General features: G+C 35.3%; 11 protein-coding genes across 15 annotated transcripts; 4 read left to right on the top strand and 7 right to left on the bottom strand.

Annotated features, from left to right (window-relative positions):
- The first annotated feature begins 707 nt into the window (after window positions 1-707).
- Dmtn (transmembrane and coiled-coil domain 2 protein Dmtn) lies at window positions 708-22035 on the top strand. Of its 5 annotated transcripts, none has more exons than XM_068297076.1 (11): window positions 708-1406; window positions 15547-15726; window positions 17323-17907; window positions 19331-19395; window positions 19458-19987; window positions 20055-20175; window positions 20309-20413; window positions 20536-20649; window positions 20733-20794; window positions 20874-20990; window positions 21050-22035. In XM_068297076.1, exons 2-11 carry the CDS (start codon window positions 15579-15581, stop codon window positions 21174-21176), a joined length of 1974 nt encoding a protein of 657 aa, XP_068153177.1. In that variant the 5' UTR covers window positions 708-1406; window positions 15547-15578; the 3' UTR covers window positions 21177-22035. The 5 variants fall into 5 exon arrangements, with proteins under 5 accessions (XP_068153177.1, XP_068153182.1, XP_068153179.1 ...); XM_068297078.1 differs by lacking the exon at window positions 708-1406 and adding an exon at window positions 13652-13794; XM_068297079.1 differs by lacking the exon at window positions 708-1406 and adding an exon at window positions 16714-16780 and having other exon boundaries at window positions 15588-15726; window positions 17207-17907.
- Window positions 22036-22886: 851 nt separating this feature from the next.
- gzl (godzilla E3 ubiquitin protein ligase) lies at window positions 22887-27461 on the bottom strand. Its single transcript, XM_068297511.1, has 9 exons — window positions 27123-27461; window positions 25383-25691; window positions 25137-25309; window positions 24973-25067; window positions 24712-24905; window positions 24445-24640; window positions 23993-24376; window positions 23783-23924; window positions 22887-23723 (listed from the first exon to the last, which is right to left on the bottom strand). The coding sequence occupies exons 2-9, from the start codon at window positions 25491-25493 to the stop codon at window positions 23354-23356; spliced, it is 1665 nt and encodes a 554-aa protein (XP_068153612.1). The 5' UTR covers window positions 25494-25691; window positions 27123-27461; the 3' UTR covers window positions 22887-23353.
- A 10172-nt stretch (window positions 27462-37633) lies between these two features.
- On the top strand, window positions 37634-100030 carry SNF4Agamma (SNF4/AMP-activated protein kinase gamma subunit). Its single transcript, XM_068297982.1, is given in 13 exon segments — window positions 37634-37826; window positions 58987-60815; window positions 63827-63942; window positions 64017-64424; window positions 64426-64618; window positions 64681-64803; window positions 71505-71541; window positions 88745-88878; window positions 93885-93933; window positions 97920-98210; window positions 98279-98457; window positions 98765-98968; window positions 99042-100030. Coding segments are annotated over 12 exon segments (4200 nt in total). The 5' UTR covers window positions 37634-37826; window positions 58987-59141; the 3' UTR covers window positions 99834-100030.
- cDIP (Common Dpr-interacting protein) lies at window positions 40796-42692 on the bottom strand. Its single transcript, XM_068296770.1, is given in 2 exon segments — window positions 40796-42406; window positions 42408-42692. Coding segments are annotated over 2 exon segments (1737 nt in total). The 5' UTR covers window positions 42663-42692; the 3' UTR covers window positions 40796-40924.
- Window positions 47301-48353, bottom strand: LOC137582129 (P-granule-associated novel protein 1). Its single transcript, XM_068296572.1, has one exon. The coding sequence runs from the start codon at window positions 48351-48353 to the stop codon at window positions 47301-47303; it is 1053 nt and encodes a 350-aa protein (XP_068152673.1).
- Snmp1 (Sensory neuron membrane protein 1) lies at window positions 50087-52618 on the bottom strand. Its single transcript, XM_068296355.1, has 7 exons — window positions 52426-52618; window positions 52192-52349; window positions 51986-52133; window positions 51320-51574; window positions 50755-51261; window positions 50515-50693; window positions 50087-50444 (listed from the first exon to the last, which is right to left on the bottom strand). The coding sequence occupies exons 1-7, from the start codon at window positions 52534-52536 to the stop codon at window positions 50192-50194; spliced, it is 1611 nt and encodes a 536-aa protein (XP_068152456.1). The 5' UTR covers window positions 52537-52618; the 3' UTR covers window positions 50087-50191.
- A 967-nt stretch (window positions 100031-100997) lies between the features above and the next one.
- LOC137582128 (uncharacterized) lies at window positions 100998-101685 on the bottom strand. The gene is made up of 3 exons (XM_068296571.1): window positions 101635-101685; window positions 101415-101573; window positions 100998-101357 (listed from the first exon to the last, which is right to left on the bottom strand). The coding sequence occupies exons 1-3, from the start codon at window positions 101683-101685 to the stop codon at window positions 100998-101000; spliced, it is 570 nt and encodes a 189-aa protein (XP_068152672.1).
- Window positions 101686-103455: 1770 nt separating this feature from the next.
- Window positions 103456-104157, bottom strand: LOC137582125 (uncharacterized). Its single transcript, XM_068296569.1, has 3 exons — window positions 104098-104157; window positions 103877-104035; window positions 103456-103815 (listed from the first exon to the last, which is right to left on the bottom strand). The coding sequence occupies exons 1-3, from the start codon at window positions 104155-104157 to the stop codon at window positions 103456-103458; spliced, it is 579 nt and encodes a 192-aa protein (XP_068152670.1).
- Window positions 104158-104752: 595 nt separating this feature from the next.
- Nelf-A (Negative elongation factor A) lies at window positions 104753-111479 on the top strand. The gene is made up of 7 exons (XM_068296267.1): window positions 104753-105151; window positions 105862-106116; window positions 106176-107639; window positions 107880-109037; window positions 109103-109525; window positions 109597-109752; window positions 109820-111479. Exons 1-7 carry the CDS (start codon window positions 104942-104944, stop codon window positions 109949-109951), a joined length of 3798 nt encoding a protein of 1265 aa, XP_068152368.1. The 5' UTR covers window positions 104753-104941; the 3' UTR covers window positions 109952-111479.
- A 158-nt stretch (window positions 111480-111637) lies between these two features.
- On the bottom strand, window positions 111638-119255 carry e (nonribosomal peptide synthetase ebony). The gene is given in 10 exon segments (XM_068296268.1): window positions 111638-112160; window positions 112223-112398; window positions 112466-112556; window positions 112628-112743; window positions 112745-113400; window positions 113459-113626; window positions 113685-114057; window positions 114059-114659; window positions 114661-114810; window positions 118927-119255. Coding segments are annotated over 9 exon segments (2631 nt in total). The 5' UTR covers window positions 114786-114810; window positions 118927-119255; the 3' UTR covers window positions 111638-111835.
- A 6756-nt stretch (window positions 119256-126011) lies between these two features.
- Window positions 126012-128769, top strand: LOC137582124 (nose resistant to fluoxetine protein 6). The gene is made up of 9 exons (XM_068296568.1): window positions 126012-126297; window positions 126362-126746; window positions 126820-126893; window positions 126952-127151; window positions 127221-127333; window positions 127396-127612; window positions 127685-127857; window positions 127918-128383; window positions 128452-128769. Exons 1-9 carry the CDS (start codon window positions 126012-126014, stop codon window positions 128767-128769), a joined length of 2232 nt encoding a protein of 743 aa, XP_068152669.1.
- Window positions 128770-137365: the final 8596 nt, after the last annotated feature.

The raw sequence follows: 137365 nt of genomic DNA, 5'->3' as shown, positions 1-137365 counted from the left end.
TAAATATTCGGCTGCCAGGGCGGTCAAACAACGCGCCAAATAAACAATACCGTTTGACAAGCTTAAGCTTAGCCTAAGTAAATATTTACCGAACGCCTCTATTATAAGGACATATGTATTCCCCCCAGTCCCAGCAGACTGGAGTGCCGAGCAACACCGGCTTCCGAGTTTTGCCAATAGTGCCTCACTATTGAGTGAGGAGTACAAATCCTTCAGCTCCTCGGGCGGAAAACATAAAAGACTGCAACTTTTTGCAACTACGTCCCAATCTACATTTCTGTCATATACACCTTGAGCTTTGACAGAATTGTAGACATTGTACTGTTTGACAGACAGTATGTAGCCTCTGTATACCTCTGGAGCGTTGGCGGTGATGTGTCGTCTCATTTAAATTTAAAAAAAAATTGACCGCGCAAATTCGAGCTCGCGAGTAACTTAATTGAATTGTAAAAGAAAGAAAACATCGATAGTGCTGCCCAAACATCGATGTTTTATAAAAATACAAAACCATCGATCTATCGATAGTACCATCGATGTTTTTTCCAGCTCTAGTAAGTTGTTTTTGTTTTTCTCAGTGGTAATGGTACGTTAATTTACTTTTGAAATTAATATGAATCGAAAAATTTCCATCGATCTATCGCACTTTTTAATTTCCATCGATACTATCGATGGAGCCATCGAAAAACTTCCCAGCTCTAATTCATTGTTGTTTTTGTTTTTCTCGGTGTGCGGATGTTCCGCAGTCTCGCAGTGGTTATTTAGTTAATATTATTTATTAAAACGAGTCAGTAAACAATTGAAAGGGCTACAAACGGTGCATTTGTGTTGTTTTGGTTCGGTAGTCGGCGGTTGTGTTATTTATTTTCGCGAGAAATAAAAGAACAAAACCGCAAAGGTGCAAACAAATAAGGAAAAAGTGCAATTGAATGATGTGAAAAGTAGATAAATAATTAGCATTTAAAATAAATGTGCACTTTTGGAAATCTGTGAGAAAATTCATGTTGTGTATTGTATGTGCGCCAAGGAAAGCGAAAACGAAAATCATAATCAAATCAAAGAAAGAAAATCTCGAAATATACATAGAAGGTGGAAAATAGTTGTTAACACACATACACACTTACACGCGCGCGTATATATGAATACATATGTATGTATGTACATACATATATAAATGAAAAGGGCGTCGCAGTTGTTTGAAAAATTCATTTGTGCATAAAATTAAAAAAGAAAAACGAAACAGGGGAAAAAATAACAAACTGCAGCAAAGCAAACAAAAAGAACCCGTGAAAGTGTGAGAGAGAGAGGAGAGAGTAGAATAGCAGTGTGAAGAGGAGAACGTGAGGTGTGTAACGGGGGCTAATTTTTGTTGTTGCTTCTTCTGCTGCAACCCGCTGCCGGGGCCAAAGGTGAGTGCGTGCCGAATATTGTTTATAGTTGGCTTATTTTAGTTTGGTTTATACTTATTGTTATGTATGCGCCATACAGACTCACACACACACACACACATGTATGTATGTATAAACCAACACCTACTCACGTACTTAAATTGCAGATATTTTACGTGAGAGACTGTGTTCTCTGCAAATGTAATTGTGTGGGTGTATGTGTGGCAGGAGCGGTTTACTCTAAGCGGGCAACTAAATTCAGGGAAAGTAAGTTATTAAGATTTACTTTTTTTTAAACGTCTGCGGTATGAATTGAAATATATGTACATACATACATACATATGTATGTTTTTTCCTGCATATGTTTGCTGCGGGTCGACGGCTTTTACAACTTCCATCCGTTGCAATTAAAGTTAATCACATAACTTCAATTCATGAAAATAATAATAATAGGGGATAAATTTCTCCCTCTCTCTCCCTTCTTCAGCACTGCTTCTATCTCTGTTACGCACACAGCTGTTTAACTTAATCAATTAAATTGGTTGCACTTTTTATTGCTGTTGCTCTTGCTCTTACTGTGTTCCTGTAGTTGTTTTTGTTGTTGTTGTTTGCTGCTGCCGTCTTAAGCAAGTTTTCTTCTTTTGTGTTGTTGTTGTTGTTGTTGCTGCTGTAGTAGTCGGCGACAGGCACCAACAATAACGGTAATCATCGGCACAGTGCAAACCACAAGCGGGGGAGATATACAAAAACTAATAGACCAAGAGAGAGACACAGAGAGAGGGAAAGTGAAAAGAATGTCTGCAATTGAATTAAAATGTGTAGTGAAAAGAATAATTTGTTCGACTCTCTGGCTATTTCTGGCAAAATGTATATTATTTATTTAATTTCATATTCTATATACAAATGTATGCCCGCGCTTTCTACCATCCCTCCACCCTCTTGTTTTATGTTATGCCCCTCGTGTGGCCACTTATTTTCTCTCCCTCTCTGACAGTTTTCGTGCTTTGGCCTGACAACTGATGATTTTATTTATGATGGTTTTGCTTTTTTTATACCCTTGCAGAGGGTATTATAAAATTGGTCAGATGTTTGTAACGCACAGAAGGAGACGTTTCCGACCCCATAAAGTATATATATTCTTGATCAGCATGAGAAGCTAAGTCGATATAGCCATGTCCGTCTGTCCGTCTGTCCGTCTGTCCGTCTGTCCGTCGGTGCGTACGCGTTTTACTCAGCCATCTTAAGAGCTATCGGGATGAAATTTTTTTTGGGAGCTTTTTTTTTACCCGGGTGAGATAAAGTATGAAAATCTTTGGGATCGGACTACTATATCATATAGCTCTGGAACAAAAATTTTTGCAAAAATTGGAGTATCCCCATGAAATTTACCAATATAATAGAATTTGATATAAAATCTCAGATCCCAAAATTTGACCCTGATCGGATAAATAGAACACAAGTTACAGTCTATATAAATCGGTTCAATCGCTGCCGGCAGCTCTGCTTGCTGCCTACTACGTCACCATCTGTTAACAGAGCACATGCATACACACACAGACGCAACGCTACATAAACTGTATGTGTATGCGTGCGTTGCTTTGCTTAGGGAATGAGGGAAGAAGAAGAACAAATTGTACATAGTATGAAGAGTAAAATTGTTTTGTTTGTATATTAATGAATTGAGTTGCAGAAAACAAATTTTGAACATGTGAAATTATTATTGTCAAGGACTGCAAGGGTATATAAACTTCGGCATAGCCGAATTTAACTTCTTTGATATTTATACCCTGTAAATACATACATACATATGTGTATAATCTAAAAGAAGGTATAATGATTTTTAATTTGATTAAATTTGTTAAATTTTCAGTCAGTTTAAACAAGGTATTTCGATGTCGGCTTTCTCATTTTATTTTCTGTTTTTTTTTTTTTTTTTCATTTTTGGGGGTGTTTGTTGTTGTTTTGTAGGCGGCCATTTACGTAGATTTTTCATATATTTTATTATTTCATTGACCAAATTTCATGTTTTAGAGTGCGATCTCTGCTGCTGAGTGGGCATGGAATGTTTTACTTTTTTGGGTTGCCAACAGACAGCCTAAAAATTGTTTCTGATGGCTTATCAAGGAGAATAAGATTAAGGAAGGTAGCAAGAAAGAGACAAAGAAAGAGAGACCAACCAGCGACCAGATGTTTGGACTCATATGTACATATCTAGCATAAGTGGCTGATTAATGACGTCAGACAAATATAGTATTAACAGTGGTGCCAAATTTTGTCTGACCATATAAAAAGACTTAATCGTAAAAAACTTGTAATCTGGATAGTAGATTATATTTTTCTAGTCCAAATAGTAAAAATGATTTTTTCTTTTTCTTTTTTAAGAAATTTTTATAGATTAAGCAGCTGTAAAAGCGTAGGCTTGAGTGGAGTAACTGTTGACCAAATGACTTTTAAATGTTCCATTGATTAATGCCTCTGGGGTAAATTAAAAAAGAACCCTTCCGCTCTATAAGCCCTTCACGGCTTTTTGCCTTCAAAAACTGCTTAACATTTTTTTACCTCCTGTTTTGCCATCAAAAGGTTTTTTATTCTCTTTCGGGTCAACTTTTAGTATTTGCTTTAATTAATTTGGTCGTTTAAGCCGCCTTTTCCATTTCTCACGCTTATTCTCCCGGCCGATTCAATACAGATTCGCATAATAAATAAATTTTGTTATTGTTTCGTGCATTATGCAATATAATCAGAGCATAAAATCCCAAAAAAAAAAACAGTAAAAAATAAACCGAAGAGAAACCACACAAAAACACGCAAATATTTGCATAATTTAATTAATTTAATTTAAGTTTGCGTTTGCCAAAAAGGAAAACAAAAAATACTCAAATGTTCTTGAACTTCTCGAACCATTGGATATTTTGTTTTTGTTTTTGTACTTTTCTTTTTGGGCGTGTGCCCAAATTGAGAGAAAGAGTGAGAATTAATACAACAGGGAGAGGGAGAGGAATGCTACACGTGTTTTGCCGACCTGGCAACAGCAAGAAAGGCCGAGAGAGAGAGAGTGAGGGAGGACAAGAAACTCTTTCACTAGCTCTTTTTGTTGTTTCCTAATAAAGAAATAATTAACTGAGAGGATATTTTGTGTTTACTTTTATTTTTTAGCTGATCAGCAAAAATAAAGTGCAGTTTGTTTGTTTTTTTATTTTTATTATTATTATGGTGATACTTGGGATTATCCCCTTGTATATCCCCCTAGCTAATAAAATGTCCCACATACTATCTATCTACATATTGGTAAGTTTATGGACTTATTCAACTGATATTGGGGGAAAGAAAAAAACGTTGGCCTAATCTACTATGGTTAGCTGCTTGGTCATTGATCGTATTTTTATTTATTACCGATTAGATTTGTCGGCTCTATTTCTGTGTATTGCTTTATATTCCTTTTTTTCTTTACCTATTTGAACATTACATTCGGTTTTAGTCATTATTATTTTTAGCAAATTATATGTTTCATTTAAAATATAGCAAAAATTCATAGGAACTACCAAAATATCTATGGAGTTAGACAGATATGTATGTATGTACATACATGATGTCATTTGCTTTCTGAAACAAAACTTTACCTTAATTACTTTTATAAACATTAGAATTAAGATTATGTGCAAAAGTTAAAATGAACCTTAAGTTTCTCATGACATCAAATGCTAAAAATTTCAGACACATTTCGTGTTTATAGTGATTTTTAAGCAAGTTAACATATTCATCTCGAGTTTTCTTTCCTAGTTGATTCTATCAATTTGTAGTCATTTTCGTATTGTTGAAAGTTTTGCCCTGACTCATCATCGTAAACACACACACACAAAAATCCACACACACATGACTGTGCATACTCATCAAAAGGGGGAAATTCTCATAACAAAGACCAAATATGACACTGACCTTAAAAAGCTAAATAAAAACAATGAAAACAGCAATAACAACAACAACTACAACGACAAACAAGTTTTTGCTCTCTGGTCTCTGGGACCCAACAAACAAGCAACAACAACAACAACTTAACTTTAACAACTTCCGTTGCAAAAAACAACAAAATTTTATGCAAACAAACTAAACATAACACACACACACACACACACAGAAATTGTGTAAAATTGCTTACTTTCACCTTTTTATACCATACACCCATAGGGTGAAATGGTATATTAAAGTCGCCAAAATGTATGTAACAGGCAGAAGGAAGCTTCTCCGACCCTATAAAGTATATATATTCTTGATCAGGATGAATAGCCGAGTCGATCTAGCCATGTCCGTCTGTCCGTCCGTCCGTCCGTCCGTCCGTCCGTCCGTCCGTCCGTCCGTCCGTCCGTCCGTCCGTCCGTATGAACACGCAGATCTCGGAGACTATAAGAGCTAGAGCCACCAAATTTGGTATGTATACTCGTGTAGTATGCACATGTTCAGAGTTAATTGGAATTTCGGCCACGCCCCCTTACGCCCCCAGGAATCACATAAAACTGTTTTTCTTAAAAAGTATAACAGCTAGAGACATCAAATTTGGTTTATATACTCGTTTAGTTGGCGCGCAGAAACTAATTGTTTAAACTTTTTGCCACGCCCCCTTCCGCCCCCGGAATTTACATAAAACTGATTTTCTTAAAAACTATGACAGCTACCGACATCAAATTTGGTGTGCAGACTAGTTTAATAGACGCGCAGAAACTGGCTATTTAAAAATTTTGCCACGCCCACTTCCGCCCCCGCAAATCAAACAAAACTGATTTTATCAAAAACAAACAAAGCTAAAGTCACCAAATTTAGTATGTATACTGGCTTAGTATTCGCGCAGAGTATATATATTTTCATATTTTGCCACGCCCACTTCCGCCTTCATAATTAAGAAAAAACCGATTTTCTCCTATAGTTTTTTGACTATCGCATTCAAATTCGGCAGACTAATTAATCTTATCTATTTCTACAAAACTACCAAATTTTATTGAAATCGGACTAGAAACATGCAAAATATGCGTATGAACGTATTTTACTACGCGGTCCACAAGGCCAGAATTGGCCGTTGGCTAGTAGCGGCGCTAGAGTGCTCGTGTGTTCGTAGAGTGAGCAAGATAGCACATACTATGAAACATGTAAAAACAATTTAATAGACATACATATGTACATTTGGTTTTCGAAATTTAAAAAAATTTGTTTCACCTGGTGTATGGTATACCCGAGTCGACGAGTCGACTTACTTGCTTCATTATTTGTGGAATGGGAAGGGGTTCCAAATGAAACTCAATTAATAATGTAACATTTTCATAACAAATATCTTTGTGAGTTTTTAAAGACCTCTCAGTCTCAAGAAGGCTGAGCGCGATGAAAATATAAAGAGTAAAAAAAAATTTAGTCCAGTGAACCCTGAAAACCTAACTGTTCATTGTGAAGTGCTTACACTGATGCAGAATATCAACAACAAACGAAGAAATAATTTCACAATTTGTATAATAAAAAACAAATCATTTTTGTTTACTTATTACAAATTCTGCATATTTTGACCAAAGTAATTCTGTCCAAGACAAATCAAAATGAAATTTTCTCAAGAGAAACCATTTGAACTTTTAAAAACGTGTCAAGGGGTTTGTGATTTAACTAGAAATGGCAAAAATTCTAAGATCCTTGATACTCTCTGAAAAAAAGGATATTAAAAATCAACTAAAACAAAGATTGTTAAAATAAAACAAGGATTGTTTACTATTATTTTGACTGACTCAACTATACAATGTTGTAATAAATATTTAAAAAGGAAAAACCTTAAAGAAATTGCTTCATTTGGCAGATCTGTTACCCCATTGATCAAATGGTGGACCACTGTGCCGACTTAAACTTAATGTTATTGAAATTGATGCATCAACTATTTTTTGTTGTTTTTTGTGTTCTGTCTTTCGTCTCTATTATTTTTTTAGTATGTATTTCAATTTACTCGAGAGTTCAAGGTAAATACACGGCGAATGTTTTCGTTTCTCTTCTTTTGTTTTGATTTGGTGGGCAAAAGGCAAATGACAATATTAACTAAATAAGCAAAAATGTTTACGTTTGATATGTAGTGTACATTAAATTGATTACATAAGCAAGACTTTTATTTGATTTTCCGGATTTCTTGTTAAAATGTTTTGTTTTTTGTATTTCATGCACGACTTTTGTCAACCAAAACATCTTGCTTTCATTCTCTTATTACGTTTTAGGTATTCAATTTTATTTATTTTTACATTTGCATTTTAGTCATGCGAAGAGAGAATACCGTACCTCCCATCCCCCCAGAGAGGTGTGTCGCGTCATCCCACATGCCATGCCCCAATCGCCACAACGTCGTCGTCACTCATTGAGCATTCGGTGTAAAAAATATATAAACAGGTTGATCTTTGTCCCATGAATATTCAAATTGGCAAAAATGAAATGAAATGAATGACAAACAAAAGTGAAGAATCATCACTAAATTTTTTTTCGAGGAAACACAATGATTTTTTCTGTTAGTTCTAATGAAATTGTTGATCTACAAAGCGTTTTATAGACATGTGAATCATAGACACATACATATATAATCACGAGTGATAATAAGAATAAGATATTAAACAAACTGCTTAATAATTCTACAAACAGAAAGATACAGCTTATCAACTCGATGAGGAATTTTAAGTAAGCAAATGAAGCTCGTTTGTGAATTTACGAAAACTATTATTAAAAATCGAAATGAAAATTAGTGTTGGAGTTTCTAAATACCTACTAAACAAAGTGTTTATTGTCAATCTTTAACGAAATATCAAACAAGGATTGTTCATTTGTTTAGGAAACAACAGCTTTAAAAATCGTCTAGATCTATGTCGAAATACTTAAATGTAATTGAACCTTTTTAAGGTTACAAAGCTTAGTCATAAATAGATACAATTACACTAGTGGCCACTAGGTTAGCACGTGTTTGGTTTCAGAACTTTGATTCTGATTCTCTTGGCTACCAAGTAAGTTAATGTCTTGAGGCATTCGTTTCATTCGTTCAAGCATTAAATGAATACCACTTTACTCATTAATGTATTCATGCAATGCTCTTATAAATATATGATACATAAGGGCATAAATGATTCTGATGAGAAAATTGTTAACTTCTTATATTTCGAGGATTAATATTCTTCAATTTCTCAACTAACACTCACATGAGTTCAACGATTCTCTCGTTGTTAGATTGTAGGTGTAAAATGAGCCAAGTTCAGTGACAATTTGAATTCATTTACTGTCGTTTCAGTTGACAAATGCCATCATGATGACTTATGAAATGCTTTTAACCCTTGCCACCACCTCCACTACCTACCCTTCTGTGGAAATGTTATTGACATGCCTCAAAGTGTCAACAATTAAGCGGAAAGATGTTGAAACTGAATTTTTGTTTTGTTTTGTAAATTACGCGAACGCTTTTTGGGAGTGGCACAGAGTGTTGAAAAATTATGCATAATTTGGTCTATGTAAACATTTTCATCATCATCAAGTCTAACTTATCGAAGTCATTAAGTAGAAGTGGTAGCTCATTGGGCAATAAATTGCAGTAAACTGTCATTAGTAAAGTTAATTATTTTATTATTTAATGTATTGTCTATTGCACTTAATAGTTTGATTTCCCATTTGTAGCTAAATAAAATGACAGTTAATGGTTTCAAATGTTACTTAATTGATTGTGAAAAGCAATTGCATTAAACAAATCACAATCTAATGTTGTTTAGAGCTACAAAGAAGACACTTTTCTGTTGATTGACTGTCTGTTTCTCACTTTTTTAATTTTCCATCACTTGCAAACAAGTTAGAGCATTTCTGTTGGCCCAAAAAGTGACAAAGTATTAACAATTGGACATAACATACTATATATTAGTTGATATAGTGCATGATAATTAGTCCTTTATCTTTTTGCTGGCTATTTAATATATATCCGATCATTTGCTTCGTTCTACATGGGTATATTCACCTGAAATTTTTACCTATTTTGGTCAGGTTTATTAAAAAGCCTGATGAGTACACATAAGATATGCATGTATTGTTTTTTTGCAGGAAATGTTTTTTTTTTTGTTGTTTGTTTTTAAATGGCGCAGAGAAAAATTTATATATGTACAATGAATAAGCACATTGAGAGGAAGGCAAGGGGAACAAGGAAGTACTCATGTTACCACCTTCCTACCCACATGGCCTGTTCTGACTCACAATGCATCATGTATGGGAGGAATGCATACAAATATACATACATGTGTGTGTGTGTGTGTGTGTGTGTGTGTGTGTGTGTGTGTGATGTAAGAGTGTGCGTTTGTTTGTATTTGTGTCGTCATTTTCTGCTGGTTAATCATGATATCAATGAAATTTATATCAAAAAAAAATTAATTGAATCAATTGAGCAATTCATTGAAGTTTTTAGATAATTTTGACTGGACACCTGACAATTGTTAGAAGATAACAAATATTGCTCAATATAACTAGCCCTAGGGGAAATGGAAAAGAGGTTGAACAGGGATATTACACACTTGGCCAGAGAAATTGTTCATCAAAACGAGTTTTCACTGTAAACACATGGAAAACGTTGTTTTCTTTTGTTTACTTGTCCACTTCTACAAATTGTTGTGGTTGTTAGAGAGAAAAGTATAGTCAGAGATATATAGTTAGTCATAAATACCTCTATGACAGTTATCTAATGCTCCCCTTTTCTCTCTTTTTCTCTTGCTCTATTAGCGCAATTGGTTTTGAGGTTTTGACTGTTTGTGCTACTTTCTACTTCCTCTGTCTACACTCTTTGCTAGATATCTCATCTTTGTGGTAGTGGTCTTTTTTGTTGTCTGCTCTCGTAAAGTCATTGGCCATAAACCATAACCCCATGGCACATTTAGGAAATGTTTACGAGTATTTTTAGACAGACATTGGCAGCAAAAACCCATTGGTTTGACCGTGTGGGTGTTCGTTGTTGTACTTGTAGTTGTTGTTATGTTTGTCTCTTCTATATATCTTGACTATAAATTGCAAAGGCGTATTGTGACAGAACCTTGACCTGAGCTAGAACAAATATACATAGGTATGGATGGTGTAAAGTTAAGGCAATGCAATAAATTGCATTCAAATGTAACATTACAATTTTTATACATAGCTAAAGTGAAAATATAATCTACAATCAATTGAACCTGAAGTAATTCTCATTAAGAAGCCCCTTAATTAGAAAACAAATCCACAAATTTCCAGAAACGATTACCAGAAAACCTTTCTCTAAAACTTTTGTTACTCAATACCTGAGACACTCTTAACATTTCTTTCTCAAATTTTACAACAAAAAGGCAAATACAAATTCTTCTTTTACCTGCAAACTGCTGTTTCATTTAGGCTTAAATTGTAAAGTAATTAAGAAAAGACTAACAAAAAAGAGGAAGCGGGGTAGAGAGGAAGCAGAAGGAGCCTGAAATAAATCATAAGCCTTAATTATTTACCTGAAACTGAATCACTTTTACTGTTATTGTTCAGTTTCAGTTCCTTAAGTCTTATCAACATACTTCTTCTTCTTATCAGTTGATCACTTTTTTTGTGTTTTTTGTGTAACCCAATAATTATGATTAAAACGTTTTTTCCCTCGCACTTTAGGCTGGAGGGAATTTAGCCTTCTGTATGATTGATAACTGACTTACTGGAATGTAATTAAAAACCAATTGCTAGCAAGACTAGATATATACTATACTACACATATACTTATATATAGATATGTAAGTCTGCATATGCACATATATAGGATACATTGATAATAGGATTAAAAAACAACAACAATGTCTTCTCTCCTCCTCTCTCTCTCTCTTTCTATGCTGGTTTGACTTGTGGTTTGTTGTTTATGGCAGCAGCAGCAGCAGCTCCAACCTTTCCCCCATACATTCACTACCCAGCTGCTTATCTAAAAGCCGAGAAAAAAACAAAACAAAGCCAAAGTGAATTGCGTAATTTTTTATTTCTTTATTTGTATTTCATTTTTCTTGTACCCTAAATATTAAGGGGTTCATTAAAACTGTCAAAGTTGGATAATCTATTTTAAAATTATCGAAACTCGGCAAATTTTCGAAGAGAAGCGAAGAGAACAAAGAACTCCGAATTAGACAGGTCAATCAGGCCAAACTAAGAAGCTGAGCCATTGATCGAGACATAAGACCACGTGGAGATGTGGGCTTTGGGTGTGACCCTTTGACCCCGTTGAAATTCTAGAGCCTAATGCCACTGAGGAGGCTTTAAAACAAGAGATTAGCTTTATTCTTGATGCTAAGATCAGTTACATAAAAGCTAAAAGAGGAGGTCCCTCGTATACTCAGATAGACATCACAAATAAGAAATCCTTCTTTAACTTGCCGCTCTTTAAAAATCAATCACCTAAAATGCCTCTAGGATAAGTCTCAATAGTTCGAGAAATTCAATTCAATTCATTGGAAATTAATGATGTTAAGTGAATCTTTGGTAACCATCAGTCGATTTCAAATATAAATCGAGACTAATTTAAAACTTTTTTCTCAATTCCCAATGAAATTTTGAACGTTTTCGAAGCTTTATTGTTTCGCTTACTATATCAACCTCTATAATTATTTAGGAATTTCATTTGTGAATGGTTCTTAAACTAATTTTATTCTAGTCATGAGAAATTAATTTAGTTTTTACACATGTTTATATAGTTTCTATAGCAAAAGTGGCAAAAGCATTTCGATTGACAACGAACAGGTCAATTCCATGTCTATTTTTCCATCAATTATTTGGTTGCCTGCTAAGAATAATTCTTGTTAATTAATGGTTGGACCGAAATTACTATCTAATACTTAAAATTGTTTTCAATATTAATAGAAACATATTCAGAAGGCGTCGTTTTCATAAACATAAAAGAACATTTTAAATTACCTTTCATTTCACTGACTCGAAGGCAAACGATTTGAGAACAGATCTGATTGCCTATATGTTGGTTTATATCTTTCCTTGTTTGACAAGAGTATTTCTAAGTCGGCGCTTTCAATTCCATATTCATGTTTTCTTTACTTTTTGTTTGTATTTATACATTTTACGGCATGAATCACAACAGACTTCTCACCTTTTCTGTCTGCCTCTACGGCGAAACTAAGAGAATATCAGAATGCCAAATAATATTAGGTTGCTGCCGCAAATCGACGAAATAATTTTTGTCACCTGCAAACCATAAAAATGTGTCACTTTTTGTTAATGTTATTAAAAGAATTGTTCTCTCTATTTTGTGACTTGTTTCGCTGACTCTTTCTGTCTTGACCTAGGCAACATTAACTTTGACGATGTCTTTTTCTATGTTTAAACAGTGACTTGACAAGTTTGTTTAAAGAAAAATTTCCATTCATACTTGGTATTTGTTGTTATGCAAATTAGATGTTAACACAACAATCTTTATTACGTTTTAATCAAATAGCAAGAGACATTAAATGAGACTTGATATTTCAACTTAACTTGGCTTGTTAAAAAATGATATATAATACGTCTAGGTAGTTTATTTATGCTGCGTTTTAATAATTTATTAATACGTGTGTGCCAAATGAAAATTTGATGTTGGAAAATTGAAAACGTATGGCATATTTTTTGATTTGAAGCATCAAAGGCAACGTAGAGTGTTGATAGATAAAATAAGCCACACATTCATTAAAACATTTGACTAAGCTATAGATTGAAATCAACAATAACTAAGCTAACCAAATGAAATTACTATTATTATTCTAATGATAGAACAACAACTAGAATTATAAATATACATATATAGGTGCATATTGTGTTATGAAGCTAAACTAAATACAATTGTGGGTTCAGTTTATTCTCGTGTTACTTAGTTAGTCATATAATTACTTTCAGAGCTCACCGCTCATGTGTGTGTGTGAGTCTGTACTTATAATTTACTGAACAATTCTTTATTATTTATAAACCAAGTATGATGACGGCGCGGCGACCTTCACAAATGATAAACCCCTGAGTATATAAGCTCTTAGGTTCGTTGAAGGGGCAGTCTTATAGACTGAGGCATTCCAATTGAATTTGTCTTACTCAGATCGGGCATAATTGAATTTACATACAAACTAGACATTATAAATTATCTCAACTGAACTTTGGCTTCCATAAATGCTGAATTGCTGATAAATGTAAATCGTCGAAAGGGACAGAAGGAACGGAGGGAGGGAAGTTGGGAGGAAATGGAATGTGAAGATAGATGCGGAAGTCAGTTCCCCACTCGACTGACTGATAGATGAAATAGATCGGGTTCGAGTTCCAATTTCTATCATCAATTGAATGCGTGTTGCTGCTGCTGTGTCTACAAAATTCTTATCTCGTTTTGTTTTAAAATGTAAGCTGGAAGTCTCGACCATATAAGAAGGTGTGTACTAAAATGTTTACTCCCCTTTAAACGCGTGTGCGACTGATGATAATACGAGTGCAATGCCCCCGAATTCTGTTTTAGCATGCACTTGACTGACAAAAGAACCTAAAATGCGTTTTTCTTGTCCAAATTACTAGACTCGAAAGTAGATGTAGAGAGTTTCACTCTCTATTATTAATTTCTGTGTAATCTTTCACATATCATGAAAAAAAGAGTATTACGAACTTGTATCAAATTCCATGTTCACACAAAGCAAACAGCATAACAAAGAGCCGCAGCAGTAACAAAAGAAAGGTTACAAAATATTTTATATGTTGATTAAAAAGAAATAACAACAACAACAAAAAAAAAAAAATCCAAAACAACAAAAAGAAAGGGGGACAAAGAAAATGATTATTTAAGCCCGTCCGTTCGCCCCTCCCTAATTGAAAGCTCAGAGAGAGAGAGAGGGGGCGAGTGGTGTGTTTGTGTAAGGGTAATGTGCATGCAGTCAAGTGCAGAATGACTATTTGGGTTGAAAGCGCAGAGTCAATGTACCATATCCAAGCTCAAAAGGAACCTTCAAGTAGTAATAATAAACACAATATCAAATGGGAAAACTAACCAATGTGAAAAAGTGAAAAGTGTTTTTGTTTTTCTTTAATTTGGAATGAGTAAATGTGCCTCTAACTAGTTTCAGTTTCATTGACAAAGTGAAAAATATTTCATACAACTAAATTTGTCTTCCATATTGTTAAAACTAGCAGATCTTTAATGAATGAATACAGTAAATGCCAACGTGTCTAACGTGTCGTAAATACATATATAGCGAATATAGCCAAATATTTACATTGACTTGCTTAGACCTATATTTTAGTTAAACAAACTGATTGAAGTTTAGTATAAATATGGGACATATGAAAAGTATTGTCGAAAATAGTTTTCAGATACTTTTTTTAGATTTGTAGATTGCGTCTAGAAATAGATCGAATCGAAGGTTAAGTCATTAAATTTTCTAGTTTACAGATTGCGAAAATATTTACTAAAATTTGTTCCATCTTGATAAATAAACATCTTGAGACAGAATCATACATTTATTTTATTTTTTTATTCTTAAATGAAATAGCGAACCAATTTTCAAAGGGGAAAAGACGTTTTGGACAGATAAGCATTTTAGCTATATACTATTGATGAATGTTGAATAAACAAAGTTTATCTAAACATTGTTCCTCAGATCATGCCTCTTGCTTTGAGTCACTTGAGTGCGGAGTAACTCTCTCAATATGTACATATGTATGTATATAAACGATAATTGTTTGGAGGCCAACATCCTATATACAACTGTCTATATCAGCTGCATTTTAAGATGTGTATGTCTGCGAGTAGAATATAGAAATTTTAAACATTGGAAGTTCAAACACTTGATAGTTGTATGTAAGACAAAGTGCCAGCTTTATTTTTCTCACATGTTTTCTATCAGTTAAAAAATAAAACACTTAATGGAACAGAAAATATTAAATTTCCATAAATAAACTCTTTAAATTATATAGACGTATATTTTTGCTCTACTTATTGAAATTAAAAAAGTAGTGCGAGATTGGCATTATCAGTTAAACCCGAGAGTTGATTCACCTTTTATATACATTGAGAGATTATATTATTTATTGACTTTTGTACCCAAGCGGAAACCTTGATGTTTATTGGTTGTTGTTGAATAACAATATTCATTTTAATATATTCTTATATATATTTATATTATTTGTTTTGCAGTTAACTTTTGTGAAGCCTACAAATATGTCATAATGGATAATAATATGCCGCATGTGGCCAGCGGTCAAAATCGGGATCAATTAACATTGCAGCCTCTGCAGCAGCTGCTCACTTCACGTGGTTCCAGTTCCAATTTGCGTACAAGTCGCTCTCCATCAGCCACCAGAAGCAGCGAGCAAAGTAATTATAAATTGTCTACTAAGTATATATATGTACATATATGTATACACGGCCTAGATTATTAGATTGAAGCAGCACCCTGCCTTAATTTTCAAACTTATCAGGAAGACAGCTAGTATAATCAAGTGAACTTTTTTTGGTTGCCAAGTGCTAGATTAAGCTAAATAGATGCTTGTTCATTAAATTAGTACTTCCGTCTAGATGGATTGCTTTCTTCCTAATTTTAATGGGATTTTCATTCAAGAATTTAGTTGAGAACTAGTAGTCAAAAGCAGATCTAGGGTGGTGACTTTGGCGGAAATTTGCTCCCAAAAGTATGGAGAAATAATAACTACAAATACAGTGAAGGCTCTCGCAGGCGAACGTCTCTCATAGCAGACGGGACCCGTGGCTGTCCACCCTCGGGAGCTTTCACAGTATCTGGAATCTCTTTAGGTATTTGCCTAGTCTAGACTATGACTTAAATTAGCTTCTATTTTTTGTCCACAATGAATCTTCTCTTAATGATTTTGGAATTAGAATTCGAAAAAACTAATTTATTTATCACATTTCTGACAATATTAGTTGTAACCATGGAGAAGTCTTCACAGATCTCGTGTAGTTAGAATAGTTTTCAATTTAAAATACACTTCATATAGTTGTTACTGTTTTTAAAAACCAAAATAGTTAGAAACTTTAGCAAGCTTATGGTGAAAGTGTGTGGTATGGGATATATATTTATATTCTCGTTAAATGCAAACTGTTATTTCTCATTATTTATGTGTCACCATATCATAATAATATTATTGCAATTGTATGTCATGCTTGCACCTCTTTCCTGTTCCTCCTGAGAAGCCAGTTTTGCTATAAATCGATTCCGCTTTGATTGTTTTGACCCTTTTCTTTGATCCTGCATTGCATAATTGAAATGCATTTTAATTTTTTTGTTGCATTATAACTTGAGAAACGATTTTTATTTAATTTATTTATTTCTCTCTTTGTCTTCAGCTTTGTTGTAAACGTTGCATACAAAAACAAAACAAACAACTAAAAACCAAAAACTATTTATAAATCTGTAGGTACCTTCCTTTCTTACCTGCATGCATACATACATATATAAAGTAGACACATGCACATACACACACACACATACATTTATAAATATAATTGTTTGGCATTTTTAAACATTTCTCTCTTTCTCTCTCTCTCTCTATTTCCTTGTCACTGTGACGTTCTGTTGCTTTCTGTGTGCTCAAACAAATGAAATAAAGACAGGAATAATAGTTCACCCACATAAACGCGCACCCACACATACACCTACTCACTCACACATAAACACCTGAGTGCGCCTAAGTGCATGCAACGAATTTTTTTCTGCCTTCGTTTTGTATTCCATTTTTTTAGTTTTCTTTTTTTTTTTTTTTGTTTTTCTTATCCTCAAATTGCGCTTGGTTTGGATGTGCGGAATATATTTTGCGCCTACGCCAATTTCACAATTAAGAAATAACTAAATAACACCAGCAACAGGCCTCATCGTCATCCATTAACACCAAAAAAGAAAATAAAACAAGTCAAGCCAATCGAGTAACATATTTTCTATGCGCCACAATTCGCCAGTGTCCCGGGAACGTGCCACTGAGGCAGCAGCATCAGCTCCAATATCAGCAGCAGCAGCAGCAGCTACAGCGGCAGTTTCATCAGCTGGCAATTCCTCAGCCTCATCCAGCACAGTGGCAGCTGCACAGGCGGCTGTCTATAGTAGCGGCAACACGGTGACCGGCAGCTTAGGTAGCGGCGGCATTGGCGGTGGTGTGGCGATTCGTGGCTTTCGCAGTCACAGTCCCACCCATCGTCGACGCAGTCGGGAACGCCAGCGACGCACCCATGGCTCGGATCAGGGCGGCCTCTTGGCCTATAGCGGTCTCGTTGGCAATCCTGTTGATATGACGGAATTTACAAGTGGAGGTGGTGGTGGTGGTGGAGGTGGAAGTGCTGGCACAGGCAGCGGCCTAGAGGATTCACGTTTATCGGGCAATGAGGATTACTATTCGTCATTTGTTTCCGATGAGTTTGATTCGAGCAAAAAATTGCATCGTCGCTGCACGCACGAAAGGAGTTCCAGTGTTCAGGCCATCGATCGTCTAAATACAAAAATACAATGCACCAAGGAGTCGATAAGACAAGAGCAAACTGCCAGAGATGGTAAGTGGGAAGAATGAGTTACTGAAATCTGTGTGAAGCCTAAGCAAAGGAAAAATAAAGTATGCCAAAAAGTATGCTATAAATGAAGCAAGTAAGTCGACTCGTCGACTTGGGTATACCATACACCTGGTGAAACAAATATTTCTTATTTCGAAGACCAAATGTATGTCTATTAAATTGTTTTTACATGTCTTATACTATGTGCTATCTCGCTCACTCTACAAACACACGAGCACTCTAGCGCCGCTACTAGCCAACGTCCAATTCTGGCCTTGTGGACCGCGTAGTAAAATACGTTCATACGCATATTTTACATGTTTCTAGTCCGATTTCAATAAAATTTGGTAGTTTGGTAGAAATAGATAAGATAAATTAGTCTGCCAAATTTAAATGCGATAGTCAAAAAACTAAAGGAGGAAATCGTTTTTTTCTAAATTATGGAGGCGGAAGTGGGCGTGGCAAAATGTGAAAATATCTAAATTCTCCGCGCATACTATGCCAGTATACATACTAAATTTGGTGACTTTAGCTTTGTTAGTTTTTGATAAAATCAGTTTTGTTTAATTTGCGGGGGCGGAAGTGGGCGTGGCAAAATGTTTAAATAGCCAATATCTGCGCGTCTATTAAACTAGTCTACATACTAAATTTGATGTCGGTAGCTATCATAGTTTTGAAGGAAACAACTTTTATGTAAATTCCGGGGGCGGAAGGGGGCGTGGCAAAAAGTTTAAACAATTAGTTTCTGCGCGCTAACTAAACGAGCATATAAACCAAATTTGATGTCTCTAGCTATTATACTTTTTGAGAAAAACAGTTTTGTGTGATTCCTGGGGGCGTAAGGGGGCGTGGCAAAAAGTTTGAACAGTTAATTTCTGCGCACTAACTAATCGGGTATACAAACTAAATTTGATGTCTCTAGCTGTCATACTTTTTAAGAAAAACAGTTTTATGTGATTCCTGGGGGCGTAAGGGGCCGTGGCCGAAATTCCAAATTACTCTGAACATGTGCATACTACACGAGTATACATACCAAATTTGGTGGCTCTAGCTCTTATAGTCTCCGAGATCTGCGTGTTCATACGGACGGACGGACGGACGGACGGACGGACGGACGGACGGACGGACGGACGGACGGACAGACGGACATGGCTAGATCGACTCGGCTGTTGATCCTGATCAAGAATATATATACTTTATAGGGTCGGAGAAGCTTCCTTCTGCCTGTTACATACATTTTGGCGACTTTAATATACCATTTCACCCTATGGGTGTATGGTATAAAAACGCAACAACTGCTTGTTCGAAAGATAAAAATTAAACTCCTTATTTAAAAAAATTTTTATTGCTGCCACACGATTTCTAACAATTCTTAAGATTTCCAATTTCATTACCAAATAATTATTACTTTTTTTTATGTTTATAGATAATGTCAATGAGTATCTGAAATTAGCGGCTAGTGCCGATAAACAGCAATTACAGCGCATCAAGGTAAGTTTTGTGTCAGAGATGGAATAAATTGTGAGAAATTTGAATTTTGATTTGTTTCTTAGGCCGTTTTTGAGAAAAAGAATCAAAAGAGCGCTCATAGTATCTCACAGTTGCAAAAGAAATTGGACAATTATACGAAACGGGCCAAGGATCTGCAGAATCATCAATATCAGAATAAAAGCCAACATCGTCAGCCACGTGAAGTCTTACGCGATGTCGGCCAGGGATTGCGTAATGTTGGTGGCAATATACGTGATGGGATCACTGGATTTTCGGGATCGGTTATGTCCAAGCCAAGAGAATTTGCTCATTTGATTAAGAATAAATTTGGCAGTGCCGATAATATTAATCAAATGAGTGAAGCCGAATTGCAGGGAATGCAACACCAGCAGCAACAACAACAACAGCAGCAGCAAATGGATGTCCTCGGGAACGAGCGTCTTCATCAAGGCGGCAACTCAACAGGCTCCGGTGGTGGCAATCACACTGGGGGCGGTGGTGGCGGCGGCGGCGGTGGCAGTGGTACAGGCAAATTTAATAGCGACAATGGCAGCGAATGTAGTAGTGTTACCAGCGAAAGTATACCAGCAGGGTAAGATTCCTCATATTCCAGATTCCATATCGTCCTTTGATTACTTATAGTCCTTTATTCTTTACAGCTCGGGAAAGAGTCAATCGGGTGCTAGCCAATATCATATAGTCCTCAAGACATTACTAACTGAGCTAGCCGAGCGTAAAAACGAAAATGAGAAACTCAAAGAGCGCATTGAACGATTGGAGGTGAGTTTATCAATAAGAATCATCAATCACGTGCTTGGAAACTCTTATAAAACCCAAACGCTCTTAGTGTTAATAATATTTAAAGCACCTGTGAAACACTTGTTAACATTCTTCTCGTTGCTTATTGTTGCAGACAAGCCAAAAGGAATTTAACAATTTGACATCAACACTCGAAAGCGAACGCTATCGTGCCGAAGGACTTGAAGAGCAAATCAATGACTTGACAGAATTGCATCAGGTTCGTTTTATTCTACATAATAATAATAATGATGTTGCTGATGATTAAGTTTTATTTTCCCTCTTCTTTTTGGCAATGTGCCCAATCCTTTTTTTGTTATACTGTCTGGTTTGCTGACACAGAATGAAATTGAGAATCTTAAGCAAACGATTGCCGACATGGAGGAGAAAGTACAATACCAAAGCGATGAAAGACTACGTGATGTCAATGAAGTGCTCGAGAATTGTCAAACTAGGGTAAGTCGCACACTCGCTCGTACTTGGAAGGGAAATTCAATTTTCTTTGTTTTGTTTTTGATTTCCCGTTTCCATCCTTGTAGATCTCAAAAATGGAGCACATGTCACAGCAACAATATGTAACCATTGAGGGCATTGATAATTGGTATGCATTTAATTGTATTTAATCTTCTGCTAATACATATGTATATTCAAATCGATTTGGTTTTTTCGTTTTCTTTTAGCTCATATGCACGAGCCTTGGTTGTGAAACTCATTAATGTGGTATTAACAATATTGCAAGTGGTTCTACTATTGGTGGCAACTGCAGCGGGCATTATAATGCCGTTTCTTAAAACGAGGTAAATATATACCGGAGAAAGAGGTTAAAAAGTTTGCTTTAATCCATTGTTTTTTATAGAATACGCGTTCTGACTACATTTCTATCGATATGTTTTGTCATCTTTGTGATACGACAATGGCCGGATGTTCAAGATATTGGAGCTGGCCTAGTGCGGCATCTTAAGCAATCGCTGGTTGTCAAGTGAACTGAACGTGACATACACACATACACACAAACACACACACATATACATTACTTTGTTGGTTTAGTTTTAGGTTTAAGTTGAAAAAACAAACGGAATTAAAATTGTAAATAGCCTAATTAATAATGCAAAGAAGACAAAAGGCTCATCCATACACGCAAGCAGATACCCACATATACATACATACCATAAACCACATACATTATACACACTTACATCACCTACAAAACAAATTTGTACAAACACTGCATACTCATTAATTCTATATGTATCCTTACTCCCCATTTAGCGAAATTCTATTCTAATTACTTTGAAAATGCTAATACTGTGCATTACTCAAATTCAAAATCTGAACCCACATATACATATACATACATATATGTTATATGTGTAACCCTTCTAGAACCATACTAAACATTTAATTATATACTTATATAAATATATATCTTATAAAGTCGAAAAATTTGTATAAAATCCTGAAAATGAAAATGTTTGTATTTATATTTCCTGAACACTGCTTGCTTACGCAGTTAACTAGGATAAAACTATTTACTTAGCAATTATTAAAGGTGGCCTAAACTCGTAAAACTGTGTAGACATATTTTCAAAACGCATACTGGTTTAAGTATGTACATAGATGTATAACTACAAAGTGTATGTATGTATATAGGGCAAGCTACCGCTACCCTACAAAACAAAAAACAAACAAAAACCATCTGCTGTCAATCCCACAAAAAACAGAGACCCGACAAGCGACCAAACAAAATTATTTTGCATGGAATGGAGAAACGAAATAAAATCAACTAAAATTGCATTAAATTACAAACGAGCAAATAAATATATAAATATATGTATATACAAACGTACTTTCTTTTAAATTCGTTGAACGTATTGTTGAAGAGTATAAACAAAAGGTAAGAAAATTAATATATCGAAAAATGTTTCAAATTTAAGTCGTTTCGAGGTCAAACTTCAAAAGAAGATTATTTTAAAGGCAGCACAAAGAAAATGTTGAACAGATTGTCTGTTTAGCTGGCCAAGTTCTATACTAAAGAACTGGAGAATTAAAATGGCCAATGCTAAAACCAGTTGAGAATTGCAACTAAATGAAGGGTCCACATTTTCCAATTGCATTTTCAACATTAATAAAAAGTAATAGTTTATATATTAATTACTTTTATTAGTTGATGTAAATTAAATTAAAATTACACTGCCCCAGCATTTTTATATATGCATGTATTTCAAATCGCTATCCATTACAATTAATTGATTTCGTATTACAGTTACAATATGAATTGTTGTGAACAGTTTTTCTTATCAGTTGCATTTTATACGTTTCTATATTCATTTTTTACTATTATTTTTTTTTTTTTTTTTGAGAAATTAATCACAAACTAACACTCTTATAGTTATGTTTCCTTTTGTTTTGTTTTTGATTTTTTAATTGAAATCACTACTTTAAGTGGTGGATTGAAGAATTGGTGGCCACATTTTGAAATATATTATTTGATCATATCTTATCATTAGGTTTTATTTTGGGAAAAATTTAATGAATGAACATGCTCTACACTCTGTGGATTTGCAAACTTAAATTACATTTTATACAATATACATACATGTAACGATAATAATTTCGTGCCCAATTATTATTTAGGTATATAATGTTTATATACTTAAATGAACAAATCGTATATTTATAAAAAGGAAGCCTAATTAAGAATCAGGTAAACGTATTTTTACATAATTTTATTTAATGGTTGGTTTTTCTTCCGTTTCGTTTCGTTTTGTTTTTTGATTTGGTTATGCCAATCGGTTGGGGATAGTTATTTAATGTATATAAAATAAATCACAATTGTTACAATACGCATATCTATGTAGGTGACACAACTCACAAAGCCAACGCTGCGAATGGTTTACATATTTATGTATATATTAGCTTAGTTATAGATATTTGTATGTATATATATATAGGTATAATATAGATTAAGAGTAAACATTAGTTAATCGTTTAAAAAAAAAAAACAAAGCTGTAGCTGGCAGCCAAAACTCTAAAATAACCAGAAACTCGCAAAACAAATACATGTCCTTTTTGGAAGGGAGAACCGGGAGCAGAGACCACACAACAGTACATCTTGTATCATCTTAGATCTTATCGGCTGGATTAATCAAAAGCAGACGCTTCAAATGTGAAATAGTCGATTTGACGAACCGCTATGTGGTAATGCGGCTACTCCAATGCCGCCCTGAGTGGGAGTTTGCAGGAATATTGAATCTGCAGTTGCTTCGTCACCATCAGTCTCCACATTAGGGCTAGATGGTGTATTTGTTGCAATGGGTTCGTAAATGGAACGATGCGGTGGCATATCGTCATCATCTTTAAAGGAGCCGCTTAAATATGGATTTAGGATGTTATTTGATGCGGGCGACATGGATACAGAGGCTGTTGGACTCGTCGTTGTTCCTGTGGTCGTTGGAAGTCCTGATTCTATATGATCTAGGAACGGTGGAGCCGCTACGCTTACGTCCGTAGGAGGTTGGCGAAATAGGAAACTGAAATATATTTTTAGATGAATCTTTGATCTTGAAGGAGAATGCTAGATAACACTTACCCAAAGCCGATGCGCGACCAGATTGACGGACGATTCTCGTTCAGCTGGACAGCCAAATGTGCGGGTAGATTCGGGGCACGATCAAAAGGATTGACTCGTGTGGATGATGAAGAAGTCGGCAAAGGAGGGGATACAAGTAGTGCTAAAAAAACATAAATTAAGCTTATTAGTTTATAGGTTTAATCATATCTCTTTCCATTTTATTTTTACCATTCTCTTCATCAGAGCTTTGATTCTCCTCCGTTTCAAACGGATTAGTTCCAGCCCTGCTGGCACTTCCACTACCACTGGCGCTTCCTCCACCGCCATCCACTCTACTAAATGTCCCATGCCGAGTGGTACCGGCTGTAGTTGCTGGTGTCGCACTGGTACTACTGCCAGCAGGTCCACCTGCTGCTGTTCTTTGTCGACTATTCGTTGGCTGCTGTTGCAACAGCGGAGTGGTATCATCGTCCGTATCGGTGACACTATCCAAAGAAAGCTGTCGATTCCGATTTGCACGTGCTTCGCCCTTCGTAAAAACCTTACGCTTGCAAATGGGACAAACACGCCGATTCTCTGTTAGCCAAGGATCAATACAATGTGTATGATAGGCTGCAAGCAAAAAAGGATCATCAAATGTTATAGACTCCTTAAAACCTTAAAAATATATATACACTTACGATGAAAACAGGGCAGCACTCGTAGCTTATCATCCTCCACGAATTCCTCCAAGCATATAACACACGTATCGTACTTATTGTTAACACTATTTTTGGTATAACGCAATACGGGCAACTTTTTTAGCATACTCTTCGGCAATCGATGGCGTCTCAGACGACGATGTTCCCGTATGCATTTGTATATCATGTAGATCACCTGCAAGAAGAAACGAAAAAGAGACTTAACAAAATATCCAAAATAGGAAACATATAAAGCAATTTACTTACCATTATTAGAAAGCACAAGCCAATTAGTATGGAAAATGGCAATATCAATTGGGTATTAATATTGAAGGGCAGCTCATCGTTGATAATTATTACAATGTCAGTTGATACAAGTGATACTAAAAACTTCCCTGACGTATGTCCAACAAATACAGCTGGTATATATATACCCGTTGAATTATCGGCAGACATTTGTTCTACGAAAATAAACACAGGTAAATTAAATTGATCATTTTACATATATTTTTCGATTTGAATACTTACCCAAATCATCACCTTCATTATTGTAGACAATCACAGCAAAGTAACCTGCACTTTGAGCCACACGAACCTTTTTCTCAAAGGTACACGCTCCGCCGCTGTAAGAGAATAGATTCAGTTTTAAAATAAGTAATACTCACATTATTAATTATCATATTCAAACTCACCGGGATATAAGGGACACAAATTTAGCATTAACTGGATATATGGTACGCGGCGGTTTATTTATTTTATCACAAGCATACAATGAGGGTTCGGCGGGCACCACAAACACTTTAAGACCATTCGGTGGTAAATTACCACCAAATTGTGCTGGCAAATCATTGAGTTCCTCCATTAACTGGCAAACAAATAGATAGGAAAATAATTAAAACAATAATTCAAATATTTTAATTGAGGTTCAAAGTAATTACCTGATTTGTGGAACGCCGATAGACCAAAACATGTCCACTGACCACAGCCAGTTCATGGCAGATTAAACAGAGACCCACAAATGTGAGAATATGACAATTATTTCGAATCATCTCTTATTTGTTTTAATTTTTTTTGTTGTTGTGGGACAAACAAGTTACAGCTGTGATTAGTTGAATTGATATTAAACTATTTTGGTTATTGTTGTTTTATCTGCTGCTGCTGTTGATGATGATGATGAGGATGATGTTGTCTGTGGCCGCTGATCTTTGCCCTTGGCAATATTTGCATGTCTCATCTGTGTTGCCGGCCTGAAAAATAAAAGATATAGCAAGTTCTTAAAGGAGTTTCAGAGCAGGTTTAAGTCAAAAGCAAAGTAAACAAACAAAAGTGATAAGATAAATAGCTTGTGACTGATTCCCTCCCTCCCCAACCTCTTTAGTTGTTTCGTTTTTTCTACTGCTTTTTGTGCATGTGGTGGTTAACTTATCGGAAAATCTGCTATATGGGACACTTTGTTTGACATATTTCTAGGGAAGGGTGGAATGGAATTGTTTGTAGTCCACAATCGATCAATGCATTTTATTTAAAGCAAATTGAACTTAATTTTTTTTTGTCTTCAATTGAAATTGAAATCAGAAACACAATGCAATTAAAGTTGGACATACGAATGCGTTTCCACAAGTTTCAATTACATACATAATTGTTTATAAAGTTTATTATCTTTCACTATGATTTCTCTTTAAACTAATTTGTTTATTTATTGAAGCAACAAACAAACAATAGCTCTCGCGAATGAGATAATTTTTTATATGTAAAAAAATATTAAACAAATCACATTTTACTTATCCGGCTAAGGAAAACAATGAATCATTGGCCCCAAAGCAACAAATTAAAAAGTAAAGACTAAAACTAAAGTTTAAAAAAAAAAAACATGGAATTTTTTTTGTCGACCACATGTATGTGTGCAAAAATGTCATTAATATGTATTAAATTTATAATTAAATAAGAAAGACGACTGGAAAAAAAACGTCACAAGCTCCTATTAACACATCAAACGAAAATTAATAGACAAATAAGAAATCAAAAATATGAGAACGTGACTTTGTTTTTATGGGTAAAGCAAATACATACAATAAATTACATACAAAAAATTAATAACTACTACCAACAACGACAACTGTAATCCAGACGTGTGGAGATAGAATAACAGAATGAGGAGTCAGGGTGAGGGGGGCGCATTTCATTGCAAACTGCAAGTGATCGATTATCCTTATCGATATGCAGCGAAAGCTAATTAAATCAAATTCACAAAACAGACACACACACGCACAGGTAACCGCCCTCTGATTCACCTACACTTGATTACAATTACACACACACCTTGAACTTTACAAAAACAAAACTTGAAGGTTTTTTACAAAATCTTTTAAAGGACAACAGGTGAAGAGAGCAGAAAGAGCAAAAAATACTGTTATATACAACATACATACACATACATATGTATAAGGTAAGGTACATATATGCATGTGTGTGTCAATCGTCTCTGCTTCTGTTAAGCTTATCTGTGGGTATGTTTATGCGTGTGTTTTTAGGGGGGTGGTTGTATATGTGTATGTATGTGTATTTAATTAACATCACTGCAAACCACAACAAAGCAGCATCTGTTTCTTGTCTCCTTTCTTTATTGGATTTTTAAACTCAGTTGTTGTAATTATTCCTGATAGATTTTTACGACTCACTTGATTTCGGGGACGTATTGTGGGGATTTCTATAGGCTGCGTTTTATTTTTAATCCACTTTTATCTGAGGTTTTTTTACTTCTTCTTTGCGTTTCCCCTTCGCCACCTTGCCTTCTGTTGTTGGAGCAGTCAAATCAATTGCGTTTTATTTTCATTAGCTAGTTGCGCGATGGCACGTGCTATTAAGAGTTTCTGCAGTTTTATTCTTTACTTTAGCAGCTTGGTAGCTGGCATTTGTGTTTGATGTGCTGCTGCGCCTTGAATATTGTTAATTTATCTTCCTTGGGCCATTAAGAATTTTTGACCAAATTCATACAGTGTGACCATACGTTGAACGACGTTGAACCCAGTGAACATATTATATGATATTTATTTATTTTGTATGTATGTTTATGATTCTGAACCCAGTGAACATATTGTATGATATTTATGTATTTTATATTATATAAATATGTATGGGATATGCCTTAAAAATATCACTGGGCGCTTAAATATCTCCGCCCAGGCTTTCAAAAAAAATTTCATTTTTTCGAATGACAAAGTTTGTCGTTTGTAGCCGGTTTCCCTGTGCTCTACCTCCATTGGTTCCATATCCACCACTTCGAGGAGTTGGACATTTGGCTCTATTTCAACGGTCTCTCCTACTTCTGGTGACGCCATTGACTAATAAGACATAATTGGCGCCAATTATGCGGTTTGTGTGACCAGTGTTACGTTGACCAAATTCATACAGCGCCCCCTACACAAAATACACTGTAATCAGCTGATATAGTGAAAACCCCAATTTATTTGGTGACATATTAAAAATACCAGAAAATACTAAACAATCAAAATAACAGACATTAAATGTTTGAATTAATTGTAAAATTATATATATAAACACTATCTATTGCTAATGTAAAATTAACATTGGAATTGTATTCATAACCACATTCCCCTCTTTGTGTTTTGTTAAATAGAGTCGATTTTAAACACAGGAAAACGTTTTAAATATTTATTGCTCATTATATGCGTAATTACTAAAGAGATATAAAACACATAAATTTGACTTGGTCAAGCGTAAAGATTTGAACTTTTTTAAATTATCATAAACAGCATTTCATGTCATTGTTATACACTATGCAGTTTAACGTAGTTTTATTGATGGGTTTTTATCTTGCTTTTAAGGCAGAATATAATGTAAGTTCAAAAATATAATTCAGAGAGTTGCTTTTATTATCTTTATACTTGTCCAGGATGCTGTCATCTTTAAGTTTACAAATCTTGTGTGTGAAAACCGTGACGAGTTGTGGCTTCATGTAAATCAGTGTCGTTTAAAAGCTGTGAAGCGAAATCACATAACACTTAATTTTAATGCGACTCTCTTACATCCCGTAAATTATTCAAGTGTTCAACTTCAGGTCTTTAAAAATTCGAATGGCTATACATTATTTAATTATAATGCTACAATAGATGTGTGCCGTTTTATGAACAAATCCTATGACCCAATTGCTATAATAATTTTTAGCATGTTTAAGGATTTTTCAAACTTTTTTCATCCCTGTCCAGTTGAAGTAAGGCCATTTTAGTGTCAACGTTGCCAAAATTACGTATTTTGTTCTATACCTTAATATTCTTTGTATTTTTTGCAGGGTGATGTGGTAATTAAAGACTTTTATTTGCGTTCAGAACTGCTCCCATTTCCCATTCCAACTGGGGATTATTTATTGATTGCCAGCTGGAATTTCAATAAGAAACCCCGAATGACTAAGCCCCAAATAGTTACTAAACATTATTTTGCATTTGTGGATGATGTGTAAAAACTGCTAACACTTGTAACTTTATTTAAAAAGGCACTTGTTGCATGTTAAAATAATAAATATTTACTTCCAAAAATCATAAACACAACATTACTCACCAACTCGAACATGTTCGAGCGTTTTACTAACGTGTTTTTTCAAAGTTAAATATCATTCGATAATTGCGCCAAAGAAATTATAATCGATTATTTTGTATTTTGTATTTTTTTTTTTTTTTTTGGCAGTGTTGTTTTTGTTTTCATGTGAGAAAGTCGTGGGTGATGCTTTTTCCGTTATTTTCCCGTTATATACCTGCAGAATGCTGATAACTCAGCTCGGTTGTTACAAGAATTGTTTATTAAGATTCGCACTCGTTCGTTTTTTGTATAATTAATGTATTTTTAATTGGCTAAAAGTGCGGGATTATACAAAAACTCCCCTCCTTAGGAAAATGTGAAAATGCTTTGCGCATTGCTGTTAAAGTTATCAAAATTGCAAAGCAACTAAATTTGAAGAGAAAATAATTCTCATAACAAGTGCTAAAATCAATTTTAAGTGTATTCAGTGGAAAAATAAAGAATTTTACATAAAATCAAATAAGAAAGAAAATAATTTCTTATTGGGTGAGTTATGGTTATTGTTGTTTTTGTTGCTGCCAGCTGTTTCGCCCTGTGTGTGTGTATTGGCAACTGCCCCTGGTGACGTCTATTTGAATGGCGGTGTGTGTGAGAGAGTGTGTTTTTGTATTTAGTTAAATTTAGCCACATATTTAACCAAATTCGAATTGAGTAAGAGAAGAACGTATTTTTACAATAAATTTTTAGTTGTTTTATAATCAAAAGAAAAATTTGTTTTTTTTTGGTCAATAGACAAGAATGAGCAAAAGAGACACCCCCTGCACCTGCGCGGGAGGTAAGCTTGCTTGGTCTCTTTCTCTCTTCACAAAGGCAAAATGGTGGTGGTTAAGGGTACCGTTAACAATTGCCGGTTGTTTTTGTTGTTGTAGAAGCCGGCGAAATGCCTTTTTTCGCCCGTTTCGAAAATTATGTAAAATTTTCATTTCGTTTGTCATTTTTAGCCAAACTTATCTATTTAGCTAGTGATTTATATGCATAATATACATATGTATGTATGTACATATATGTATGTATATGTATGTATGTACTTTTCACACAACGGGGACAGAGATAGCGACCGATCCCCGACGCCCAATGTCGTCGCGTTATCAACATATTTTTTGTACAATAAAACAAAATCAAGAAATCCCAAGCAAAACAAAGGCCGACATGCATAAATAATATTGTAAAACATATAGACATACATACATATGCATGTATCTATAATTTACATACATATGTATGATGTATGTACACACAAAGATTCATAACCAACTTATTTGAAATATCTATAACTATATATTTATAGTTTTATTCTGTTTATATAAAACAATAGAGTTTGGCTCATTTCGCATCGTTTCTGGTACCTTCTTCAAGGGTAAGTCCTTTGGAACAGTTTTTAATGCTGATAATAATAAAAAAAACTGCTGATTGAGAAAAGACAGTTGAAAAGAAATGAAAAAAAAAAAAAAACCACTAATTAGCATCGCCAATCGAACAGTCTGAGAGACTGAGAGAAAGACTTGAGAATTGTCTGGATTTCTTATCTGCAAATTATTTTATGGCCAGTTGCTAACAAAAATACGTCTAATGACCGTTAAATAAGCCAAAAGATAAGCAAAAAATCATCTGATCTTTTGAGAAAAGGTTCAAAGTAAATAAGTAAATAAATCTCACAACAAAAAGCTGTTGCATGCAACACCTGAGGCCAATAAACGCGCTTGACATTTGCTTTCCTTTCCTTTCCATTCTAAACTTTCCTTTCACGACAATTTGGCTATTTTTAAACAGTCGGTGTTGTTGTTGTGAGCATTCTCATTATTTCATATTTCAATTTGTGTTGTTGCCCCTTCGGTTTTTGTGCCCAACTGTCTAGTTGTTGCCCATCCGACCAACAACATCCCACAACATCTCACACCCACACACCGAAATGATGTCATCAGTCACATGTTTGGACGTGCGCCCAAAAACAAAAGGAAAACAAAAAGAAAATACAATTTCCTTTGAGGTGGCCAACAATTCTGATTTTCTGCCTGTGCGCAAATCGTGAAAATTTCTACAAACTGTTGAAATCAATGATGAATAATGACGATGATAATTGTTGGCTTCTCTTTATGCGACCAGCCAATTAGTTATGCTTGCATTACTTTCATATTAAGGGAAAATATTTTTCGTTCTTTCCTCCCCTCACCCACACAAACACCCCCACGCACACATAAATACGTTTGTATGTGTCTTATGACTCACACTTTGCTATCACTCAATCTATCATTTTTATTTAAAATGTCAGAACTCTTGGCTGTCCAGAACACTTAATTATCTCATCAGGCATAACTTTTCATTGGGACTATCATAAACATTTTGTTCAGTTTTTCGAATTAGCACACCATTTGATTTCAGTTCACGTGTTTATTTTATCCCAAATCGATGCCCAAACGATATGAAATTGTATTTAATGTAGGAAGGAAGAAAGCCCAATTTCATCCACCGATCTTACTCCTTAAAATTAATATCCAATCTATTCTTGAAGGATTTTCAAAAGAAATTTTCAAGATCTGATAATCAATCTAAAAGGACTGCAGTCTGTTGGATGGTCATAAATCAAAGGCATTTGATCTCAATAGAGTTTCTAAGTCAGCAAAAAGAAAAAATCGGATGGGGGAGTAAAAAGAATATGTCACAAATGACTAAAAGCTTAGCTGCAAAATGCAATATTTTATTATTGTTGTTGCTATTTGTGCTTTTATGAATTAAATATAATGTGAGTGACATCTCTCTCACTCTCACCATCATAAGGCACATGTGCTTCCGCTCCCATTCGCACCCCCTTTTGTTATTAGCATTTTTTTTTTACCCTACAAACTAAACTTATGTATATGGGTTAGAAATTAATTTAAATTTATTTATTTGATGCCTTGAAAATAAATACGCGTAGGTTACTTTATCATTGCCAGTCGAAAGAAAAATGTTAACTTTTTTATTGTTATTGTTTATGTTATAATTTATAACGATCCTTAAGATAATTCCAAATGAAAAAAAAAATGCAATTTAATCTGATAAGAAAATTTGCAAAAATACATAAACAAAAAGTATTTCAATTATTAACTAATTCTGTGTGGAATACTAAAGCTAAAAGAAGATGAAGAGTTTTCTATAAATAGTGTAACTGAAAGTCGTCTTATTGGATTCTCATTGGATTTTTTGTTTTCGTTTTCATTGCTGCAGAAAGTAAATGAACCCCAAGTGTGGCATCGTTGCACTGCAGCTCTCTCTCTCTCTCTGTGTCTCTGTTTTTGTGTTGTGCTCTCCCACCACATGAGTATGTCGTTCTCTCTCTCTCGCTCTGTTTCTCTCTTCGCCAATTAACGAAAGCAAAAAAATGCATTTTGCTTCGGTTTATTTTGGTACTGCATTCTTTTTGGTCGCATTTTCGTCTCTTTTGCAGTTTGTTTCGGTTCGGTTTGTTGTTGTTTCTCTTCAACTGGGTGCACCATTTGTTTCGTTTTTGTTGTTTGCTGTTTTGGCCAAGCCAATTTCATTTTTGGCAGTTTGGCAGTTGCATAAAATTGCAAAATTCCACTCTCTCGACCCGCTGCGCTCTTTGCTGTTGTTGTTGTTGTTGCTGCTGCAGCAGCTGAGTCTCCGTTGTTCTGTATTCAATTTGTTTCGGTTTTTCCTTTTCTTTTATTTCGTTGTATTTTTAGTGTTTCGGTGTTAATTTATCAAGCAACAACAAAGAACAAGTGAAAAAAAGGGAAATCAATATAAGAAAATAAAGCAATGAGAAAAAAAATAATAAAATAACAACACATAAGAGACAAGATGTCAATATCGAAATCGCTTATACTATATATATTCGTATATATACAGACATCTGTCTAAACCGTCTGCATATATGTATGTATATAGAGAAATTCTTCTATATATTCATCTCGTGTTAAGTTTGGTTTTGTGCGTGTTATGCAAACATTTTGTTTTTGTTTGCTTATAAGCGGGAAAGTTGTATTGTTCATCAATAATTAATAATAATTTCAAATAAAGTGTTTTCAATTTGTTAATAAATATAACAAATTTTTTTGGTAAATATTCAAACCGAAAATATTCAATTGACGTTTTGCTCCTTTTCGTTTGGCGTAATCTACATTTGGTACCAACATTTACTGAACTAGTTTCGAATTAACTTTAATAACTGCGAGAGCTATAATCAAAATGTGCAGTTTTGAAATGTTTCACCCATTTTCTGTGATACCCGAGGATAAGTACTTGCAAATTGGATAAAGTATTTCTGTTAACCTGATTTTAAATGTGTTTGATTCAAATTTACTTTTGTTTTGCTTTTCCCATCTACCATTTTGTCGCTTTCAATGGCTAATTTGCTGTCTGGGCCGACCTAGTACATGTTTTCGATAATAACGTATACGCACAGTGTGACAGCCAGTAACATTTAAAATAATGTTTCGATCATTGTAATAAATATGTAAATAATGGCATAAGTTGAAAACATATATTTTTGATAAGTTAACGTTCAAAACCTAAAAATTGTCAGCAAAATAACTGAATTAAACTCGTTGTCCATGCGAATAAAATTTCGTTGAAAAAGGTTTAAAATAAACCTAATAAATTTACTTTGTTTTTGAGTTATTTTCAAATGTGTATATGGTATCCCTTTAAAATTTCAACCATGAATTATTTAATATACATATATATTTATTATTATTATTAGTATCAGGATATAGTTGTTAGCTATAAACTTTGACGAAAACTATATTCTTACACTAGCCTGGCATTCACACCAGGATCCTGGTTTTTCCAGTTGCCTAATTGACTTGGCCACTTAGACTCCGAAGACTCCACATATGTATGTATATATGAATATTTTTGGTTTATAAATGAAATGTGGTTTCAAATACTTTCAGTCTCAAATTATTTAGCATGAACAGGGTAAACTCTTATCCACATTGATTCTACCGTGACTGCGGCAAGTGGCCAAGAGAAGTTGCGAAGAAATACATTAATAAATTCGTTATCATATATAATCTACTGATTTGAGTCCCCAAAAGCAACTTTATAATTCAGCCTATCCTTCTACTGAATATTTACCTAGTAAAAAAACAAATATGTTGCCTTAATTTTCAACTTTGTATGTATTTGGGATTTGCGCATTTGTAGATTTCTTTCTAATTGGTCGTCTTAGGCCTGGTACTACTGTAGCATCATCGTGAATTTGCCACTTGCTCAAATACTAATAAGTATAATTGTAGCTTTGAAAAATTCAAGTTCGTTCTGTTTTCAAATATTTATTGTGCATTTTGTTTTTTCACGGAGTTTTTGTTATTAAGTTCAATATATCAACTATTCCAAGCAGAAGTTTATCTTTTACCATTTTAGAGTCTAAAAAGAGCAAAGGAACAAAACACATAAAAAATTCTGTAAGCTGTAGAAATAATCTAAAAGTTACTTTTAATAATGTTTAAAACAATACACACAAGAGTGTGATTTTGAACGGTTAATTAATTGGAAAAATGTTGAAAAAGAAATAATTAAATTGTTTTGAAAAGAAAAACGTTTTTCATTTCATGTCGATTAATTGTCTCAGCGTGTCTTCTAATTAAAATAAGTAGAGTATTTTATGTGTGATTTTTGTTTCCAATTGTATATTCTTCGATGTTTCCTTCTAGTCAATTCGTTTTAATGGGTCTTGAAATAGAAAATCTCGAGTAGGGTAAAATTTATTGTATCTAATAGTAAACATTGTCTAGTAAATTCTAGTCCTAAAGTTCTGTTTCATCTTTGTTCATAATTATAACGTATTCTCATTGTTTGTGTATATCTCTTTATGTGTTTCTCATTAATTAGTGTTGTTATGATTCTAGGAATTCTTTGGTACACAAAATGGTTATAATTAGTCATCATAAATAAACAGAGACAAAAATATTATTAAGAATAAGGCCAAAGCGGTAAAAAGATGAAATCAAATGGAAGATGAATGGAAGAAGAGCACACAAAACGTTTCAATTGACAACGCGGAGCATTCAAAATAATAAATTATTACACATACGCCGCATTGTCGCGTGGCCATGCACGCTCTCTCTCTCTCTCTTTTTATTTAGCTTTCTCTCATTTGCATGGGATTCAGACATGGAAAAAAGTGTTGCATGCTTAGAAGGGTTCATAAAAGATTTCGCGTGCAAAGGCCCGAGAACTGAAGTTGGTCATTTCTATTGATTTTACACGCCCCCTCTCCTGTCCTCACTCTGTCACACTCTCTCTCTCTCTCTCTCTCTGTCTTCTTCCAAGTGTCGCTCTCTTACGTACTTTGCTTTATTTTCTTGCCGTCTCTTTCTTTCATTGCAGTTTAGTTTTGAGTTACTGAAATAGTGCAATGCACAGCAGCGCGGGTGGCGGTGGTGGCTATGAAGATGTGGCTGCTGCTCGCCGTGGGCGGTTTCGTGTCACATCGTCTAGCCCACAAGGACCGCCGGAAACGACATTGGGACGCTTTCGTCTAATACCCACATGTAAGTCAAATCAAAATGTTAAATAGAAAAGGAACAAACCCAATGAACAATCAATCTTGCTTTACAGCTAATTATGGCGCCATTTCGCCTATCTTGCAACGCGGTCGTTTTGCCGTCATACCCGAAGAGCCGCAGGCTAGTTCTCCGGCTTTGGGCACCCCGCCGCCTGCTGGTCGTAGCGGTGGTGCCGGTGAGGGCAGGGCAGAGGGACGTTCACCCTCACCTGAATGGGATTTCGACATCGAGCAGGTGAGTCGCATTTACTTTGGTTAGCGTAGTAGGAGTTTAAGAAAAGGTTGCTGCTGTGTGCGCTGGTGGCGTCACTTCGTGCGGCCTTTGTGCAATGCGCCATTTTTATTGATTTTGATTTGCCTCGGAGTTGGAGTTGTAGTGTGGGCCTCGGCCTGCTAGTGTTGGGGATGCCTGAAGGACAGGCTAGCATATGTTCAGCTAAGTTTGTTAACTAACCTTAAACTAATTTACCCCAAATCAACATATCAGTACTTACAGTTGTGTTCAAAAATATAGTAGCGCATCACCTTACAACACATACACTACATAAAAGAAAGTAGAGTAAATGTTTCAAGAGCATACTGTTTCCCTCTAGTTTTGAAAGTATATATTTCTTTTTTTTTATTATTAAATTTACCTTTCTATTTTCATAAAAGTCAATTTAATATTGAATTAAAATTTGAATTGCGAGGCTTATTGGAACCGATAACTAGTTCCCACCTGTTGCCGCTATTTACTCAAATAGTAGGTTTAAATGAGTAAACTATCGATTACTGTAATTCTGGCTTTTGCATTTTTCCAGTGTTGTCTTCGATAACTCTTTCGATAATTGCGCCACGCATCGATTGTTCATTTTTACGGCGAAGAGAGAGCGAATTCAAGAGAATCGCTCGATGTTGTCATTAAATGTTCGATGTTGACATCCAATGTTCGCAACATCGGTTGCAGTTCGACTCCGAGGTTCGAGTTCGATGTAATTTTGTCTTTCATTGTTTTTGTTTGTCTTTGCGGCGAGTGCGCAAATAGTTGGGGCGAATATTCATATTTTTAAAGGCGAATTCGTCACGCTGAGCGAATTGATTTCGCCATGTTGTTGTTTTTTTATTGTTGTTTTTGTTTTCAAAGAGAGCGGTTGTCGTGATGTGTTTTCCGTTATCCATTCGTGAAAAAAACGCTTAATAATACAACGTACTCTTGTCGTCGCTTTTCGCGTTGCAAATTCGTATGTTTTCGGTGGATACTTATTAAAATTAAATGTGAAAGCTTTTTTGGGCAAAGGAGCGGGCCCAATTTGTAAGGGCAGCGCAAAATAAATAAAAGAAAAAGGCGCGGAAAACGTCTATGTGGATAAATGTGTGTGTGTGTTTGTGTTTACCTGTTGATATCCTTTTTGGATAAAAAAGCAAAAAAATCTGTATACCCGCCTATATATATGGGTCAAAGTGTGTGCGTGTGTTTCTGTGTGTTGTGTGTCAATATTATTAACACATTTTTTTGTGATAAGCCAACTCTGCTTGGCGTACAAAGCTTTTAATTGTAAGCGAATACCAAAGCCAGAGAAATTGCTATTACAACTCCAATAAGCACAACAACAACAACAACCAGCAATGATAATAATAATCAGCAAAGACAACAATAACAACAATAGTTGCAAAATTCATTAAATTAATGCAAAAACAAAATTCTTGTATTGAATCAAAATCAGCTGCCTGTCGAAATCAGCTGTTGCTGCTCATATACATACATGTACAAAGTCTCTCTCATACACACATACTCACACAAAGATACATTCATACAAGCCAATGGCTAGCCTTTTTTTTTTTTTTATTGGAAATTTTCCATAGATCGCGACACTTTTATTTGTTGTTGGAGCAAATAATTAATTTTTATGTTTTCGTTTTTATTCACATTTTCTTAATTCTATTGACTGAAATCGTTGTTGTTATTGTTGTTGTGCTCACTTGTTGCCCAAGTGAAAAAAGAAATAAGAAAACAAAGTGTATATTATTTTTTAATCTAATCTTTCAACTATTATAATTCAATTTTAATCTGTATGTACGCCGACATCTGTACCTAACACAAAAAAAAAAAAAAAAATATATGTGTGTAAAAAAAATCCTCTTCAATGTGTTTGCTGTGTTTCAAAAGTGGCAAAAACAAGCTAATACACAATTCAATTAAGTAACACAAATTACAAAAACAACAAGTACCACAACAACAACAAAAAGAAAAAAAATATAGCAAACAGAATTGATTAAATACTCTTAATACAACAAAAAGGTTCGTTATTGACATTTATTTTACTCGTTTTTTTCCTGTTTTTATTTCTTATACATTTGATTAAAAGTTAATCATTATATTTTTCAATGCCTTACTTTCTTTTTGTGTTGATATGAAGAAGATTTATTTGTGTTTATTTCGTTGGTTTTTCCTTAAACACATTGAAATACAAAAGTCATTTGAAATTCTTTTTATTGTTTAGTTTAGAAATGTTATTTGTTTGTTCTTATTCGTTCTTATCTCTTAATGATTACACAAGTCGTGAAGAGAAGGCACTCCAATGGATTCGGTTAATACAATTTCTTTTAAACAAATTTACCTTTGCATAGACATAGAGAAGTCTAGCTGGGCTAAATCATAGATTTTGTTTATTAAATTAAATGTATCGATCAATAAAGGCGCAAAAAATCGCAAGGTTTTCCATTTTCTTAATACAAATGAAAAGTTCGCTTTCTTATTATGTGTTTACAAATATCATACGTACATATGTATGTATGTGTGTGTGTATACTTAACAATTGGTATACTCTTTAAACAAATAAGATATATTCATATACAAATTCATGTGGTATATATTGAAGTCATCGCAGACCATTAAGATTTCAAGATCCCTTATTTAGATGCTAAGGCAAGATTCTTAGTCTTCGATTTCTTTAGGTTAAGAGCTTTAACTGTTAAATTAATGTTTTAAAATTCAAACTTAAAAAAAGTATCAAAAGTTTTTTTTTTAATTTTACAACAATTTTTAAAGCAATAAATTTCGTTTCCTTTCTTTTTTTAAGTTTTTTTGAATATTATTTTAATGGAGTTTTAAAGATTTTACCCTATACTATATTCTAAAAAAAACAAAAATCTAAAATCTTATAAAATATATTCGGTTGTTTGGGAAAATTGAAAGATTTGAAACATTGTTTGACGTTGAAGCGGCATTTTTTGTGCAGAACGTCCTCGGGGTTTAGGTTAGGATCTTAGGATCTATACATTCACATACCTATATACATATAATCAATATAACCTTAAAATGAGATATTATTGACATGTCATCAATTCTGGTTTGGTCAATTTTACTGGGAATCCAAAATGAGAATATGTAGACCTGAATAATTAGTTACTTAACCAGTTTCACTTGAAAAAAAAGATGATACGTAACAAGCGTAAATAAAATGTTATAAATCAAATATATCTAAATATAGCATGTCATATATGTACATAGACGTAACTTTTAAGTGTGTTTTTGAAAAAACAATTTTCTACTCACTCAACCCTTTGCCATAAACTATAATTGAAGCTCACGTCTTTCATAAATTTCAGTTTTTCTCTCTTTGTTTGTAGAAACCAAGTCATAAAAGACTTTAAGGGCAAAACGAATATATTACCTCTTATTGTTAAAATTTCAATTTCCAAGACTGAAATTATGATCTAGATTTGTCTTTTTTAGACTTTCAATATTAAGAGATACTTTTTATATAAGATCTATTTGATATCTACCAGATCAAGAATATAAGTTATTAATTTCTAAAGGAAAATAAGTTTTTGAAAGTGTATGAAAATCAAAAGTTCTAATACTTTTTGTATACAATGTGCACGTAAATACAATAAATTTGTCTGTATTGAGTTGTATTGCAGCGATTGGCACGAGTTGTTTTCTAACAATTACCGTTAAACGGAATCTACATATACATACATATATATGTGTGTATATAGAATCGATCACATGGTTTTGCAAAAAGTAAATACACGAATAATTTTAACCCAGATGCCAGCCAGATATTGAAGCCATTTGGCCAGTAAACATACACGAAATGCTGATGCTCTATCGGAACAAGTCGACGGGTTGGAATTGAATTTTATTTGTTTATCTTAACAATTAGTTAGCCATAAATTGCCTTGGAAGGGTGCAGAAGGGGGGGAAGCAAGTGATGTGGTGGCAAAAAGCAGTTGAACATAAATAAATTTATATTAAAATTATTGTTTATTTGCATAGCCAGCTCGTTTCCAGCTTCTTTCCCATAATTATATAGTGATTACATTTAATTTGCCAAGTTGAATGAACCCTTTTGTTTAAGTCCATTCTGTTTGCTCAGATTTGGCGTGGCTTGGACAAAATCAATATTTTTTTTGTATTAAGAAAAATATTTACAAAATGTGCGCTCAAAATGGGGAAGAAAAAAATAAAGAAAATGTTGGTTTCAATTCTTCTACCTCGTATGTACAGTTGACTCAGAAGGGATATGAGTCATGGCATTGCTATGTTTAATGTTTTATTAATGACACAAATCGAATAATATAATGCGGATCATGGAAAAAGGAATCTTATTAACATGGAACAATCCATTTGTTGCTATCAGTAATTGACCGTAATGCACTTTGTTATTACTTTACAATAAGAATGACAAATGGTAGATCGAGGTGAAAACTCTAAGAGTTAGTCTCCAACGATCGCTAAATCTCCAAACTTCATGTTTAATGGATGCCAATTTTGAGTCTCTGCAAGTGACTGAGGTCCTTTCAAACCTTTCTAAAAGCTTGTATTGTAGTCTCTGGATGATCTGAGAGCTGGAACGTCCTGAAGTAATTCTTACGATACCAGGACATCAGGACATATCGGGGTAAAGAAGGTTTTGGTCAAATCTTAGAGTAAATCAACGATAGAGGTAAGTCTACAGAGATAGAGGTAGGGTACAGATAGATTTAACTAGTTCAATAGCTCAGGAGAGTCTCTTTTATCTACTGGAAGTTTGTGTATAAAGATGGAGAAGGAAGATTATTTACAAACTTAAAGAAAACCATTATATAACCCATTAATTTGGTTTACTCTTATATGAGCTTACAGATCAGTCGCTTAGCAAGGCTATCATTTGAGAGTTAGGTCTAAAGATGGCATAATCCTTCTATTCAGTTAAGGATCTACATTGGCTATCAGTTAGCTATTATGTAAAGATGATAGACAGAAGAAAGAGACACACAGAATTCTTAATACCTTTAAAGGTTTTTATTGTTTGTAATTTATCAACATTTTAATAATTAAGATTCTCAAAGTTGTTGCTTAAACATATAGAGAAAATAACTTCAATTACATGGTGAGGATATAAAGAAAAGTTAATTTGAAACCGATACTGTCATATCTTTCCATAGCGTATTATTTATATTCTCAATCGATTTCATTTTAAGATTCAATTGATGCAATTGCTGAAAGACATTATCGAATTTGGCATCAAAATGTTGCACCACCGACTTAAGTTCCTGCCGTAATTTATCGATTTCCATTTGATCCTGTGCATGTTGTAGATTTTGCGACTGTGACTCGAGGCTAACATATTCCACAGATGACGAGGATGCGGATGCGGAAGATGATTCCGATTCGGTTTCCGGTTCATTCAGACGATACATGCAGGCTATACCAAAAACATATTCACCCGGATAATCACTATCATATCGATCTGGTGTATAGGTAATGCCAAACGGGCGTATTAGAATATTCATTAGATTATTGAGATTATAGCAATTCCAATTGTTAGCATGCAAATAGAAATGTGTTAGGTGAGAGAGCTCCATAAAGGATTGTGGATCAATTTGACTGATATTATTCGAGGATATATTCAATTTTCGCAATTGTGGCATGCCCTTGAGGGCATCAATATCCAATTGCTGCTGTCCTGTGTTACTTATGTCAAGGTATTGCAGGGCCGGTGTCTGCCAATTCTCGGGCAAGTCACCCAATGCGGGATTATCGCCAACATCCAGATAACGTAAACGTGGCACTCGCGTCAATGAGGACAACTGTCCCAATGAGTTATTACGCAAAATCAAACGTTCCAGTATCTCTGGTTGAGCGAAGTAAAGCTCTCGCAAGCGATTATCACTTAAATCGACATTCGTCACCGAGCCATATAAATTGACACGGTCCAGTGAACAGTTCCGAGCACGCAAATCGCCGGCATTCAAATTCAATAGCAAAACATTCAGTTGATTATTGTGCGAGAGATCCACAGCTAAGAGTGGAGGTGAATTCGTGGAACGACGGAAGGCATTTTCCTCAATGGCACGCAAACGATTCGTATTCAAGTGGACGATCAATAGATGTGGATTCTGGCCGAATAGTTCATTGCCCAAGAAACTCAATTGATTATCAGATAAATCAATATGTTGTAATCTCTCCAAATCGTCAAATATTCCCACAGTTAATTCTGTTAAACGATTTCCACTTAAATCCAAATGTTGCAAGTTTCTCAAACCCTTAAAACTTTTGCCATTCAAGCGACTCAGTCGATTCCCGCGAAGAAATAGAAATTGCAATTCACTGGCATAGTTGAAAGTGCTCTCTTCGATCTCTTCAATATTATTTTCCGATAATAGTAAAATTCTCAAATTGTTGGCCATTAAGAAACTTTCCCATGTCACATGTTCCATTTCACAATTACGCATATCCAGCTCACTCAATTCCAGAGAATAGAACAAATGCAATGGAAATGTATTAAAGGTGGAATTTTGAAATATCAGGACATCTAAACGCGGTTGATTGCCCACCTCATAGGTATCACGATCCGGTGATATACGTACTGGGGTTTGTAAATCAAAAAAAGGCCACCTCATTCTCTTTATCGAATGTAAAACCACGACAACGTTTCACATTCTGTTGAGCCTCCACTAAAATACATTTATCGGCCATCGTCTCGACTTTAATCAAACGTTTGCTCATATCCACATCCTGTTGGACATAGTCCCCATCGTCATCCTGCTGTTGCTGTTGCTGATCATCATCATTAGCTTGAACCAGGGCCAAGAGCAAAGTTATTGCCACCGTATACACAAAATGTTTTTTTTGTTTAATCAACATTGTTCTTTCTACTCGTTGGCTCGTTCACGTTTCAATTGCAACTGAAAAGCGATCATGAAATTTGCCAAACGAATTACGAAGCGGAGATAAGCTCTATAATATTACTTTTTGTATATATAATTTTCGTATTCTATTCTATTCATGGTGTTTTGATTTCGCAAACACAAAAAAAAACACAGACACACAAACACAAAAAAAAACTCAAAACAAAAGCTCATGAAACACAAAACAAATAGAATTTTAAATGCTCTATTGAGAGTATAGAAAGATGGCCATTTCCATGCAAATTGGTTCTTGAATTTCTAAAGAGACTTTGTCTAATCCATTATTCGGTGATTCTGAAAATATATATTAATTATCAAAATTTGTATAGCTGTTTATGATTTCTTGCAAATTATTTTATCCATTTTTTATGTAGTTTTGATAAAAAATAAAGTCTTTATTATAAGCAATGTGGAAAACATAGAAGGAAATACTTTTATGAAATGTTTTGAGACTTGGCATTAATATTGGGTAAACATTGCTCATTATGCATGATCACTTTTATTGATTGAACATGTGCACTTATTCATTTTTTGGAATCGAATCAACTTACTCATCGCAATTGTTCACTTGTTCATTTTACTGATCAGTTGTTCAGTTTTATTGTTTAGTTGTTTACTGGCTCACTTTTCTGTTCAGTTGTTGAATTGCTCAATTGTTCATTAACTCAGTAGAGGCATTCTGAACATTCTTTTAACAATGATATCGTTTATTTTAATATTAAATATATTAAACGAAAACTGAGCAGTTCAAAAACGTTCTATATTGTAAATAATAAAACAACGAATTAAACTTTTGGCACATTTATTTCAGAAATACAGTAGAAAATTATTTTATTTACTTCAATGAACGATTTAATAAAGTTATAGTTTATAGTAAATAGATTTAGAAATACATATTTCGGGTTTTCCAAACACATACTCGATTAAAAAGTCCATGGACTCTCTCTGTTCATACTTAAGAGTAAATGAAAATATAGAAAATCAAAATTTATATTATAACTATACATCATCTTCCATGTATATAGTCATACAAATGTTCATATATATACAATATATACATTTATTGTTGTCATGTATTATAATTTCATTCATTGTTGTTGTTGTTGTTGCTGTGGATTTGGTCTAGCAGGTCAGGGAATTGCCACTAGCATTTAATTGAAGCCTCACATCCGCACCATATAATGGATTCTTTGAGTACAATGTCGTTTCAATGATTTCCCAATAACATATGGGCTTAGTCAGCCAGCTAGCCAGAGTCAGTTTGGCCCAAATCGAAAACAAAATCAAAAGCAAGTTCAAGTCAAGTCTTTACGAATACCAGAGTTTTCTTATCTTCCACTGATGTGTGTATGTATTTACCTAACATACACACACACACACACACACAAACATAAGAGAAAAACGAACAAAATGCTTTTGTTGATAAGGGAAAAGTAACAACAATATAAAATACTTATAATTATACTTTACCAGACATTCAGGCAAATCTTAACCTTAGAAGTTTTTTGAATTTATATAAGTCGGCATAACTTAGCACGAACTTTAGTTTGCCTTTTTAAACTAATTTAGAACGTAATAGTTTATGAAAAATGTTTGCGTTTCATTTCTTAATCAGTTTTCTTAAATGATTCATATGAGTTTTTGTTTGACAAAATGTTTCAATGATTAGAATAATGTACTATATACTATATATATATAAATCGGTAGCCCTTTGTGTGTTGTTAAATTAAACTGAGTCACTAAATGTTAATTTTCTGTTTTCTACACTCTATGGCAAAAGTACTTGTACATGGTTAATAGAATGAAAAATTTATGCAAATTTTATTCTCTCTCTGGCCAACTTGACAAAATCAAAAGAAAGCTTAATTGTTTCACAAATTTTGACAGCAAAATAAAGTAATATTCTTTACTGATGCATACTTTTCATATGGACTGTGAACAAATTTTCTGCCTCATTTTGCACGGCTTGTTTACGATTGTAAAATTTGATTTTGTTTACGTATGGATTTTATATTTTTACATATTTTTATATGTATAGTAAAAATATTGTTTTGTTTTTATTTTGGCATTTGTTCAACACAGAAGAGAGAAGAAAAGATCCCGGAAACTATGCAGATTTTATAGTTAAGCATCGAATTGTATATACCCTTTGTTGAAAAGTTGCCAAATAGAAAAGGGATTTGTTTTAGCCATCCAATTGAATATATCCTTTGTTTAAAAGTTGCCGAATGGAAATGAGATATGAGAAACAAACTAAATATTACTTTATTTTGAAATCTTTGAAGGACCTCCAAGTTTCGCTTCGAGCTTCGAGGATTACAAGTTGCTTATAAATTCTAAATGAACCTTTGCAAGGGTAACACAATATTTGTGTGCACAATAATTGGCTGTCGAAAGCATTTTACATATAGTAAACAAAAACCATTTTGCCGGCTGTTGTCACCCAAAAAAACAACAACAAAATCAAAAAAAAAAAGGTGTTAAGAAAAATTTTCCATAACAAAAATGCAAAAGTAATTTCTGTTTTCGAAAAAACACGTTCGACCAGCTTTTGATTTCGTTTTCGATTTTGTTAAATAAACTAACAAAAGAGAGCCTCAAAAAGTAAGCCAAAAATAATTTGTATGCAAACAAATTTATTTGCCAGTTGAATCTAATTAACTTGAAGCGGTAAGAACATTTTAAGCTAAAGTCTAAGTGGGTAAATAAATAATGGAATTTGTTTTTGTATAAATCATAATTGATCTACTATTACTATTACTAGTTATAATTGTCGCAGGGTAAATATACATACTATATGTATATACCGTGTATATGTATGTAGAAATAACTAAATTTTTCAGTTGGTTTGTTTGTTTGTTTGCTGACGATCAATTGAAACGGCATGACTTCGTTTAGCGATAAATTTTTGTTGTCTTTTTCTTGCCCCTCGTCTTTTCTTTTCAATTCAATTTGCCGCAATTACTTTGCATATACACAACACACACACACACATATATATATATATATATATATATATGTATATATATTCTATGTACCCCCATAAAGGGGCAGACTTTGTTCTCTTCGCTTGAACCGATTCGATACTCTCATTGTTTGGTTTTGCCCCTCAACTTGCTGCTCCCCGACATTCCCTCATATCCCTTTTGGCTGGGCAGCCAGCATTTAATTTAAATCAAATTTTCTTCAATAGTTTTGCTGTGTAAACAAATGCGTAGACTCAAATAAATACAACAAATAAGAATTTGTTGATATGAGTATGCATAAAGAATGTTATTTTTGCTTTGGTCGGCACATTTTTCCATTTACTTGAAGAATAATGGAACTCAACAAAACATGTAAAGTACATAGAATGAAAATCATACAAAACATCAAACAAAATAGAGTACAACCAAGTGCAAGTACTTATCCATTACTTTTGTCTGCCTTAAACCTTTTCATTCTGTTTTAGTTCATATAATATAAAAATAGGGATTATTAATCATTACAATAAATGTATTTAAGTCCTCTAAGAATAGTATTTTAGTAGGCAAATATACACTATATAAAGTATTTTCTTTCCATAACAATTGTCCTATCGATGTTTTCATTTGAGGATGAGGATTTAAATCTAGATGCTAATAGATACACTCCTGGTTACCTTCTGACTAATGTTATTGCATTTATGCTTCAAATCAAATGAAACCTTTTTCTAGAATCCCTTTTCTAGAATCCCCAACTTCACTTCCACTTATACCTACTTTCTCTCTGTTATATACATATTTTGTTTATTACATTATTCCACAGTCTTTAATAGTCAATGTATTAGCTACTCGACATTCATTCATTTCAATTCATACTCATTTGAATGTATTTGAACTTGCATTTGATTATATTGTTTGTTCGAGATAAAAGTAATCGAAATATAGTCAAACTTGGATACATATATTGGATAAAAGTTTTATCATATAACTCTCTCTGTTATCAATTTTTTCTTAGTCCCTTAGTAAGACCTATTAGGTTCATAAGTTCAATAGTTTTGTAGTCCTGGAAGGATCATAATATACATATATCATGAACGGATCGAAGGGGGTCAGCCCGGTGTTCTCGACATCCACCACTCTACATTCATCTCTTTATAGCTCCAAAATGTAGGTCTTGGACTTCTACTTCTAAATCTCTCACATGGATCCTAAATGCAGCGCATTAAAAAGTCTTCTATGGAAAATGTGGTTTTGTTATTTTAAGAGTATCAAACATTTTGAATTGAAATATAAATCAATTTTTTATGCCCAACATTAAATTTTTATGCGTTTATATCTTGAATCATAATGTGTTTCTTTCTGTTTCATTTAATAATAATGATAAATTTTCCCAAAGAGACCATAACAACAAAGTCTTGAGACTTTTGATTTGCCTTGGATTGAGTATATACATAAATGCATAAAGCAAATAAAGAGGAAACAGAAATCTAATGTGATTTTATGCCTGATCAGAGAAGAGACTCTATCTCAATTAAAATTTTTCTGCGTTGCTCCACTATTGCAATTCATTTGACAAGTATTAGTAATTAATTCATTACAAAGGAATTTCTTTATTCTTGCTTTCTTTGTTCTTATATATAGGAACAATGCATTTGGAAGTCATTATATTCAGCTTCGACTTGTTCATCCAGGGGTTCACACACCACTGCCTTGTCTTCAACATATAAATCGTAGTCATTATCTCTTAGGTAGATCTCGTGCATATCGTTGTGGAGAATGTTGAGATAACTCAGGTTCTTCAAGTGTGGTAACATGGTGGAGGAAAAGGTACTTGATATGCTCAATCGTTGCAATTGTTTGGGGAATATGGAGGACAATGGTGTTGTCGATAATTTATCCATGCCCGTTAAATCCAATTCAATCAGCTGAGTGGCATTCGAGAGAAAATCCAAATTCCTTAATTTCGTATTGGCCAAGTGCAATTGCCTCAAGACCTGAGCATGCTTCACTTTCAACATATCCAAATGGAAATTATCCTCCAGCTGAACATTGACAACATAACCATCCAGTTGGACTCTTTCCAAATCGCAATTGATGGCCCACAGCTCAGTTAGATTAACAGAGAGATGAAGATTTTTCAATGGCTTATTCTGCGATATGGTCAGAAGTTGCATATTCGATGGAAAGGCGTTTGGCGAAATCGCCCTCAGACGATTGTTGGCCAATTGAAGTCGTTTGAGTTGTGTTAGACTTGAAAATATTTGCGATGATAGATCTTCCAATAAATTGTCAGATAAATCCAATTCCTCTAGTCCTTCTTTGGCCAATGAAAAGGTCTCCTTGTCCAATTTGTCTATTAAATTGCCAGCCAAACTGATTTTCTTTAAAGCTTTTGCGTTTTCAAAACATTTTCGATCGATGCGCTTGACTTGACATTCCCAGACTAATAATTCCTCTAGATCGACAAGTGTGTGGAATATATTTAAAGGTAAATTTGTCAAATTAGAACTGTGCAGTAGAAGAGTTTTAGAGTCCTTTATATCCTTTGTGGCCTTTGCCATGAAGTAGGCCACTTGCGAACTGTTGGGATAATTGAGTCCTTCGCAAAAATATTCCTGACACTGCAAACTATTGATGGGAATCTCTTCAAGTGTCTCTGAATTTGCACTTCTGATGAGAAGCATCAAACACAAATTGATATAGAAAGGCAACGACAACATTTCGAGTCTAGCTTATAGATTTAACTAAAAATCAAATGTCTAAAACTCGTTCAAAGCTCAGAAAAGATGACCTTCAAAACGCAACCCTAAAATGTGAACAGGTCTTGAATTTGCTTTTGTTTTTGCTTCGTTTTGTTTTGTTTTGTTTTAAATTCACAATCAAGTCCACACCGCCTCGGCACCCGGTTCGAAGCTAATCAAAATTTATGATTGTACTCCATTGAATATTCGTGTCATTTATAGTTCTGCACGATAATTTAGTTTAAAGTTTTTTTTTTTTTTTTTTTTATCGATAAGCACGTTTTGAGGAAGAGAGAGGGTGAAAGAGAGAGAGTCAAATTTTGTTTCATAAAAAGTTTGTTTGTTCTTATGTTTTTGCTTTTTATTGTTTATGACATCTGGCTCTGTATCAGCCAGTGCCGCTGTCTGGTTGAGTGGCTACAGTGGGTCTAGGCTAAGGCCCGATAAGATCGCTACAAGGGGAAAAAATGCATCTTGACTGATGAGTGAATAATGTAAAAGATAATTTTGCCACTTAACTGGGTCAACTGGCCCCCTAGAAATAACTTTGAAAGTCCATCTGGTAATAGTTTTGGTTTAATAGAAGCCATTTGTCCATCTGCATGAATATTAAAACGTTTAGTAACACTTGAAGATGCTTTAATTAATCAATCCATTAATAGATATAAGGAGGAAATGTTTTGTATTGGCGACTTTTGCCTTTTAGAATTACTGTGTAGAATCGTTCGTTTCTTGAAAAATAGGATTGCAGCTCTAAAATATAAGGGAATAAGAATTCCAGTAACTTAATTCTTTTTTCTCCTTTTCTCAATGTTTAAAGTCACGATTCTTTACAAGAACTTTATAAATTTCGGTTCCTAAAGAATTATACAGGTTCTTTATACGATACAATGGAAAAAATCCCATGTTAATGGCACCAGTTAATGACTGTATGTCTGTCGAATTATCTGCCAAGATCATAAATTCCCAGACACTTTTAAAAAGTGATCTTTCTTGCGAACAACGTGAATCTAACTTGGTAAGAATCTTTGCCTAACTTGGTAAGAGGTGAATTATTGTGGCTTCAGCTCTCCGGAAGCTGAATAATGGAAATTCAAAGTAGCAACCAAGACATTTATTAATAAACTTAGTTAGTACGTACATATATAAGACCATAAAAAGAGCTTCGTTTTGAATGCAACAAGAAGTACCTATAATTTCCTTATTAATATTAAGTTTCCGTTTTTGAATCTAACAGTTAAATAAACATTAAATAATTAAAATATCATAGAATAACCATTAAGATAAAATGCAGCGAGTTTTTAATAGTTTATGGTCTGCCCAAGCAATATGTACATCGTAACTTAAAAAAATTATTATGCGCCCAAGTAAGTCTTTACAATTGCATTGCCATTTTGAGGACATTGGCCCAATAGAAGACAAACAATAGTAAAATGGAAAGCAATTTAGTTCATTTATTGCATTGTCTGACATGAGATGGCAGTTGTCGCCGAACGATTTCACCGTCGATCAGTGCGATTATTGGTGTCATGGTGACAGCAACGATCAGCAGAGCCAACCATTAGCAATATATAGATCACTCACCCAAGATGCCATTCAAGAGCGAGCTAGTCATGTGCATTGATCTGGGCCTAAACAAGTTTGGCGGATCTTTTCTAATTCGCTTTTATGTCATGTTTCTGTTTTTGTTTTTGTTTTCATTTTATTACTTTTGGATTGGACTACAGGTGCGCTGCTACAGAATAACAATAATCATATGATATGAACCGAATAAACTATAATTAATAGCGATCTTTGTGATGCGATAGATTGGCTCCAGGTAACGACGTTGTTATTGGTGGACTCTGTTCAATAGATTTGCTCTTATTCGATTCGATTTCATCGGCCACTTTGTTGGATTCTTTGATAATTTTCGGTGGCATGGTTATATCGAGACTATCGTATTGCTGATAAAATAAATAAGCCGTAGACATCAGACCCACCAGAGACATGGTGATGACCGTCCAACGTAGGCCTGAATTAAATTTTAGACCTCTGGGAAAGAAAAGCAAATGATAATGATGATTAAATGTATTAATGAGGTTTCTTTTTATTTTGTACTTACAAGAACAATGTATATTTCACCATATTGGTATAGGTCTTATTCAAATGAACTCCCTCTTCGACCCAAAATAGTGGGAGTATTAATTTTGGTAATTTCTGCATTGCTTCTATGCCCTCAACTGGTTCCATATCCAAACTGAATTGTAAACGTTTAGCAGCCTGAAATGGAGTACCAGACATCTACAAAGAGAGAAGATTGAGATTTATCGATCTGCCGATTCTATTCTACCTTTGCTCTTACCAATTCGAAGTCGATGTAGACTGCATGATCCTTCTCATTCGGATTAAGACCATCGACAGCTGCCACAAGTGTTGGATCTGCTTTATAGAAATGCGGCAATGAAGCTATCAATGGCCCACCCACACAGGGTGCCAAGTTCATTGTACCTCGGGGTGGACATGTATCCAAGTCCTCGGGATCATCGCAGAAACAATGCAGTTTCTCATCGGAACGTACATCACCCAAGTCCAAGTTATATCTCACTGCTGGCATACCATGATACGATGACTTACGTTGATACATGGCGCCCAAGGAGCGACAAATATCCGGTGTAAATGCCCAGAGACCAGCTTCACGCTTGAGACCCGGTGGAAAGACTGTCGAATCGGTGCCCACAAATTGATTACATTCATCACCAGGCCATGCATCCAATTCCGGTTCATCGGCAAACTTGACAACTTTGCCCAATTTCATATTGTTTTTGACCCCACGACAAACCGTAAAGCGTCCTGCATCCGAATGATTTGCCTAAGAGAAGGAATAGAAGTTTAAAAAAGACTTAAGAATTGTCCCATCCTCTTCTTACCTGTCCCATGAATGAGAATAGAAAGTGAGTTTGATTCATTTGCTTAGCCTGTTTCACTTCTCCTGTATAGAACACTGTACAAAGAGCCTTGGCAGCAAATTCCTCTGATGAGCAATCGACATCAAGGCCGCGGAAAAATATATCCATAAATTTACCACTATAGAAAGCTGATGCATCCGGAAATACCAATGTCAAAGCCTTGGAAATTAGTTCCATCATGGCGGCTCTCTCACGTTGCACCGTAATACCGATGGGCTGTCAAAATGTACAAACATTTCACATTACATTACATACTATATAAGTAAGTTCTATTTGAGTGGATATGTCTGTAATTGCATTTCATTTGCTATTCACTCAAGGAAAAAAATGAAAAACGAAAAACGTCTCTCTGTAATTCATTATATTTTCTCTTTGATAACTTAATTTCATTACAACAACGTGGGAACTTGGCTCAAGTGATTTGCATAATCTAACAATGGGGTCATTAGAGGTTCTTAAATGTGACTTGTCAAAGGGTTAGTGTGAGAATGAAATACGGAGAAATACTATAAAATTGTAGTTCCATTTAAAGCTTCTTTTTCAAAATTGAAAAACAAACATATAAACCTTAACAACATCCTTGAGTGATAATAGATAATAAGCTTAATTCTCATCTTAGCCTCTTACCTGCATTAAAGGATGTGGCAATGTTATAATTTCTTCACCAGTCAAAGGACTTGACGCCTCCTCGTTGAAAATGAAAGTATTCCGCATATTATAGGACACTGTATCCTCGACCACGTCATCAATCAAATCAAATTTATCCTTCCATTCGCTATGAAATATTCAAAAATATCAAAAAACTGAACAGATTGGCTTAAAAATTTACACACTCGAATACAAAGGGTCCGATTTCTTGAAGTTGTGGCCGTGCTCCTCGGGCTACTTCATCAGGATTGGTGACATTGAACACATAGATGTAGAAATGCAAGGGAAATGGAGTAGCTGACCAAAGATCTCGTATATCTGTGCCAGGTTTCAGGGTGACTTGCTATCAAACAATCCAAAAGTATTAAAATGTTTAAACCAGGACACACAGGCATACACAAACACACACAAACACACACCTTTGATATCATGAATTTTAGAATTTTGGGAAATATAACCCATCCAAAGATAATGCCAAATAATAGGCCACCTCCCGAGCCCATTAGCAGTTTCATTCGATGCACTTGCATTGTGTGAAAGTTAATACTAGTTATAGATTTCGAATTCTATGTGTATATCTATATATCTTCTAGCGTTTACTGGATACGTTCACAGTCGCGACGCAACTGAATTGTTCTGTCTCAATGCAAAACGCGAATCGTTCAAGCGAATACCAAATGGCATACGTGCGAATTTTATAATAGTCAACAGGCCGGAGAACTTCCAAGACATTAAAAACAAAAACAAAACGGCAATCTTAGACGCATGGCATTACTTATAAAAATCAATAATTGATTGTACATATATATAAAAAGATGTATATACATCTTCTGTTATGCAGTTGCCCAAATAAAATTCTTGTTTAACTTGTTCGAAAATTATAAATTCAGCCAACGATCTGTATGTCATATAATGATCTTTTTCATCCCGAATATAGTTGAAAACCAATAAAAATGTTCTATCAAAAAGCAAAGGGAATCTAATGTATATATTTTTACAGATAAATTTCATTTTCATTTCAAAATACCCTGTCGATTCATTCGTGCATTACCTCCCACATGGTTCGGCCCCATTGCACATCTTTCTATATCTGCTACTTAGTTGTACTATGACCTTATCGGCGACACCTGGCTGGTATTCCATTATTATAGAAATGGCAGTTATTTAATTGTAGCAATTATTGATTCAAATAAAAACCTTACCATTGACCCAAAGTGTCGGTGGATGGCTAAATAATGCGTAGCAATTGAAAAAAAAAAAACACATTGTTAACATTTCAATACGCCAAGAATTGTTACCCCACTGGGCGTTGGCAAAGAGGTCGTTTGCAAGTCCTTAACAAAGTGCGTTTAAAAATAACATTTATTTAGCCCTCTAACTAATACTCTAGAATAATATGGTTAATTTAAAAAACGATAAACACTTTTAAGGACTTTACCACCAAAGAATCCTTAATTCATCTCTCAGGGTAATGCAGGTTGTCTGTTCTATCTTCAACAATCTTTACAATAAAACTTCAGAGTTCAAAGGGTATACAAATCTATCATTATGCTAAAACTAGTTGAGAATTGCACCTGAGTAAAACGAAAAGAGTTAGACAAAGCCTACAAAGTTCACCTCTTTGTGCATAAAACAACGAAAATTGTCTTTTGAGAGAATAAAGTCTAGATTTTTGTGGGTTAAACGTGCTACTTCTACTATGTATGTACTTCAAAAAATAAATATATTAAATTAAAATATTCCATATAAAAAATCGTAACATCTCAATATCGTAACCAATAAGAACGATACCGATTGTGTATTAATACTAATTGTGTAAATGGGCTTAATTTAAAACAGTTATAAATTGCATATTTGAAATTTGATTTCGAAAGGGACTTGGATATCTCCATATCATACGTTGTAACATTAAACCTAAGGATTAATGATAAAAATGAAAAAAATATTCTTTGTATCAAACAAAAAACATAAATTTGTTGGAACCTTAAATTATAGACAGTAACAAGCGAATATCGTTTCAATTGTCGTAATGGAAGGGATTGAACAAACAATGTTAGAGTTAGATCGTGTTTGTTTGTGAAACAGCAAAAATTTAGGGTATATAAATATTTGATTAATCTATTTGTTTCGTATGTTTAGAATATTTAAATCTTTAAACAGTATCCACTTATATTTTTGGGTTAAAGGATACATTATTTCATTGGGAGGACTAGTTTGTGTTGGATCTTTTGGCATTGTAGCTACTGCTGCTAGTTTACTTGGACGAATTTAATTGAAACAGAACTTAGACAATGCAGATTCTAATAAGGAACTCTAATTTTCTGCGATAATAAGGCATTGCTCATTCACCCTCTTAATTAATTTAGTTTACACCTACAAAATACACCTCTGATTACAATCTCCTTACCCAATCTGCTTAAAGTCTTCTATTCTTTTACTTAAAACATCTTTTAGTTTTTTTAGCCTTCTACGTCAACGTCCACTGAACTAATAACTATTGACATATATTAACGGTCACTAATTTAGACATTGCAACTAGCTTTTTTTACATTTGTTGAGCTCTTCCATGACTGCAAATTCTGTCTGTCTGGGATTAAACTAAATGCTTGCACTTTTGTCTAGTTATTGCATTAGTTGTTCAGCTACAACAATGTTATATCATATTTTCCACATTTGCCACCTTGACTGGCCACACCTCGCATTGTCTTTGCATTTTGTATGCATATATCCCTCGTTCGCTCTCTGATCTGTTGACATAAACAGAAATCGAAACTGCACATGAAAAATTTACAAACAAGAAGAAAAAAATGAATAAAACAATAGCAAAACTCAAGACACGTGACGCTGACGTCGACACATATAAAACGAGTTGAGTAAAAAGAAAAATACAAAATTAAAATGAGCAGAAGAAGCGTAAGCTAAGGCAAATTTTAGATACGCTTGACAACAATACAAAAGCCAGGCCTTTAAATGACACACAATTTTCTGCTGAGCAAATGAAAATTGCTTAACAATTTCAGTTGACAAAATTGAAAAATTCAAAGTAAATTGTTGACATTAAGAGGAAATTATATTGTAAGTCATGAGTTAAGAAATGAAGATCTTTAAAGCTCTTTATCGCTTCCCTAATTTAAAAACTGCTTCTAGTTGCAATTTTTTATAGAATCTCGAAAACTTTTCCACCCACACCCAACGATGGCGGTGTCATTTAAGTAATTAGCAACTTTCTGCTAAAAAATCTTCATTAGGTAGCGCCTACAACATTTTGTTTCACTTATTATACTGTTAATTTTTAAAAATTAATTAATATATTGGATGGTGTCACCCACGATAATCTGTAGCCACTCTTAGTGGCACTTTGCTTTCTATTTGGGGAGTTGTTTTTGTTAGGAATCTTTTTTTGATTGGTATATCAATTATATTTTCACACATGTCAATTTGACAACATCGTTTGATATGATGTATAATGAATTACCCTAGTGTCATGCCCAGTGGTGTCTCCCTGCCCGCCCCTCAAAAGTCATGGGCAAAGCCAAGTGGTGGGCATTTGATTTCAATTTGTGTTGTCACGTGAGAAATGAATTGAAATGAAAAGCGAACTGAAACGAAACGAATCGTAATGAAATGAAACCTTAACCGTTGCATTCGAGGACAACGGCTGAGAGAAACAGTTGGCATTTATCCTACATCATTTAGCAGCAATTAAAGCCCACTCATTCATTGGATAGACTTGATATCATCATATCAAGTGGGCAAAGTCAACCGCAATTGCATTTACACAATTTGGAATACACTAACAAAACAGAGAAGGTATGATGACTACCTTATGGAGGCAATTTCTATGCATTTCTATATACATAGAGTATGCCAAAGTCGTTTATCGCTTTAGTGTATGGCATTTTAATTGAACTTGTGGCAATTTATCACTTACTGTAATCTCTCCTTAGTACCCCTTATGTCATTTTATGGACTGAGTGTGTGTATATTAAACATGTTTAATGTATGTATTTGCATTTCATTTAGAAACAGAGTGGGTTAGAAAGAGATGTTTATTTATATATCGACAGGAGAAGGAGAGGTGACATTTTATATACCCAAATGAAACAATACAAAAATGGTTTGAATGTCGTTTTTATACCAAGCATATGACGTATTTTTGTTTGCATTTGTATTGTAAGCGGTTTTCTTCAATTAAACAATCATTTTAATTACGTGATTGTCATTAAAATTATTTATTATAATACAGAAAGTTCAATGTTTCAATATCTGTTGGCCTTTCGGGAGAACAAACAATGCAACGAACACTTGAGTGAATTCTAATGAAGAATCTGAGTTATAATGTTGAATAAAGCAAAAACTAGCATCTATGCTAGTTTGTCGCCGCAAAGTCTAGCCAGTTTAAGCAATTGATATATCTGTATCTGTATCTGTTAGCTGTATCTACATATTTATACCGGTATTGGATATAATTACAAGTTAAGTTGAGTTTTGCTCTACTGCTGTTTTGCCATTGGCAACAATTTTATATTATATAATTAAAACGCCGCCCCAAACGGAAAGACTTACTGACTGACAATTGTATTTACAAGTCAGTCAGTCATATGATAGATAAACTGGAACTTGGAATTGACTCAGAGAAGAGAAACGTGTTCGTGTTGTGGTAATTAAGTGAGCAAAACAAAACCAAAAGGTAGAAACAAAAAACTAAATGTTTTATTATTGTATTTTCCTGGAAAATAAAAGTGCCCTCTGCGTCATCGATAAAGTACTCCTCCCCAATAAAAACTATGCTAAACTGAACCTGCATTAACATATATGTATATCTACGTAGATATGTAGATCTGAAACATATTGTCGGTATTCATACCTAATTGCCATTAATTGCTGCTCACTGGCTGTCTGTGTCTATCGGTTTGTATATACATATATAAGTAGATATATATTTATTTGGACGCGTTTTGCCAGCCGCTCAATTACACAATTTGCGGTTTCTCTTTTTGATGTGGGAAGGGGTTCACTTTTAAGGGGGTTTTTGCTCGCTGTCATATCGTATCTTGTTTGCCTGTTGAATCACTTTCTTTGGAGGGGCCTTGTTCAACATTTCGATATAATTTTTGATTTTAAACATCTGAAAATTTTATGGTTCTTAAAGATATATAATTTATTGCATCACTTTTGTTCAAAAAGACAAATGCTAAGGAGACTTTCCAAATACCCATTACTCATCTAATACAAAAACGTGTATTTTTAGTTTATCTATGTGTTTTATCAGGAGGTTTCTATGTATATCCTAACTGTCAGATAATACTTTGCCTTTAACCGTATCAGCTGTCGTAGTGCAAAGGGTTTTTTTTAATCAAAATGGTATAAATATATTGTCATATTCAACTACTAGATAACACTGTTATACGACAATATATATACTCTATAATTAAACTGTTATATTTAGATTATATTTGCAATTATTTAAGTATCGATTGTGTGTATAACTCCTAAACAGAAAAATAACAAGAAGAATCAATTGATAATTATTTATCCTTATGCGTATAATGCAGCTTACGATTCCCTTAAGATTATCCCTAATCGTATCTTTTATACTATTTCGATTTCAACTCGTAGTTTATAAAACTGCATTTTAAAATATTTAGTTGTTAAAACTTCATCTTTTTCTTGCTGAAATACCAATTATCTGCTTGAATTTGAACTCTTTATTCTTGAGTATATAAATTAATAAATAAGTTGGTTAAAAGTGTAGTTTTTGTCAGTTATAAACGTCAATAATACCTAAGGTCCACTTAGGGACCACAATCAGTGTATGTGGGGCTTCGTATTGATGTCCAGAGTCTGAATCTAACCCAAGATTTTGTATTCGAACAATTTGAGTTTGAATTCTAACAAGCACATTTCAAGAATACTTTTTTTTAAAATGTTTCAACATTGGTATGTGTTTTTTTCCATGCCAAAATGTAAAGATAGGCATTTTATAGAATATGTAAACTTTTTTTTTAAACTTTTCAAAATAATATGTAATATTAGATTAAAATTTTGAATCATTTTTCTACAAAAAAGAGTGAAAAATGTATAAATTAATGAATGTCATAAATAGAAAACATTTTTAAGAAATTCAAACTAGAACAGACAGAATTTGGTTGATGAAGTAATCCCCCTCCTTTTTTCTTGACAATATTCAGTCTCATATATTATTCGATTACATCGCCACTAACTTGTCAGTGGGCATGGTCCCTTCATACATACTTATACATATATTCATAGTCAGGAACCCAAAATGATAGTTTGCTTAAAGACTGACAAATTAATCACTTACAGTATTGACAAACATCATTAATAACTTCATCGTTGCAACTGGAATTTCAAACTGAAAAGTTGGTTTAGAGAATATAGAATTCAATTCAAAATCTACTCTATATATACTCATGTTTGGCAGTCAATTACTGCAATGAAACTGTTTTAATGGGCATTGAAAGTGTCGGACAGGGAATTCCGATATTGTTGAGCTTGTCTCATGCGATGTTTAACCATAAATTTTGCGACATATGTTAACATTGGGCAATGTTTATATGTATATATATATATACAGGCAAACATATATACATATGCACAATATTGTGTATATATGTATGTATGTATGTATCCATTTATTTTTTCTCTTTCTGTTTTGTTTGTTGACAACGGACTCTGCCAAAGCAAAGGCATAAATAATTAAATTAGCTTTGTTCGCGTTTTTGTTTTGTTCGTTTTCCACAGTTTTGCCTTCGAGAATCGAATAAATATATATGTACAAGCAAATGTATTGAGAAATTTATATTCTCTTTTTCTTTGAGATAAATGTTTGTCGGCCTTCACCTTCGCTCTACATTTCTCTCTCTTCATATCAACACAAACCGAAAGCTAAAGGGTATCAATCAATGCCATGGACCATAAGAACCATAAAATCCAATACGAATTTTACATTTTTCCAGGTTATCAGCAAATGTGGACTCAAATGTCGTTCAAGAGAAAATATAATTTGGCTTAGCAAACAAAAAAAAAACACAAAAAAAGAAACCATAAAAGCTAAAAAGCACAAAGGAAGGATACAGAAGATCAAGTTCAATTACGGGAAACCCAACCAAAGATGGCCACAAATTGTGAATACATTGAACAAGGTGGCATAAAGTCATCCAATGCAACAGAAACATCATCAGCATTAGCCTTGAATAGCAGCCAGCATGATGAGAAAATGGATGAGACTAAAGAGAAGAAGCAACAGCAGGTTTCTTCTCCATCAAATCCATCTCCAGCAGGCACCAACACCACCCCCTCCACCTATAACCATGAGGATAGTTTCGAGTGCGCCTTTGAGACGACAATGGATGATTTGGAGCAAAATCTATTAGATGGCTATGAATCTGATTCGGAGGCCAGTGCCAACGATCATTCCTCGGCTTCAGCATCGGCGGCCAGTCTCTGTCCCAATATAGACAGAGAAAGGGAGCGGGAAAGAGAAGGTCTATCGATTCTCAAATGTGATCAACAGCATATAAATGAGCAGATGCTCCAGTCCATACCTCGCAGCAACTCGTTTGATTTCCACAGCAGCAGCAGCGGCACCAGCTCCGACGATGAGTTCGACGACAACGACGATGATGATGGGGATGGGGGAGACGTCTGCTTGAATCTAAGTAGCAAATTTTCAAAGAATTTAGGTGGAAGTGGCAGCGGTGGAGGTACTGGAGGCTATGATCTATATCATCCACAGAGATCTGGTTACCTGTTGCCACCCTTCACCGAGCGTCGACGTCTCTCGCAATGCAAAGAGGAAGATGATGAAGATGAGGGTGACAAATCGCCGCAACCAGGTAATGGTGAAGCACCCAAATTTGAGTCTCGCTCGTCGAAAACATTGCCACCGAGACCGCCAACACCACAGGACGCCGCATCCAAAGAGAAATTCAAGGATCTCGAGCGTTTGCGTCAACAGTTTATGCATAAAATTGATAGGATAAATACACAAAATATAGAGGAGTCGAAGGCCAAGCCACCACCCCCGCCACCACCCCCACCGATACCGGCCACCATCTTACCAAAGGCTCTGAAAGAACTACTGCACACAGAAGAGCAATCAGCACCGCCGGTGGCAGCTGCAGTTAGTTTAAAAATACCATCTCCAACTACAGAACAAGCAACAGCAGCTCCTTTAGCCCAGGATACCCCTGTTTCCCCCTTGCCTCGGCCGAATGAACCACCATTGATTATCAAAGGCAAGTTCAAGGTTAGCCTGGCCCAGGAAACACCCGAGTTGCGTGTTGAGGCCAAACAATTGAGTCAACTAAAAGCCACATCAAATTCGCAAACCATTAGTTTCCCCTCAAGTTTCGGTGGCTATTCCTCGGTCCAGGGCCTTTTCTCTCAACGTTATGGCTCAAATCGTCATCCCTCGGCTGCTCCGCATCTTTCCAAGCAGTTCTTCGACACATCCCTTGTCCAAATACGCACTTCGGATCAGAGTAATAACTCGCTCAATATCAGCAACAACCAAAGTCAAAATCAAAATTGTGATACAAATAGCTTAGCCAATAAGCCCAAAACACCCAGCGAACGTGAGCTGGATGAGATTTGGATACGACGAACTCCACCGCCTGGCAATTCCATCGAAAGTCCATATGAAGGACCTAAAGCAGCCACTTTGCCAGGAGCCTCAACAATGCCGCGTCTAATGCAGCGCAATGAGAGTGAAGCGTCCACAAATACGAGTCCTTCGCAACAGTTGAGAGCTTCCGGTTCGATATCGGTATCCGTATCGGAAGATGTAAGTAATAAAAATAGAAAAACGGATCTTCTCACCCTAAGAGTCTGAGAAAATAGGCTCTATTTGGCCAAGTAATTTGTTTAAAGCTCCAAATAAGTTAGGTACATTGGAACTTGCTAAGAAATTCGCATATATTTCATACGAACTTGATAACTCTTTGACGTCATAGCTAGATTAAACAAATTAAAATGTTTAGTTAATTGAAAGTCCTTTCTTTTTCTAAACATTTCAACAAAGACTTTGATTTTGACTTTCTCGTGTTAGCTCTCTTGAAGCGTCTACTCCAAAGTTGTCTATCTGAAGCACTTGCACTTAAATGAGGTCTGTCTATCAGGTCATGTCTGACTGTCGGGTTTACTACAATTACATATACCTATATATATATATATATATGAACATTTTCCTATATAAGCACACATATATTTATTTATAGCCCCACCAAAATCAGTTGGGTGTTTTCGTATTTCTCTTCTTTCTTTTCTTTCCTGCCTTTTGTGGCAGCAAAAGGTAAACAAATAAAAAGCAATGAGTCAATTTTTGCCCTATACAACGAAGTTTCTATACCCTTAGACTTTGTGTTTTCTTAAAAACATTTCTGAAAAATATCATTTGATGGTTATAATTAAGATTTTAAAGCCTTTTATCTTGTTGTTTCTATTTATTGTGATAGACTTGACTTAATATAAAATCAAATCGTAATTCTATGTTTTGTTGAAAATGTTACGTGGTTTTTATTGTTTTATGTAAGAAGTAAAATATAATGCTGAAATCTAATTTAGCTCTGAATCTGTGTGAACTTTTTTTTTTTTTTTTATTTTATCGGCTTATATGACATGGAGGAGTGTGGAGGAATATATACGTACTTATATATAGAATTATTATTGCTATCGTTTGTTGGCTTGATGGGGGTTTATTTTACCATCTCTCTCTCTCTTTCTCTTACACTCGTTGATTCCTTATCTTGACACAGTTTGTCAACAGGCTGGCCGCCTTTCTTATTTATTTTGACGAAATGCCGTTATACTATATAAAATTTCCATATAGATATTTAGTTATATTTAGTAAAAAAGTAAAAAAAAACCTCGGGTTCTCGAACAAACAATGACGTCAATATTCAAGTCTCTAGCCACACCTTAGGAACATCAAAAACACACACACATTTGCAAATCAATCGGTGTGTATTTCTGTGTGTTGGTTTGTTGGGCTTAGACAAATATTAGACTAGACTATGTCGAACAGCTGATGACCAAAACTAAGAGCTTCTGGTTTTCTCTCATTTACTCTTTTAACCCACTTTGTCTGTCTATTAATCTGTCTTTTTGTTGTTAGCTTATCAAAATACAACTCGTACTTATATATTCCAACAATAGATATACAGACATCGCCCCTGGGCACGTGACTTGGCGTTTTGGTAATGCAAAACCACACATAACAGGGGGAAAAAAAAACACCTAAAACAAAAAAGAAACCCATCAGCAACCTGTTGACTCTGAATTTGCTGCTAAAAATACATCAAAATAATCAAATATATATATATTTATACCTACATTTAGTTGTCTATTTGGTCTAGGAGCTTTTTTCTAGTACTCACTTTAAGTTGTGAAAGTTGTTGAGATCAAAAGGCGAAAGCAATTAAAATTCCAGTTCCCAACGCAGATCGGACTTGGAATGGAATAGATTTAGAATGGTGTTTTAGTGCGAAAACAGAATTGGATTAGAGACCTAGAAAAAAGGCAAATAAACCGTTATTTAACTATTTTTCACTGATTTGATTGTTTACTAGGAAAATTATTGTTTATTTGGCAAATGTCGCATATATAAGAGATTACATACTTATGTATATAATAATTGATTTCAGTTAGTCTTAATTGAAGATTAAACAAAGACAATTAGTTTACTTTTGTTTACTAAAGTTCTTTAACATTGAGCTTCTACATTTTAAACAAACTAAAGTCTTAAAGCCTCTATTTTAATTAATTAATTAATATTATATGCATTTCTTTATTAATCATTTGCCAGTTTCGTGTTCTATTTGCATTGCAATCAAACTGAAATAGAATTTGAATAAGATTTAGTTATAGAGCCTTAGTTCAGGACCGCACTTAGAGGAGTGCAAGGGCGGCGTTAAGGGCTTCATATAGTAAAGTCGGTATTGGGAAGAGGCAAAATGGCGACAAATACTAGATAAAATAATATTTTACACTCAATTTTATATGTTTTTTAGAAACTCATGAAAAATATTCCCCTGAAATTCCATCTTAAGCCTTTCCTGACTATTTTGAATAGAATTTTTATAATAAAGAAACTAATTACCTTTATATTGAATATTTTTAATGAAGTAATCATGTAATCGTGGTTTAATATATATAAAAGAAATATAGAGAAATATCAAATAAAGAAATCTGTTCATTATATGACAAAACTTTTTGCACCTAACAGAAAAATGCTCTAAGATTTCCATTCGCTGTACGTAATCAAATGAATGGAAGCGAATGTATATTATTTCATCCGTTTTAATTGAATTTTAGGCTGCTAGAGGAGTCAATCTATCTACCATTTACTTCCCTTGATGTTGGAATTTTTACGTAATCATAAATTAATTGATTACATTCGATTAAAGACGCCACAGGATCAGCTGCTCCTTGAGTTCAGTGGGCCAAGTGGCCCCAATTAATGGAAACAATGGAAACGCATCGGGGGCGACGATTTGCTAGTGCTTCTTTTTCTCTGTTACGCCATGTCCTGGGTATAAATTGTATTTGTAGACAATTCGGCATAATTGTTGGGATATAAGGATAGAATAGAACAAAATAATCGACGATAGGTTGATGCGATTGGTTAGTTGATTGGTCGGTCGGATGGTTTTGTGTTTTTGCCTTACATTTAGTTTTTTCTTGGCCAGCAAAGAACGCACAAACAGCAGCAACAAAAAAAGAAAGAGACCTAAATTCAAATAGAGAAATATGCAAAATACTGAAACACAAACTCAAAAACGTCATGTACGATTTCAGGAACAGGATGGCGGCAGTGGTGGACGTATTCCCGGGTCTCGACCGTCAAGTGCACCGGCTGAACCTAATGCCAAGGCAGCCAAAAAGGCCTACAAAAAGATGGAGAAGGAACAACGGTAAGTTCAGCTATTAAAACTACGGCAGAAACTCTATTAACTCTCTCTCTCTCTCCCTCTCATATGCAATTTAGGCGCCAGGAAAAAGAACAAACGCGTCGAGAAAAGGAGGCCCGCAAATTGGAGCGTGAGACGGCCCGCCGTATTGAGAGAGAGGCCGCCAAATTGGAGAAGTTCAACCGACATAGCGAGAAAATATCGCGCAGCACTGAACGGATGGCCATGGCCGGTGGTGGATCACGTTCCGGCTCCCTAGAACGAAGACGCAGCGGTGAAGATTCACCCGTACTTAATCAGTCAACAGTTCATGGAATTGCCTCACCAAATCGGCGACCGACCATATTCGATGTGTTTAGGCCTCGAGCCAAATCGGATGCGAAACGGCATAAGGATAAACATTTGTTAGATCCATCATCGGCCGATAGTAGCGCCACAAGTAGTACATATTCGGTATCTGGGGGGCACTGCCCCACATACAACAGTTACAGGTGGCGCAGCGACCATAACGGCGGCCGGAGCAACTGGTGGCATCATGAATTCTATGAAAGTGGCCATGCAACATTTTGGACACCGGCAACATCCCGCTGTAACGATAACCAATGCCGATGGCACTGTCTCGGCCAAAAGCAAGTACAAGGATGGCAGTGCCCATTTGCATCAGGGCAGCGATGCGCAGGTGAACAAAGACAATGACATTCTCTTTCAATTAGTTATAGATCTAATCTCTAATCATTGCAGTATTACCACACGGTGACCGCAGGGCGTCCACATGCCACACAGCGTTCTCCAATGACCAAAGTAATGGATCTATTCCGGCATCGTTCAAATTCAGCTGTCAGTGAAGCGGATAAGCGTAAAGCGGTAAGTGTCTATGCTAAGTCACGAGCTTTTCACCGCAAAAGCTTTTTATTAACGTCGTTTTGCTTACGTTGAAAGTAACGTATAGATATGTCTAATTTTGCATACTTCCATGCTAAATAGGATTCTAAAGTATAAAAGGATTAGAAAGGTTAAGATTAAACGATTACCGATAAACATGTCATTTAGATAATGGTTAAAAATCGTAGCATTGAATGGTCTAAAATGACCAGATTGGTTATTTCAAGAGTTTACAAGACTGCTTAGTGACTAGACAATTAAATAACATCTTGGTAAAGTATTCCATAACGATGAAGTTATAATTATAATCTTTCGATAAGGGTCACAATGACTTTGCCAAATGAAACAAGTGTGTCGAGTTGTCTCCCATTTCAAATAGAAGGTGGGCATTTCCTTTGTATTATTCAAACTCAACTACCTATAATATTAATGATGATTTAATATACATATTAAGAGAACTCATAACATTATAAATAATCGACAAGCCAAGCAGTCTCAAAGGAATGGTAAATTCCATAATCATAAAACTTGATTCTGCAATCAATCGATCGTCATTAGTAATTACCTATATTCAATTGGCTTGCTCACAGATGGTCTATAAATAATTGTGAGCCATTTTGAACGATTCGCAAAAAGCGATAACGACAGGCCCTAATATGTGGGATTGATATGATTGATAACCAAACTTGTTGAACAAATAACCCACCAAATGTCGGGGTAAATGACTCTAATATACCCTAGATGATAAAATGGTTTATTCTCAATAAAAACTAGTTCACAAATTCTGGAATAATCCGTCTACCATTTAGATTTAAATAAAAGCAAACTTATGCATGGATTTCAGTCCGACTTTATCATCAAAAGATTTAGGATTATCCAAGTACAAGCTCTTTTTTACGAATTAAACTTCTCATATACCTCTTAAAAACATTCAAGTACTTAATAGGTTTGGATTAAAGTAATCTTCCCGTTTAACGACTAATCTAGGGTATGAAAATATTGTTCATTATTCCATACACATGCCGAAAACAAGAACAATAAAAGTTGGTAAATTTAGTGACGCCATATCCTTAACAAGGCCAAAGAGAGAAAGAATAGTACTTAATGGCTGTGTGAGAGAGCAAGAAAGCTTTCAACGAAACAGGTGATCGACAGCTGTGCGAATACGAGAAAGCTTTCTCTCCTCCATGTCTCTCTCTTTCTCACACACACACACACCCACACACACACATATGCATTCATCACTAGTCTTACAGTTTTTGGACTTTGCGGAAAAGTCAAAAAACACAAACACATAGAAATTACGTATACGCCACAGTTGTCGCTGTTGTCGTTCGGTCGTCATTTCATTTTTTTGTTTTACCGTTTTCTGTTATTATTTCCAATTGCATTTCCAATTGAACACAAAGCGCGCGCGTCTCTCTTTGCCTTTCTTCAACGTTCCGTTTATTTTTGCACCGGTTTTCTGAGTTTCGAAACAGAAAATTTGAATAAAAACACCACAACAAAAATCATATTCAAAACACCAAAAAGACAAGAGAAAAAATAAACATTAATTTATGTGTTTATCGCAGAGAATCGAAAAATGTAAAATTTTAAACAGAAAAATAAAAGAAAAAACGGAAAAACCAAAGAATAAAATAGTGAAGAGTGTTGTGAATGTTTGTGATAATAAAATAAATTATAAAGATGAACAAATTATTAGGCAATGCCTCTTAATTTGTTTGGCTAATGAATCAAATTTATAAGTGAATAGATTTGATAAATTGTTGCCAAAAATAAGAAAATTTCAAAATGCATTTATCAAAGTTTTTCCTTCCTTTGACTTTCTTTCGTCACTCGTTTTAATTTTCAAGTTCATTTGCTTAATAAAATTAATTTCTTTATAATCCACCTACACTTTTATTTATTTATTTAATTAAAAAATTCATTTTGCATGGAAATGAGCAGCAGCAACAACAAAAACCCAAAAATAACAACAAAAACAAAGCCAAAATGCTGTCGGTTAAATAAATGGCAGGCATGTGATGTGTCAGTTTTGTTGCTGCTATTCTTTCGATTCTATTATCGCATTTATTTATGAAAATTTGTTAAATATTTTGTTGTTATTTCTTAAATTATACTGTGTTGTTATTGTTGTATGCCCATTAATATTTTAAGCCATTTCTTTAGTTAGTAATTTGTTAAGTGTCTAAAGTAAGACTGGGGCCAATTACTTTGCCTTTTCCTTTCTGATATGCAAACTTTAAAGAAATCTTTAATTCCAATTGATTTAAGTTTTAAAATGAATTGTAATTTTTAAATTTTAAACATTTCTTAGACTAATGGAACATTTTTTGTGTTCTATTTTAAATATTTTTGTTACTTAGTTATCTAATTTGCCAAGAACATAATTATCCCATCTCAATTCTGTCAAAATAATTCGACATTTTTTCCGTGCTTTTTTTTTTTGAAAACCACACAGCTGTTGGAAAATTTTGAGACATTGTTTTTGTTGTTAGTTTGTTTACTCTTTTTGTTAGCGATTATTTAACTTTACATTGGCTGGGCCCTTCGATAACAATGAGATAAGAAAATTATTTACCTATTTTGCAAAACTGCAAAAGAAAACTTATCAGGAAATCAGGTTTCATCAGTTCAAGGTGATGGGAAGGGGAAGGGGATGGGGAAGTTAGAAGTCTCTGTCGAATAATTCCCATCTAGGCAACGAAATTTAATTTACAGACTGACGATAAGATAAGAATACTCGTATATATAAATACATACATACATATATGTATGTTCGTTGAAGAGTCGGCAAAACTCTGAAACAAATTCAACTAAACAATAACAGTGACAGATAAATAAGTTGCCAAATCTATTTCTTCATATAGTATACATAGATATACATATATAAATAAATATACTTTGATTGGATACAGTTAATCGAAAGTGAGTTCTACTCATCTCGGGCTCTTTAAGGAAGTGAAATTCCACCAACACTTTTGCCGGCCTGTCTCTTTGTATTCTACTCTGTGCTTTTGTTTGCTAATTAATCATTTGTCAGCTGTTTCTATTATTTATTTCGTTCTTATTTTGGTACAGTTGAATATTACATATATAAATAAGATATAAATATATGTATTTATATAAGGTCAACCACTTGACTTTGATCCAACTAAAAACAATGTGGACTGCTACTCGTTTCTTTATGAAATGACGCATTTATTAATGCAACAACAAACAAAATGCCTAAAAAACAAAACAAAACGTAAACATAATTTGCACTTGTTAATTAACAATTATAACAAAAACTGGTTATGACCATGTTATTGTTGTGAATAGTGGAAAAGAATTTAAAAAACTTAAAGTGTCGCCCGATCAAGAAATTTTGTTTTATTTTTTTCGTTGTCTTTTCTAATTCTTAATTTATTATTCAAAGGCAATGAAAAATAGCTAAAATTTCGTTTCTAAATAATGACTTTACTTTGATTCAAAAATAAGTTCGACTCTAAATTTCAAAGTACGATACGATATTAAAGATATTAATAACTTTTGCATTTGAAAATTTCAATTGAAAGTGAAATTTCTGTGACAAATATAGAACATTGTTTGTTGATATAATTAGAAGTGGAGACAATGTTTTGAGATTTATATGCATTTAACTAATTATCTACTTCCAAGTTGATTCTAAATCATGATTTGTTTATATATATGTATATCTAAACTGTTAGACATGTCTCAGCTGATTTTCATTTTTATTACCCTGATAATAATAACTCGTGTTTTATTTTATTCTAGATTGTAGCTCTCATCCATTTCTTTCTCTTTCTCTCTCTCTCTCTTTTGAATTGTTTGTAAAAATTCTCAAGTAGCTAATTAACGTTAATGACTTTTTCATTTTGTATCTATTTGTTTTTAGCTTCGCTGTTTATATATGTATACATATTTTTCTCTAAATTTTTTCCTATTTCGTTCATATATTTTCCAACATTTTGCAAATATTGACAATAAAATTGTATAAATATTTAAATTGTAGGCCCAGCGAATGCAAGTTGCAAGTTGCAAGATACAAAAAATATTACAAACAAACAAAAAAATACATTGTATATAATTTAATAAATGAGTTGAGTTTATTTAAGAGACATGTTTGCCTAAAAAATTACACATTCCATGTCTCTAGAGGTGCTTCTTCAGTTTAGTTTGTCGTATTAGCTAGATTAGACCGCGATATAAATAATCGGAAGTTTTGTAATCCATTTTAAAGTATAGTCATATGTTCCGCTTATAATTTAGCTATTTTATAAACTTTAACTAAAATTAATAGCTTTTGAAAATAATTTCGATTTGACAGATTATTTTATACCCTTGCAAATGGTATACACAAAAACTCACTACCCTTATTCAAGTCTTATTAGGATTAAGTATTTAGATTAATTATTAGATAGGTAGACTAGATTCATAAATCGGGTCGAGTCACTAGAATGAAATGGTCAATGGTTTCAAGACTGTTCTCTAGAACGGACTCTGAAAGCTTTTAACCCTTTTCATGTTTTACTCTTAGTTACTCTCTCAATTAAATTAAATTGCATCCTTTATTGCATTTTGTTGGTTTGAGTTTTAGGGTAAGCCACTTATTGTTAGTGTCTTTGTTGACCTTGGCCGCTATTTGTGAGTTTTCCTGATTAGTTTTTATTCAATTGTGTAGTTTCTGTTTTGTTTTTCATGCTATCTTCCTTTTTTATATACATATGTATGTACATATGTATGGATGTACTTGACTACCTTTCAATCAGTTTTTGTCAATTTCAATTTAACTGCAACACGCCAAAATCAATCAACAATTGGTAGTGGTGGAGGGGCAGTGACACGTTCCAACTAAGAAATGACTGCGTCATCATTACACATCATCTTCATCTTCTTCATCGGTTTATCAATTAAATGCAAGCATCTTGCTGGGTGTTCCGGGTCAAGGTTTAATTTATGCGGGCTACATATTTCTTGCTATTAAACTTAATGGCTCTGTTCCATTTTGGAAAGGAAAATCATCCATGTTCATATGAGAAAACACCTTCTGACAGTATAGCAACAATAATTATTTCATTTATAAATTTATTTTTAAGCTTCCTTAAACAATAACAATAACAACAACAATAACAACACGGCATATATACATAATTAAAAAAAATATACATAAATTTTCTTTTTAAAACAGAAAAAGAAATTTACATAATTATTGCTTATATCGAATGAAAAGTGATAATGAAATTGGGTGTATGTCCAGGCTAAACGAAAGCTTTAAAGTTTCAACTACTCTCTCTAGCGTCGAGTAGGGGCGAAACATAAACTGTAAAAAGACAGCAAGAACTATGAGAAATTAGACTGAATACCCATTAACAAACCCAAAAAAAAACAACAAAATTATATAAGTAAAAACCGTTTCAAACAAAAATCTAAAACAAAATGTCAGCTGTAAAACGTTGGATCTATCGTCACACGCATTCTACAAATGCCTCGTCAACCACATCACCTCCAACATCGCCAACAGTGAAAACCAATCGTGGTCGTAGCCATTCCCTCGATGTTCAGTCATTACAAAATAGTGGCATAAGATCACTGATGTTAAGTACAAATGTAAGATATCTAATCCAAGGGATCTTATGCAATTAAAAACAGTTTTTTTTTAGAGACAATTTGAGGCCTAGATGCCGTAAACAACTCATATATGTAATTAGGTTGTAAAGGAAATTGGCTGCTTTTATGATTTTTTAAAATCTTAGTATTTTTATAACCAGTTTTTACTGTATATGCAATCATTGGCGAATCTGAGTTATAGAAATTAATAGGCCAGAATGATTGAGTTGAGTGCCTCCCGATTTTTGACCACTTACATATATAGGATTATATAGTTCTGAGCAAAATACTTAAACTAACCAACACTTAATATGAAAAATTAAGAAAATTCTTTAAAAATTTGCCGTATCTGCCAAATTTTAACCGATTTTCGAAAGTGATTTCTTGTTTTAATGCATTTATTTCGAAATTTGTACCAAAATCTTAACCACGCTAATAATTCTACGATCTTTTAAAGCGATACAAAAATCGAGTAAAGACTAGCAAAGTATTTGAGTAAACCTGAATTTTGTGAAGCTCTAATTTAGCAAAGTTTTTAAGTATTTATAAAATAATTCATGTCTCTATATTCAAAAGTAGTGTCTTCCTATCTGCATTAAAATCACGTTAACACTACATATATCAATAACTTATTATTTTCTGAGCTATTGTCATGAAATTTAATATTGGTGAGTTTATTACACCTTTAAACGATTGTGCCAAATTTGATCAAGATCGGATGACTATATCATATAAAAAATAAAATTATCTTTGCGAATCGTTTTCGACTGGTTTTCGTTCATTCACACTGAAAACTTATATAAGGATATAAGGAGGAGGACAGGGAGGACGTTTTTGATACGGTATCTCTTAAACATAAAATGTTTAAGTAGTAGTTAGTAGTTTTGTGTGTTCTTTGGTATTAAGAATATTTTCAAAAGCAAAAGTCATGGGTAAACAAAACAGAAAATAAAAACAAAACTTTTTGATATACAACGTAGCCTTTGTTTCAATTACACTTTCTACTTCAACTACAACTGTTTAAATACTCATTAACTAATATTACATATTTCCCGTTATTCCATTTACAGCGAGCTGCGGCACATCAACAACAGTTGGCTGCAACAAGTAAGTAGAACCATTCTTATTTAAAAATTTTTTTTTTTTTTTACTCTAAAAACAGCAAGTACCAGGTCTAATCTATAGTGAATTCCTCCTATTTATCGTTATCATAAGCTTAACCTTGACTTTGAAAAAGCATAACAAAACCAAAACCAAATACATAAAAGCACAAAAACTCATAAACACACACACGAACAAAACAGCAAAGTAAATATGCGAAAAGCAAAACAAACAATAAAATAAATAAATAAAATGCCATAGGTAATTTTGTTTAAAAGGCGAACGCAACATTTTTTTTTTTTTTTTGAGCTGCTCTGCTCTGCTGAGGAGCAGCAATGGGAAGACGGGGAAAGGTTTTGCTCGGCAAATATGTAGATAAACAACATTTTTATGTTTTTCAGCTATTTGTCATGCATTTTACATATGTAAATACGAGTGGTAAATAATTTAGTTTTTATTTTTTTCGCGTTGAATTAATTGAAACTAGGCAAGCGACTCTTTTGAGTGCGGAAATTGTTTGTTTTGTCCATTCAATGAGATTATCGTGGATTTTGTTGAAATTGTTTCTTCACATGATTTGAATATACAATTTAATACTGAAATCAATCAACAAATCTTGTTACACTTAATAGTGAACACCTTAATCAATTTGTATTACATTTGATAAACAAATTGATTACTTTATATCTACGTATGTTCAGATAGGATCGATTTATTTTAGCTTTTTCTTTAAACGATTTTCTTAAAATTTACGATTCTTTGGGGTTTTATTAAGTATATGAGCTATTTAAGATTGCAAATTCACATTTTGTTGATTTGTAATGTAAACAAATCAATAAATTAATTTATCCTTCTATTCCACCTACATATTGTTTACCAAAAACATTTTGGCTAATTTATTATTTTCATCATTTGTCCCCATTTTCTTTTCCTCGTCTTTATTACATTCTCACAGTTTGATAATTGTTACAAAATAAACCACAACAACTGTATACACATGTGATATATACATATGTATATACTTATATACACATATTTATATAGAATTTGCAACGACATCAAAAAAAGAAATACAAATTTTCTCTATCCCCCGGTCTCGAGTGTGTCAATCTGAAATAACAAGAAAACAACTTTGAATGAATTAAGAGACAACAACTCTTACAACAACAATGCGAACAAGACGAGCCCCAAAGACAAAATTTTGTAATTGTCAAAGACTACAGAATACCCTTTAGGAACTGGGGATAAAATATTTAACATAACCAAGAGATAAGACAATTTAACTACAGCATTTAGATAATTAGACATGCCATATTACATTCAAGTAGTTGCTCTTAGTTACATTTTGTAGAGAATAGCCTCTCTCTCTCTTATCTTATGAGTTTAGGGTATAATCAATTGCTTACGCTTATGCATGATGCACAAGTGAGAGCAGAATGTGCAGTGGCAGCGAAGAGAGTGAGAGTAAGTTTGCAAGAAACAAACTGTTGCTGTGCATGTGAGGACCTTTTGTTTTTAGTTGTGTTGAGCTTACCCTTGTTTTGACCTTGAAATCTTTGTACAGGCTGCAGTTTGTACTTCTTGTTATTGTTGTTGTTGTTTATGCTGAGCTGCATTTTCAATGTCAAGCAAAAAAAAAAAAAAAAAAACAACCACCACCAATGCCGCTTTACCTGGTCCCTTTCTCGCCTCCTCTGTGTCTATCTCTCTCTCTCTCTTGTTTTGCTCCTGCTTGAGCCTTGCAGTTTTTGTTGTTTTGGTTTCTGTTATTGCTGCTGCTGTTATATCAAGTGTCTTATAAAAATGACGTAATAAGATAGAGAAAACAAGCGGTTCAAATAAAGCCCACAGGCGACATGGCATTGATTTTGAAGGGGTGGCGGAGTGATGGAGCGGCAATGGAGCAGAGGAGGAGGGGGATGTTGTGGAGGCTCAGCCTTGTCTGTAGCTCTAATTTGGAATTTGTTATGACTGCGAAAAATGCCGCCCACGACAGCAACAACAAGCCGCCAACAAGAGAGTGTATACATACATATACGTATATGTAACGGTAAGTGGAGCAACATAACACAGAGAGAGAGAGAGAGAGAGGTGCGTAAGACAAGAGAGCAACTGGCGAGAGGGCGGTTAATGTTAAGGGCGAATTTGGGGTATTGGCCTACGTGAGCAATGGCACACAAAATACAACAAGAACAACATTAGAACAATAACACAACAAAATGTAAAATGTTGAAAAATTTAAAACAAAACACTGTGTATGTGTGTGTGTGTGTGTGAACAACAAATACATAAACATAAATCAAGGTATTTGAACAAAATGTTAACACAAAATGTCTGATTAATTTGCTAATTAGTCAGCTGATATGGCTATATCATGCCACGCCCTTACAAAAGACAAAAAAAATAAATAAAAACAAGCCGCCCTTTATTCTGGTGTGTGTGTGTTTTTTATTTTTTCTACGTTGATTCGCTGGTCTTATCTATCGCTGTCTACGCTTTGTTAAACCTTTCTCTCCTTTGATTTTTTGTTGTGCTCACCTTTTTCTGTAATATTTACACACACACAAACACATACACACTAAAGCAGACCCACCTTGCCGGTTTCTCATACACATTGAAATAAACGTTTTATATAAACTCTCCCACATACACACGCACATTGTATATATACGACATGGGTACCCAGTAGGAAATGGAACGCATGGCATCCAGAGATCCACAAACAGCTCCTCCAGTAAACTGAAACTCAAAGTCATGTAATTTGGAATATCCTTTTTCGGAATTATCTATAATAAAATATAAGAATTAAGGTGTTCAACAACCCCTTCCGAATATTGAAAGCCTTTGTGTCCCCCATCTCATGATATCAGCTCCAACTGGGTACGTTCCGACAGATATTCACTCTCAAGTACTTTTGTATTGGCCACATGGTGTTCGCTGTCGCTGTCGCCGTCGCCGTCGCTGTCTCTGCCGCTGTTGTTGCCTTTTTAGTTCAATTCCAACTGCCGGCTGATTCAGACGTTTATTCCCTCACAAAAAAAACTTGTCGTTTTCCACGTGATTTTTGACGCATTAATTTTAACCAAATTCATTCAGCAAAAATACAAAAAAAAAAAAAAAAAATAGAAAAAGGTTGAACCAAAGAATTTCAAACCAAATGATTAAGAAATTTTTAACAAAAAATTAACTATAATTATAAGATCTGTGAAATTATAATTAACCACAACTCAAAAAACCAAAAAACACAAAAAAAAAAAAAAACAAACCGTTAAACGGAAAACAGAAATATGAACAAAAATTTCAAAACAAAGAAAAACTGGATTTTCAACTGAAATATTTTTCGGTTTTTTTTTTTTTCTTCTCATGAATTTTAACTATAAATATGCATGAGGCATTTGATTTAAAACAATTTATGGTTATCAACAAATTAAAGATTAACAAAATCGCTCTGAAATTTTTTGGTGAAAATTAAGGGAAAACTCAAAAAATTAACAGTGTAAATTTATAAAAAAATTAAAATTACAAAAATAAATAAACGAAGAGAATAATAATAAAATAAAACCATGTGATAAAAAAAAGTTATAAATAAACTGATGCCCCCGACACACACAATTTCTGTCATATGGCTCGAAAACCGGCATAAAAAACAAAACGAAAACAAAAACAAAAAAAAACCAAAAAAATGTTTAAAGAAAACAGATTAACAGTTTTATTTTTGGCAATGCCGAATTTTTTAATACCCTTGCAAAATGGTATCAAGTGAACAAACAAGAGGCAAAAAGTTAATATGTAAAAAGAAATCAATTTTTCCTTTTTATAAATTAATAAATTAATGGAATATGTTTCATTTTCAATATTCTCCTCTAATGCTGTGATCGAGAATCAACAATTAATAATATCAAAATGTTTTGCAAGAGTCTTAAATATTTTTTCGAGTAATTTCTAGTCTCTAAATGAAACCTCACATGGGGGAAATTTGTTCTGGTATATGCGAATTGGAACAATCTAAATTTAAATGAATAAAAGTAAAAGATTTGATTTATAACACAGACGAGAAACAAAAAATACGAGGCGCCGCTAATTTTAATATGACGCAAGCCCCAAAACAATCATTAAATTTTATACATAAATAAAATACATATACTAGAAGTGCTCTTTCAGTTTTGAATAGAAAACCACGGTACTTTTGACGGGTGCTGTGGTTATTGTTGTTGTTGTTGATATTTTGTGAATCAAAGTGCGCGAAATATTTTATATATACATACATGTATATGTATATTTCTTTAATAAAACCCATTGAAATGCATAAAACCCAAATGATCTGGAACGGGGAAACGGGTCTTTTGGTCTGATCTAGCCCAGCCTGGCCTGCTCTCAGCTGTTTTTCTGTGTTCTGATGATGATGTGCTTTGTGCAGGTGTTTTTTTTCGGTTGCTTTCAGTTTGTTCTTCCTTTCATTTGTTATTAAATATTTTTGGCGTTGATTTTTCTATCTCCCTCATAAAAGAATGTTTCATTAGTTAGTGTTGTTTTTCTTTTTTTTTGTTTTGCCATCAATTTTCAGTGATTACACATTCAAAATGACTTAATGGATGAATAAATTTTGATTGAAATTTATTTCAAATAATTTTATATTTGATATTTACGATAAATTGCGATAGAATATAAATTTGATTTTGATTTTTATGTTGTTTATCATATGTTTTCGGGTTTTAATAGTGTTTACTAGTTTGACATTTAATCAACAAATGAAATTTCTGGATGAATGGGTTTCCCCATAAGTTTTTATTGAATACATAGTTGTCTACCAATAGAAGTTTAATTATTACTTATAGCTGTTTATTATCTTTATTATTAATTAAACATTGTAACAGAAATTAGGCAAAATTTTCGGACCAAATCTCAAAAGATATAGAAATATATGTACATGAATAAATAGCTATAATATTTCTCAACTTTTTTTAAATTTACCTTTCACTTGTTAAATTCTTATCTTCAACCTTTTTCTTATACCAAAAGCTTTATTAAATTTGGATATTTTATAATATATACCTACATAAGTGTACACAAAATCCAAAAACTATATAAGTTCTGGGTGATACTTTTGATTGATATAGACAATATTATATTGTTGTATCTTTTGATCGAAGAGTGAAGGTTTCAGTTATAGAATATATGTAACTTTTTCCATATCTTAAACTTACTAGAAGTGAATATGTTTTGTGTTAAAAAAAGAAGCTAAAAATTATCATAATTGGCTGTTGTTTCTTATTTCATCTCAAAATACATGCATATTGTGTTTTATTTTTATACTTACTACAAACCAGGACTTTTTAATGATGATAAGGCTCATATGTATACTAGCTTTTGAAGCCTAATCTAACCTACATACATATGTACATCTACACTACATACATGCTAAATATGATAACAGCCCTATTACAGACTATATATATTTCTAGTATTACAGTTTCAGTTTCCCTAGAAATGAAAACAAAAAGCAACTTGTTTTGTTTGATTCTGAACTCTATGTTTGTATGGCTGGCAATTGAAATTCGCTTGGAATAGGTCAGTGTTTCATTATGGCAAGTTGTTGTTGTTCACATTTATAAGACATAAACATACATACATATACATTTCCAAGATTAGTGAGCCAAAAATTCTGCATGTGTGTGTGTGTGTATCTTTTCTTATTGTTTATTGTTTACCCAAATATAATGGCAATATGGAACATGCCCTCAGCACGAAAAACCGTATGTAAATGTATTTGAGAAGGCATTAGAAAAAGAATTTCTATATATGTATGTATTTTCTAGCTAATCCAATTTAAATTTATGCCCAAATTGTTTTCAATTGTTTGTCCATGTCTAAGCTCTTCCATTTTGTTTTGGTTATAAAATTATTTCTTGTTTTTTTCACCGGCTACCTACCGGCTTCCACTTCCTCTTCGCCTGTCCGCTCCCTTAGTGAAATCAAAAACAACAACGAAAGGGGAGAGGGGTGGAAACAAACTAAGAAATTGCGCAGCAAAAATTCTTCTTTGCCGACTGCGTTCTGTTGTATTTTTGGATAAAATCTCACACAGATACAACACACACACACACTCTCTCCCAGAGAGCACAAAAATTTTTGTTGGCCTCTTTCACGTGCGACGCAAAAGCCACAAAAGATACATTTTTATCTGCGTGTAAAAGAACATGGTTAAAAGTGAAAGGTTTTTGTTTTTGTTTTGGCCGTATAAAACTTAACAGGATTGAAATTTAAGCATTTTAATGTTTAAAGATTCCCTGCAGTAAAGGAGTTCCTTATGGAAACCTAATGGAATTCTTTTGGAAACATTTCTTGAGAAATTCATTGTAAAGGATTCCCTGAAACTTTGTATCTTTGTGAAGTGATCGGTATTTTGTATTTTTCCTCTGTTTTTCTAGTTTTTTTTTTTTTGGGAAAGTCCGCAATCTCAAAATAAAGTCGTTAAAAAGTTTCAAAATATTATTGTATTTTAGCCAATCAGTTGCGCCTTTTAGCCATGAATGGATGTTTGTACCTCTAAATTGCAGTCATATTTGTATTTAATGTGTTTTCTTCTATTAGACAAAACTTTGCTAGAATTTTCTAATATTTTTGTTGAAAAGAAACCTGTTATAACAAATGCAAGGTTAGTTAATAAACTTTTAGTTCATTGAACTTTTTACTTTGGAAAGTTTAAATTTTGTTGTAGTTTATTTTTCCTCCATTTATGTGCAGTTGAGATTGATGCTATTCAATGTCATAGAAATAATATATATCTACAGATATTTCTCATGATTTTCGATTGTTGATTCAAATACAATCGAACAAGTCGAATGGTTGTTGTTGCTGTTGTTTATTTGGGGTCACTTGTTTTTGAGAATTGGGTCAAGACGAGGAACTTTACTTTAAACGGCAATTAAATTTTAAGTTCAATTATACAATTTCGAAATCGACAAAAAGCTAAAACATTGTACATATTTCGTATTGTGTTTTGAGTGACTGTCTCTGATTGCAATTGTTGTAGTTGTAGTTGTCGTTACTTTAATTGCAACTCTTTAGGCTTATGGCATAAATTTTAGTTACTGTTTACAGGGTGTTGTGTTTTTTATGCATTTATAAGTAGAAGGTTTTCAATTAACTAAAAACTGTAAAGAGAATACAAAATTGTTTCAAAAGATCAAAGAGAAATGTGCTGTAATTGAGTTTATATATCATTTTGGTCTTTTCTCCATGGTAACTTGACATTAAAGCCAAGTATCTCTTCTTAACATTTGCCCTTGTTCGCATTAACCGCAAACTATTCTTAGTAATATGACTACATTACAGTTAAAATATACATATATGTATATATTTTCTTCTTCAATAAATGCCACACCCACTCGCACACAAACTGGCGTCTTAATGACACCCCAGGCGGTGGCTGGTTCTTGGTCCTTTTGCAGCTGTTATAAGCTTCTCCAATAACAATGACAAACATCCACGCCCAGTTGAGAGGCTATAAAAACTGTCCTCCATCGTAAGCAAAAGAAAACCAATGTCCTTGAACTGCTTTATAAGGCTCAATCCCATCATATAAGTAGAGAGAGTGAGCACGAACAAAGAGTGGAAGCTGATAATGAACCCTGTAAAATATAATATATAGATTAAATTTAAAATGAAACACCAAAACGTGCCTCCTCGACAATGTGTTTGTATACATATATGTGTGTATTTTTTTGGTTGCAAATTTAAATTACAAATTAGCACATTTTTAACAGGCAGTGAGAAAAGAGTGCTTATTGATTTATATATAGATAACTTTATATATAATATAGAAAATGTCATATATATCAGAAGGTAAACACACCCACCTTAAAAGGCAATAATTAGCATTCACGATTCAATGGCCAACTGACTTGAACAGATGATAAGCTACATACCTATATAACCTTGAGTACTAACCTAGTGGAACAGAAAATATCGTAGAATAGAAATGGGTAATGCCTTTAGAACCAAACGGAATAGCTGACCAATTGCTCAAGTTTTGCGGCGCACTTGAATGGGTAAACACACTTATTCACACACACACACACACACACACATTGATTGGCAATTCTAATGTAAATATAAGTGTGTGTGCCATGTATTATGCAAAGTGAAATGGTGAATATATAAAGATATAGATATAGTTCATGTATTTACTTAACAATCAGCCGGTGGCACAACTTGACTTGGAAATTCCCTTTCTCAGTGATAACGAAAACAACATCAACTAATAGATATACCACATAAATTCTAATAAATAACAACAATAATAGCAAAAACGACTAATAGTAGTTTAAGCTGTTTGTTTGTTTATTTTTTTGAACGAACCACAACAACAAAAATAGCAACAGCAACCACAATTGCAACAAACAAATTAATTAACTAAACTATTCTCACAGTCTCTCAAACTAATTCTCTCTCTGTCTCTCTCTCTTTCAATCTCTGTGCTAATGTTTGACTTTGCCTACAACTTTTAATTGCAAAATATAAAAGATTTTATAAGCTGTTTTTACTACTACAATTTTCATAGTTTTTAACTTTAGTTTTTACATTTGTAAAGATCTTGAATTTTAACTAATTTTGTTAGGACTATGGACCATTGCTATATATGTTCCTACAGTTCGGCTAGAACCAAACACATCAGCTAAAATTTCAGTCTAGTAACTGCAAAAGACGTGTAAAATGGGAAACATTTGCCCTCTAAGGTATGCAATAGTCAGTCCAAGAATTCGTTTTATTAAAAAACTAAAAGATAGATGAAAAAAAAAGCGGTATACTTATTTGTTTAAAAGAGTGAATAGTTTTTTAAACTGTTGCATACTTTAAGGGGCAATGTTTTCCATTTCTTCATCTAAGTTAAGATTGGAGATCTATTTACATATATGTATATATATATAAACTTATCAACCTTCTTTTTTGCTAAACTCACTGAATCTCTTAGTACTTAGTACTAACTTAGTACTACTTAGTACTAAGATTCTAGATTCTTATCGAAGGGAGGATAGATAATCGAGGAACACTCGAGTTTCCAGACTTAAGCATTCCATATATTTTCAATGACTGACTCATGCCCATCGCGTGGCCGTTTCCTCGCCTTTGATTTCACAAGACAGAGTGTATACACAAAATATAAAAAATACATCTAGGGACCTTTGTCGCCCTCTATAAATGACTCGACACCGACGACATCCACAACGATGACTACGTCGTTTGTCGATTCGAAACACTCGCACACACATTCTCTTCTAGTTTTCAACTTCTTATATAATCTCTCTTTCTATATGTACATATATACCCCTACCTATATGGGGGGGATATAGAGCTCTATCTATATACACATATGTATGTATTTCGTATGTTTGCATTAGCAGCAGCAGGAGGAGAAGACAAAATAAAAAAAAAAAAACCGGCAACATTTGCATATGGAATAAGCCGGTTGCGTTGTCGCTTCTCCTCAGGGCGAGTACTTCAAGTAGACTTGAGTTGAAACTGCTTCCTCACGGCAACAAAACAGTGACTTCAATATCAATTAATGGGTGCAAGTCGAACTCAAGAATATATATGTATAAACAGATATTTCTGTATATATAAATGTATAATTGTGTTTACCCTTCTAATGGGCGAGTTGACATTTGACTTTGTTTTTTTGTTTTCTGGTAAATACACAAATCAGTTAACGCAAAGAAAGATAGTTGAACAGGGGCTCTTTAAACCATATACTTGAAAAATTAATTGTTCATATTATTATTGAAGCTTTCAAAAAGACCATAACAAATGGGATTCACGCGCCCGAAACTCGAGCAATTTGCCCCCGAAAATCTTTTGTTCGTTGACGTCACACAAAAACCATTTATCAAAGACTACGAAGAACAGAACAGGCAAAGAAAAAGAAAAGGCAAAATATTATACTATACAAACAACAACAAGATATATCTAATGATGAAGAAAACGTGAAAATTATATAAGTGAAAGGAAAGGAGCCTCTCGAGCACTTTATATGCATACTGCAGACTTTTAGATACCCTGCAAAATATAAAGTTTGACTTTAGCTATGTGGATAAAGCTTTAAGGAGTTTCAGCAATTCGATATCAGATTAGAACTGATCTGGCTGATAGAGTATATACTCTTCTCCAGTTGGTTACTGGGTAATCTATTTTCTTGTTCTTTGCTCTTCTCTCTTCTTGTTTGCCTTTTCTTAGCCGTCATGTGTAATTTTATATACTTACTAGGAATATTTAAGTTTCTTCATGCTTTTCTCCTTGGCTTTGACGTCAATGAAAATTTATGTAAATATAATTCACACTAAGACTCAAAGTTGTTGTCCTTTTTTCCACAATGTGCTAATTAGTTTTTACGAGCCCCATTATGGTCAATATTTATTACCAATATCTCCATATACTCGACATTTATTGGGGCTTGGCCAAAAAAGCAAAAAAAAAAAAAAATACAAAAAAAAAGAAGGCAGATAAGAGAAAACTACTTTAGAGATTGCCAAGTGTATAGTACATATAAACAGGCAGACTTTTTTATATTCCACAGTTGAGCCTCGAGCTGTTCGTCAACAGTTTAATCAGAAAATCTAAACAAAAGAAGAAAATGAAAAGGGTTGGAGAATAAATAAATGGAAAAATACAATAGGACAGCAATCTAGTGCAAATGATTTGCATTCCAGTTGTGTAATTAAGAAACCAAGTACGAGTCCTTGATAAGAAGAAATATTAATAGCTATCTATACATACAAACATTCTCCTCCTTTTAAGGGAGGTCTAGGGAGTGGATTATATGTAATAAAAGGAAAGTCAACGATTTGGATTGGCTTTTAAATACATGGGCAACTTGTTTCGGCATATAATGTGGCTCATTCGTATACAATCAGCAAGAGAGTTAAGACTAGATGACTTTGGCTTAAATATACTTACAGATCAAAGACTGCAAAGGCTATATGAACACAAAACTGATATACAATATTGGTATAATGGTTTCATCTTAATTACCAGATCATTTGAATTTTGCCTAAAAACTAAAGCACACACCTCCGCCTACAAAACGGCAAATAAATGTTTGTTGCCAAAAAATAAGGCAACGAATGCCTCGTCTCTCAAGGACCTATTGAACAAGTTTACACACTGATACATACGGATAAATATACACAGACACTGCCTCAAGGTGGCCGCCATCGTTACAAAATTCTTTCCTCAACTAATTAACGGATGGCAAACAGTTTTTTTTTTTGTTTCGTTTTTGTTGTTTCAACGGGAATTGTTATGTGTGAGGTACAGTTGCTTCCGGTCGCATGTAGTAACCTGACATATGCATTTGTTTAATTGCAAATTCTAATGATGCGGAAATAGAGAGGAAAAGAAAGAGAGAGAGAGAGAGAGAGAGAGGGGTGTGACACAGAGGGAGGGGCACCGCCCCTACACATTTTCTATGGATCGTAAATCATTTAAATTTTTACTAGCTGCAAAATTGCATTTAAGTGACCACCACCAACTTAGATGACAGTTTTATGGTTTTGTTTTGTACTTGAACGTAAGTTCGTGGCGCATTAAGGGAAAAACAAAGTTGCAAGGACAGAGAAAGGTTCAAAGTTTTCTGTAAAGGTCATGCACCTTTTTTTTGTTGTTGTTGGTAAGGCGTTGAGGCTATTTTCGAATCTAGGTCGAATTCAACCCCCAACTGTCCTATCGAGTTCAACGACTGCATTGAAGGTCATTTGCACTGTGCACTGTGTGATGGGTATTTTGGTCAAAAGTCCAAAGCTCTATAAAAATAATTATCTCTCCCTTGCTGTCTTATTGAAAGTGTTTCACTTGAGTTAAACTACCAACCACTTAACCAATAGATAAAGTGCTAGGCGAAAGTTCATCGAAAGTACATCGATTTATTGGTTTTGATTTCAGTTGGAAATTTGTTTTTCACTGCAAAATATGTCTCTAGTTCTCAAAAGCTGAATCATCGAGTTATTTGTTTTTCATTCCATTTAAGTGCTCTTTCCACACTTTTTTGTTTTTATATTTCAACAAACAAAAGTCAGCATAAATTTTGTGGGTAATTGGAATCCAAGTGCAGGTTACCCCGTCCCTTTATGGATTCTAACTTCCCTTCCTTTTTTCCAAGCCATCAAATCGCACACCTTAGCACATTTCTCAATGTTCACGGGCATTGCCAGTGTATGGCAATTTATCGATAGTTACTTATATGTATACCCAATCACGTTCAAGGTGAATGATGGCCAAAATCAAAATTGTAATGCTAAGCAACATAACATAATTCTTGTTTTGCTTAACATCCAACACCAAGTAAGGCAAATATCAAGTATACGACACCGTGCACCCATAATGTGTGTAGAAATGTTTGTATGTATTGCATATTTGTTTTGTAAACACTTTGAGATAAGGTAGACAAGCAAACAAATGAACCATGGAGTATTTTTAATCACAATCTATAGAGTATAGTATTTCGTTATCGCGTCTGTATGGGTGTATGTATTTTAATAGGGGGGCGCCTGGGCTTGTCTACCAGGGGGTCTGGCATTAATTTTTGTTTTCTTTTCGACTGATTGTCTTATCGTGTTATTAAATTTTTGGCATAATAAAAGGTTCGAAACAAAAAAGCAACAGCAACTACAAAACGGTAGACGTTAATCAAATCAAATATTTTCAAATAGATTTCGTACACTTGACCTAAATGCGCAATTTCTAGAAATTGGCAGTATGTCGACTTTAAATAAAGTATGTTACCCTCTTTTCGTATATGTATATACATATAACTTTCACTTTTTAACTACGCATGCGTTGTCCTTGAACCTCCAAATAGGGTGTGTGTGTATATAGGGAGTCGTCTCGGCTCTCAGCTAATACCCTAAGTTATCATGTTTTTATCTTTGCCTACTTTTTGGCGTCTCATGAGGGCTCTGCGGAAGCAACAACAAGAAAAATGCCAACATGTTTCATTTTGGGCCTATCTTAAGTTAATATTTGAGAGTTTTGATAAATTTACGACCTGACAGTTGGGTGTTACTTGCATATTTATGATCCACCAGAGGTTTGTCCTTGTCCAGATGTGTGTACATACATATGTATGTATGTGTAAAGTTTTGCATTAACCAACCGTTTCCTTTGCTAATGCATTATCAATTTTCGTACTTATTTAAGATAATTGTATTTGTATTTTTGCTCTCTTTGCCAAGGTTGTTTATCTTAGCCCGCCTTAATATGAACGCCCGCCCACCCACTCACTGTTAACCTTAACATTTCACTGTTAACCAGCATCAATTGTTCACTCTCTCTTAAGCTCGCTCTCTCTCTCTCTCTCACTCTCTCTTTTATAAGGGGCACTTGTTTATGCGTAGCATCGATGGCCGCAGCACGTGCAATATTCTTTCATTTCATTTTCATTCTTCTTTCAGTCTCTCTTGGCATTCTTAGTCAAACGGTTGTGTGTGTATGTGTATTTGTGTGTGGGGGAGAATCTCCTGCATATTATATTTATGTCTGTGTGTTTGTGCGTACAAATTTGATTACGGTAAATAAGTTGACGTGACGAAAATCATGGGCAGCTTTTCGGGCATCAAAGGAGGAGGACAGTGGGTGGCTGGGCCACAACTTAACCTCAATTGAACTTGGTGTTTCTCTCTCCCTTTCTCTCTGTCATTCTTTGTTCTTTACATGGAATTAAATTAAATAATTTTGTTTGTTGAAATATGTCCGCAAAAACAACTTGGAAAAATATAATCAATAAATTGTTTCGTTTTTGCTTTATTGACGTTTCTTCATTTCTATTTCGTGCCCGGAGTTATCTGTTATCACATTTTACCTAGTACTTTTTATTTGATAGTAAAAATATAACTTTGCTGCTTTCTTTGCTTTTGCTTTGGTTTTCGTGCTTCCTCTTTGACCAATCGCCTTTGCTTTGTTGTTTGCTTTACAACTGTAAAGATAGAGGCGGCCTCTTCCCATACCCCTTACAAGTGGGGCATATGGCTATTAACCAGAGCTTTGCTTTAGATTATGTAAATGAATACATATGTATATTTTGTCGTAGACAACTTGTAAATTGTTTTAATCGAGTTGTGTTCATTACCATTTGATGTCATTATAAAATCATTCAATTATTTACTCGACAAATCAATCTGAAATCAGTCTAAACTCTTAGTCTTTTCATAGCTAAAGTCTAGAGTTTTCTGTTTTTTTTTTTTTTGAAAATTTATCAAATTTTTTTGCAATTTTTTCGCAATGCATTTGAAGTTTATAAAAGTGATAAACGTGTTGCCACTTTTATGATCGTAATATGTATTATTATTCTGTCAATTTGATTATGAAATTTCTTATGCAAATTCTCGCTATTTTATTTGTTTAGTGCATTCATTCATATGCAACATGGCAAATAACCGCAGCACCAATAGCAACAAAAACAACATCAGAAACTGCAACAATAAGAAAAACAGCTGCGACGTCGCTATCAATACGCCATAAGTTAGGTGCTAGAATCGACTTTGAAATACCCTTTCAAACGTAGAAGATTCAAAACTCAACAAACCTGAAGACCTACGACAATTGGAACGTTATTAGTGTCCTTGCGCTTGTACTAGTTCGGGTTGTTAAAAACAGTTTCGCATCTATCTTCTTTTTAAGCGATGGACACTTAATGTATGGACTTAAAACGCCTAGGGGAAGTAATGTACCTGTATTACCCTAGTGAAATTGTAATAAATAAAAAAAAGCTTAGCGCACATTGACTTTGCCTTGGCTGGCGGTGGCTTCGATGTAGACGTCGACGTCGGCGATGGCAGTGGCAGTGGCGGCATGTGGTTGTGGGGGTGGTGCTCTGAACTTGTTCAAGTGCAAGCCTGTGGCTATTGCTGCTGCTGTCGCTCAGTCGCTGCAGTTAGCTTCTCAACAATAGCAACAACAAAAAACCATTTAAAACCTCGTGAAGTGTCAGTCGACAATATTTGTGTTTGCTGCTGGCTAAAAGTAGTAAATTTTGCGTTTTTTCTTTACCCCTCTCTCTCTCTCTCTCTCTTTCTCTCTCTAAATATATATTTAAACAAATCAAATTGTGAAAATGTTTCGCACAATAGAGCAACAATAATAAAAACAACAACAACAACGGCGCACGTCTGTCTGGCTGCTGCAGCTTTGACTTAATTTAAGTGCGTTCAACTAAGAACGCGGGAGACCAAAGTAGAAGAAAAAAAAGCTTTAAACATAACAACTACAACAGTGTGTGTGTGTGTGTGTGTGTGCTTGTTGTGCTTTTTATTTACAGTTCAAGGATTATGTGACTTTAAAAATATAAAACTAAAAATCCAACTGATTAAAGTTATAAATTTGACGAACAAATTAAAAACAAGACTTACACTGCATTAAATAAAGTGTAACCAAAAAAGAAAAGTTCACAACGGAAAAGAAAAAACTACATAAACTAAAATATACATAGTTGAAAATGCATGGCATAACGCATCTCTATCGGCAACATGCCGTCGAAAAGCAACTCAGTGCGGGCGGAGAAAGCTGGTCCCAGCACACGAGCAATCGGCATCATCATCTATACAGCGGTTTCAGTGGCGGCACTAGTGAGACCTCCCAAGGCAGCCAACTCTATAGTGTGGATTCATCGAGCAGTTCCAGTTCAAATTCAAACAACTCCAACAACTCTGGCGGCGGCGGTGACATGGGCGGAGTCACTGGCAGTGCCTATGCTCAATGGCAAACAGATCGTCACTTGCATTCACAGCCGCAAGCGGTGCCCGATGCAAATAAATCGTTGGCGAATCATTATCGTCAGTCACCCACCCACCATCAGCATCAGCATCAATCAGGCGGTGCTAGCGGTGGAGGAGGAGGAGGTGCTGCCAGTGCTGGAGGAGGTCACCGCAATTCATATGATTCCTCCTCGGGTTACATAAGCAGCAGTCTCAAGCGTACACCATCCTCGAAACGTAGTTTCTTTGAAAGATCTCACAGTCCGGCTATCTATGGCGTAAGCAGGAGTTTCATAATTAAATCAGAATACAGTATTTTGGCAGCAGGTTTATAGAGTAGCACAGAAATTCATTTGAAAACTTTCGTAAATGTAGAGTATAAATATTGAAGTTTCATTTTTCAAGTTATTTTGTTTTTATTCTTTTTTGGCTTTCCTTCTTTGCTTCTTTACCGTACCCACATAGAGTTTTGCACACATCACCCACTCAATTTTGCGATAAATCGATCAATCATTTATTTTTTATTATCGATAATGAATAACAAAAGACAGCTGACCATGACCGTGTTGAAGGAAAAGTAAATCAAAATAAAGGAGTCTCTTTCCCGCTCTTTATAAACGTGCTGCTAAACTGTATGAAAATTGCAGTGTTTCCCATCTAATTGTAATCCAATCCACCATCACTTCCTTTCCCGACCCCAATTGCAGAGCATGCGTCGAGGAGCACCAGATTTTGGCTCACCGCCACCCACTGCTCCAGTGGGTGGTTATTTCCCACACGATCTCGATGATATCTATGAAAGTCAGGCTGATCATCAGTATTTCACACATACCGGCGCCATGGGACCACAGCGTAGCTGTGAGCGTCCCACGGCCATCTCAATATTCCATCGAGTCTCGGCAGCGAACAACTCGTTGGACGATTACAGTGGTGGTGGTTCGCGGCAATCCGTTAATAGCATGGACAGTGGTGGACCGCGGCAACGTTTCGATAATACATCATTTGCCAAGAGTCTCAGCATTGATGAGCAGGAACTGCCCAGTCAGGGATCACCACACAAGGAGCAGAAGAATAAGCATCATCATCATCACCACAATCATCATCATCATCACTCCATACAGGAGCTACTCAAGCACTTTGGCAAAAAGATGCATGTCTGGCCGCGTAAACATCATGATGCCCAAAGTGTGTGCACCTCGCCACAGAATGATCCTCAAGAGAATTTCCGCACACGTTCAAAAAGTTTGGATGTCAATACTCTCAGTCGGCCAAATCGAATTTTGGATGATTGTGGTGCCACCTATAAAATCTATGATCGCATTGTTAAAGAAGGTAAATGATATCGATAGACAACTGTTGGCCTGGTACTTGCTGAAATTTACTATAATCTATGAATAATAATAGCGTATTCTTTCTATTTCTTACTCATTTTTGTTCTTCTTGTTCTGTCTTCTTTTTTAAATCAGGTGCTCATATGCGTCGTGCCTCTGCTGATTTGGAAAAACGACGAGCTTCAGTTGGTGCTGCCGGTCGAAGTTTACGTGGCGATGGCACCTTAGATCCACATCATGCAGCTATATTATTCAGAGATTCAAGAGGGGTAAGTAAAGAAATATAAGCAATGTAGAAATTATACGAAAGGGTAGATATAAATGTTTGATTGCGTTTAAGCTACAATTATGCATTTACCTAGTTCTTAAATATTTAAACCTTTTGTTTGTTATTTATTGTAAATTTTTTATATGGTACGAAACACAGTTGTTAACTTTTACTACAACAGATCTCAAATTGAGCTATACAAATTTCATTGCATCTTTTGGGGGCGTATGCGAAATTTTTCCATTGCGTGCAAATGGGGATACATGCAAAAACTTTATTCCCATTCTGTTAGCCCGTCAACAGCTTTCAATTTGAATTAGCGGATAACTTTTATATTTAAACTATATATATTTATATATATACATTTAATAAAATGATTTGTGGATTTAAGAATTTTAAAAAAACTTTAAAATATTAACTTGAGACGACCCACAAGACTAATTATTCAGTAAGATAGATAAGAGCGTAGCCAAGAACACGTGATTTAACTTACAAGCATACCCTGCTAAGATGTTAATTAAATATTTATCCATAGATTTACTTTCCATCGAGTTGGCAAACCATTTTCTTTTTAATTTGTGACACTCTCTAATCCGAATTGGTATATTTCTTGATTGAATAACGAGTAGTCATTCAATTCCATAAACTAAAATTAACTGCTGCCATGGCGTTAATAAATTAGTTAGTCAAGGGGCGGCCAAAGGTTATTTATTCATTAGGTATACTTTTTGTCAAGTGACTGATAAGTGATTAATTTAACCATCATGATGGGTTTTACTTTTCATTTTTTTTTTTTTTTTTTTATTTTTTGTAATGTTTCCTATATTAATCTATGTAATGGTTCTCACGTAATGCCTTCAACTGACCACAGCAAGGTCACGTAATGCTCTTACAATTTTGTGTCTGTTGCTAAAACTGGTTTGCCTAATAGCAACAACAACAACAACAATAACAACTATTACAATCATTATTATTTATTTTCTGTGAGCAATTCTTGTCGGTTTACGTCAGAGTTTTGCGTCGGTGGTGAAAGTCCCAACGCATAAAACAATCTACATATATATGTATGTATGTGTGTATGTATGTATATGTATATAGCCAGCATTTGCTGGCATTCCTTTAGCTTATTGATATATTCTTGCTAATGATGATTAATTAGCTGCGTACATTTCACATCATTTCACATGATTTCCAATATATTGCCAAATGCCGAGTGCCTTAAGTACTCTTTTGTATCTTAGTGTGTGTGTGTGTGTGTGTGTGTATGTGTACATAGTGCCATGTAGATATAGCTGCTGCTCTCTAGCTATTTCGTTTATAATCTTTTGTATTTGTAGCACAGTTTATTTTGTTTATCAGGCATATTTACACACAAACCCAACGATCCTCTCTTCTTTTTCTTCTTCATCAATCCACTCTACTCTATTCTGACTCACATTTAATCATGATGGTCATGTTGATAATAATGATAATTAGCGCGGAGAGGCCACTGGAGGCCTTCTTGAGCTTTTCTTTCATTCTCAATGTCGTCGTCGTCGCTGTCGTGTGGGTGCAAGTACCTTCCTCCTTCCCTCTCTCTCTCTCGCGCTCTCTCCTTTATAATGACAACTTATCCTACATTTTGCTTCTCTCACTCTCTGTACAAATATTTGGTAAAGAAGCGGCAAGGCAAATGCAAACCAATGCGCCATGCGCTATCGGTACAATACTCTTCTATTGATTAGGGTATATGGGAAATGATCACCAATGAAACGTGTCAAAATATCGAGGATATCCTGAAGAATGTCCTTTAGTTCCCTCTCGTACATTTTTGCCAAGAAGAGGTTTGCCTTACCAACCAATTTGCTTCTCTCTCTCATCTCTGTCCATCTAAACGCTACTAAACTAGTGATGTCTTTGAAAGTGTATACTAATTTTCGTTATGCGTGTATCCGCTTTTAGGTTCTTGTATTTACTTAAGCTTTAGCACTCTCGCACATATACATACGAACACAAATAGAAGACTCTCTTTTGGCTGATCAGATGAGTGAGTGCCATGTAAAAGTATAAGTACGTGTGTGTGTGTGTGTGTGCTTGTGTGTGTTGCTGTGTGTGGGGGGTTCATCTACGCTCGCCAAAACTCTTAACCAGTTTACGTTTACATTTGCAAGCGCGCAGACGTGCCCGGAACAGGAAAGCTAGCGTAAAGAGAACTGCAAAACAAAACACATAAATAATTTTAGAGGAAAAAAGTAAAAATAATAATAATAAAAATAAAGGCAACAAATCGCGCTCTGATAACTGTTTGTGCTTAATTCTTTATTACGTCTTCATCATCTACGTAAAGTGAAGTGTTGTGGGTGGTGTGTGTGTGTGTGTGTGTGTGATTGTGTGTGTACATGTATCGTCGTCGGTATTCCGCCTTTGAGTCAAGCGCACCGCGTGTTGGTGTGTTGCCCTCGCCTTTAGCAGCAGCAGCAGCAACAACAACAACAAGGAATGCAACAACCAAATTGCCCATCAGCAACAACAAAAATAGTAACAACAACAGCAACAATAATGGCAACAAATTGAGCGTACGCTTTGACCCAAATTTACCCGCCGACAATGACAACAATAACAACAAAAATAGCAACGACTATGGCAACGGCAACAGCAACAGCAACAACAACCACAACCAAAATGCAAAATCTTCACGCAAAGCTCGCTCTCTGAGCAATTCCCCGCAATATCATCGAAAGAAACGTTATAGCAATCTGCCAGCCTTAATGTCAAACAATGGACCAACAGCCGGTCTCAACTATCATCTATTGAATAGTGCAAATCTCAAAGATATTGTCGATGGTCAACGCCAATCGCATCACGTAAGCAGACGCGATGATAGCACCACCAGCAGCAGCAGCACCAGCAACAACAACAATATACCAAAAACAACAACAACAAACATTAGCAATGGCAAAACTAAACAGCAAAAAGATGGCAAAAAGTTGACGGCAACTTTAACAGCGGCCATGTCGTCGTCATTGTTGCGTCGCAAGGCCCACAGCAATAGCAATAACCAGCAGCAACAACAACAACAACAACAGCAGCAGCAACAACATGGTCGACTGCGCCACTCTGTAGGTCATTCACCGCTTCGTACAGAGCTTCCTACTAGTGCGGCTGCAGTTCAACAAACATTGGTCTACGAGAGACGGCATATTGGAGGTAGTTTAGCTACCACCAAAAGCAGTTTCAGTGCCCACTCCTCACCGCATCGCCATCATTCGCCGAATGCAGTGCATCAATGTCTCTTGATGCGACGACGAAGCGATTATAGTGTCGAACAGATTGAGCAATGGAAACGTCAGCAGCAACTACAACCTCATTTGGGTCGAAAGATTAGTGTAAGTTAGAATCGTCGATGATCCAGGTGGGCAGGGACGCCCAAGATTTAACCATATATGAACGTGGAACTGGTGGACCCCAAAAACTCACGAATTGTACATCATTTATAGCCCAATTAAATGCAATTTCGGTTTCAATTTCGTGGAAAGCTCTTTTTTAGATGGAAAGCTTTTCAACTCAAATGGAAACGTTTTATTTTGGTTTCAATTTATTTTGTATTGTTTTGTTTTCTATTTTAAACCACAAATTGTTTCGTTAGTTTAGCTAGGCTATTTATCAATTGCCTGCTAAATGCCTAAGAGAAAGAGATTTAAAGAGAGAGAGAGAGAGAGAGAGATGATGAAAGATTAAGAGAAAACGAGAACTCTATTGTTGATTGGTCTAGTGAATATTTCAATGCTACCATAATTCAATACTACTTGAAGTCACTTTAACAATTTCGTTTAATTATATTTCACGCAAACAAAAGATACGACATTTTCCACTCATAAATATTTCATTGCAAATGTTATTTTATCTCTGATGACTGCTGCGATTGCACAAACACTTTATTACTACTACTTTGTATATATATACATACATATATAGTAGTAGATCTGGAGAACTGGTCTGCTATCAGCCTATATAGTTTTATATACCCTATACTATATACAATACAATGACAAATTGTTCTGTTGTTTACATTCGTTTTTGGTGTTGTCATTGTGACCTATATATATAATTGGAAGATTATTCGTAGTTGTGAGTTTTTGGCACACAACAATGGAGAATCGTAAAAGGGAAATAGCTATACAGATTATACGAATACGTGGGGGCTGAAAATGCATGTATGTATGTGTATGTGTATCATTTGGAAATTACTACAATCACTTACATGATCTGGATTACATGAGAACTGTTTTGAGATCGTCAGTTAGTTGGTTACATAGTCTCTTCTATACTCTTAGACTTATCATCTGATTTGAGATTGTTCGTTTAATGATCAGATCATAGATTAATGCTAAATGCATGTCTGTTTTAATATTTAAAGCTATTATTTGTATTAAATTCTTTTAAAATATATCCAAAACCGACATTTGGGACATCTTAACAACTTACAGAGGTTAACAATAATCCAATTAGCAATTAAAGTAGTTCTACTTATCTTTTGATTTGAATAGTTTGAAAGCCACAAAAATTATTTCATTATCAGTAGGAATCCTTAAAAGAGACCTACAAGATTCAAGGCTCTGATTCGTCTTATTCTGTGTTCTTTTGTGTTTCTATTGCTTTTGATATAGCAATATATATGAGGTATCTATAATATTGCTGCGCCTACTTCAAGGTCCTCTACATTCCCTTTCCCTACATAAGTTGGTAATCTGTTTGTGATTGATTTATGAAACGACAAAATGGTTTCATCTGATCTTCATAGAAAGTTTCAAAGGATTCTTGATCTTTTATATTACGAGGGGAAATTTCCATAAAGAATTATCCATTATCAAAATACAAATATATACAAAATCGTAAAATATAAGTATACTTTTTTATGGGGTTTTAGGTTAAACTATAAACCAAAAGATCAAGTGTTTTTTTCTACATTATAAAATAAAATTCTATTATTTAAACTAAAATATTTTCCATATTTCATTTTAATTGCAGTTGCCCGTTGCCGATCCGTTCCTAGAGAAAGTCAATCTATCAGATTTTGGTGAGTATTAGCTAGAAATTTGATGGGAATTAAGGGGCTGGCTGATGGAGGGGGCGGGGATGAACACAATTGGCATTTGATCAAGAGTCTACCTCTGCGAGTTGCTAAAAACAAGGCACACGACGCTGTCGTCAAAGCTAAATATTCCTCATTTATACATACATATATATGTATAATAGATACCAATATATACGCAATTTGATTGAACGAATAGATGTGCATATATCAAAAGGATTATAAAAACATAGGCATGCTGTTTGCTTTGAGAGTAGGCGACAAGAAAAAAAACTAATTATATATAAAGATAAGTATTTATATTTATGGAGAATCGTTTCAGTTCTCATTTGACGTAGATCCCAAAACCGAAACCGAGAAAAAAAAAAACACACACACCCCCGTGTGCAATATAGTTTACCCCAAAAGCTAATTATAAGTTCTCGACATGGCAGAGCTTGGTGGGAGAATTGAGAGAAGTGCTAGAGAATCGCATTCTCTCAGCATTGAGATCTTTGAATATGTTTGCCAATTTCAAAGATATTTCGTGAACCTCATTAAATGTCCATTCAAATATATACATACCTACATATATATCTATGGGTATTTTGCGTTGATCTCTCACCAAAGATATATTCTGTTGGCTTTTTTTTCCGCTCACCAGGCAGCAGCAGCTTTGTTGTTTTTCCTTTTGTTTGTGTTTCGTGCAACACACCGTTTAAATGAAATTTTCTCAAAATGAAACAAAACATCAAAAACAAAGCTAGAGAGAAAAACCATCTAAAGATCAGTTTATGATTAAATTTCGAAACGTTTAGAACATCGAACGGCGAACGGGGACAAATATTCCTTTTTGAATATTAAGCGAAATAAAATATATAAATTTTGTGCAGTTTTTTAGTTTTTAAATTTCATAGAAAATATATAGCAAAAAAATATAACCAAATCATCGTGACCACGGAAAATTAGTGTGTGTGTGTGTGTGTGTGTGAGAGTGTGCTGACTGAAGGTCTCCCTAATTGTAGTTCTTAGTCACTCGTCAAGAATTCAATAGAAGGCGCCGCGACGCCAACTGACAACGACCACAAATACAAATACAAATACAATAATAATAAAACAAAAAAAGAAGCCACCCACGACCCCAGAACGATTCGATTTTTCAATTGTTTTGTATTGTGCAAAAGGAAAAACCAAAACAAAGCAATTTTAATTAACTTGTGCGCAAAGATAATACCAAATCGACAAATTAGTTACTTTTTTTCTAAAGCAAAATGAATTATCTCTTGCAATATTCAATAACAAATATTCAATTGTTGCTGTTTTTGTTGTATATCCATATATTTTCCATTTTATTTTATTTTATTTTGTTGTTGTTGTTTAGTTTTGCCACACTTTTTCCGTTGGCCTTCTGCGGCGCACACATTTTGTGTGGGTTTCTTTCGCTTTGGTCTCTGTTGGCATTGTCGTTCTCTTTCCTTTCGCCACAGAATTTGTTTAAAACGTGTGCCAGACATTTGGTTAAAACATATTTCAAAAATCATAAATATTTCGAATATTCCAAAAGACAAAGACTAAAACTATTGGGAATACAAGAAGAGAAACCAATAAATAAAAAACAAATCCCTATTTTCCTTTGGCAATGAGTTTTTTCTTTACACTGCGTTTTAAAATATTGGATAATAATATTTGTAGTCAAAAGTTTTTAACAGATTTTAGTTTCCCAAATGAAAATATAGCAAATGCAATACAAATAAATGATCAGTATTAACTTTGGTCTAGGAAAAGATGAAAAGGTTTTTAATATTCTCGACTAGACTTTTTATTAGGGTAAACTGTTTCATATTAATATGTAATTATTACAAAAAGTATTTTAATCCTCTTAAAAAGAGTCACATTTTGTTATCCATTGAAGAAAGAGTTTTTATAAATTTTTGTCCAATTTTTAATATCTTTAAATTTATCGATATTCGATATATGAAAGCATCGGCAATTTAAAGACATTTATTACCACCAAAACTATAAATGTATATTTATATAAAGAAAAGAGTGGATAGACTGATATTCTTCCCAGTGACAGGAGCTTTTTTGAAAAAAGGACACATTTCACATTTAGGGACAAGGTAAAACGCCATAAGTTCAACTCGATTTGAATATCCGAAAGATCGTTAGACCTTCAACAAAATTCAATTCAATTCATTAGGTAAATCGGCTCTAAGAGTTTCAATTGTTATTGCTGGTTTAGCTATGTTTATAATTGACTGGGACTAAGTGAATCTAGGATACAAAGAAATTAACTTTTTTGTAAAGCGTGGGGTTAAAAATATTGTATACCATAATTCGATGATTAGAGCTCTTAATCGATTTACGATACAATTATACAATGCTATAATGTTTAAGCAAAAAGCCAAAATCGATTATTGATTAATCTTGGCTTTACTAGTTACTCTTTAGCTTCTCTTTCACTAATATGAATTAACCTTCGACGTATTCCAGTTTCTCTTAAGCATTGAGATAATTAGATTGTAAAAATATATATTCCAGAAAGGATAATTATCTTAAGAACGATTCGTAAGATCCAGGATTAATTTCGAACATTACCAACTTTAACTTTAAATCTCATTATTTAACTGAAAAGGAGGCGCGTCTTAAGTGTGTCGAAAATAAAATATCATACCACCGAAGAATTTGTATTCCTCTTGTAATGTTTCCCAAAATTTACGAGATTTTTAAATCATCAGAATTGAATAATGCATTTCATTTTGGTATACATTATTCGAGACTAATGCTCTTGGGATGTCGGTTAATTAATTTCTTGGCACAAATATTTATCGTATAATGACGGGATAAACATTCGATAGCTTTCTCAATGGCGAATTGAGAGATACCCTTGAGTTTCTTCGATTACTAATAATAATAAAATAGTTGTAAACATAAACTTTAATGATGTAAATAGAGGAGGAAAGAGATTACTTATGTGTATGTATTTTTAAGTCTTTATCACAAATCAGTTTGGCAGGGTATTTGAAGTGCAACTAAATGCCAACTAAATAGCAAGGTCTAGTGAATATTATATATACATATATTTTAGGTTGATTAACACCTTTGGGCACCGCCTCAATATTTATTTGTTCACAGTTTTCCTTTCTTCCTGCCGTCCCTCTTTTGTTCTTCTCTATCTTACTGCCCCTCCCACCTTTGTCCCTTTCGCAACCAATTCAAATCATCATCATCATCTTGAACGCAAATTGCCTTCGTTGGCAATTGCGTGAAATGAAAAACTTATATTAGATATTTGTATTTTTGGTTCTTCTATGCTAAATTTATTTTAATTAAAAGAAATGTCTTAATTTAATTTATATGTAGTAAGGCGCGCGACAAAAAAAATGATATATATTTTCACTCAAAGTTTGAGAAACATTTCAGCCTATTGTTATTGCTATTGTGGTTGTTGTCGTTGTCGTTAGCGTCTGTTGAGTCTATCAATCAATCAATATTGATTTAGGCAATTCTCATTTGTTATTATGCACACATGTGTAGCAGATCAGTGAGTGAAAGAAGAGGAGCATTCAATTTAGTTGTGAATTAATTAGCAAAGCCACTGGGCAAATAAAAAATCTATAAAACAAGAAATACAAAAAACAAGCAAATTATTTAGTGATGCGATATTGATGAATCGAAATCGGAACAGGAGGAGTTTAGCCAGCGAAGTGAAGTGTAGTGGAACACGGGCAAAGAACGCATGTTACAACTGCATTTCTATTCAAATCATGCGGGTCGTTTGGTACTCGGTGGCGGCAACGGCGGACGACCTGGCGATGTACTCTACTATCCATTGGAGAGTATCAAAGAGTTTGAACAAATATCGGAGGCCTGGAAGCGTCTGTTAGCCGAGCTCTTGAAAAAAGGTCCCAACATTGCGCCCTTGTCCCCCCCCCAATTCGTTATAAATTTCTATGCTAATCGGTATTATTTTTTGGTTTTGATCTTTACAGAGGAGGACGACTCACAGATCTTTGTCAAGTTCTTTCGTTTTCACAAGTGCTATGATCTAATACCCACCTCCGCTAAACTGGTCGTCTTTGATACCCAATTGCTGGTGAAGAAGGCATTCTATGCCTTGGTCTATAATGGCGTTCGTGCTGCACCATTATGGGATTCGGATAAGCAGCAATTTGTTGGCATGCTGACCATAACGGATTTCATTAAAATCTTGCAAATGTATTATAAAACCCCAAATGCATCTATGGAGCAACTAGAAGAGCACAAATTGGATACATGGCGCAGTAAGTACTCTAAAATCGATGAATATTGTAATTCAAATAATTGGAATATGTCTTTGTTTTTGATTTAGGTGTGCTGCATAATCAGGTGATGCCATTGGTCAGCATTGGACCGGATGCCTCCCTTTACGATGCCATTAAAATTCTCATACATAGTCGCATTCACCGCTTGCCCGTCATTGATCCAGCAACAGGCAATGTTTTGTACATATTGACACATAAACGCATACTGAGGTTCCTCTTCTTATACGTAAGTTGAACAAAATGATCAGTAGAATTGTTGAAAGAGAGAGTTTCCATTATGAAATCCTGAATTCTTGTTTAAACAGTAAAGAAATGTTTGTGTATTGTGGTTCTTAATAGTCTAAGACCATCAATTACTATAAATTTGCTCCCATAAGTATGCAATGGAATTATGAATAGCTTTTTAGCGTTATAGAGCAGTTTTTTGCTTAGAGATCAATTGTTTAAGCAACAGCTCATACCAGAAATACTTTATAGTTTAGTTATAGGCAAACAATTTCTAAAACAAATGTTTTCTGATTTTCATTCCACAGATTAATGAATTACCAAAGCCCGCTTATATGCAAAAGAGTTTGCGTGATCTGAAAATCGGCACCTATGACAACATTGAGACAGCCGATGAAACGACCAGCATTATTACAGCTCTCAAGAAGTTTGTCGAGCGACGCGTTTCGGCCCTGCCCCTGGTGGATGCCGAGGGCAGGCTGGTCGATATTTATGCAAAGTTTGATGTGATTGTAAGTAAAATGCATATATAGATAGATAGATCTATGAGGGAGACTAATTCTATTGTTTCTTTTTGAATTGCAGAATCTCGCCGCTGAGAAAACCTACAACGATCTCGATGTATCATTGCGCAAGGCAAACGAGCATCGCAACGAATGGTTCGAAGGTGTGCAAAAGTGCAATTTGGATGAATCGTTGTACACGATCATGGAGCGGATTGTTCGAGCGGAAGTGCATCGTTTGGTTGTCGTTGACGATCAGAGGAAGGTGATTGGCATTATCTCGTTGTCGGATATATTGCTCTATCTGGTGCTGCGTCCCAGTGGCGAAGGTGTTGGCGGCTCTGAAAGCTCGTTGCGTGCCTCAGATCCCGTCCTGCTGCGCAAAGCGGTTGAGGTGGAGGTGACGACAGCGTCAGCGACATCAACAACACCCCCGCCACGCAGTCCTTCGGCTGGTTCGGCTGGCAATCGCAGCCTAATTGAGGATATACCCGAGGAGGAGCCCCTTGTGGCGTCCAGTGATAATAACAAATCCGCCAGTGAAGACAAATTCAATAATAACCAGCATGAGACGGCGGCAACGCCCAACGGTGATAGCCATAACAGTCCAGTTCCAGCACTAGCCGAAGTGTCCTTTGCCGATGAGGCGCAAGAGGAAGAGGATGATGATGAGGATAAGGAGAAGTTGGAGGAGGAGGATCGTAAAAAGGCAGCTGTTGCTGCAATTGCTGCGGCGGCACACACAACAGGGACACGAACCGATGAGGAGGAAGATGATGGGCTAAGCAGCGCTGTATCGGCTGCCTCGGCACTTGGCCAGACACAGTCACTGGCCACGCCCACGGCGCGAGAGATGGGGCTGGTTAGTGAATAAACAACAGATATATATTATATTTTAATTTAATACAAAACAAGTAAAGTAAATAAACAAACAAACAAACAAACAACACACACCCAACACACAACAATAATAATTTAAATCAGCAAAGAAAACTTATATTTGAATATTATTAGTTGTTAAGCAAATATTATTACAATATGAAATATTATTATCTATTTTACAAACAAAAACAACAACAAAAAATCAACCTAAAAAATAATACAACAAAACAAAAACAAAAGCTGTTAACAATATGTTTATATATATATAAAAAGAAAGAGAAAAGAAAACAAAAAGAAGAATGATAAAAAGCAACAAATTATATTAAATTGTCTTTAAATTTTAAATTATGTAATTGATCATTATATAGCAAATAGTACAAGTCGAAAAAATCCGAGTTTCCTTTTCATTTTTAATAGAATCCTTTTTACAGAACTACAACAAAGTTTAAGGACATGCCGTGTCGAGTCTCAAAACTGAGGCCAATTTAGGTAGAAATACTTATTTAAGTCATTTAGTTGACAGCTTCTTAAAATTTCTGTTTTTGGTTAATATTATAATCTGTCAACATGAGCTATGGATATTTCAAGGATATCTTTAAAAGTGATTAAAAGTTAGACTTCAAAATCAATATATTTATCATTCTTAGAGACTTTTGTTAGGTAAAAATGTAACCCATTGACCATCATGATTCCAGAGGACCGAGTGATCTCAAATCCAAAAGGGAAAAGTCATTTTAATCTGTCTAACTATAGCTGTGAGCTGAAATATTAAATATTTATGTCCTGTACATGAAAAAAACAACGAATTCTTTTTAATCTAGTTCAGCCATTCACGAGGTGAACACTTCTTGAAAGTTTCGGATAGATAGTTTTCGATATCTTAGATCCTTGAAATATTGACCAAATATGCAATGGAATCTCATTTATAAGTATTCGCCTGAACATTCATCGTGAGGACTTTGAATGTTCGCTCAACTTCAGAGAGACCCCAATGCCAATAAACTACAAGAAAAGAACTAAGCATAAGAATAGACATCGATAGATTTATTACATAAACATTGATTACCGGCTTTCCATACATTAATTCAAAGTTTATAAATGAAATATAGATAGATCGACTTTCCTACTTCTCTGATTTCCTGCGACGTTTCACAAGTTATTTAGGTTTCTTGGAAATTTTGATTGGTTTCATGGCCTGAATAAACCAAATTATATGACCCGCATATTCCATATTCATGGAATAGACCTCATAGACGGTTATATTAAGTTTATAAAAGCCTAGTGGAAAATTGTTTGGCAAAACTTCTTGATCCAGGTAAATGTTTCTAGCTATTATATGACCTTCAAAGGGACAGGAATGATTAAAGTTTGTAAATTTTGAAGTAACTCGCTTCAAAATTATGCCGTAGGGTGAAAAGTTTTGCCTGGCTAATATGGAGCACATATTTATTTGAACATCTATCAGAAATGGCTGATATTGGTTGGTATAATCCTTTTTTAAGATTTGAAACCGCACCTGAAAGATTTGTATTGAGACTAGATTGGAGTTAAAAAGAATATTAGTGTGACTTGCCGATATATTTCTCATGGGCCTGACTAGATCCACATCCATTTTGGCTTCAGATCTGTTCCAATTGATGGCCTTGACACGACAAGATGCATTTGTCGAATACTTCGGTTCGGTGGAACAAATAATGTTCTTCAATTTATAAACCACATCCGAGTCGCAATTCTGTGGAAAATAGTTAACAAATTTTATTCAATTATCGAATTGTTGGTATTCAAATTACTACCATTCGCTGAGCCAATCCAAAAAGGAGGATGAATAGTATTGCCGTCACCATGTTTGAATGCTGAGCTGGAGCCAAGCATTTGATCATTTCTATTTTAAGCCTAACGAATTCATCCATAAATGCTAATGTGACTTTAATCGCTACATTGCCTGTACATTGGCGATAATTGTGCCCACATAATCCATCTTTATGGATGATGTCTCCCACAGTGAGATTACAATTTTGTAAATGGCCAACGGAAAGTAATTTGGTAAGTAGCTTTGAGCGAAATAAATAATGTCCAGCTTAGGGACATGTATGATTGACATTTGAGAATTCCTTTGCCATTTGTATCGATATACATATATGAAGCTTATTACTGTAGTCATTTTGATAGAGCTGTCCACGTATCTGTTGGATACATAAAGATATTTATTAGTAGTGAAGCATGTTTTTGGGTAAATCTGAATGGCATACCGCTATATTCTTTAATGGCTTCACCAGATCCACATCCATGTTGGCAATGGTTTTGTTCCAATTAATTGCCTTTAGACGGCAGTAAGCATTAACTGCATATTTCTCATTTGCAGAGCACTCCCGATTCTTGGTCTTATATATAACCGATTCCTTAAAATGCCGTTGAATTATTATAATTATTTTGGATTTTTATGTAGATAAAGGCTTAAAGGACTTACCACTAGATTAGCAATTGCTAAGAAGATGAGAACTCGAATTTTTGCAAGCATGATACAAACTGAGAATGAATGATCTAATTTAGATGCTTTTAGTAATCATGGGTAATTTAGACTAACTTAGCAGCTTAATTGATTAATAATGGCTTGGCACGTTTTGCTGATAGTTCAGATAGCGTAGAGCACATTCCAAACATTCTAAAGTGATTAAAAATGTGTTTACAAATTATCTAAATAAACCAGGAAATCGGGCAAACTTCAACTTGCCAAAGATTGAATTCCCTCGAAAGACAAGTTGCAAGGTAGAGAATCCAAAAAGTGACATAGTTATGTCACATAGTTATCCTATTTTAAGGGCGTTTCTAAGGGAGTGGCGAAATCAGGGAAACTTGCTCCCAAAAGTATACAGTAAGTTGGAGAACTTTTCATGTTTTGCAACAAATTTGTAACTTTTCTGGGGCCTTGTAACTTTAAAAGCAAAAAGTTAAGTTTAAGTGACTTTAAATGTTGTCAAAATTGGGAAGCTTACTGCATCTTTTAAGAGAAACAAGTTAAGGACGAAATTAAAAAGTTTGAGACACATAACGTGTGTTCCAGAGATTTACTAAATCTTGGAGATACACTTGTGGAATCGGACTGAGTCCAGTAATAATCTTAATAAGACAAAAATTCTCTAATGGACCGTTTTCTGTATCTCAGATATTACCATCTACATTGGCTAACTGGAGAAGGATAAAACTCTGAAAGGTCTCTACTCAAAGTGACTACCTAATTTTCATATGTGTCCATGTCCTTGTGTTTTTATTTACAAATCAGCAAAGAGTATTCATCATTGAACTAGGAGGAAATTTACTCCATTCCAGCAGTCCTTGGAGACCTTGTAACAATTTATTGACCAGTTGAGTAAAAGGACATAAGGGATTACTTCATGAAGTGTATTGACCTATTTAGAACAAAACAAAACTTGACCTTTTTAAAGAATAATACCCAAATCAAAAAGTTTTTTATCACTGCAAAGTTATGTTTATTTAGTAGTATGTATTTGTTATATTAATATTGATTTCTTGGATTCCCATATATTGCAAACAGATTGTAAGATTTTATAAATACATACATAGATAAATCAGGTACAAATATCCTGACTCGTGGGTTACTTGGTTTTCTTTTTGATTTTAATGGGCTCCATTGCATTAATATAACCAACAATTCCGCCCACATAATCAAGGATCTTGGGATAGGCCTCGAAAATTGTAACGTTTATCTTATAGTAACCCAACGGAAAGTTGTTTGGCAGAAATTTCTCATCCAAGTAAACGCCCCTAGCAAATAAATGACCCTCATAAGGACAAGTATGATTGAAATTGGAAAATGTTTTTGTTACTTTCATCAAAATCACGCCGTAGGGTAAAAAGTTTTGTCTCGATAATATGGAACAAACGTTCATACACACATTGATCAAAAATGGTTGATACTGATTGGTATAATCCTTTTTGAAGACCTGTAATTGTATCTTTAGACATCTTTTATTATAAACTCTAATTTCAATCACAATAAAGCTTACTATACCTTACCGATATATTTCTTAATGGTTTAACTAGATCCACATCCATTTTGGCAACAGCTTTATTCCAATTGATGGCCATCACACGGCAGGACGCATTTGTCGAATACTTTGGATCAGTGAGACATTCAATGTTCATCATTTTGTACACTACTTTTGGCTCACAATTCTGTTGAAATCGTTGAAGATTTAAATTATTTTTAAATATATGTACAATACAATATAGTATACCATCTCCTGAGCCAATCCTAAATAGCAGAGGACGAATAAAAACGTCGTCAACATAGGCATACTTTATAATAACTAATACACCAATCTACAAAATTTTCTAATATTGCAACATCCACACATTGAATGGGATTTTAATTAACATTTAAATGCTTTGAAATTGTATTGTATTGTTTTTAATTCGTATTTAAATGTTTGCTTTTACTTTATTTGTGCTATTTCTGGGTGAACTTCGATCAAATCAGTGTTAATGTGGCGTGGGTATACCTAAAAGCTTTCTTTATCTTTGGATCTGTATTAATCCCCTAATTATTAAGTATTTCTCTATATCTAGAAACAGCCAAAAAGATTACTTGTAAATATAAATTTGAGGCATGTTAAGGAACTTACGTGGTCATACTAAGAGATATATGCGGCAACAATCTTTTTAAGTTGCCCGTATTAATTTGAATATGGCGCCAATATTCTACCCATTTTGTATCTGGCAACGCCACTTTTCTCTGGTCACACTGCTATAGTCACACAGTGGCGCTCCCACCAATGTGCAATTCATAGCTGCAAAAACATCGATAACATCTCACATATCGATAACATTAAACGACTACCCAGACATATCGTCAAAGAATTTTCATCGATCTATCGCGCATCTCCATCGACTTATCGATAGTGCCATCGATGGCTCTAAGTGGAAGAAAAAATTAAATAAAACAATTTACGGTGAACGTCGGGGGGCGTGATTGAGGAAAAGATTTAAACAAATAGTGCGGTCGAATAGTGTAGTGAGGGCGTTGATAAGTGAAATTCGTGTATGCCCCGCGTGTGGATTGGCGTAAAGAGTGTCTGAAAAATGGCCAACGTACGGGACAGCGACACATCATTGTGGCTGCATAATAAACTGGGTACATCAAATGATTCGTGGATAAACGGTTCAATATGCTCGCAGCTAAACAAGGAAGTTTTGCGCAATATCAAAGAATGTTTTCCCGATTTGCAGACTCAAGTGAAGTTGAAATTGCTTCTCAGTTTCCTCCACATACCACGCCGCCTGGTGGAAGAGGTAAAAGAAAAAAAAAAAAAAAATGTTCAATGGGAAAAAAGTACACCATCGCGCACACACACACAAACACATATACTAGCAAGCGTGCATGCATGCGTTTGTATGTACATATGTATCTGTACACTTGCTCTCTTGGTAAAATAAAAATAAAACCAAATTACCGTGATTACAGCGAGAAAAAATGTTGTAACGAAGGATAAATTAGAAAGTATTTATTCAGGATATTTAGATGATTATTTAAGCCATGTTGGCAAATGAGAAATATGTCAATGGATGTCTGGGAAGAGATTTCCCGCCACTTCTACTTTCTGTGTATACATTTCTCTCTCTCTCTCCCGCCCTCGCTCTCTTTCTTTCACTGCGTGAGAGTGTGCAATTGGTAGAAGATATTTTCATCAACTATGTAAATAGTTTTAACTAACTTTAAATGTTCTTAAACGTAAACAAATTTTTTTTCGCATCGAATTGCAGTTTTTTTATGAATATTTGCCAAGTGAATTTGTTTATTTTAATTGATATAATGGAATCTACATTTACAATTATTTGTAAACAAATGTATTTATTTTTCTTTAGTTGAAAAAGAATCTGTTTGCCAAGTATTTGATAACTGATAGGTAATTCAAAGTCTAATAAAACTCAATTCGTGTGGGTGCAGTAGGTTTTTGTTGTTTTTATGTTACTAACCGTGGTTATTGGTTTTGTTTTCTTAGTGGAAGGCCGAACTGGAGGAGGTTATCGAGGTGGCTGGCCTTGATTCCGAACTTTGGGTATCCATGTTGGCGGAGACAATGAAAACATTTCCGGCCACAAGTTCCCTCAATACAGAAATATCCGATTATGAGGATACGCGGCCCATTTTCACGGACATGGTCAACGATTTGCGTAAATTGGTTAATAAGCATTCCGATTTGGGTATGCTGCCTCTAGAGTGCCAGTATCTAAACAAGAATGCCCTGATCTCTGTGGTAAGTGCTGGGATTCCAACCATTTCGAAAGATTGAGCTAAACATATTTGTCTCTATAGGTGGGACAGCAACCGGCTCCCGTCAAGCATTTCACGTTGAAGCGTAAACCCAAAAGCGCCCAGCTACGGACAGAGCTGCTCCACAAATCCGCTGATGCCCAATCTTCGCTTAAGAAGGCGTCAGCGCCCACCATACCATTACGATCTCGTGGCATGCCCCGCAAAATGACAGACACGACACCACTTAAGGGCATACCATCCCGCATGCCGACAACGGGATTCCGTTCGGCCACAGTACCGGGCAGTGGTGCGCAGCGTCCCAATCTCAGTCGTACACCAGCTGGTCGCAAAGATGGTGGCATTAAGCTCATTGAACTCTCGGAACAACCTCTGGGTTATGCTGCAGCCAAGAAGCGCAAACGCGAACAACAGCTGGAGGAGCAACAGAAAAAACAGGAGCAGAAGCAACAGGCAGCTGCAGCGGCGGCCGCAGCAGCAGCTGCTGCTACCACAGGCGATGCGGAGAGTCCTCCAGCAGATGGGGCCACCGCAGAGACGCCTACGACACCTACAACCAACAATAATAATAATAGTTTTGAAATAAAGATGGAGGCACAGTTGTTAAATCAAAGCGATGGCGGCGTCCAGGAATTGCAGGATGACGATGATTTACAGACATCCGATTTGGTCGGCAAGTCTATCCAATGCGATCCGGAAACACCAGAGTATGCAGCAGCAGCCACTCTCAATTTCACCCAGGCTACGCCCACGACACCCACGTCGACGATAACTGTGGCCACCAAGACGCCCGAAACTCCAAAGCAGCAGGCACAGAAGACACCTCGAACTACAAAGTCCAAGGTGGCTAACAACAACAATAATAACAATAACAATAATTTCATTCAGACGCCCAAGCGTATTAAACAGGAAATTGAGATTAAGAGTGAAGAAATCATTGTGCCAGCCAATATAAAACTGGAGAAGATTGAGTCGTCACCATCTCAGCAGCAGCAACGTGTAATAATTCAGCAGCCATCGTCCGCACAGCGTCTTCTTGTGCGCAGTACGCCACAGAAACGACAGAACAACATCACCAGCAACAATCTGCCAGCAGGAGCAGCAGCAACATCATCCAACTCAACAACAACTACAACACAAGTGGGTAACACCACAATCAAAATGGAGAAACTGGACATTAAGCCCATACTAAGAGCAGCCAGTGCAGCTGCCTCGACAAGCACCAGCAGCACGGGAACTACAACAACCATACTCACACCGCAACAACTTAGACAGGCAGCGAGTCCTTTGGCTAATTTACCCAACAATATCTCTGTAAAGATTACCTCTGCCAAGGCCAAGGCAGCGGCGGCTGCAGCAGCTGCATCAACGTCTAGTGGTAGTCAAGCTGCTGCACAATTGCAGATACAACAGCATCAAACCACGCAACAGCAGCAACAACAACCCATTTTGATCAACAGTTCTACGCCCGTCATACTGGCCTCATCGCCCAGTACCCCAAGAGCGGTACGTGAAATTCCGATATATAATGTCCACACAAAAAGAATACAGATAAGAAAAGCCCAAGAAATACAGAGGGAATTTTCTCATTATGGGGGAATTCCAAACCAAGGAAAAACCCTTGAGATCTTTCTTATGTTCTCGACAAATGTTAAAGAAACAATCTGTTAGATTAAGGATTTTTCTGCATTTCCTTTTTTCTGGTTTGGTCACTAATTAATTTGTTTACTTTACTTTTTTCAACAGAAACCACAACCCCTGCCCAGCAGCAGCAGCACAACCACCGCCACGACGATACCATCGCAGGCCATCAAAACGATGCCTCTGAGCCAGCTAAAGACAGCAGCCAACAGTGGGCCAGTAATTATCTCGCAGACCATTATACAGCCAGCAAAACGTGCCCAGCAACCACAACAGCCGCAGCAACAACAGCAGCAGCAGCAAGCAGGCACTTCAAGTGCTGCAGCCGCACAACAAATACAGCAGCAACAGCCGCAGCTGATTGTTCCCCAACAGCCCCAGCAACAACAACAGCAGCAAACGCAATATATATTGGCTGCTCCACAACAACTGCATCAGCAGCAACCGCAACCCATTTTACCGACATTAACATCTTTTACACAAACACGGCCAGTGCCACAGACTACAACGTTGTATCAGACCACAGCGGGTGGAAGCGGACAGACTCCTACGAAGATATTATTAAAGACCTCGGGGGCATCCGGTGTGGTGATGACGCCTCTGCGACAACAACAGGGCGGAACTACATTAGTCTCAACCAATCCACCACCATTGGTTGCCACGTCGGCGGCCATGGGCTTACCTGGGCAACCGCAATCAACGACACTCAACATTCAGAATGTTCAACTGCCCAACCGCCCGGTGACAATTCAACCAGCTTCGCAAGCTGCACAGCAGCAACATTTGCAGGCCCAGCTGCAGCAGCAGCATCCGCAGCACACAATTGTGGCCAATACCACGGCCACGCAGCAGCCAAAGCTGTCTCAAGTATTGATGCAACCAGGCGGCACTGTAACCACAGCTGGTGGCGTCTCCACATTAAATGTATCGCCCACGTCGGGTAAGAACAAGACGATTATCCTGACACAGAAGGGTGTCATCCTTCGTAATATTGGCGGTGATATGTATCAACAAATTCCGATCAGTAATGTGGGTGGACTTCAGAGTCTTGGCGCTGGCGCCACTCTGATGACAACCACGGCGGCGGGACCGCCTGGTCTGGTGAAGACCACCTCATCATCGGCTAGCCTACAATTGCAGCAGCAGCCACAACAGCAAGGACAGCACAATAAACAGATTTTGCCCACTCTGATACCAACCAGTTCGCTAGGTGGTCAGCATGTCATTGTCCAGCAACAGCAGCCCGGCAATGTGATTGGCAATGTAAGTAGAAATGAAATAAAATTATGCTTAATACATTTCTCATAATGTTTTTAACCCCCTCGCAGACCCCGCAGCAGACGATTATACGTCCGGTTATGGCCAATGTTGGTGGAAGCTTGACCACGCTGCCGCAGGGCCTGACTTTGATACAACGGCCGGGCCAACAGCCGCAGCTGGTGCAGGTGCAAGCGGCGCCGAGTGGGCCGCAGCGTACGATTATCACATCGGCACCTACGACAGCGGCCACCACGGCGCCACAACAACAGCCGCGCCAGCAGCAGCAGCAACAAATTTTGGTTCAACAAAAGCCGGCACCGGCCCTGCAGCAACGTTTGGTCACCTCCACCAGCAGTGCGAGCCAAGGGCAGCAAGCCAATTCGAATGCCGGCATTTCGCGTACAGTCCAGGTCCAAGTACAGACCCAACAGCAGCAGCAACAGCCACAACAGCCAGCACAGGCACCTCAGCGACGAGGTCTTTCGCTTTCTGTAAGATTTCCACGCTGCCTCCTTGCTTTTAGAATATTTAGATTAACATTTTTTGCTTAATTTTTCGACAGAATGAGCATGTTCATAAGGCACACGAAATGTTCCGAAAGGCAAATCGTGTATCACGGCCTGACAAAGCTCTCATTTTGGGCTTCATGGCGGGTCTGCGAGAGAATCCGCGACCCAATTCAGAAAACGTTTTGATTATTAAATTAGGTGAAACAGAGGTAAGTTGAAAAAAGAAATGTCTGTGTACGAAAAAACAATTCTAATTGGTATTCTCAATGTTTTTAGGAAAAAGTGCAACAGGATGATGGCAGCACGGCTTTGTGCCTTGTGGAATCGCATATTCGTTTGGACTACAATACTGGCGAGTGGAAAACATTCCAGAACTTTAGGTTACTGGATCAAACTGCCGCCTCATAGTCTACAAGGATTATACGTGTGCGCAGCTCGAAGTGAATGTAAATGTAGGGCATCCAGCTGCTTGATTTAAGCTGCAGACGCGTATATGGAAATTCAAAATTTTGTTTTACGGTCCTCCCGTTCTTTATGGGCAGCAGCAGCAGCAGCAATGACGCCCCTAATTAGGCCACTATAACCAGCTTCTAAACCCTTATGATTACCCACAACCAGAACCCGAGTCCTAATCCGACCTATGCGATCCCCCATCCCATCTCACTACAGAACCCTAAGATAGCATATGCTGGAAATAATGAAACTATAAAATAATTAACTTAAATTAGCTGTACAGTTGTTTAGTATATAGCAAAGGCTAGCGCTTAACCATTTTAGAAAACCTGCCCCTCCCCTTTTTCATACGAATACACATCAACATTTATTCATACATACATACATACATACATCCGCATATACAAACATACATACATCATCTATACACCCATATATCCAAAACGTGGAAAACGCTCGATTGGACATCGTCTAAAGACAATAGCAATGAGATGGTTCAAAAGTGAATATTTGGATATATGTACATGAAATCATTATGCGCTCATAGCCACACACCACACACACACACATTATATTATATACGTATATGTATATGCAAATATATATTTAGCATTGTGTAATTAATTGTCAAGTAAAAAAGTGTATAATTAACTTAGCAAGCAGCAGAAAATTCGGAGCCACAAAGTACGCTCTGTAATCATTAAAGAAATACAAAAAAAAAAAAAAACACACACACGCAGATACAACTAATAATGAATCGTCGAAGAAGATAAATCTATAAACAACAACAACAGCCCAATAGCGAGCATCAGCAACAACAGTAAAGGGCACAGGAAAATGTTCACTTGTCTTACAACTCCAAGAATAAAAACAAGCAAACGTATTTGTGGCTTTAATGTTTAAAGAATATAATTATTTATATATATGTAAATGTGTCCCAATAGATAACGCAGTTTTTTCTTGTCCAGATATATATCAGAACATATATAATCAGAAATCGTCGGCTACTAAATCATTGTTTAGAGAACAACTTGTTGGTTTATATTTTTTAAAGCATTTCAGCACAATTATGGCTTACGATTCCAGTTAATGGAATCTGTATTGTATGTATGTATAACGTATACTTATGCTGTAATAGGAATATAGATTCAAAAACTTTTCATGTCGAATTTGAAGTTTGAAAACAACATATAAACCTTATATAATGTAACTCTCTCTCTCTCTCTCTGTAAATATGTAATACGTAATATTCCAATTTTTGTTTCATATGATGAGCGAAAAAGAAAAACGAAAATATATAAGGTCTCTCCTGCTTAATATTGTAGAATATTTAAAAAAATTATTCAATATTGTTTTTGAAACTCAACGTTGGAGTTTGTCTCCTTGAAATCTTTGAACTTTTAAGTTGAATGATGGATGACTTGATTGGAATTTCAAAAAAGTGACTTGTTTCAACTTTCCCAAATAAACTAAGAAAACGCAATTTGCCATTTGATTATTCTTTACTGCATTAACAAATGCTACTTTAAAATGGGAGACAATTAAGAATTGAAATGGAATTTCCAGGCATATTAACAACTTTACAACTTTGTCATTGTCGAGGGTCAAGTAAGCGCCAATCGAAAGAAAAAAAAAAGAATGTTAATTGTCGATTGTTGATTGTTTAATTGCATCGAAAGCGAAAGCTTACAACTAGTCAACATATGGTTTAAGAAATTTATAGTTATACTATAGTTAAACTATGCCTAAGTTTAATACTATGGGAAATATAATAATACGTGTGGTGCGTGATAAATTCGCTATTCAATCTGTCGATCTTTGTTTCGACCCCCAGCCACTTCACTTGGCCACTTCCTTCCAATGAACAATGGCGCGCTGATCATCGGGCGCATCTCCAAATGGTCGACTGCCATCGGAGTAAACATATTCGTTGACTTGATAGTTGAGAAGCGTCTTGTAGTGATACACATCGGCCAATTGTTGTGTCAGAGGGCTGGTGTTGGTGGTGAAGATGCCGGTGAATTGTTTCTCGCGTGCCACACGCAAAACCTCGTGCTCCATGAAATGCATGCAGGCGATATTCTCACGGGGATTCAGTTTTTCGGATGTGCCCATCATGAATGAATGAAGGATTTGATTGAGACCCTTGGGCAAATAGTTGTCTCTGTTGAAACACGAAGAGGATTAGTTGCAAACTTATATAATATATCCTTGAATGGTAGTTACCTAATTGGTCCTTCACAGAATTCGAGAAATTCAAAGACAACTAACAATTTGGATTTGATATCTACTTCGGGTTCAGCGCGAGCATCGAAATTCAAAGCGGTGCCAATAATGCCACCCGTGTTGCGGTCATAGATCACAAAGCTTAGTTCCCGCTCCACCAGAACAGTCCAGATATCCTGTTTGGGTAAAATATATATAGATCTAACATAAAGTTCCGATTATGGTTGATGAATTCAAGCTTACATTGAGTATATCGCTGTAATCACTGCGGAGCACGCCCGGTTTTAGCCACTGCTCCAAATCGGCCTTATTGTAGAAACTATCCACAATGATGCTGTTATGGTTATAAGAACATTGTTATTATAGACGTTGTTAACTTGGGCGACTAGGCCATTAGCTACTTACTCAATTACAGCCTGTCGATGCTCCAAACGCAATGGCACTGCCTCCATTTTCAAATGTGGGCAGGCATTGAGGGATTCTTCTTCCAGATCCACTGCATCATGGTTGGCAGCCATTTTTTTCAATAATCTCGCCCAGATTCTTGGCCGCAATGAACTCGGAAATGCCAATGTTGTAGCCCTTCTCACGCAGCAGAGTCACCGTGAAAATAGAATTCAACGAATTGCCGCCCAACTCATAGAAATTGCTGTGCGGAGCCAGGGTGGTACGTGTGGACCGGCCAATTACGCCACCCACAGTCTCAAAGAGATCCCGGGCCGTTAGCTTCAGCTCCTCGGGCACTTGAGAGTAGTCGAAATCGAGCACAATACTGGAATCGCCTTCATTGTTGTTTGCCGTCTCGTAGGTCTTGAGCAGAGACTGGCGATCGACTTTGCCATTTACCAGCAATGGCACATGCTCCACAATGATTACCTGTGGAGTCATATAGTCGGCCAGCTTGTCTTTGAGACGGCCCTCCAACTGCAGCTCTGTGACCACCGGGCTGTCATCGCGTAGCTTGACAAAGGCCAAAATGGCTTGATCCACGTGTCCGGCATGGTAGCATAGAACTATGGCCTTCTCCACCAGTGGAAGCTCGGCCACATTCTTCTCCACCTCTGATAAGTCAACACGATGTCCACGGATTTTTACTTGCGAATCGGTGCGTCCTTCGTACATAATATTGCCATTCTTGAGAGCTCCATAGTCTCCAGTTCGATATAAACGGGCGTATTCTGTAAGAAGAAAATTTGTTGGATTTCCACACAGAATAAGGGCAGGGGAGCAACTTACTTTTCTCCACAGCAAGTGGATTCTCAAGGAAGCGCTCTGGATCACGTCCGTTAACATAGCCAGCAGCCAGATTCAATCCCGAGGCAAAGATTTCACCAATTTCCCCATTCTTAACCGGACGATAGTCCGAGTCTAGCAGATAGATGACTGTATTGGATACAGGAATGCCTGCGGAAAGAGTATTAAGTTAGTAAATCAGTTAGTTTTTGAGATCCAATTGACTCACCAATTGGCACATTGTCGTAGAGACTTAATTGCTTCTTGCTCTCGCAGGCAAAGTAGGTCACATCGCCCATAACTTCGGTGGAGCCATAGAAGTTATACAGTTTGTGAACGCCTTCATCGAAGTAGTCGAAGAAACTGCTGGCCAAGGGTACGGCTAGAGGTTCACCAGAGCAGACCCAAATCTGTAGATTGTACAGAAGCTTCTGAGCAGCTCCACCGCCCTCCATTTTCAAATACATTAGCAGAGAACGCAGCAATGTGGGCACCAGAACCAGACGCCTGATCTTGTATTTCTCCAGCAGGGCAACCAAACGTTGCGGATCCTTGGTAACAGCTTTGGGCACCACCAGAATGGCCAGACCACACATCAGGGGGACCCCACAGTTCAGCAATGGAATCCACAAAAGTCAGAGCTGTCTTGAAGACACTCACTGTCTCATTGCTCGTGTAGGGAAATGTTGCCCACTGCCATTGCAAGCGATTCAATATGTTCTCGTGGGGCAAACGCACTCCTTTGGGGACTCCAGTGCTACCCGAGGTATACAAGACTATGGCAATGTGATCATTGCCACCGCGCAGCATCTCCTCGGACAAAAGATTGGCGCCACTCAACTGTAGGGATTTGGCATAGAGCTCGGTCACCGACAATGTGGGTGTGCCCTGAAAGCGATTGCAATCAATGTCATCGTCGCGCACCACCAAAGTGGGACGTGCCTCCAATAGAATGTGATGGATGCGATTGGCTGGAAAACTGGGATCAATGGGTAAATATGCTCCTCCAGCCTTCCAAATGGCCAATAGAGTAGTGACCAAGCCTTCTGAAGGCTGCATGCACACGGCCACTATGAAGTCTCCATCGCTATTGGGTTGCAGAAATCGTCCATGGGTCTCGGCCACCAAGAGGCGAGCGGCTCGATTTGCCCGCTCGTTCATTTGGCGATAGCTGCTCTGACTGGGAGCCATTCCCGATCCCCCCCTGGGCGATCAATGCCGCCTTGTCGGCATGTCGCAATTGCTGCTCCTCAAATATGCGATGCAGTGCTCTGGGTGCAAAATCCTGCTGTTGTCCCTTAACAATCGATAGCTGTGGCAATGAACCCATATCGATGAATGAGATGTCTCTTATTCTGCAATGCGAAAATAGGATAGGATAAAATTAGCCCAGCTCAGCTAGTAACTGTCTTCTATGATGCAATTTAAATTATGATTAGAATGTGAAAATTATATCATAGCTTGGTATTGGCATGCACCAACCCTATAATTAGCATAGTCAACTAGTCAGTCGATCGACTAGCAAACTAATTAATTTCATTTATTTGCTTTAATTACTGCTTCCAGTGGGCAATTGAAAAGTAATTGCCCACATATGGGATGGAGTTCCTACCATCGATAAGTTACAAGTGAAGAACTTTAGCAAAAAAAAAATATGGTAAGTACAGAAAATTTGCATTATTATTATGTGTAGTTTTATGTACAAGTAAATCCAGTTTTCTTTTTTTGTCTAAGCCTAAACTAAAACTAAATGACCGTTTTGGTATGCGGAATGCAACTTGGCAAATATTGCCATTAAAATAATTCAATAAACCAAGCCCAGCTCTGTCCTATTTCACGTGCGTTCAGATGAAATCGCTCAAGTTGTTTGCATGTGTATGTGTGTGTAGAAGTGTTTGTGTTTGGAGGTCTTTAAAAGAGTTGCACTACCTAACCAACTAACTAACCATAGTATAGACGGCCAGCCGGTCAGCCTATTGCTCATTTTCGTTTGGCATGTCATAAAACTGAGTTAATTGTAAGTACAAAATGTCATTGAGCCAACAACTTCTGGTCTCTGTCTTCGTCTCTGTCTCTGTTTCTGTCTCTGACTCTGGTCTGGCTCCAATGTCAAGACACACACACACACACACATGTGTAAGTCTGAAGCAGAAACAAGCAACCATCTAGGTGGAAGAGACTGATAGCAATTAACTTGTTAATTTTATGTTGATCCTTGTTTTAATTTAGCCTAAAGCTTTCGCTAAATATAAAACAAAACTATAAACACCCTTGCAAAAGTGAATTATTTAGTTTCAGTTCCGTGTCTTTTCTTTTTGTTTTATATAAGTCTTCTTTCCTGACTGGAAGTGGAAGTAAATTTCTTGAAGGTGGCTTTTAAATGGCGTCAAACAAGTTAAAATTGAATTGCGCAATATTTTGGATTTATTTTAGCTGAATAATTGTTTGCACAGGTTTCTTGTTAGTTGGCCAAACTTCTGGTTTGACATACATTTTCTTGGCAGCCGTTTAAATCAAAAAATATTTATATTTACGGGGCGTATACGTAACGAAGCGTAACAAACAAAAAAAATAACCAAAGAACCCAAATTCAAAACCGTAGCCAAAAGGCAATGGCAATGGCAAAATCAAAATCAAAAACATAAGCCTAAGCATTTTGCTGTAAACTCAAGTGCCTAGAACATTTCCCAAGCGCATATTACGTATGCGCCGTGTGAGTCCAATTAGTTGGTTCATTTCGATGTATGTAATAGATGTTATATCTGCATACAATGCATGATTGCTGAAGTGTTTGTTTGTTCCACATCTCTGTTGGTGCTGCTGCTGCTGGATGTGTGTGTCTGTGTGTGTGTGTCCATTGTCCATTGTCAGTTTCATTCTTGAGCTCGTTTATTCTTTGGCTTTTCACATCATCGATTTAATGCATCCGCACAGCACAGGCAAACGACTTCTGTTCAACTCCGTTGCTTCTGTTGATGAGGTGAAATCTATGTAAGCCTCTAAACTATTATTACTATTATTGTTTCCTTTTATTTTTTTTCGTTTTTCAGATATTGTTTTCTGCTGTAAAGAACTAAAAATTAAACCTAAAGCGCCAAGCTAGCGATTGAAAAGCATTTAAGAGCCCAAAGTGTAGTTGCGCTGCTGTTGCTGTTGCTTTTTTAATTTTCCGTTCAAGGTTAGATTTTTGTTTCATAGTTTTCAGTGAGTTTTGTGGCTTGGCTTTTGAGAAAATCGTTCCATAATTATCAGCTTGCCATGTAATTTGTAATTTACATAATTATTGATTGCGTTCTGGCTGGGTGTTAGATTGTCTAGCAACCCCGCACAACTGAAATCAAAATAGTTGGGCACTAACTTGGCCTAAAGAAGGTCGGTCATTGCACGTTCTCTCTCTCTGTCTCTCTCTCTCTCTCTTCTTTTTGTCTGACTGTTTCACTAAGGCAGTTGGTCAAAAAAACAATGAATTTGATAGTGTTTTTTGTTGTTTGGCTTGTTTAACTAATTAAAATTGTAGTCTGCTCTGGTCTGTCATAAGGTTATGAGAGACTCGCTTGTTTTGCCTGCCTGCCTGCCTGCCTGTCACTGATTTGCTTAATTGAGTAAAAAAGGCATCTAATTTAAGCCAGAGCTGGGCGCACTGCATCCATGTGGGGGAGAATCTCTTGTCTGTGGGATTTTTTCTGTTTTATGCTTTATCTCTGTGCTCTTGTGTTCTGTGTCATTTAACTGCCGCTGTTGAATTTCCGATTGTGAGTCAATTGGCGATGACAAGTTTGTTTTTGCGAAAAAAAACCACACACTCTACATACAACTATAACAATTTCTACATAAATCGAGCTTTACGTCAATGAAAGCATCTAGATACATATATATGTCTAACAATTCACATGTTCATTAAATAGATAAGCTTGTGTAAATGCAAATTGTTGGCACTCGCACAAAGTTCTCAAATCAGTTAAGCTTGTCTTACAAATATTAAGTATACGCACGTGTTAGTATGGGTAAATATATGTATCTACATAATACTTAACATAATTAATAGCTGGTCAAGTATGGTAAATGAGTCAATTGCAATTAAATATCAATCAATAGGTGGCGCAATCTATATAACATTAAGTGGATTCTGATACCATCAGCATAATAAATCTCCAAACTGTAAAAGTCATTGGCAGAGAATGGCTTGAAAATGATTGGGAAAGCGGAAGCTATTCAGCCATTCACCTTGAGACTTGAAATTGAAAGGATAATTTTCAGTTTGTATGTAAGTAAGTAAGTATAATTGCTGGCTCACTACTCATTAGTGGCAACTTAAGACAAATTAAATGTCAATTGTTTCCAACATTCATTATGCTGTTTGTTTGTTTGTTTGTTTGCTTGACTAACAAGCCAACAAGAGTTTTGTCAAGTGCGAAATTAATTATTTTACGTCTAACCAAAGAGTTATGGTTGTTGTCTTGGCTAAATAAGTAAGCATTGGCAAATCGTTTTAACCTCAATATGAAATAGATTGGATTTTCCATACGTTGATTCATTCTAACCGACGATAGGAATGCATTTGTGAGAGACAAGAAGTATATATAGAAGGCAATTCTTTAATCTTCGGTTCCTTTAAGAGATCTGAACTTACGAAAAGAAGTTCTCGAACTCGTTATGCCACTTCTTGTAAATAAACAAGTATTATAATAGAAAAATCTCCTTCTGATTGAATGAATAGCGAATTCTCTAACATTGTCAAGGCAAATGCCCAAGTGTATATAAATTTCGTTCAAGTGTTTAATGTCTTGTTATATTTTAGTACTTTGCTAATAACAATTTTTCCCTTTTTTTTTTATGAGCCTACCTTGCCTTGATTTGCTTTGCTTTGCCTTTGTCATAAGTTCGCGTAAAAAATAAACGAAAACAAATTGCAAATTCGGATGCAGTCGGGCAGGTTTTCAATTTTTATGAAGCTAATTACAAAAAGGAATTGAATATATTTTTCTCATTATTGTGCACACATTCACTTCCTGAATGGCAGCTAAATTTCAATCTGGGCTGATATTTATTCGATTTTATTTTTGGCATGAATCTCTCTCAGACTAAAGTAAGACAGGCAAATTGCCTTTAATCAGTATTCATTTGCATTTATGTATGCCGTAAGACGAGGGGGCACGACTGCTTGTAATTTTGTTAATAAGAGAGGCATAACTTTTCATAGTTTTTGAATCCAACTTAATTATTTTCAATTATTACTCAATGACTTGAACTTTATTACATCAAATAATGCATATGGAATTTTTTGTTTTTTTTGTTTATTAAATTTCATTATTAAGAAGTTATTCCCAGTGCAGATGATTTTCATATAAGTTTAAGAAATGATGTAAGAGTTTTTCGAGCTAATCGTTTTTAGGCATGCCAAGTTAATTTGCATTGTGGAAGCTAATTGTAACTAAGTAAAGTGAGAGTAATACTAAATCAAGTATACGTACTGTTGTCGATTTTTTGTTAACTCTTTGCAATTGCAAATAATATTTTGTAGCTGTTTTTTTTGCCAACTATTATTTATCTGGTTTTTCTTTAGTCTGTTTTCCGTTTAACACTAAGCACGTTTTATTTGATTTAGTCCTGTCCTTTTTGTTGATGTAGTTTGAATAATTTTCCGATGATTAATTTTGGTTTTTCGTGTTTTCTTGACTTGTTTTGCAGCTTAATTTTTTTGGCACTTTGGGGGTTTTCCACTTGAATTTGCCAAAAACCAACACAATTTTTTTTTTAACTCTGACACTAAAACACTTTAACGTACTATGTACTTGTAAACGGCGCTCGCAGACTAATCAGAATCCCAGCACTCGACTAACTTTTATATCCATCCGATCTTGGGGCCAGTCGGCCGCGCAGTCGCCGTCGCTGTCGCTGTCATTTCGACGAAGAAGAATGGCAGAGCAGCAGCAGCAGCAGCGGTGGAAATACAGAATGACAGAGGAAAAAACTAAAACCAGTTCCTGCTCTTACAGCAGCTGCTGGTTGCTGCTGCGTCGCTGTTGCTGCTGCAATTGCCTTCTATGTATGAGCATAAGTATTTGTGTGTGTGTGTGCTTATGTGTATTATTAAGCATTTTGTCTCGCTGTAGTTGGTTTACCTTATTTAGTTAGTCGTTTGGTTTAACTCGCCGGCGGATTGCAAGTTCAGTGACGTAGGAAATGAAATGAAATTCCTGGCTGTCGCACTTGTTAATTGGGCTGCAAATATTGTTATGGGAGTGGCCTAAAGCCTGATCCCAAATGAATGACTAGTTCTGTTTATTAGAACCATGGAAATCCCTAGACGTGAACTATATGAAAGTGACGCAGAATGCCTCATCCCATGCAGTTGCGATTACTTTAGCGGGGGAAACCTTTAAAGTATTAGAAAACTTCAGACCCAAGAAAACTTATCATTTGTATTTCTATTTTGACTTTAAGCTAAAAATATGTCTCAGGAAACTTGAAACAGATATGAAAGTCTAATATTTTTGCTATTGCATTAGATGTAAACGTTCAAACTAAACCTTATCCCAGATTAACTGGTATAAAGATGATATTGATCAAGTTTAATTGAATTGAAGACAAATCCTTTTATAATCTTTTGTTTATAGCAGTTTTTCTATTAAGAGCTGTTTACCATTCCATCACTAAGAGACTTGATAACGAAAAAAGAAGTCTTTAAGTGATAATGATAGGGTTCTTTATAGTTAAAACTAAAGTCTGTTGGTGATAAAACTTGTTGTGGTCCAATAAAATGGTATATTAAGCCAGAACTAGTTCGAAATTGTAACTATAAAGATCACCTATAAAAATTTAGCTGATATTAAACATATTTTTTATCAGCTTAAGGTTAAACACAAGGATTTTTAATATTTTGGTTTCGCCATATATATTAATTTCTTTCGAAGATCTTCCTCAGAGGCAGATAAGTTAATAGCTAATTCTTTACGTTTAGTTTACTAATGTGACTAACAGAAATATTTGTTAAAAGGTTTCCCCTAGAGAGCACGTAATTATAGTGAGTTTCCTCTTTTCCTATCAGTTTTTTGCGAAATTAGAAATGAAGATCCGTTTGTATGTTGAACAGTTAAGGTGTTTATATGATTCATGTATGACAACTTTAGGTGGCAACTGTCTTTGAAAGTTTTATTCACTATTGGGAATTGGAGTGGGGGCAATTTGTAGAACGTCGATGTCAGCTGTCAATTGTGCATCGCCTCTGAAACACGATGCGAAAAAAACTATCTGATTGGTTTTAGGTGAGAGTGAATTGTGGAATAAAACAAAGTTGATAACTAATGCTAACATATTCCGATAAGTTGTTGGCATTATGCTCACCTACCAACCAACCCACATTATAGAGGCAGTGTGAAATATTTCAGCTCCAAGCGCCTGCCCGCTTTCCAAATCAATCATTAAGTAAAATGAATACAGAGTACATATTCACAACTATAAATAAAATCAGTTTTAATTAGTTTACAATTAATTAATAATGCATATGTATATGCATGACTGTTACGTGTCAGAAATCAAATGATTTGAAGAGCTCATATATCAAGTAAATTATAGTTTTATTGCAAAAGAAAAAAAAAAATTAGAATGTTTGCCCGCATAATAAAACAATTGCTATGATTTAATTAATGATATGGATATTATCAATCCATGTCGTCAACGAATACAAAATTTAGTTCGAAAACGTTAATTTGTTAACTAAACATTTGTGGATTGTTGCAACAACATTTTATTTCGTCTAATTGACGGCAATTATTAAAGTTATAAAGTTAAAACTTTAAAATTGATTGCTGCCTTGACTGACCATAAAAAATCACTGAATTTTCTACGCATTTGAGTAGAGAGAATATAATGCACATGCATTTTACTTCCTTTCAGTTAATTGTTTAACCGATTTTAAATGCCTTTTACATATAGACACACACACACACACATACATACTGTGTGCATGTAATAATATTTTAATTTACTCTACAGGAGGGGATTTTTCTTGTTTGTTGAATTTCTCAAGGAATATTGCATCAGAATTTGGGTCATTTGTCACATGCAAAATAATATTGAAAGCCTTTTTATGAATCATTTGGAAAGGTTTTTTTTTTTTTTTTTTGTTTCGTTGTCTTTAGAAAAGTCAAGTTGAACCGCATTTTAAGTGTTTTTGTCAAAGAATAGTTGGCAAAGTAGCAATTAACTGATTATCGATCTAAAATTAGTTCAGCTAAGCGACGGGAATACATTCGCCAACCTTTCTAGGTATTTTTATATGCTTATCAGGCTATTGGCCTGCCTTTAAGCACTGTGAGGTTTATTCTCCTATGGAACATTAAGTTATGGGTACGTAAATCTCATTACTTTTGAGCTTGCCCTCGTACACTAAATACTATATAGGGTGCGGTCGAAATCGGCTTAAATTGAACTAAACAACAATTAAATGCTGGAAGCAAAAGATGTTAATCTAACCGCACGCCAAAGTCACGTTTGAGAAGTGCGCTCGTTACTGAGAAATAACCGGCTAGAGTCGTCATCATTTTGTTGTTGCAGCAGCAGCAACAATAACAACAACAACATTTTGATTTCGATTTGGAGTTCCCCATAAAAAGAAAGTGTGACGCATCCCGTTTTTGGCGGTAATATGTATATATCTCAGATCTCAGATAGATAAACTGATAAATTGTTATTTCTGACGTAGCAGAAACTTGTTTTTTTGGCTTTGTTTGGCACAAGTATTTCCCTAAACAAGTTGTCGCCAGACAATTTGCTGTTAACAGCTGCAAGCCAACAATTAAACATTTCGACATTTGTGTTAATGATGAATTTGTGAATTTTTTTGGTGCTGCCAACGGATTAATTTGATTTGGTTCTGTCGATTAGCTTCGCATATTGCGCATACGTCATGTTGGACAATGACAATGACAACGATAGCAACGGTTCTTTTTGTTCCATTATGATTATTATTATTGTTATGATTTTTGGTTTTCGGTTTTCGGTCATGTCTATCAAATTCCAAATATCTCTAGCCGTTGCCATAGAGCTAATCTATCTACGTGTATCTCCATGTGGCATTACTTGCAAGAATTCTTTTACTTTGGTTTGGTGTTTTCGTTTTCGTTTTCGTTTGTTTTGTTTTTTTGGGACACTTACGGAAGTGACTTGGCGTCAACTGATCCAATTCTCAATATGTAAGTGTGAGCGAATGTCTGTTGGCAATTAAACAATCATTAGAGAGCTGGTGCAGTAGTCTGTCAGCTGTAGAGCCAATCAATTTTATTAATTTTCAAACCAAGCTGTACAACTCTAAGACGGGTTATCGGAACTCGCTCCTAGAGCGCTCTTACTGCAACTCAGCCCAGCTGCGGCTGCCTCTGAGACAACTTTCAATGCAAATGGACAAATCATGCAAAACTGTCACAAAATGTTAATAAAGTAATTAGAAAATGTTATCCACTGTGATATCGTCGTGGGTTACACATGTACATATGTATGTATATGTATGAGTTGAGTCTGTTTAATCCAGAAGTAGAATCTTATGAGTTACTAGCAGCTGGATGAGTCGAAAGCAAGGCAAAAATCAACTTTCTAGACCAGCCCCAACATCAAAAATGAATGAAAAGCCTGCCAATCCAGCCAGACAACTTCTCATTTATACTCGAACTTGACTTGGTCATAGATAAGCCTAATCATTTTAACTGATTAAAACGTGTATTGTTTGTTGTCTTCCCTTCATACTCTTCGCTATGGGTTTGGGCATTTCGATTTCGATTTCAAGATCATAATAATAAAACAATAAGCCGATTATACATTTTATAAACTGTCAAAATTTATAGCTAACAATTAAGATTTGTAGCCACTTTTGTTTATGGATTTATATTAAATTATTATAGTACTCTAAATGAAATTTTCAAACTCGAGGGGTTTTGTTTATCACTCAAACACTTTGAATTACTTATTTGGCAGTTTCGAGTGAAAAGTGTTGTAAGCATTTGTTGGCTTTGAGTAGAAGTAGTTATTAAGTGATTAGGTGCTTTATTTATGAGCCACTTAATCAAAATACTGCTAGACACTAGTACTTATTGTATTTCCAAACTCATTACTAATCACTTGCTTCTTGGAAGCCAAACTAAACTAAGAAGTAATAATGACTTGTTGATCTAAATATTATTGGGAATTTAAAGGCTTTATGAAGTGCCTTAAATATTATTTTGATAAGTTTTTAAAACTGAATATATTTTACTAATCTCTATCAATTGAAACACAAAAAGTTATAATGGAATTTTTCTGATTATTATTCATGATTGTGATATTTGTTATTTTAATCACAAAGTTCGTTCTAAGATTATTGTGTTTAAGCTGTATTTAATTGCTGAATACTTAGCCATAATATTGATTTTGAATATTTTTACTTATTTTTGTTAAGTAGTATTTATTTCTTTTCCATTTCTATTATGTTAAAGTTCCGCCAAATTTTAAACCCATAAAGGAAATATTTCTTTAAAGGAAGTGAAACCTTTCCGTCTAGCATTTCGAAGATTGTTTTTGAACCTTTTTTCTATCAACAAGATTATTTGCATATTTTATTGAAAGACGAGACAAATATGACTCTTTGATGTATTAAAAATCTGATTTTAATAAACTAAAGAAACCAAAAATTCATTAATTAAATGATCATATCCAACACGTCAAGAGGAGTCGTAAATAGTATACGATTTTCTCCCAACAAAGTGGTTATTAATAGAGAAAGTAAGATCAATTATGATCACCGAGCATCAATGTTCTTTTGGCGATGTTTTTCAATGATTACCGATGTTTTGTTGATGTCGATGTTTTAGTAAAACCTTGGTTTGATTTGTTACTTATCATAGTTTATTATATACTTATATAAAGCAGTCTTCAAAAAGGCCTTTAAAAACCTTAATGTAGTTGTAAGCATTTCTTTCAAAATGTTGACAGATAAAATAAGTTAAGTAAGCCCACGAAGTAAATTGATTGAAAAGCCCAAAAATACTTTTTCAAATATGTAGTTTCTGAGAGACAAGGCTAACATTAAGAAAGGAGACCAGCGGGTTATAAGTTTTTATGAATATTTTATTAATACTATTATGAGAGTGAAAGTTCTTTTTGAAAAAGTGAACTTAATTAATTCAGAAGGACATTGGACATATGTATGTACTTCGATGCAAAGAGATTTTAGATCAATGTTTTAACAATATACTTATACATCAATGTTTTTATTGAAATTTACATCACTAGGTCACATCCAATGAAGTAAACATACATATATGTATATATATATTCTCAATGTGTCTGTCAATCTGAATGAACTCAAAACTCCTTCTTTTTTGCAATCAGTTAGATTGGGACACTTTATCAAATAGATCCTACAAAACAAATTGTGAATGAATATGTTACATCGGATTACTTTATTCTATAGCTATCATATGGACCCATAAACTACATGGATTATTATGAGATACAAATAGTTAACTATAATTCTGACATATTTGATTGATTTGATTGATTTGAGCTATATATTGTTCACAAGTGGAATTTCGACTGGTTGAGTAAATGTTTTTAGTTTTCTTTTGGAATAAAGAACCTTTTCTATTGCCATCTATGGGCAAGGAAAGAGTAACTGGAAAACTGAAAACTTTCTGTTGTTACCAGATGTATTATACAATCTCATTAATACTTCTTAAAGGCAACGTTATCGTAGACAAATTCAAATAAATTAACAGTAATGCTTTGATTGAATTCTTTTCGTGATTCTGAGTCAACTTTTCATAGCATTTTGATAATCAGTTGTTTGGCACTTATTCGGACGACCATTGATATGCCGGGGCCGTCAGATATTCCCAATAAAAAAGTGCTTACTAAAGATAATCTTTATTATTTTCTTGTGTTTTGGATTTTCTTCTTCGATTATTATGATTCAAACTCAATTGAAATTTGTACTTTGATGAAACGACGAAAAACGGTAGCGAAATAATAGTTCTTCCTGATTACTATGGGTGTGTGTGTGCGTGTGTGTGTGTGTGTGGGGTGAAGTGGATTTGGGTTTCTTTGTTATTTATAACAATTTTTAGGAAACCTGCTTAGGAAATACCCATCTGATTTGTTTGATTAGATACGAATGGTAGTAGCAATTGAGGTCTTTAGTGGTAATAGGAAAAATATGCAAAGTACAGCCCACTCTTAAAGATGACAATCTGGGTAATAAATATTCCCAACTAATTTCATCGTTGTACTTGAGGTCAGCTTATCCTTATCGGACTATGGGAAGCCGAAGAGCCGGTTTGTCCCATATGCAACAGAATGGTTAAAACGTGCACACTTTACAATGGGCAACATGATAGCATCATATTCTGGCTAAAGACTATTTTGTTTTTCGATTGTATTAATATAGGTATAAATTATAATTGTAGATATGTATGTATGTATGAATTTAATCCTTATCAGGCAGCCGAAGCTGCCTTGGCAATGGGTTATAAAAAGAGGTTTCAGTTCGTAAACAAATCAGTTGTGTTAAAAATATTGGCCAAGAAAGATGGCTGGAATAGTAGCAGTGATTGTGTTACTTTTTTGTGGCCTGACTGCGATCAGAGCAGGATCTAGTGATTTAGAATTGAATCAGAGAATCGATATCGAGGACTATCAACGTCTGGCAAAGTTACGTCATCTGTCTGAAGAGTTTTTCCAGTTCTATAATAATCTTACAGTGACGGATGTTACTCCCGAAGGACGTTTGCCTTCTGCACAGGATTTGTTGTGCTATGCAGAATTGGCCCAGTTAACTCAGGCCATAACTTCCGGCAGTAGTTGGGCATACAAAAGTAAGTCATCCAAGAGAGTTTCCTGCACTTCAAAATGGCTAAACTTGGAAATTATATCGAATAGTGATCGACTCCTGGGGTTCGGTGCCAGCTGGCATACTTATGGGTCATTTCAAGGACTTGGGCCATTACGATGAATGCATGAGCATTGAGCAGACCTCGCTTGGCACCACAAGCAGCACCATATTGGGCAAATATTGTTTGGCCAATTTGCCACTGACTGAACTGCTCGGTGGCTCTGGTGGCATGGGAATGATGCGAATGTTCAATATCCAAACGGCTGTGTGCTTTCCCTCTGCCTGTGCGGCCACCAATATGGACACAATGTTGAAGCGATTGTTTAAGCAATTTCTTGGCGTAGAACTGAGCGATAATTCACAATTGGTTAACCAGAACTCCTGCAAGGTAGCAGAGAAGGACTCCTTTGATGGCCTTACCATATTCACCATGTAAGCTAGAGAAATCTTTAAATAATTGTGCACTGAAATTGTTATTCGAACGTTTTTATAAACAAATTTGCAGCGTTTTCCTTTCCATTGTTGCTGGAATTGTCGGTTTGTCGACACTCTATGATTATTTTTTGTGCCAAGATCAGAGTGAGTAATCAAATACCTAAAAATTAAATCAATGGGCATTACTTATTTGAAATTTCAGAAAAAGTTCCAGTTCTGATTAAAATATTCTCGGCACGTGCCAATTCGAAAGCTTTATTCCAAGTATCTACCAAAAAGAATCCGAATGTTATATCGTCTTTGAACGGAATACGCTGCATGTCATTAATTTGGGTCTGTTATGGTCATGATTATATCATGGGAATCACCTCACCCAATATCAATTATCTTGAAGTCTATTCGGTAGGTTACAATTGGATAATTTCGAATCATTTGTCATCATTCTTACGACTAACTCTCTTCCTCTTACAGTGGATGAAGAGTCCCTATATGGAGTTCATTAATCAAGGTGTTTTCGCAGTCGATAGCTTCTTCTATTTGAGTGGTCTGCTGGTTGCTATGATCACTTTGCGTACCATGGAACGGTAAGTTCCTGAGATTGTTACTCATTTAGAATGACTGGCTTATCCGTTCTTCTGTTGTCTAGTGCCAAGGGCAAACTGAATGTGCCTCTTATGTATCTGCATCGCTATCTACGTCTCACACCAATTGTTGCCGTGTCCATTCTTGTCTATTACAAGTTGCTACCCTATTTGGGTGATGGCCCACTCTATGGTAATTGGAATTTCGATAGCTATGATAGCTGCAAAGATAATTGGTACTGGACTCTTCTATATATACAAAATTATGCAGCCGATCAAGAAGTAAGTTCTAACTTATGAACCGTTAAGTTGGGAAGATTTTAATTGACTTCTTTTCGTCCTTTTATCGGGCAGTGTCTGGCACATACGTGGTATTTGGCCATTGATATGCAGTTGTATATAATTTCACCGATTCTCCTGTTTATCGTCTATAAATGGGGTAAGAAGGGTGCCGCTGTGGTGTTCACCTTTACCATGTTAATGGTGGCCTGCCTCTTCACAATTATGATCACCAAGAACTACTCGGTGTAAGTATTCATTATTTCAATTTCAATTATAATTCTGATCATTGTGATTTGTTTTTGAAGATTGAATCCACAGGGTGGTGGTGGTGATATTTCGCATACCACTCACACACGTACCTCACCATGGCTGGTTGGTTTTCTGTTTGGCTATTTCCTACATGCAACACGTGGCAAGACATTCAAACTGAATCGGTTTGTCGCTTGGTTGGGTTGGCTATTCGGTCTGGCCTGTCTCTTTGTGTGCATCTTTGCCATGTATCCTTATGGAACGGGCAAGAGCAAGACAATTCCGATTCTAAATGAGGCATTCTTTGTGTCATTTTCGCGTGTTGCATGGCCTGTGGGCTTGAGCTGGGTGGTCTTTGCCTGCATGCAGGGCTATGGTGGTTTGGCCAATGCCTTCCTTTCCTCTCCGTTATGGCAGCCATTGTCCAAGCTTTCTTTCTGCATCTATATGTTCCATTTGGTCATTCAAAACCTGAATGCCGGACGTACACGTGTGAATACGTACTTCTCGGACTACGATATGGTAAGTTCAATAAGTCTAATCCCTCTTCCCACTGATGTTCACCTTCTTCCATGTGCTCTTTTATTCAGATGCTACGTTTCTGGCAAGACTTTGGCTTTTCCGTGCTACTGGCCTATCTGATGTACATCCTAATCGAAGCCCCATGCACTGGCCTGGAGACTCTTCTATTGCCAAATCGAAGGGAAGCTGCCAAGGCCAAGTTACTTCCAATTGTCCCAACTACCGAGAATAATGTTACACCATCTGCTCCAGCTCTGGAGGCCAAAATATTACCCAATGATGTACCAGAGACTAATGTCCCAGCCCCAGAATTGCCGTCAAAGACTGAATTGGAGCAGAAGTCAGATCAACCAGAAACTAGCAATAATGTTGTTGAAAATAAGTAAATTAGTCATACATGTTAATTTATATTATTATAAGATGTACTAAATCTAATCAGTGAATATGAACTTGCAAAATAGCTTAAAGAAATCTAAACTGATTACAGTCAGAGATATAAATATTTAAGCGGATGTTTTACAGAGTAAAACATAATCTTTCTGGACTTCGATCACGTTTCCAAACAGTTTTTGTTAATAGCCTAATTGATAGTTAAATTCCTCATCAGTCTAATAAATAATTTGTATGTAGATTAATGAAACAGTGACTTGAGTATTTGGGATAATATATTATTATTGTTATTAGATTAGTAAGTAATTGTTCACTGACCTAATATTCAAGAACTAGTGAACGTGAAATACGCACTTTTTCCGTATATAACGATTGTAAAAATCTATATCAAGTTGTGACAATATTGGCTTATGTATATATCATTGTGTAAGACAAGTTTACTATACGGTAGAACCTCGATTAGAAGTCAGGATCCTTCAGCTCTTGAAAAACTCCTCTTCGTTTAGTCGTACTGTCGAACTAGTTTTCGATCTATAATATAATCTATATTTATTATGGACTTAATGGATTGCTTCTAAATATGCAAATCTTTCAAAAGTGGACTACTTTGTGGAAACTCTTTTTCGGAACCTTTTAAACAAATAATAGTAGAAGAGAGAAAAACAAAGAGTTTTTAGAATTATGTATTTTTTAAATTAAGATCGAATCAAACTGATTTAAAGCTAGCATAAAGTTACCTCGATGTGAAAATTTCAAGCTGGCGTTAGATTTAGCATGAATGTTATTCAGATCCTTGTAGCTTAGTGTAAGAAAACATCCTTAAATTCTGAATGCGTCCAGGAACGGAGTGGTGGCCATTTTGACCAGTCTTTTGTACTTTGATTCGTAAAGTTGAAGAAGAAGAAAAAGAAAGAAACCAAAGTGACTTGTAATGAGTCTCAAAAGATATTAATCTCCCGCCATTCAGCTCCCAACGTTTTAGTTTTCAATCATATGTGGGTAGGTGATAGTTTGGCCAAAAGATTATTGTTATTGTAATTGATTGCCAAACATATGTCTTCGCATTGTGTCACCCTGTATTGTGGGTTACTTTGAAACAATGAACAAATCGCAAATTAGCTTTTACGCGCATTTCATTCAAGTTGCATGACAGCAGTGTGCCTCCCCACTTTTACGTGACGCCTGCCACCATAGCACCCGCCTCCCCCACCACTTCGTGTCGCCACCTCTTCAATTAACACAACGTTTTGTTTCTGTTTTCCGCTTCATTCACTAAAGCCCACCCAGCGCCCGCACCCGCCGACCGTCGCCCGTCGCCCGTCGCCTACTCCTATTCCCATACCCTTTATGCATTGTAAAAGCATAGCAAAAAGCTTCCCCATTTTGGACTTTCAAGCTTCAGTGAGAAGCTTTTCTGTGGTAGCAAAGTCGTGCAACTGTTTTTTTTTTATCTTCTTTCTGTTTGGCTCTATGCCGGCTACAACGCGGCGTATGAAAATTGTTTGCTAGAAAATTGTCTGTGTGTGTTTTGGTTAGTCTTTTGGGAAACTTGCCGTCGAGCGGATCACTCGTGCCGTGTACTCTCCGCGAAAGTTGCGGCTTAAAGAAAGAAAGTGGCTAAAAGCCGGCACACAATCACTTTGTCAGTCAGTCAGTCAGTCTATTTTGTATTTGAATGTCTATTAACGGAAAGCGGACAGGTGCATCTTAGACACTAAATACATAAATATATATGGCCAAATAAATTGTAATATTGTCAGAAGAGTTCTTTTGTTGTTTTGACGAGCGCTCAAGAGTGTGTGTGTGTGTGTGTGCGTGTGTTTGTGTCTCCGTGTATATATTGGCCTGTCTTTGTGGTTGCCATTAATGTCAACGCTGTTGTCAGATCGAATGCGGTTGTTGTTGTTGTTGTTGCTGTTGCCGTGTTAATGCTTTTAATTACATGCGAAACATAAAAAAAAAAACGTATTTCGTTAAGTGTTGCCGTGAAGTTTGACATGAGAAATTAATGCACTTGATGTCTTGGCCGATTGCAATTGCGTGGGCAGATATAAGAGTTCTTAAAAGGGTCTCTTCTCTTCAAATAATTATCAATGGGCCAATCCAAGCAAATGTCCTTATCATGTTTTTCAACTTTATTCCCAAAATTTTTATTTCAAAACTAACTAAGCAGAATTATAAATAAATTTTCTTCATAAAGTCCCTTCAATATATTGTTTTCCATACCTCCAGATCGAAATGATTTAAGAGTTTTAATTTGCCAAACCATCGTAACTCTTTTGTTTGATCTGTTTTATTTGTAACTCTTAGGTAAGTGCCGAAAAAAGATTATAAAAAGGTGTTAATTATATATAATATTTTTTGAATTGAAGTGAAAGGTGTAGAAAACTGGATAAATTTTAAAAGTGTGGAACAATTTTCAATTGTTAATAAAGGTTGCTACATTTCCAAGTCAAGGCCTCTCGGAAAACTCAAGGGGAGAGTCTGGGAAGTCTGAATACCCCCCGAAATGTAATTTTTTTTATTACATTATGCCCTCAGCGGGTTGGTCTTAAACTACCTGAAAGTATTAAGCCGAAAATTGTAAAAATGTTTAATACTGGATCTGGTTTTAGATCCCAAACCTATTTGATAATAATAGAAGGCTTTCAAAATTATATATTTTAGGTATATAATAAATGGGTTAATTATTCCTTAACTTGATTCCTCTTTGATTGGAAGTTGGAACTTTTTGAACTAAGTTTTTTATTACTCAATGACACGATTATTCTCTCAGTGTATATTTATGCTACACCTCTCGTAGGCAGAGACCACATTTTTTGTGTTTGATTCAAAATCTTGCCGGCATTTGCATATGTGTTTTAATTATTCTCCATCTCTTTCTTTGTGTGGTTATTCTGGCTATGTGGAACTGGTTCCACATTCGAAATGTCATTAAGCATCATTATTAATAAATATTTATTCTGTAGATAATATTGATTTCAAAGCATAAACATTGACAAATTAATGCCACTACTGCCAGCTGCTTAGTCATTATGATCATTTGTTTCAATTATGATCATGATCATTACGAGCCTCTCGAATTGAAACTTGAAGATCGGGCTCCACTCCACATCTCCCCGCGCTGCCTCCTGCCTGCTGTCCGCTCTGGCACTGGCTTATCAGACCCCAGACCTTGTGACGCACTTGAAGCCCATGAGAGTGTTGTCACAGTATGGAATTAATTCTCCATATGCAAAAGCCTTGGCATTGGGCTAAGTTAAACCACCCGGCATCCAAAAATATATACATTTATACGAGTATATGTTTGTATTATTCGTTTTATATAAATATGAGGTTTTATTTGCTTAAGAACACATCTCCAACACCCCATAGACGGGCCAATTGGCCCCATCGGCGGCTCATTAAATAAATGCAACATCTGTTGGCGCTTTTTCCAAAAAAGAGCAAGTAAAAACCTTTTTGTTTACACTTTCTGCTGGGCCTCCCGCGCAAAATTTCTTGCCAAACATATTATATTTAATACCCGACATGTTTATAATGTTTTGTTTTTCCTTCTTGTTTTTTGTATTTCTCTTTCTGTGTTGCTATTTTTTGTTTTCCGTTTTGTTTTGGTAGTCAACTCTTTGGCATGCAACGTCATAACCCAACCGAATTGTGGAGCAAATCGGTTAAGACGGCGCGCGCGCCTTTGGCATAAGAAATATGAAAATTTATTGCGTATACGCACACAGAAACGTTTAAGCAGGGGCGGACAAAGCGAAGGGATTTGATGTCTGCTTAACCCCTTAACAGCAAATACTGTTGAAGCAGAAAAGGTCAACCACATTAAAGAGATAAATATGAAATAAACATTTGATGGCAACTGAAGTTGTCTTTTACAACTCAAAAGTAATGCATTTGTTTACAAAATGATGCACTACTAATTAGATTTTGATTTACTTAAGAAATACACTCTATATTGGAATAAGTCCAATTTCCTAATTGCAATCTTAGACTTGAAAAGCTTGTTAGCTTTGTATTAAGTCTTGTCTTATTTATATACAATTAGATTATACTTATTCATGGCCCTAACTTTATCTTCAAAAAGTCTTATTTCATTCATTTATTCATTTAATCCTTATTTGTATGTACATTTGAATTGCAAGAATGATATACTAAGAGATAAGAATGCAGACTATGTACATGGGCATTTGCTAATTAGTTATGCAGATAATAATTGCTTAAGCTAATAGTCAAATAGTTAGTAAAAACTCTTAATAATTCTTTTATAATCAGAGAAAGATGCACATTAAACACTTAAGATATTTTTAGAGTATTTTTAAACCATTTTAGCAAAGAAATCCCTTCCAAGTCTGTCACTGTGACCAAATTATTTTGGCCTCATCTTTATGGCTGCATCAAGAGTTGATTGAGCTTTGCTATTTTGGTCAGAAATAATCATACAAACGCACAAACAACCACACACACTAAGGCATGGACAAAAATTGCCTCAGTTTCAAATCAAATATGTCTTTATTTATATGAATGGTGATTTATGCGCTAGTCGGTCTTTCATGTTGCCATTTCACTTTTTTGTTGTGTTTTTTATCTTTGCTCTTTGCTCATTTTTTACTAATTACGCGCTGCTGGAAAAAGGAAGAACTAAGAGAATAGCAAAAGATATAGATTCTGTAAGAGTCTTAACTAAGGCATCGACTTTGACATACTTATTAACAGGTGACTAATGATGGAGAAGACTACATTATACAGTTCTTTAGTTACCATAAAAGCAAACGATTATCATTTCTCAAGTAGATAAAATAGGAATTGAAATAGATAATTGTCCTTTCTCACCCTTTTTTAAGTGTTAGTCATATTTTATAGTCTGTAGACTATCTACTTTTAATCCGATTATGCTGAATAATATCTTATTCAACGGGTAATTTAACTCACCATCTTTTGTAGATCAAGTGGTCTTAATATCTTAAAATAAAACATTATTCATTAAAAAACATACAAACTTCAGTTTTCCAAATGGCTTCAAATTGAAAATTTTCTGTTTATTTTAAATTAAATCTGTTGGCTATCTTCTTGGCTCATTCTCTATTGCAATTGTGATCAATGAAAACCTCTCATAACTTCCACGGAGAGATTTATACCTAATTTCTTCTTTAGTTTTGGTAATAAACCATAAATTTATATGGTGATTAATAAGATGAGAGCTTCACTGCCTAAAATGTCCTTTAGTATAAACAGATTAATGCAAAGAGGCTACTTAATTGACTCATCAGTAGTTTATATGTATGACAAAAGCATATTTTATGAAACCATAAAGCCTTTGGCTTTGCTTTGCTTTTTGGAGGTCATAATATGCCTACTTACCACTTTCGTTAGAGGGTAATGAATGGGTATGTATGAAGACACGTCATTGGCCAAAATTGGCGGTGAATTGGGGAGAGTTGGACATTTAGTCTCAGGCTAGTCGGTTTGTCCATTTGATTTTGGCCAGACTTGCGCGTGTTTGTGGCGCCTTTCGATTTTTGGTTTTATTTTGCTTTGCTTTTTCTGGGGCAATCGCGATCGGAATAAACGCTGTTTGAATAAAAAATGTCGCATTTTTTGTTTTATTTTTTTCTGACGCATACAAAATAACAGAAAAAAAAATACAACAATAAACAACAAATTTTCATTTTCATCATGCATTTCTTTTCATTTCATTTCGTTTTGTTCAAACTCAACTGTGTCGTGCCTGCTATGCAAATAAAAGGTGTGTGACGGGACGTCTGAAATTTTATTTTATGGCCCAATTGTGGGCGGGGTCCCAAGTTTATTTAACCCGAAATACTATCGATGATCAGTTTGGTATTTATATTTAATGCGTCTAATATTTATTTACCTTACATTTTACTTTTCACTTTTAGTTCTTTTGTGTGCCAAATAGTTTTTTTGCTTCTTTCATTTCTTTTTTTATGACCAGCAACAAAATTTCGATAGAACTTTTGGCGAACTATGTTCTAAGAAAATAAACATCTAGAGTAAATGCTTAAAAAATTTAACGATTATGAACTGACAAAACAAGAAAAAAAAGGACTGACTGGATGACTCCAGATGACTGGGCGACAGGGTGTGGGGCACGTGTCAGCAGTCTGAGGGTGGGAGAGATGAAGAGGGGTAGACCGGGTTTTGTTGGATGACTAATGGCTGCTTAATTTACCGTCAGCACAATTACCAAGCTGTATACAATGATGATAGCCTACAGAGCCCCCCATAAACAGTGGCGGTCTAAAAGGGGTTCTCTACCACGCGAACTCGAAACCGCAACAAATTGTGAAGCATTCTTTAAAAGAACCAAAGACAGAACTTGATAATTGTAAGTTATTGCCAGAAATGCTGGAAATATATAACAAAAAGAAGTCTTTTAACATCATGATAAATGGCTGGGCATTGCCAAACAGCTATATAAGTGTTTTTCCAAACCATTTATCATATAAGATTCGGGGATAAAGTGCAAGAAGCTATCCCAGAATGTAATCTGCCACTGGTTTCTTCAGCTTTGTATATGCAAATATTTCTTAATTGTCCGGCAAATTTGGAAACTAATTGAATTTTCAGACAACTAAACAATAGCAAATTATTATATAATCATCACAATACCCCGCCCCACCATTCGTTTCGCTTGTTTACACTTCTCTGGTTCTTCTAGTCCGCGCCCCTCCGTTTCTTTTTTATTTTTTGGCTATCACGTTCGCCTCTTACCAGACTTTAGTCTGAGTAATTCATTAGACGTATATTGTGGTAGAGCCGGAGCATTTGCATAATTATGCAATCACTTTTGGCATACTTACACATTAGACGCAGACGGCTGATAAACAAACCAAGGAACCAGCAACGACCTCAACCCCAATCTCGCTATCCTGGCCCACACACACACACAGATACCAATAAACACCGGGCCATAGACAATAGGCTCAGACAGGGACTAGACCCAATTTGATTAGCACGCGCATACTGAATGAAGGCCAAGTGAAATCGCGTTGACGAGAAGGTGGAGGTGTTCGGGGGGCAGAGGGAAGATTCCCAGCTCTATCGTATACTTAGTAGGTACGTGTGGGCGGTTAATCATCATGCCAGCCATGGAATGAAGTGCTTGGAAATTTGGCTGCTCTTTTTGTTTTTATTTTGTGGGGCAAGCTTAATTAGAAGTCAAATGTTCGCTGCCAGGCAAAAAGGAACATTTCACTGCATTATCCTAGAGATTTTTTTAAGGCACTTCAGACAATATGCTAGGAGCCCAAGTGCCAGCTAGAATATGGTTTTTGTGTGTGAGTTTGGCAAGTTTATGATAGCTCTTATTGGCCATTTATATGCCAAGACAGCAATTGCAGCTAACGCATAACTTATAAGGCATAAGCTGAGCATATGAAAACTAAATTTATCCATGACGAAGACCTTTGACCTAGGAGCTACTAAATTTCAAAGGATATCAATTCAGGTTGACTTATGTTTTAAGAGAAACCCATCTTCTCGTTCACGTGTTGGAATATTTGCCTAATAAATGACTAAAGGAAATGTTCAAGTGATGATAGTCAAAGTTGACACTTTCCATTAACTTTAAATATATGACAGCAGTTTGTTAAATGTCGAGGGGGCCCTCACAATAGCCAAAAATAACTAATACCCTTCATTAGTCATGTAAAGTGACACGCTACCAAGTGTGATAACTATTTACATACACATATGAATATATATGTATGGGAATATTTTCGCCTTTGCCCTCTCGATTAATTAACAACTAGTTCTATTTATACACAACTACTAAGTCCAACTAAGCCATTGATTGGCTCTGGCCCATTGAATGGCATTTCTTCTTCTAACAACAACAAAAACAATTGCTAGTCAATGGGCCAATTAAATGGAATTGTGTTCTGATTATACCTGATACAATACATAGAGAGTGCCTACTTATAGATACCTACATAGATAGATAGAGCCCACACAGTGTAGAAACAAACAAATGTATGTACGTACATATTAATAGCTATTGTATTGATGTTTATTGATTCAGTTAGCAGCTGTTTATCACAATCACAGATCAATCGCAGTCTAACAATTATGTTTTGGCAAGAACTCTTGGCCAAAACTAACCGATAACTGGGCAAAGTCTTTAAAGACTGCTGGGCATAGTTTTTCACGCCATTCACCGAGGGTATATATACTTGTGTTTATATAAATTTATGCATGCCTATTTGTATGAGACCATTTAGATTATAACCCGCTTTAGCTTCAGTCCCCTCATATCAGAATCCCAATCCCAATTCCTGACAAATGAGCCACACGCTAAGTAACAACTTTCTTCGTCATTACTTTCAAATTGTTTTCTGGGCGCATCAAAATTGAAAAACTGTGAGCACCCACGCAATTGTTGAAAGGGAAGGAGACCAAAATGCCTTTTCCCCATTCACAACCACCCATATACACACACAAACACACACGCAAGACCACTTGTATCGCACTTTGGTGCCATTTCCGGATTCAGATACGATTGATGGTGGATGGGTGGCCCACCATTCGGCTCCAGCTCGACGGCTGGCCTCCATCTCCATCAAGGGG

Source organism: Drosophila tropicalis, unplaced genomic scaffold (assembly GCF_018151085.1).
Source record: "Drosophila tropicalis isolate 14030-0801.00 unplaced genomic scaffold, ASM1815108v1 contig_859, whole genome shotgun sequence".
In the NCBI taxonomy this organism is placed as follows: Eukaryota; Metazoa; Arthropoda; class Insecta; order Diptera; family Drosophilidae; genus Drosophila; species Drosophila tropicalis.
This window is presented reverse-complemented; position numbering and strand designations above follow the sequence as displayed.

Coding starts and splice junctions, on each gene's coding strand:
- LOC137582128 (XM_068296571.1), bottom strand. CDS start 101,685: ATGGTGACGGCAATACTATTCATCCTCCTTTTTGGATTGGCTCAGCGA. Junction 101,574..101,634: donor TTGGATTGGCTCAGCGAATG/GTAGTAATTTGA, acceptor TATTTTCCACAG/AATTGCGACTCGGATGTGGT. Junction 101,358..101,414: donor GGCCCATGAGAAATATATCG/GCAAGTCACACT, acceptor CAAATCTTTCAG/GTGCGGTTTCAAATCTTAAA.
- Dmtn (XM_068297076.1), top strand. CDS start 15,579: ATGGATAATAATATGCCGCATGTGGCCAGCGGTCAAAATCGGGATCAA. Junction 19,988..20,054: donor AGCGAAAGTATACCAGCAGG/GTAAGATTCCTC, acceptor TATTCTTTACAG/CTCGGGAAAGAGTCAATCGG. Junction 20,176..20,308: donor AGCGCATTGAACGATTGGAG/GTGAGTTTATCA, acceptor TTATTGTTGCAG/ACAAGCCAAAAGGAATTTAA.
- LOC137582129 (XM_068296572.1), bottom strand. CDS start 48,353: ATGCTTCTCATCAGAAGTGCAAATTCAGAGACACTTGAAGAGATTCCC.
- Snmp1 (XM_068296355.1), bottom strand. CDS start 52,536: ATGCAAGTGCATCGAATGAAACTGCTAATGGGCTCGGGAGGTGGCCTA. Junction 52,134..52,191: donor ATCGGACCCTTTGTATTCGA/GTGTGTAAATTT, acceptor AATATTTCATAG/CGAATGGAAGGATAAATTTG. Junction 51,575..51,985: donor TGCCACATCCTTTAATGCAG/GTAAGAGGCTAA, acceptor ACATTTTGACAG/CCCATCGGTATTACGGTGCA.
- LOC137582124 (XM_068296568.1), top strand. CDS start 126,012: ATGGCTGGAATAGTAGCAGTGATTGTGTTACTTTTTTGTGGCCTGACT. Junction 126,747..126,819: donor GGCCTTACCATATTCACCAT/GTAAGCTAGAGA, acceptor ACAAATTTGCAG/CGTTTTCCTTTCCATTGTTG. Junction 128,384..128,451: donor ACTTCTCGGACTACGATATG/GTAAGTTCAATA, acceptor TCTTTTATTCAG/ATGCTACGTTTCTGGCAAGA.
- gzl (XM_068297511.1), bottom strand. CDS start 25,493: ATGATTCGAAATAATTGTCATATTCTCACATTTGTGGGTCTCTGTTTA. Junction 25,310..25,382: donor ATCGGCGTTCCACAAATCAG/GTAATTACTTTG, acceptor TTTGTTTGCCAG/TTAATGGAGGAACTCAATGA. Junction 23,724..23,782: donor TGGTCGCGCATCGGCTTTGG/GTAAGTGTTATC, acceptor AATATATTTCAG/TTTCCTATTTCGCCAACCTC.
- Nelf-A (XM_068296267.1), top strand. CDS start 104,942: ATGGCCAACGTACGGGACAGCGACACATCATTGTGGCTGCATAATAAA. Junction 107,640..107,879: donor CGCCCAGTACCCCAAGAGCG/GTACGTGAAATT, acceptor TTTTTTCAACAG/AAACCACAACCCCTGCCCAG. Junction 109,038..109,102: donor CCGGCAATGTGATTGGCAAT/GTAAGTAGAAAT, acceptor ACCCCCTCGCAG/ACCCCGCAGCAGACGATTAT.
- LOC137582125 (XM_068296569.1), bottom strand. CDS start 104,157: ATGCCTATGTTGACGACGTTTTTATTCGTCCTCTGCTATTTAGGATTG. Junction 104,036..104,097: donor TAGGATTGGCTCAGGAGATG/GTATACTATATT, acceptor CGATTTCAACAG/AATTGTGAGCCAAAAGTAGT. Junction 103,816..103,876: donor AACCATTAAGAAATATATCG/GTAAGGTATAGT, acceptor AGATGTCTAAAG/ATACAATTACAGGTCTTCAA.